Source organism: Strix aluco, chromosome 13 (genome assembly GCF_031877795.1).
Source record: "Strix aluco isolate bStrAlu1 chromosome 13, bStrAlu1.hap1, whole genome shotgun sequence".
NCBI lineage: Eukaryota > Metazoa > Chordata > Aves > Strigiformes > Strigidae > Strix > Strix aluco.
In genome coordinates, this window is record NC_133943.1 from 21,430,086 (window position 1) to 21,551,981 (window position 121,896).

General features: G+C 49.5%; 1 protein-coding gene across 8 annotated transcripts; it reads left to right on the forward strand.

Annotated features, from left to right (window-relative positions):
* Nucleotides 1-33,823: 33,823 nt before the first annotated feature.
* Nucleotides 33,824-121,203, forward strand: PSD2 (pleckstrin and Sec7 domain containing 2). Of its 8 annotated transcripts, XM_074838708.1 has the most exons (18): nucleotides 52,382-52,508; nucleotides 54,892-54,982; nucleotides 56,096-56,201; nucleotides 73,494-73,605; nucleotides 76,019-76,603; nucleotides 83,737-84,225; nucleotides 85,617-85,811; nucleotides 90,575-90,655; nucleotides 91,221-91,333; nucleotides 95,275-95,335; nucleotides 102,456-102,546; nucleotides 103,695-103,738; nucleotides 107,026-107,216; nucleotides 108,407-108,477; nucleotides 115,310-115,467; nucleotides 116,527-116,671; nucleotides 117,732-117,875; nucleotides 119,443-121,203. In XM_074838708.1, the coding sequence occupies exons 5-18, from the start codon at nucleotides 76,083-76,085 to the stop codon at nucleotides 119,647-119,649; spliced, it is 2,511 nt and encodes an 836-aa protein (XP_074694809.1). In that variant the 5' UTR covers nucleotides 52,382-52,508; nucleotides 54,892-54,982; nucleotides 56,096-56,201; nucleotides 73,494-73,605; nucleotides 76,019-76,082; the 3' UTR covers nucleotides 119,650-121,203. The 8 variants fall into 8 exon arrangements, with proteins under 8 accessions (XP_074694813.1, XP_074694810.1, XP_074694812.1 ...); XM_074838714.1 differs by lacking the exon at nucleotides 54,892-54,982 and having other exon boundaries at nucleotides 95,275-95,333; nucleotides 102,457-102,546; XM_074838709.1 differs by lacking the exons at nucleotides 52,382-52,508; nucleotides 54,892-54,982; nucleotides 56,096-56,201 and adding an exon at nucleotides 33,847-33,950.
* The last annotated feature ends 693 nt before the right edge of the window (nucleotides 121,204-121,896 follow it).

The following is a 121,896-nucleotide window of genomic DNA, read 5'->3' on the forward strand; positions in this document are numbered from 1 at the left end:
TGCTTGGCTCTTTAAAGTTCTCCCTTATAAAACTTGCCAGATAAGGAAAGAGCTCTTTTTACTCTTGTTTTGAGAGTGGAATGGATGCCAATTTGGGGGAAACATTATAAATATCCTTGAGTCCTTTCTGTGATCCCTGGTGTTGGTATTTTCTGACGCTGCTTTCAAGAGTATCTGACTGCTAAGCACTCAACACAATAGTGAGTCCTGACACATGTGGGAGATAACTTTGTCTGATCATCTTTGAATGTCAGGTTGAGGGCTGGACATAGTTTATTGATAACCATGACTCCATCAAGGTCCACTATATCAGTGATTATCAACTCAACTAAGTATTCACTTCATTTCCAAAATGCTTTAGAAGATTCTCTTTACAGCTTCATCTATTTATTATTTTTAGGAAAGAATGGAGGATAACACTGGTTTTGGTGTCAAAAGACCCCTTATAAGTCACTTTCTAGATTCTGACAGATAATTAAAGAGAATAAAGCCATTTGGTTTTATACGAAAGGCTACTCGGGTGTTTTGCAAGTGATCTTTTGGGATACCAGATGTGAAATGACTTCTTAGAAATTGTCCCAGTTGACAGTTTACTCCATTACATGGGTCTTTTAGTCACAAAATCACTGTTATGTTTCTGACTAACACTTCCAATTATCATTAGATTTTTGTCTGCTGCAGAGAGTGACCTGCAAATCCACTGATCTCTAGTTCTTCAATAATATTAATGAAGAAATATTTCCAAGGAGTTCTTCCTGTAAAGCCATGATTTGCTCAAGTTTGCTGTGTGTGAGGTGTCAAAAGTGCCCTTGAAACACCATTTTTAAAGCTGTGGTCAGCAGTAGATCCTATGCTCCAGAAAGACACGCCAGAAAGTCAACACCCAGAGCCTATGGGGGGCCATCTGACTACATATCCATCTCTGCTGTAAGCTTGTTACCTTCACCTCCCTCTACAACCAACAGATGTGGATGTCTCCTCTAGGGAGCACTGAAGGTGGAGGAGTAGGGGGCCTTGAAGCTATTCACAAGTTTTCATGCTTTCCCTCACCTAAATGTCCGTTAGGCATGTCCTACAGATATGTAGACCCTTGTTTTTGTCTTCCAACAGACTAGCAAAGCCCCTAGGCCCATCTCCTGATTCCAAGCAGCAGCCATGAGCAGGAGAAGAGATCAAAACATCATCTTCCTGCCTGGCTTGTGTGGCCCCAGCAGGATTTCCAGTTCTGCGGCATGCTATGCATGCAGTCTGGCTGCAGGCACGCTGCTGGTCAGTGGCTCCTCCGGGCAGAGGGCGCTTGTGCTGATGGATGAGGTGCTGGGAGCACGTTCTGTGGGGACTGCAGGCACGCTCCAGGTGGTACAGGGGCCTGGTTTTGAGAGCCTGATTCTGTGACTGCTCATTTCTCCATTACCCCAGCTCTCTGGTGCTGAGTTGTTGGATTTTCTCCTGATGGCGACTGGCTTCAGACAGAGCAGAATCTGCCCTGGGTGTCTGTATTTGAAACCTGATCACAAGTGCTCAGTTACCAACAGTCCCCTCCCCTCCCCGTACTCTTCAGTGCACTCCAGAGCATTGTAATGGCTTAAGATGATGAATACTATGCAGACAACACACCCAGCTGTCCAAGCAGACAGTCAGCGGAGTAATGAAGATATGCCTGCCTAAGTAAAAGTTTGATTAATTGCATTAATTAGGCCCTAAGGTATGGTTCATAAAATAAGAGTACAACTGGTGTATTGGATCGGGGAATTGACTATGTGACAGGGAACAAACAGTGGCGTGAACAGGAACTCTTCTCTGTCTGGAATGGCATGATAAATTATCAATTAAATAATGGAGAGTGACAAAGCTGCAGTCTGTAATAGGCGACCTCCCAGCCGTGGTTGCAGCCAGCCCAGGTGGGTGACTCAGTGAGGTCTGGCAGTCTCTCCAGCATGGCCATGCAAGCTTGTTTCCCATGGACCTGCCAGCACAGCCCTGGGCTTGTGATCCTATCTGCACCCCAGGGCATTGTACCCTCGTGGGGTGAGTGTGGACTGCTGCAGCCCAGGAGCCACAGGGGGACCGTACTAGAGCACTGCACATTCATGTGGCTGCTGCTCTCTTCTTGCCATGGCAGCAGGACCACCTTCCTCTGGGCAAAGTGAAGAGGTATTAATTCATCCCACAGGCACTGGTTTTGCCTTTCCTGTGGGCCACACCCTCTCTTCTTAGTGTGTCTCCATCCTCTGGTATCACCTTATTTGCTCACCGTGCTGCTGCCTCAGTGAGAGAGCCATGGGGTAGCTCAAGCACCAGGTCCAGCAGCATTTCCCCTCACAGATCCTAGGACTTGGTGCCAGGCCTTTGTGTGGTCACAGCTGTAGCTTCCTCATCCTCTCTCTTGTCCTTTCTGCTCTGAATGATGGGCACCTCACTGCTCTTCCCTCCCACCTTGCTGCAACTCCATGGGGACTTGTCTGCTGCCCAGGCAGGGGCTCATCTTCACCGTTATAGGTAGAGGTGAGTGGATGGTCTGTGTTTGTGGTGTGCTCCACAGCATCCACTTCCCATTTACCACCTGAGTGATTAAAGAGTTGCCGATACTCCAGTCTGGACTTGCTCTCACCGATCTGTCAAATGCTGCTTTCTCTCCTGTCTCAGGCGAGTGCTGACGTGTGTGTACCACAGACACAGCTGTGCAGGAGGATGCTCTCCAGATTCCTCGTTACTGGTTGTTATTAATGATTGTGCATTTCTGTAAAGCCAATAGCAGACTGAGACAGATGTATCCCCTGCTCCAGAAAGCTTATGAGAGATACTGCCTCCCCAGTGACACCGGTTCACAGCTTCTTCTAGAAGAAGGTTCTTTCAGGATCGTTTCCACTAGCTCTCACTTTCCACAGCATTTTCGCACATTATGCATTATTTTCTGTTCCAAGATTTGTTCTGTTATTATTTTTAGATTCTCATAAAGGCCTTGGCCAAGATCTAGGCTGCACTCTGACAGCACAATACCTATACATAATGAGCGAGAAGGCTTGTCACCGGTGCAGTGGGCACATATGATATGGGGAACCCCAAGGTAACTTCAGCGCTGACAGCAACAGCACAGGAGGAGATGTGGGCTGAGTGGCTTGGCTCCCTTACCTTGGGGAACGGTCACTGTAAACAGAGGATGGATTAAAGGCAGGGTGAGAGTGGAAACCTAGCAGGCAAATGATGGCACAGTTCCACCCTGATGAATGGTTGAGTCAAGAACATATGTCTGATCATTAGTTGTGTTGTCTCCATAGTGGGTGTCCAGACAATGTAAGAACGTTTGTCTTGTCCCATCCTCTCAGCAGAGTGAGATGTTGTGAAAGAGACAGCTCTCTGGTGCTTTGTGTCTTGTTCACTCTCAAACCATCATCAGGAACATCTCTCACCTCCTGTCTATCAGACTTCTCAGTCATCCATCTTGTATGTTCAGAGAGGACCCATTCAGACAGACCAACACTGACCTCAGTTGTCATCCAGCAACAAGGGTAGTCTGGAGCTTATGGAAATTGTCTGCTTCTCCCTCTCTTCCTTCCATTCCTCCTCCACAGTTCGGCCTTTTCCGCATTGCCTGAGCTCCTGTGCTTCATTGCTCTGGATAGAGCATGGACAGCATCACGGGACAGCACAATCACATGCATTAATGTTTACTTCATGCATGCTTAAGAAGGGCAGATTCTTCCCAAACTAAAGAAAGACAATTCCTGGTCCAGTAGTGTTTATGGTTGTCATGCTGTAATGAGTGAAGATCAGAAACAGGAGGAATTCTAGATGAAGACAAGAACTATGGCAGTGGGATCTCGTTCACTTGGGATCCAGGCACATCTCTGTGGCTGATGTAAACATATCTCTGTCAGTTATCTAATGACTGAGCAGCACTGGAAACATCAGAGTATTTATGATTCCCTGTTCTTTCTTTAACACACTCTCCCTTTCTATATGATTTTTTGGAATTACAAGTTGTGGACTATTCACCCCTTTCCCTTCAGCTTCTTCTGAGTCCTTTGTGTGCCATTCTCCCAAGCTAAGCAGGGCTGTTATTTCTGGATGACTGTCTCCTATCACTGCTGGTGACACCATCAGTGCCTTGTCTCTGCCTGTCTCTGACATGATTTCAGTGGATTGCTCTTTGTCCCCTGACAGACTGGTTACTAGTGGGGTTACCTGAGCAGCAGTGTCCCTATCCTTTTCAGTATCAGTGAGTTTCTGGCACGTGAACTTGGGAAAGGGCGGCTGCTCCATGAATTTCTCTCCTCATCTAGATGGTTTGGTTGTAATAGCTATAGTGCAGGCTGTAGATGGGATACTGCTTTCACAAAGTATGGATCCATTAGAAATTAACACACTAGTAGATTATCTTCCCATTTGGCTTTGAAAAAACCCCACTCATTCTGCAATTGTAAAGCCAGTTTCTGTTAGAGAGGCTATACACACTCTTGGGGACATTGTTGTCCTTGTCTCACCAGACTTCTTGCATAACAAGGCACAAAATCCCACCCCAACTTCCATACGTGATGCTCAGTAAATTTTCAGTTGAGCTAAAGCATGACTTTTTGAAAGAGGCCCAGCCTAGAAGTTTTGGATGAGTCTATTTCCAACCACAGACAATCTGGTAGAGTATCCCTCTATTCAGCAAATGAACTAAGCTTTTAGCTTGATCTTGGAAACATGGAAATCTATTGGCAACAGGCATGCTACAGCAAGCGAATATATAGTTGATTCATCTGTCTCTCTGCTCTTGCTTTGGGTCCCCCTAGTGAGACAACCGGCTGGAAATTTGATTGGTGTCATCACAAAAAGTGGTTGATGTTTAACAAAAAGCTGTAAGAGCCCAGCTGCACTCGGCTGCAGCTAGTACATGTTGCCTTTCTGTGCTCCCCTAGACCAGTGGCCCCACTCTTCTCAGGGTCCCACAAGCAGGTCTGCCCATCTGTGCCTGTTCTCCAAGCATCCAATGCATTAGGACTTCCTACAGGGCCCTGGAACACCTACTGCTGGTATCACTGCACGTGGCAGCTCTCCAGAAACTTTTTGTCAGCTGAAGCCCTTTGGGGTAGTGCTCCTGGTAGTCACAACGAGCCAACGCTTGCTGCTGCAGGACAGCCAGTGGCCGTTGTGTGGCAGCAGTTCAAGCATCCTGAAAACAGCAATAGGCTTCCTCAGGTCTGCACAGGCTGGTGGGAACACTGCGGTGATTGCAACATGCTGGGCGTTGTACTGGTTGACTTGCACATCTATTTCTTCACCTCTCCTGTTCGCTCCTTTCAGACACGACTGGGTAACAGCCTCCTTCACTCTCCTCAAACCTCTCCTGGGACAACAGCATAGGGTTGCCATCTTAACCAAGCAATCACACATGTCTACCCTTGTTCTGGCCTCCCAAAGGACTCCCATGCCTCCACAGAGCTGGTGACAGGCATGGGCTTTGGGGTCTGGCAGATCTCCTAGCCTTATCAATCCCTCACTGCTGTTAACAGCCCCAGAGGGAGTTCCTGTGCCAGGGCACATTTTGGGTGGCAGACCAGATGAAAAGAACCATGATCAAATGCACCAATCACCACTGCCCTTGCCTCATACATGACAGCTGGTGGATTCGTTGTGAAATGCCATCCGCTGTCCTGTTTATTCCAGATGAAAGTCTCCTGCCCAGGGACTCTTTCCCCATGCAGAATACTTCATTTGTGTAAGTAAGTACTTCAGAAGGAAAGGCAAGCAGCACTGAAACTAAACCCTGCTCTCTCATCATTGCTGAGGAGTCCAGCTAAAGCTGCTATAGCACGCCTGCTTTACTTTCCAGGAGAAAAAGACATCCTTCCCATGTCAGGGAGACAGCTCTGCCAATGTTTCCTTCTCATACCTAGCACTGGCAGTAATTTCAGCTGTGGCAAGATTCATCAAAGTTAATCATCTGACCCTCATCTACATGAGATAATTTTTCAGTGAGCAGAATTTGCCAGTAGCCTCAGCTGGCATCACGCAGACCAACATGAGCAAATCACATCTTGTTCCAGGTCTGGCTTTCCAAATCCCAAGCAGGGAAAGAGAGCAGCGGGTGTCAGATCCTGAGGAAGACCTAGATTCAATTCAGCGCTTGGTGTTCGGCCATACGGCTGCCTCAGGTAGCTCTTCAGTGAAAATCTGACAGTCCCCAAAACTTCACGAACACTTCTGGCCCTGAGAGGCTGGCGTCTTGCAAAACCTTCTGATCTGACAAGTTTGCCAACATCCTGAATGGTGAACATCTCATGGGGTAGGCGGTTCTTGGGAGGCTTCCATGCATCTTCTGTCGTCTCTGAAAACCTGTCTGAAAAAAATCGGTCTCCTTCTGGCTTTGCATTCAGCCCAGCACCAAACCTATGGAGGCAGGTTCAATTGGAAAGGTCCCATCTCTGCAGGGGTTTCGAGCCAACCTTCTGATTTGATGTGAACAGTATGTACGAATGCCACTGAATGACATGTTTCCATGATAAAGAGTGTGGTGATGAAATTCTTCTGTGTGCCAAGGATGGAAACAAAAAAGTCGGTGGGCAGCTGCAACACATCACAAGAGCTGGAAAACAAAACCCTTTCCGATTCCCAGAGCAGTTCTCGAGGTACTTGGAAACCTCAGATTCCTGCCCCCAGCGAGGGATCTGCACTCCCCAGGTACACGTAAAAACAGACAGGCACTGTCACTGTATTAAAGCTGAACAAATACTCCACGCAGAAGATGTTCATATAGAGAGATATTGTTTGAGTGACAAAGGCTGTTAAATCATTCTCTGGGGTTTTTCCTCTTTGCTTGGCTCTTCCCATTGATCCATAAGAAATCGATGGGACTTTACATGTGAAAATCCATAACCCAAAAGTCCATGCATTGAAGACTTCGAGCAAGGCATGTGCTCAGGTAACACACCGTTTGCTTTTGTTTTTCATTAGCATTGTTCTTCTGTGGGGAGGAGGGTAAAGAAGGCCCCGGGTGATTTTTGAAGCGAGGACAACAGAGCCAATCTGTATCCTCATGTCAAAGCAGCTGCCAGGCCCATCCTGGAGAAATGCATACCACTCAACCTGTCACCCGCCCTGATGCTACTGGGAGCTGCAATAGCTTAGTAGCTCTGAGGCTCTTAGGAACTGAGAGCAGTTAGATAAACACATGATATTGATGCAAATGATACCTTCATGGACAGATGGAACGTGGTGTGTACCTGCAGTTTCAAGAGTTTAGCAGAGACCTGAGGAGCTCACTCCGTCTGCTCTGCCTCTAATCATCACCCCATAGCTCCCCCTCTCTAAAAGAGAGGTGACAGCACTCACTGCGGTCTCAGCATGTAAGAATGTTTTTTCAGCCTGAAGGCTGTGTATTTTAGGCCCACTGTGGTGGGTTGACCCTGGCCAGCAGCTAAGCACCCAGACAGCTGCTCGCTTACTCCCTCCCTCCAGCAGGATGGGGGAGAGAATAAGAAGAGTAAAAGTGAGAAAACTCGTGGGTCGAGGTAAAGACAGTTTAAAAAGTGAAACGAAGCTGTGCGCTAGCAAGGGGAAGTAGGGAATTCATTCACTCCTTCCCATCAGTGGGCAGATGTCCAGCTGCTTCCTGGAGAGCAGGGCCTTGGTACACATGATGGTTACTTGGAGAGACAAACACCATCAACATGAACTTTCCTGCTTCATCTTCCTTCCTCTAAGCTTTTACTGCTGACATCATGTGGTATGGATTATCCCTTTGGTCAGTTGGGGTCAGCTATCCTGCTCTGTCCCCTCCCAATCTCTTCCCCACCCCATGCCTGGGGTAGAATAGGAAACAGAGAAATCCTCAACACAATGCAAACACTGTTCAGAAATAGCCAGAACATCAGTGTGTTATCAACACTGTTTTAGTCACAAATCCAAAACATGGCACCATACGGGATGCTGTGAGGAAAATTGACTTCATCCCAGCCAGACCCAGTGCACCCACAAAGCTCTAGTTCACAAAGTAGCACTGTGCCATGGACAAAAGCTTTGCAGGGCTCTGAAGATGCCACACACAGAAATAGGTCCATCAAGACCATCTTCCCCTGCAAATCTTCTACTGATCCAAAGCGACAGACAGCCTGAGGCTAGAGGGAAGAGCTAGTGGCTAGAGTGTGTTACCCTTCAATTTAGGAGACCAGGAGACCTCCATTTCACTTTGGTGTCCTGAAGAGCAGTTGAGTCATTTACCTTCCCTGTGCCTCATTTTCTCAGTGCCCAGAGCAGAACCTAGCAGTGCTTGTGTCCCAGGGGTTGGTGATGAGGCAGAGATGTCAGGGAGGGAGACGGACTGTGTAAAATCACTTGGCTCTGTTGCATAGATATTGTGTCATCTCACCTCTGCCCTTGTTTATCTTCGAGCTGCCTCTTCCATAAGACATATCCTCCACCTGGATACGGACCAATTTGGTTTAAGACTCGCGGAAGTTTCCCTGCAGATCTGTGCCACAAGATGTGAAGTGAACCTGCACAACATATGGTTCAGATCTCCTTATTTCATATAAAATGGGACTTATCTCCATAATTCTGAACTAAACAGAAAGAGATACAAGCAGAGCCAGAAGGGAGCATCACTGCCACTCTCCTGCCAGTTTTCTGGGTCGACATTGACTTACACACTTCTCTGCACAAGCGTTCAGCAATCAGCCAGTCTCACCCACCAAAACTCAGTTCCAAGTGCCCAGATGGGGACTGAGTCAGGTTTTAACTGAACCACTTCCAGGTGGTGTACCAGGTAGCCGTAGGCAAACCTTGTCTTGCGCTACAGCTCCCGGGCTGGATTTTACTGGCATGCAGTCTGCACCGAGCAGCGTCCTTCTCAGCTTTGGGGTCCTGAAAGAGCTCTGGGGTGAGTAACCCGCAGCACTATTGACCTTGTGTTGGCACAGGCGGGTGACAGGTCCTCTCCCTGTGTCCAGCCAGCAGCCTGGAATACAGCTTTGGATCATGAATTTGCCCATAAGGGCTTCCCAGTGTGGGCGACATGTATGTGCCCAGGCAGGCAAGAGGGACTTTGCTGTCCTGTATTCTCCGGCTATCTGTAAATATTCTTAAGCCTCAGCCTTTCTGAGTTTGATCCATGCTTTTGTATTCTTCTTTTATCCATTACTCAGTTGTAGTTATTCAGCCTTTTTTCCCTTCTGGAGTTTCAGATCAGTGAAGAGTTCAAGATTCAGCTGCTTTGGTTATTTGCTGTGTTTCCTTGCCTTACTTTGTACCTGTAGCCTTCAGATAATTTCTGTAAGCAACCGTCAGCAGCCCTTTTCTCTTCCCCGCTTGACCCCCTGGGAGCTCACCTCCTGACTCTCCAAGGCCATAGGAGATGTCTCTCAAGCCCATTGTCTTTCTCTTGCCACTCTTCTGCCACTCTCCTGCCACTTCAGAGCTGTGAACTCTTACAGCTGCTCTCACCCAAGCTGCCTCCCACTTTCTGTTTGCAAGGATCCCACATCAAATGCATGCAGCCTAAAGCTAACAGATGTTTTTCCAGCCCATCAGCTCAGTAGGAAACTGAGATTCAGATTTTTTTCCATCGCTTGTACCACCAAGGTTCTCTGGGATAAAAGCTGGCTTCACTGAACTGCTCAGCTCATCACCTTATAGTCCTTCTATAAAGGTCTAGTCATGCCATTTTTGTGCAGATGATGTCTTAGGATGCAGAGTTGAAAATGTGATATCATCAATCCTAGATATCACATATTTTTCTAATTATAGGACTTTCTAGTCTTTCTCCAGGTCTCTTGGAGATGTTTCCAACTGAAACTTAATGCTAGCTGGCCATGCTTCCCCACAGTTTACTAAAGAGCTAGTGTTCCTCTTTATACCTCAGCTCAGATGGCTGGAAAGAACAGTCACACTCATGAAGAACCACCATTATTTTACCAGAGGGAAGCCATGACTTCTGTGGTGAGACCAATCCATGATGATTATCTCTTGTTGGTCATATAAGTAAATGTAAAGCACAGTAGAGAGTCTTTCTGAACTGTATGACTGTAAAAAGGAAGGACCAAGCTTTGTGAGGTTCCAGGGCAGAAAGACCTTCCTCTTCCTCTACAACAGGATTGGACCTGCTGTGGAGGAAATCTTGCCTTCATGGCCTATGGGCATCAGTTGGCCAGACAGGGCCAGTCCTTCCTAGGGTGTCCCAGCACAAATCCTCACTGCCTTGCTTCCCACCCCCTGCCATTTCTCCTCCATATTGAAGAGGGAAGCAAGAGGGAAAGGAATGGTGTAAAAGGGAAAAGTGCCAGTCACTTTTCTGTACTCATAAAAGTTTGGCTGCTCTGTGGCCTTTATCAGGGTCTGCATGTGTGATAAGGGTAGGTTGCTCAGAAAATGCATCCTCCTAGCTCCCTCCCCTGTAGCCAGCCCCGCTCTGCAGAGCTGTGAGTCATGCAAAGAAGCAAGATTTTATTCCTGTCGCTACCACATCAGTTCAGACTGATGCACAAGGGAGCTGGTGGGTTGAGTAAGAAGGTGCCATTTTTACACAGTTGCTTTCTAGGCAGGAGCCGGACTTTTCTCACAGTATTTTTTACAGCATCTCAGCAAATAAAACTCTGAGTGCAGAGGGTCAGGACACACTACATATCAGCAAGGGGGATGTACACTAGAAATAAAACAGTCTCTGCATTCTCTCATATCCTGCTATCCCCTACAGAAACCTAGACATAGAACTGACATGTCTTGCTACAGAAGTCTCCAGAAAGACACACAAGTCAGCAGGGAGCAAAAGGACTCCTCAAACTGTCAGTAGAGGAGATGGGACACCAACAAGGGACTCTTGGATGGAAGGTGAATTTGGAAAGCTGTGCACAACCCCTGGCCTTTGATAAGACACAACCAGAGTTCCCAGGGAAGTATCTACCATTTGCTCATCCAAATCTACCCATTCTCCTGTGGGAAATGTCATGGTCAAAGAAGGATCACACCTTGCTCTTTCCCAACAGCTGGGAAGTCTTTCTCTCCTGCCCTGACCATGTGGATCTCTCTCCTGACTTTAGAAAACTAAAAGCTTTTTGCTTAAGTGACTAGTCTGATCTCCTTGATAACGAAGGGAGACTCTCACCTCAGAGACCAGTTTGTCCCAGGTAGAAGAAAACACTAGCGGCTGTTTCTCTGGCTGTAAAGGGACCTCAGACTTCAAGCTGTGATTTAGATAAGGAGCTATCAGGTGTGAGAAACTAGCTGGGATAAATCAGCTTTGTGGTGCGTGGGGCAGACTGGTCCCCCTTTGCCTCCGAGAGCTGCCCCATGCTGTTTCTGTCCCTGACCTGGCTGTTTGGACATACTTCACTCAAGAAGGCAGAAGCAAAAAGTATCTGTTGGGCAAATCCAGTAGCTTAAGGCTTCTTGAAGAGTTTCTACCCTTGACATCCAGAAATACTCCAATGCCCTTTCCAGGTCAATCTTGGTCTGAGTGGGGGAACCAGCCCATTTTTTGGGCCCAGTGTTGAGAGATTTGTGCACACTTTCCAGTTGACTGAGGACATGCCTAAATCAGGGTAAATCAATTGCTTTGTGATTTCTGTATATAATTTCTACATTTTGCGTTTTGCACAAAGTTTCTACAAGAGCTGAAATCCAAGACTAGACCAAGGCAAGGATACAATAAAGGAAAAGGATGCATCCAAGCTTTGTTACTGAACAAAAAGGAAACCAATGGTTTCTCCACCTGTATCCATCACAGACACAAAGAAATGTTGATGGGAAGTGACCTCTGAAGACTTCTAGTCCAATCTGCTCAGACATGGACTATGGCCAATGCTATGCCAGGTCAGCTGTGGTTTGTTCTAACTGCTTCTTGAAAGTACCACTTCCCTGGTGACTGGTGACCTGTCCTGGGGAAGAAACATGCATATGGAGAAGACATTTTCCAGCCAGAATGCCTCAAGCACAACTTCTGGCCATTGCCCTTTGTTTTAGTTGACACTGATTGGCTAGCTTCTCACCTCCACAGGACTATATACCATAAAGTTATGGAAAGGAAGATGTTGTCAAGGGTATCAGTCTGCATGTGTCCCTGTCAGTGTGTGCACAGGAGAAAGATTTCAGTGGGGACTTACTATGAGCAGTGGGAAACTATCAGGAAAAACTTGCACCGACCACCAACCAGGCAGTCAGGAGTCATGCCCTGACTGCAGAAATAAGATATGCTCAAACATTGAGTGGGAGAGGATCCAACAGGCAGTGTTAAGCAGATTGTTTCTGGCAGGACCTGGCAGTATGGCAGGGACACTTGAGTCCTGTCCAGTTTGCCTGTATCTGGGAAGAAATTGTCAAAACCAAGTGCAGCTGCTAAGCAAGATCTCCAAGTTACCTGCAGCTGGAAGAGTTTTGATGCTGCTGGGACCGAGGACAGGAGGTTCCACAAATGGCATAAACCCAAACATTTCAGAAGTCATTGATGGATACAGCTAATTGGTTTTTAAAGTTGAGAGATTAAGATACCCCAGTTCCTGGGACTGGAAATGACAAAAGTCCTTCATTCAGAACACAGAGGAGGGAATAGTGAGGTGCAGGAGAGGAACTTACTGTCTGGGGCCAGGCATGCATGTACAGACAGAAGACGTGGCTCTGGACATGTCCCCTTTGCTTATAGCACCACACATCAAAATTCCCCCTCCTGCTGGGCCTCCTTGCCCATGGCAAAAGCTGGCAAGAAGCTTCTTTGTGCTGGATAATTGAAGCCATGTGCTAGTAGTCATTATTTGGAGCTAGGGAGACTGAGAAAATGCACATGCTTTCTTACCTATTGGCAGGCACAAGATCATCTCTACCCAGAGGTGCTGGCTTGAACTGGGGGTTCTGTCCCTGATCTTCACAAGGAGCTCAGCAGCTTCTTCAAATCAGCTTCCCTAAGTTTGAGTTACAGTTGCCTGTGAACACACTAAAGTTGAAAATGTCTCCCAGAAAGTTTGCAAAAGACTTGATTTTCATGTTGTCTATTTTTACTGAAATCCTCTTCAAAACTGTTCAAAATATGTGGACCAAACCCATTCTGTTTATATATGGTTTCTGAAAAAAGTGAATACTCGTAATTCTGCAGAAAGTGGCAAATGTCAAATTGAATTCATGCCAACTTCCACTTATTTATTAAAAAGTGTCAATCTTACTATTTAAATAAGTTCCTATCAAATATTTTTACCAGCTCCCCTAACTGTGGCTTTAATTGTGATCTACTTATCCCACTGGTGTCCATCAAATGAACAGAGGTGAGCACACAGAACAGAAATTTCTTGCAAATGAAATCAAGGACAGACGAGGAATTCCCTACCCCCATGATAAAAACCCACCCACTGCCGAGGAAAGCTCATTGCTCAGACTTTAAACACTAGAGCTTGTTCTTAATTTGGATGCCACGGTTCTCACGCTATGGTGAAAAAGTGCCGGTCTTACTCCATGCAAAGAAAAATCTGGGGCTTAGTGAAGCTGCCAGGGCCCGTCTTGCCACAGGATCAATGCCATGGTCTATAGCAGTCATGGTTGCAGCAGCGGGTGTCGGCTCAGACTGAGACCCCAACCAGCTCAGACACATAACAGCGAGTTAGATATGGGCAGGAGGAGGCATTTTTTTACGTGCTGGGGAGTCAGTCTAGCTTTATTTCACCTTAAGTCAGAAAGTTATTTCCCTAGAGCACAGGCCAGTGTGATTAACCCGCAAGGTCTCAATAGTGGTGGGTAAGAGAACAAGAGGCAGTGGCTACGGGTTGAATCTTGAGATCAGACATCAGAAAAAATTTCTTCCCCAAGTGGATGGTGCAGCCCTGGGTCAGGTCACAGACATGAGGATTTTCAAGACTTGGCCAAACAAAGCCACATCTGACTGACAACAGTCCTGCTCCAAGCAGGAGGCTGGACTAGAGACCTCCCGAGAGACCAGCTCTCTTGCAGGTTTTGTTTCATGTCTCAGTCTGGCAGACTATGCCATTACCTGTTTCACTGAGCTCAGGTGTAGCATCCTCTGCTAAGGGCTCCTGTGAGCAGGCAGACCTTGGAAAAACACTAAGCCATTTATGTGCAATGATTTGGGGAGCGGAAGGTGAACACAGGCAAAGGCAGTTAAATGCTGGAAGCATTTCTTGGCCTACAGCCTCTGTCCTCATAAAGCTTTGGAGAAATACCTTTCTTCCCAGGTCAGCTGAGGTTACCACAGCTGGATGGGCTGTCGGACAGCAGCCCAGTTACACCTGGTTGGATGAGCCTTCTGGACCTCAGGCCAGCTCAGGGCCAAGGAGTGGAGGTGGACCCCTCTCAGACCTCAGCCCCCAGCCAGACCGGCTGGTTTGATTGTGCTCTGCCTTCAAACAAGAACAAATGAGGTGGAATTCAGAGAAGAGCAACAGGAATGATTACGGGGGTGGAGGGAATGGCTGAGTAGGAAAGATTTTGAAATTTAAAGATGGATAGCCAGGCTACAAGCCTACCTACAGAGACATTATCATCTGTCATTAAGCAACACAATAATTTAGAGCCAGGGCAGGCTCATGACTCAGGACAGCTCGATCTCCAAACTGCTGTAGCCCACAGGAGCAGAGCAAGGCCAGGTGGAAGGACTGTGTTCATGCATGTGAGTATCAACATTTATTTTTTTTTCCCCTCAATACAACAGCTCATATTAAGAAGTGAAATTCTGCTTGGCACTAGGCAGTACCACAAGGGCACCAGGGAAAAGAAACCTCAGGCTTAGCATCAGGGAGACTGTCTGGAAGCTGGAATTGACTTGGCGTGGCAATGATCAGCCAGAGAGAGTCAGAGCTCCATTGCTCAGGACACTGAAGTTAGACTGGACAAAGCATCAGGCAGTAGACAATGGTGAGTAATCTGCCACCAACCGGCAGACAGACAGTGATCGAGGGAAGGCTTTCCCAGTGCAGATTTGCAGGAGAGGGGCCAGATTTGCCTCCGGTGTAATCCTCAGCTCCCCAGTCTCTCTGCGAGAGGTGGTGTGCCAAGCCCTCCTCACACCTTCACCCAGAAAAGAGTCGGGCTTGGATTGCAATGTGTTCACACAAAGTTTGCAAACTGCAAATGTCATGCGGTGAGACGGGGAGGGAGCAAGTGAGAGGAGAAAGGAGAGCAATTAATATGCAGCTGGTGCACGGGCTTGAGTGAAAGAAGCCGACGATGACCACCCGGAGCTGACGCTTGGAAACATACAATAAAAGCTGAACGGATGGCTGAATGCAAGACCTAGCAAATCAAAACAGATGCAATAAGCTGAGGCCAGTGGAACCAGCAGCCAACAATGACAGCAGAGCCCACGGGCTGGGGGGCACGTGGTTGGCACAGAGAAAGGAGGAGGCCAGAAAGAAGCACAGATGAGCTCTACCAAGGGAATCAAAAGCCTGCTGTTTTGAAAGCCAGAAAAAAACAGCAAGTGTGCTCCTGCCACACATGGCATTGACAGCGGGAGCTGCATGGTCCTCCATGTCCCTCCAGGAGCCACCCTGGAGCAGGCTGCTTCCAGGCTCAGTGCAGGATCCTCCATCATCCCTCTTGCCTTCATCTGGGGAGGACTGCCCTCTGGCTCACACTGCTGGAGGGACTTCAGGGGGTGGCTTTTCTAAAGCAATCCTGCAGCCAATACTCCTCTGTCCCCCAGCATCCAAGTCCTTCCCATCACGAGGGAGAGAGATCATCCACCCTTTGCTCAGTGTGGTTTGTGGGTTTGTTCACCTGGGGCAAGGGCTGCACCAGTTTGTGGCTCCCAGGTTGGCTCTGCTGTGTGGGGGGATTTGTGTGAAGATTTGGGAAGGGAAGAAAAAGTCTACAATGCTGAGGTCTCCTGCCCCTTGATCCGCTGAGGCATCGTGCTGTGGGTTAGCATAGCAACTGATGCCATGAGCCAGGCTCATCTGCTGGGAGGAGAGCTGATTTTGTAGCCAAGGGCACAGACACCCAGCCCAAGAGCTCTTGTGTCAGTGACATCCATGAATCTATGTAGGACACATGTGCACATTAGAACTAGATAGCAAGCGTTCGTGATTCATATCAAATATCCAGGGTAGCAGATTTATGTCCTGGTGAGGAATGTCTGTAGTTTTAAACAGCTGGAACGGATCTGCAGGAGATGTAAACCAGCATGGGGCTTCCACAGAGCTGTGCCTCTTTGCAGAAGAGAACACCTAGCCCCTAACTTCATGTGCAGGGGTGCAAAGGCCTCAAGTCATTGGCTTCCTTGCAGCATGCAAAGGACAGCAAGGCAAAGGCAGGGCATATCTGTACTTACACAGCCTTCAGGAGCAGTAAACCTGCCTTGAACATTTCAGGCCATTTAAAGAAAGAAATAAAACCAAACCAACACCTGAAAATTCCCTTTTGACTCCTGGCATCTCATCCATTTGTTTGTGGCCTCCCTTGTGAAAGACCATAAAAGAAATTTTTGCAAAGGGTAGGGTGGTTTTTTGAGATTCTTCTTGCTGCTCCCAATGCACAGCCCAATTTAGATGAGTGTTGCTTCATCTCCCCAGCTCCTCACAGTTAACCTGTAGAGCAAGACAGACTCTGCAGTGCTGTAACAACCCATTAGACAGCCAGTCAATCACATCAGTGATCACTATAATGGTACATCCACCAGCGGATGCTTCCCCACCAGAGCTGGGCACAGCAGTACACCAGCAGGTCCCTCCAGCACCTACCAAGGGATCAAAGGATATAAAAGGGGTAAAAGTAAAATACTCAACCTGATCTCTCCTCCAGCTGCCTCTTTTTCCTGCTGGTAGAGACACAGACTCTTGAGGATGCCGTGCCCATGTCAGAGAGTGTTCCTTCCCGCTGGTGCTTGGCTCTCTGAGCAGCCACTGTCTGAAGCCTCACCTCGCATCAGCTCACCAGTACCCTTTCCATACAAAGCCAAAATCAGATTGCAGGATGCGCTGAAGGCAGGAGTCTCTGTCTCTGACTGCCATAGGCTTTTCTAAGACCTGTGATGACAGGTGCTGTCACGGAGATCTAATGCAGGGAGTCTGGCTATACAGGGCAAACTGGCCCCTGCTTTGGCACGGCACTGTCTTGCTTCTCTTTCCTCTTCCATTTTATTTTGTTCTGTCCTTAGAGCATGATGGATATAGGGACCAACTCCAGAATTACCTCTTGGTGACAGAGAAGATGCAGCCTGTGGTCAATCCCTCGGAATCTAGATGTAGAGAGTTTTAGAAAACCACATCAAGAGATGCTTTTATTTCTTCTTCAGCCTGAAGCCCTCCGAAGAGTGTAACCCACAGGCTTAAGCTCTTCCCAGCAAGTCTCAAGCTAACTAAAATATAAATATATCAAAGCAAGATTCTCACATACCTGCAAGCCTTCCAAATATCCAAAGCCTTGCATCAAAATCAGCCAAACCAGCAACCTCTTGATGCCTCAAACAGAAGGCTTTTCTGGAAGGGAAAACTTGGTCTCTTCATGTTACTGGACATTGTGCATGGGCAACTGGATAAGTCTCTGGACTCTGACACTCAAAAGGATCTAATTGTTTCTTCTAGGCTTAGAACTCGTTTATCAAAAATATGCCGACTCTGTACTGTGCCAGCAAACCCTTTATTATAGATTTGGCAACAAGATGTCCAAATCTACAGCAGCCATTGACACCACCATGATGGATCTGCTGGAGAAAGCTCGGGTAAAGGAGGGGTATGTATATAACAAGGAATATGGTACATATATAAATATGTGCAGACTTCAGTAAGTGATAAATCAGTTAAGACTCCCATAGTGTTTAGAGACAACCAAGCTATATTCTAGTCAATCAATCTGTTGCTGAAAATATTATTAATGCCTGGCACATAGATTTATGATGAAGGCTAGATGGATGCAAAAGAAATGTTTGTTAGTGTGAATTTTTGATGACTGTGCTGAAACACCATTCATTTGTTAAAAGAAAGATAAATATAATCATCATAGTTATTTATCAGGGAATAGAGTCTTCTTCATCTCTTTGTTGTCCACCTTAACATGCAGGATGCCTGGGCTCTCCTTTTGCCTTGAGTGCATGCAAGTTAAAATAGGTAACTGTACACCCAGCATTGTGGCAGGAGGTATGCCATCATCACATCATTCCCAACACAATTAGACATGTTGGGCCTTCGTCTGCGTTCAGAACCTAATGGCACAAAGTCACCATGTAGAATGTCACCTCAGTGAGATCATCTGCATGTCTCCATGCAGGGACAGACATATGAGGAGACAAGAGGAGCAGTCCCAGCTGTAGCTTTTGTTAAGCACAGTGGTTATGGAGCTCAAAAGAAATATAACGGAGCAGCTACAGAAGGTCAATACGAAGAGCAACTTTTACCAGCATGAGCATTTCTGACACTGCTTGTAAGTTTGTGGACTGATGTTATTGCATGATTCTCTTTAGAGTGGTGCAAGTCCCAACCTCTCCTCATCCCAGCCCTGCTGGTCCTATTTCCACTTTGCCATCACCAGCTCCTGCTTTCCCCAAGATGATGTCTGAGTGGCAGTTAGACCCTGGTGTGGTCGTTCCTCCTCAGCAGCCAATTGGGAGGTGTCCACAGTGTGGAAGAGTCAAGCCATGACGCTGAGGGATCTTTGCCAGAAATGCACAGGAGACTGTCAGATCCAGTGGGACACTGGCTTCAGCCTGCCCAGCACCTCCATGGACATGGCTAAGTACAGGCATGGCTGAAGCAAACACAAGATGAGTTACTCTCCATAGCAGGAGTCGCTCATGACGGTTGCAAAAGGAGGGCATCTAAACCTTTCCTCCACACGCTGAGCAGACCAGCTCTAGGATCACGGCTCCAGCAAGCAGCCTTAAGCTGAGCTCTGGCCCTCCAGTCCCAGGCCCCACACTGCATGGGCCAGCCCTCTGTCCGCCCAGATTCCTCGTTTCCCTTTACTGCTGTTTTTGTTTTCTTTCCACAGCTCGTTTTCTCGGTCATCCGTGTCTCTGTGCATCATATATCATGCCTATGTGTCCAGAGAAAAGAAAGATCCCCTCCAACCCAGCAGCCCTGTAACGGATGGACCTTCCCGATTCGCAGCTAGCTGACAGCTTGTGAGAACAACAGCTTGAATTACTGAAAGAACTTTTCCCACTGAGTTAATCTGCAATGGATGTAGGTGACCTTCTAAAGGCATCTATTAATCAAAAAACCAGTGCCCATTCACCGTGCTAGGCTGAGCCCTTTGGGGGAGGGGGGTTACTAATTTCCCTCTGAGATAAATCATAATTTGACAATAATCATCTGCCCTAATCACTCCGATTCTTCCCTTTAATTATTTGTACACACAGCTCTTCCTGCCTGAGAAACACAAAGGACGACATTAAACGTGGCGTTTGCACTGTCAACGGGGAAACACTGAAGGCTCCAGCCACAGCCTTAAATCACTCTGTGCGGTGCAGAACACCCAATGAATCCGAGCTTTGGCCGGCTCTGGTACACCCTCTGCCCAGGGTGCAGGGAGCAGACTTTCCTGGAGAGGAGCTGCTGCTTCCAGCCATGGGGAGGGCAGCCGTCCCCAAGCCCAGGGAGCAGTACTGGACCAGAGCATCAAGGAGACAGCTGTTGGAGAAGAGACAGCAGAGAGCAGATGGTCTGTAGAGCTGTCCTGGCAGCCTGGGGTGTCACCCTAATGCTGCCCACAGCTGCACCCACTGGAAGAGGTTGACCCCGACACAACACCCATCCCTTGTACTCTTCCCACTTGGAGGTCTGTAATAACAGCGAGGTTGTGGAGAGCAGGGGGTTAATCTCACATCAGTGCCCCTCGGATGCTAGGAGGAAGGGCTGTGATCTGGGAAGCCAGGGGACTGAGGGAGGGAGGAAGGAAGGGAGGGAGGGGTGGTTTGGGTGGCCTTGTGCTGTGCAGATGCATCGCGTTGGCCCGGGGCTGGTGAGGGGTCCCAGACCCCTGCCCTGGGAAGCTCTCAGGTGGTGCCGGAGTGAGCGCGATGCCTGGCTGTACTCTGAGGACCCAGTACAGGCAAGGGCTCCACTTCTCAGCATCTCCTTTCCTGCTGGCCTTTGAGCTTTGGGGGTGCGGAGCCGGAGCTGTGGAGCCGGCGATGCAGAGCCCAATCTCAGCACTGCCTCCAGCAGCTGGTCCTTTCGCTCAGCCACCTCGGAGACATCGCAGTCCCCAAAGCACACAGGCTTCTCCGATGCTCCAGAGGCAATGATGTTGTGTTCTTGGGCACCTGTAAAGGCAGAGGTAGTGTTGACGGGGGTCAGAAGAGCTTTTTGTCAAAATCTGCATCTGTGGGGTAAGAGTGTAAATGGCAGTAGTGTGAGGATTTGCCCGTTGCCGTGGCTGAAGTGAGGTCAGGTAGCTGGGTTTCCCCATGAAGGGTACAGTGTAAAGGTACAGTGGTCGTCTGGGTGTGACTAGCTGAAAACTGCTCAGCAAAACTCTTTTTCAGTGGATTCGTGGGATGAGGCAAACAGTTCATGCTGTCCCTGGGAAAATGGGACTCCTCCTTTTTCTCCTTGGGAAGAAATCCTCTAAAACTGGAAACAGCCAGGAAATGCTGCGCAGCACCTCATGGGAAGTGAGATTTCTCACGGCACCCATCTCCTCTCCCACTGGCCTGTGCCCACAGCATCTCCCACAGTTTGGGCAGCCAGGCACAAGCTGGGTGCACCGGCTGCTCACTGCCAGCCCTACCCCCACGGGATGCACAACCTGGAGAGGCACAGCCCAAGGTAGCCAGGACAGGCTCCCGAGCACAGCAGTATTACCGCAGAAACACACTAGCCACATTTTATCATCTGTTTAGTACGGTTTGGGGGCAGGACATTTTAGGATTTAAACATCTGCCTTCCAAAAAAAACTAAGCAAAATCGGAGACAGCCCCCACAAGCTTCCCCAGTGCTACTGGGCTGACTTCTAGTAATTCCTTAGCCAAGGTCAGTATGATGTCTTGCAAGATATACCATGGACCTACAGCACCATATGCTGGCCTAGTTTAGCATCTACACAGCAGTACAGCCTGCCTCGCTTCGTCCCTGGTCCCTACAAAGCAGTGCAGAGTAGGGCAGGCCATCTGGGCTGGGCCTGGGGGCACCTGCAAACAGTTGGTGATATTTCCCACTCCCTGCAGCGGGACAGTCGGTGCCTGGTGGGGCCTCCTCTGAGAAGGGAGCATGGCATCATGCTGGAACAGCACCACTTGTGTGCACCGTTCCCAGGAAAGCAGCTTCCTGGGATGCCCATTCAGCTGGTACAAGCAGAGGGAGGCTGAAGCTCAGCCTGCACTGTGGGTCTGGGCAGTTTCGTCCTCCCTGACCTGCGCCAGCCCCTCCTCCCCTGATCTGTGCACAGTGCTGTGCCAAAGCCCACCCTGTGGGGAAGTTCCTGTCCAGTTTCAGCATCCCCGGGGGTAGTGGACCCCTCCCTTAGCACTCCGTGACTGCCCTGGGAACCATGTGGGGACCAGCAGCTGCCCCACTGGGAGTCCAGTTAAGGCCAGCTTTGGATCCTGCCCCGCCAGCAGTGTTCAGACCTGCCAGACTCAGTGCAGCTCAGCTTGTGATCCTCCCTCAGATGGGAGGGATGAAGTGACCCTGAGCAGCTCTGAAAGTAACCACATTAACATTGAACTGGGGAGGGGCAGGCCATTTTCCGGAAGTCTAATCCATGGAACTCCCTGCCGTGAGAGACCGGTGGTGGTAGGAGCCAAGGATACGGAAACAAAGACTTAATACAACTGACGAGGGCTAACTGCATCACTGAGAGAAACAGGCATAATGCTACTACGTGCCTGGTACCTTTGTCTCCTGTTTCTCATCATGCAGTGCCCTGTGGGCTGTCTAGCATTGACCTGGGAAACACCACAAGCTTAGATTGCAGTGCTCACCTGCAGGACAGTGAGGCATTGCTGAGCACAGGCTGTGCTCCTGTAAGAGGCGCCTCACACTGCAGTGGTGTTTCCTGAGCCACGGGGGATGGCTTCAAGCTACGTGTTCCTCTGGAATAACTCTGAGAGTTTGGGAGACTATGAGTTACTCTTGGCCTGTTTCTGAGTGCGTTCAGCCATGGGCACAAAGGACGGATGGTTCCTACTGGAAGGTGAGGCAGCTCTAAAGTGTATGTCCCTGTTTGTTAGCATGGCCCAAACCAGGAACTGCTGGGAGAAATCTATCCTTGTGCTAAGCAATACATCAGCTTAGGTCCCTCCTGTCCCCAAAACCTGTAAGGACAGAGCTGGCGTTAGCAATGACCCATCCAGACTTTTCATACATATCATCAGTTCACCACATGCTCCAGCTGCCCTTGCTTTGCAAAGAAACACATCCTCCTGTTCTGGCTGAGCCTCTCCTCCATGTGGGATGTGCCCATGAGTGAGAACATATTTCATGTCCAGCAAGCAGACTTTGCTGTCTCACAACATCTGCTGTGTCGCTGTTACCTGTGGATCAGATTGCCTACAAAGATGTGGGGCCCCAGTGGAGACCCTGGGGAGAAACGGAGAGAGCATTTTCCCCCGAAGTCTAAGGATGGAAGAAACCAAGGAAAATGCAAGAGGTCAGCAAACACGATGCAGCAATTAGCACAGGCGGGTGGGGCGGAGAGACCAAGACAATGCAATTTATGGAGTTCAGCAGAGAAAATTCTCTAGGGGCACTGATCATGCACTATAAATACCTTCAAGGTAATGACATAAATGAAGTGAGTGAATTATTCACCATCTCTGATGATGGAAGGGCAAGAGGCAATGACCTGGATCTGAGGAAGGGAAGTCTGGGTGGGAGGAAGGCCAGGCAGCAGGAACAGCCTGGTGTGGGATGCGGTCCCTGGGGAAGTCCTGCTTTCTTCGCAGAGTCCATCTCCAATACGTCCTTGGCTGGGCCCACATCAATACTGGTGCTGGAGGGGCTGAGGCCAGCCTGTGGCCTGTGTGGGAGCTCCCAGCCTGTGTGTAGGTGAGGTTTCCTGCACTGAGTAGGTGAGTAGGTGAAGTTTCCTGCATGTGATTGGTCTGGCCCATACACAGAGCCTGCTGCTTTCCCAGGGCTGCAGCTGAGCAGGCAAAAAACTTCTCTTGCCTGCAAGACTGAACTGTGTCTGCCTGGCCCCACACAGGCAGGAATGGATGGAGATCAGTTTGGCATTTGTGACGGCCACCAAGTTGGGCAAGTCAGTAGGAGAGATCTAGAAGAAGCTATGGCTTTGACATGGAAACAAGAACCAGAGTCTGGAAATGCAGCCTCCAGCAAGATCACAGCATCCCAGACTGGCTGAGATTGGCAGGGAACTCTGGAGGTCATCTGGTCCAGCCTCCCTGCTCAAGCAGGGCCACCCAGAGCCAGTTGCCCAGGTCCATGTCCAGATGGCTCCAGGTCCATGTCCAGAATATCTCCAAGGACGGTGACTCCACAACCTCCCTGGGCAACCTGTGCCAGTGCTCAGTCACCCTCACAGTGAAAAAGTGTTTCCTGATGTTCAGAGGGAGCCTGCTGTGTTTCTGTTTGTGCCCGTTGCCTCTTGTCCTGTCACTGGACATCACTGAAAAGAGCCTGGCTCCGTCTTCTTTGCACCCTCCCTTCAGGTATTTATATACATTGATAAGATCCCCCTTGAGCCTGAAAGATGAAGACTTCCTGTGGACAGACAAGAAACCAGCATGCTGCTGGGGTTATTTATCTGTCTGTAGACATGCATGTCTCTGCTAAAGAGTAATGACCACATTGACATTACGCATGTGAGGAGGCCTAGGAAAGTACTGTGCCTCTGCTGATGCTCTTGGCACGGGCTGGGCTTCAGCCCTATTCCTGCTCCCCGTTGCTTCACAGCAACCCCAGTGGGGAGCTGTGAACAGATTTCCCAATGTCTGCTTTTTTTCTCTCTGCCACTGGATTGCAGCCTCACGCCACAAGGAAAATGGAGGAGAGGTGGGAGGAGTTCTGCCTTTCCCTTTGTCATGGTGACCCGTGGAGGCAGGGGTGCCTCCTGCACGCTCTGGTGGCCTGGCACCCCCCTGCACCCGTCCTGTGCCTCACTGCTCCTGTCAGGAGAGAAAGGTGGCAGAGAAACACTGTGTCCCCTGGCACAGACCCAACCTTCCACTTCTTGCCTTGCAAGAGTCACGCCTTCCTGTGTGCAGGCAAACACTTACACCCTGGCTTGCATAGACTGACTCTATTCACCCAGGGCAGACAAACAGGAAATAAATACCCCTGTGGCTCCTGGAGATCTGTCTACATCAAGCTTTCCTGTCTGTGAGCAGCATCCAACCCCTAGGAACATATAGGGAACTCAGACTTCTCTTCCTGGCTGGGCGTTAAACCACAGCTTGGTCCTGATAAGGGAAGGTATCAGCCTGATGCCAGGTGGAAAGTGAAATGTCATAGCAGGCACTATCTGGGCACCTTTGATCCAACAGACCAGTTGGGGTGATCAGGTATGGAGGGGACCCATTGCGTTTGCTAGGAGATCCGCTTTGATCTCTGAAGCCTTTTCCATTTCTCTGCAGATGTGCTTGTCCTTATCTGCATCTCCCCTGGGGGGACTCTTCAAAGTGCCTTATCATAGCCAGTAGCCCTAGAAGATAGCTATGGGTCCTCCAGAACTGCTTATGGGGTAAGGGTGGCACTGGGGTAGCCATCTTCAGCCACCCGGCAACCACACTCCTGGCAGAGGCAGATGCTGGAAGGCAAGCAATCTGGGAGACAAGTGGGTCAGCTTGGGTGGTTTGTGCAACCTCTCCAGGAAACATTTAGGAAACAGTGCTCTGATCTCCTGCCCAATGTGCAGAGTCACATCACGAGCCAGGATCCTGGATGTGCTGTCTGATCTATGCGGGTCCAGAGAGACCGACTGACATCCCTTGCATTGCTCATCCATCACAGCCATGTCTAGGAGGTGGCATGGGCTGGAATGACTCTTGGAGTGGACAGTCTAAAGGAGGCTTGCTGGCTCTGCAACCCACAGCAACCACAGGGTCTCCTGTTCCCTCTTAGTATAGACAGGTGGCCATGGGCAGGGCGATCAGCCTGACTCTTGCGGGAGAATAAGGAAAGCAAAATCCACATGGGAAGAACATTATGGCTTTGGCAGCCCTGGGTCAGCTGCCTGGTCCATGTCTCCCATAGAGAAGGACTGTTTAAATTCACAGTTTCAGGACACTGCAATGGAATGGAGCTGTATAACAACAGCAGGAAAACAATGATCCCTTAGGCCCTAGTTGATTCTGTCTTGCACTGGCAGAGATGCAATATCTGTCCCAGGCACTGATGCTGTATGCAGAGAACAAGGACATGGGTCTGGTCCAGTGCGGGGCATGCAGATTTACAAGTCAGAGAAAGAGGAAAGGCAAAGGAAACTGCCTCCTAAATGTGAAATAACTGGAGGCTGGCTCCAGACCCTCAAGAGAAAGCTATAAATCTGCCTAGCCCTGCTGCGAGAGCATGAGGCACCCTGGAACAGCCACATGGCGTCACAGTGTCCTTGATCTCTGTTTTCTCTTCCATCCCTTCCTTTCATCCCTGCCACCCCCGGAGGCACGTTCAGTCTCCTGGTGACTACAGTTTCTCAGCCTGCTCAAACGCTTCTCTCTCCCATCCCGCAGTGTTTTATAGCAGGCTGGGTCAGGTTGCAGTTGCTAATAGCAGTCGTAAGGCTCGGCACAGAGGGAGGGCAGTCCCAGCTGAAGGACAAGGGTTCCAGCAGGACGTGCTGCCCCTCTGTCAGCAGTGTTGGCATCTGGCCCCGCTCCCCTCTGTCCTGTTTCGGGTGGCAGCAGGAGGACTGACCTGGGCAGGGAATGCAAACTGGCGGGTTGTCCGCCGGGGCTCGTGTGGCTGACAGTGCTCTGGCATGGACCATCACATGGGGGGAGTGGGTCTGAGGCCATGCTGACCCATGGCCGTGGTGAGGCACTGCCCCCAGGCTGGCTGTGGGTCACAGGACCCGTTGCGACAGCTGCTGACCCTCCTCTGTTTGCTGGGCTCGAATTTTCCTGGTACGCTGAGATGAAAAGAGGAATTCTCTGGCTGCTCTGGGAAGGGGGAGCCATGTTGACGCCTATTCCTAATGCAGAGCTGACACTGAGACATCCCCTGGGAGACACGGCCTAGCCCAGCTCCCCAGCTGGTTTAAAAGCAACTCTGTTTTGAAGCCACAGACCCTCCTCCTACAACAGCAAGTGAGGAGACAGTCTCAAAGGCCACCCAAACCACATTCAGGCAAGGCCATTGCCTGCTTGTCCCCATTTGACCATGTCCTGGACATCATCTGGAAGTGAGGGAACAAAGCAGAGAGGGCATAAAGCCATTGCCTTGCTCTCCCCTGATTTAGCTCCATGGAGCATAGGCAGAATCAGCACGTAAGCCACAAAAAGTCTGTGCCACATTTGTCTCCTTTGTGTCTCTGGGCTTGCTGCACGAGGAGCAGGGGGAAGAGAAATGTGTTCAGGCTGTAACTAATGCCAGAGCCTAAGAAATGGATCAATTCAGCCCCAAACAATTTGCAATGCAAAGGGAGCAGCTCTCCTTTTGGTTACTCCTCCCCACGCACAGACACATGCACAGCCCCTCTTTCCCACATCCCTGCCTTGGGAGAAAAGCAGCTCATCGCCCCAGCACAGACAGAATGCTCCACCCCGCTGCCCCCACCCGCTCCTGGTAGCTGATTGCCTCCTTGCTAATTTAAATCCCTGGCACGGGCACGCCGGTGCCTGTCCACCCCTTGGCACCAGAGAGACAGGAGTGGTGAAGACTGGATGCCAGGGACAGGGTAACCCCAGCACATTGGCAGTACTGCCCGTACACATCTCAGCTCTCTGTGTCTCGAAAGGTTTCTCTCCCAAGCGTGCTTGACTAATTAGTAAACGGAGCCTAAACCTTTTGGTCTCCATCGATCTTATCTTTAAACCCTGCAGACAACAATTCCTCAATCGATACCTCATTTAATTGCTGCCACCAGGCTGACAGCTGGGGTTCTGGCTGTGCAAGCCTGGCTGTCACATGGCAGGTTGCCAGTGCCACCTTCTAATCCCGAACTGATTTATCCTCATGCAGCTCCTCTCCACACACACATCCCCCTGACCCTATTTGTGCCCCTCCCTCCCTGTGCAGGGGGTAGAAAACGCCCTGGCTACACACATCCCCCCATGAACACGTCACACTGCTGTGCTCATTCACCTCTAGACCATAGCTGAGATCAAACTGTCATGTTGATGAACGCCCGAGCACGCACACGCAGCCTCTGTGCAGGCTGCTGAGACCTGATGCAGTCTGGTCCCAGCCTGGCGAGCAGAGCACTGCCATAGCGGGGACACCTGGGTGCCACGGGTGGTGTTTCACAGCCAGCCCACGCTGGGGGACAGGCAGACAGGCAGCTTCTGCCCTGCACATCCCAATACCAGACCTGGCCTCCGGGCATCCTTGTGGCACTACCTTCTCCAGCTGGGACCCAACACATGCTGGGCGTGATCCACTTGCTGGACTACTGTTCCTGATGAGCCCCGGGAACTGGATTTTTAGGGATGCTCGTGGCCCTCAGAAGAGCAGCAGATACAGAGGCAAGGCATGGCTGCTATTTTGGCAGAAGCTGCCTTGTGGAGTCAGGCACTGACTTCCCAGTTAAGCACTGGGCTTGAGGCTGGGGGAGGTATGGCAAGCAGATCTGGTTTCTGTGATGGGGTTCTAGCCATGGATGCTCTGTGTTTGCTCTGGCACAGTTTTTACTCTTGTTTTGATGTCATGGTTTAGCCCCAGCCACCAGCTAACCACCACACAGCTGCTTGCTCACTCCTCCCCCATCCCAGCGGGGTGAGGAGGAGAATCAGAAAAAAAAGTGAAACTCATGGGTTGAGATAATAACAGTTTATTAACTAAAATAAAATAAAATATAATAATAACAATAGCAATAATAAAATATAATAATAATAGTAATTAAAAGGAATATAATAAAAAGAAGAGAGAGGTAAAACCCCAAAAAAGACAAGTGATGCACAGTGCAGTTGCTCACAACCTGTTGATCGATGCCCCAGCAGCAATCTGCCCCCCCAGCCAGCTCCCCCCAGTTTCTATACTGAGCATGACGTCCTATGGTATGGAATAGCCCTTTGTCAAGTTTGGGTCAGCTGTCCTGGCCATGCTCCCTCCCAGCTTCTTGTGCACCCCAGCCTACTCACTGGTGGAGTGGTGTGAGAAGCAGAAAAGGCCTTGACTTTGCGTAAGCATTGCTCAGCAATAATGAAAACCTCTATTATTAAAGCTGTTCTCGCACTATATCCAAAACACAGCACTGTACCAGCTACTAGGAAGAAAATTAACTCTATCCCAGCCAAAACCAGGACTTTTGCTCTTGTTTTTTTGCTGTAGTTTACTGATAATCATAGGTGCAACATGCATTTCCTTCAGTGGCAGATACGTGAAATAATCGCTGTAACCCTGATCTTTGGTCAGTTATGTGTTTGTCATCTGCAGTTCTTGACGGCCTCTCTCTGTGGTGATGCTGATTGCTTTGTCCTTGTATCTTCAGGAAACATTACTGTGTAATTTTGGAAAGAAATAGAGCTTGTATATGGACACATCAGCAGCAGTACCACCAGAATGAAACCTATGCCTGTGTCTAGATTAAGATCACGCCCCACAATACCAACCATGAGTCTGGGGTCTGCCCAGGGAGGAGGTGGGTGCCTTGCTTTCAGTGGTGCCGGTGTGATCGGTGCATCTGCAGCTCAGCCCAGCCACTGAGATCCAGTTCAGACCTGGTCTTGGTCACACCAGCTTTCAAATAGCATTACCTACAAATCCACGGTGTAAACGATGGAGGTAAGTCCCACTGCAGCCTGTGGCCATCACTTTCTAATCGCGTACTCCTCTGAAGGTCACTTCCTCCATCTCCAGTTTTCTGTGGAGGGAGCATCTTGACCAAACCCTGCTGAACACACCTTGGAAGACTTCTCAGTCCAGATGAGGTGGGTCAGGTGAGCTTGTCTGGTCTGCCAGTGGTGCTACCTTCTGTGACATTCATGGAGTCAGTGTCTGGGGCCAATCACTGACTTCCCTGAACTCCAGGGGAGGAGATGCTGTAGCAGAAAGCAGCTGTCAGATCTGCCCTACAAAGGGTCACTTATCCACTGAGTACCACCAGTGACATTTTGAGTATCACCTGTCCCTGCGGCTTTGAATTGCTCCACTCCATGGTGAACCAGATTCAGTCTCCTCCAAGCAAGAAGAGGTTCAGAGGTGTAAAATAATCACAAGCTCCACTGTTGGCCTTAGATAGTATCCTCACTTTGTGCTAAGTAACAGGGACGAGGCCCTTGCTATGCTAGGGGCTGTACAGAGGAGATGGGTCTGGGGGAACCCACATTGTCTTCCCAGTGTCCAACAAGGATGTGGAAATCTTCTCAGAGGTGACCGTCTTGGTACCATTTAAAGTCTTCACAGATCAGCACTGAGGAACTAGTGCACTGGGAAAGGCAGGGGAATATGCTAACAGCTTACTGGGGACAAACTCAGCTCTGGTGTAAATGGGTGCAATGCCTTTCAGTCCACTGGGCTAACTCAGAAGACCCCTGACTGCTGCGAAGGGCTACTGTCTCCTCCAAATGATGACAGGTGGGATGCATCACATCCCACACATCTACCCTTCCAGTTTGCTATTCTCCTGTAACAGCTACACCAAGGCAGAATGTGACCCTGGGCAAAAAGCCAGATACTGCTCTTGCTGTAAACTGCTGAGGCTGGAGGACGTGGCACAGGTCAGGCTGAAGTTCAAGGTACCTGAATCCCAGATCTCTGGGCCAGAAACCATTTCCAGAGCCTTTGAGTCTGGACAGAACCTAGGCTGTATATCCAAGGTGTCTTAGTACTGAGCTCAAACAGTGTCTGTGTAAGCAAGACTGTGCCCTGTCTGGGTGCAGTCTTAGGAGAAAGTCTGCCCTGTTCTCAGCCTCCCAGGCCACAGTTCCCCAGTGAGCCAGGGAGGGAGGTAAATGCTCAATAGCTCCATGAATGAAGGCCATGAGAGCTTGTTATCATGTTAGTGGGAGTGGGGGGCTCATGTGTTATCAGCAACCAGAAGTTGTTTCCACTGGCCTCTGCTGCCATTCAAGAGTCTGTTTTATTCAGGACTGCTATCTGCTGCAGCTTGCTTGTGCCGGGTCCTCTTTGAGCAGGCTGGAGCAACGGGGATCCAGGTAAGCAGGTCCAGCGGGAGAGGTGACTGGTGGCAGAGGAGACCCCCATGGGCAGGATGGGGGTTGGCGACCCGTGCAGGCAGTGGCATGGGAGCCCCAATCCCGCAGTCGTCCTTTGCCTTGGTGCGAGAGGGTGCCTGACACATGCTACTGGGAGATCAGCAGTTGGCCCCGAGCATGCCCCAGATGGTTTGATGCCAGGGTGTTTGCACACAGCTCTGCCATTTAATGGGGAGAGAACGCATAGCTGATCCCAGCTGAAGCCATACACTAAAATGCTGACAGACTGTTTGTCGAGACACAAACATTGGCAAATGGCCCCGCTTGCCATATACTTAGAGTCACGGCAGAGAGGGAGGGAACCCAAGAACAGGGCTGTCTCTGGCAGTGACTGAGAGTCCTCAAAGTGCAGTTCAGTGCATGATTCTGGGAAGAGGGAAGTCACTTTCTCAGGAGATTTGAAGCACCCTTTTCCAAATGGGTGGAACAGGGATGCTCAGCTTCTTAAAATGAGTCTGGGAGTGATGGGGACAACTGGGTACTTTTCTCACACAGCACAGTTTGTGGGATGGAGCATCCCACTTGTCCAGCCAGAACGGTACCTCTTTGGTCCCTCAGGCTTGGTGTGCTCAGTGGTACTTCTCCAGAGAAAGCCAGACCGTCAGCATCTTGGATGTGCCAGAGACTCCTCTCCTAGCAGGTAATGCAGCGTGCCGGGCTGCGGTGGTGCTAGCTGTGCTCAGGGCCTTTCAGTAGGGCTGGGCCTTACTCACCGACTTGCCGGCAGCTCTTCCCAGCCGGGGTCCCACACACCAGAAAGGAGGGGATGGGAGTTGTGGAGAAGGTGACACTGAGAACACGAGCCAGAGCTGGTCAGCGTGGAGCAGGAGCCAGGGAATAGTGGTGTTCCCAGTGGGTGCAAGTCTGCTCACCTCAGGGTCAGGCTGGGACCTTCCCACACTTGTGCCATGAATTTACGGCAGTGCTGGGAAGGGAAGAGTTGCCTCCAAACACCTTCTGGCCTCTAATGCATCCCCTGGGGTACCTGGGTTTGCATCCTGGGAGAGCCAGGTCACATTACCTGAGTTTTCAGACCAGAAAAGCCAGCTCTCAGGCAGTCTAGGCAGCAAGAGGTTCCTGAAGGCACTGAGCTAGAGAGCTGTTGTTCACAGTTTCCCATCAATCTAAGGAAAACAAGCGTTGCTCCTATGCTGATCTAGCAGCCTTCATTTTGTCAGCAGGAGCCTTTTGTCTCTCAGAAGGTCCCTCTAGTTGGAAGAAACTTTTGAACCTAATTGTTAACCTGACTGGGTTTCAGTTCAAGATGATTGACTTGTGCAAACAAGGAGTCCTGTGTTTCCAGGAGCTCTGTCCTGCAAAATGCTGAATACTTCCCAAGGCAGTAGGGTGGGGGAGGGGGGCACCCAGAGAAAGGAAAACATGGCCCATGTTGGTGGGGAGCACAGAATAAGGGTAATGAGGAGGGGAAGGAGCCATCACCTGGGAAGAATTACAAGCAGAGTATGTTTTTTTCATTTATCTGGACATCACTCTGGGCAGTCTGATGTTAAAGGAGTCCGTAGTTTTAAATTACCACTAATGACCACATAAAAAATACCAGAATTTCGGTTGAGGTTCAGTGAATTACAGAATCACAGAATCATCTAGGTTGGAAAGGACCTTGAAGATCATCTAGTCCAACCGTTAACCCAGCACTGACCGTTCCCAACTCCACCAGATCCCTCAGCGCTGGGTCAACCCGACTCTTCAACCCCTCCAGGGATGGGGACTCCCCCCCTGCCCTGGGCAGCCCATTCCAACACCCAACAACCCCTTCTGGAAAGAAATGCTTCCTAGGGAAGGAAGGATTAGGGAAGGACTCTTGTGGTTTGATCCTCTGCTTTGAGGATCATTCAACATGTACCTGCATCAGAGAGAGGGTAGTTAAGACGCCAGGGAGTGTCCCTTTCACCAAGCTCCTGTGAAGACAATGGGGTCCCTGAAGAGCGTGGGGCTCAGCTTGGCTTGGTGGCAGGTGGGCTGTGCGTTCGTCCGCTGACCACCGCTGCAACACTGCCCGCTCACTCCATGCTGCATCAGACAGCGATATGAGTAGCGCGGTGCTAGCAACCAAGCCAGGCTGTGGCATGCACTGACATCCCAGCCTTCAGCATCATCAGGCACTGCTCAGGGCACCCACTTGGGGCTGCAAAGGCCTGTGAGACCCCAATTAACTGACTGCCCAGAGCAGCCATCCCTTAATATGTTCTGTCATTGCAAGCCCAGGACTTTAAACTCAGTGCCTGCACCCGCCCAGGAGGCTCAGTGAGGTAACGTCAAAGGATGCTGGGCAGGGCTGTCCACCTGTCTTGCCCTGTGCCTCTGTCTCTTCTTTCCTTGGGGCCTCCTTGGTGCTGCCAACATCACAATACATGATTTTTAAAAAAAATTTTAGATCACATGATAGAGATGTTGGTCACCTAAAAAGCAATGAAAGTTTTTAGCTTGTGTGAGTTACCATGAAAAGCATGAAAAGGACTTGCACATAGGTGGAAAAATGCCCATGGTGATACTGAGGGGCGGCTACTGAAGCTGTAAAACATCAGTGCGTGTGTCAGCCAGGGACGGCCCGTTGCCCCAGTCTGGTCTCCGGGGCAGTTGTGCAGCTAACTTGCACTGGGGAAAGTCCTGGAAGCTGGGTCCTGCATCACCTGGCCATCTTTCTCACCATCCCCAGCAGCGGGGTTCAGATCCCATGTGAATTCCTTGCCCACATCAATAGAGGGGAGACAAAAGAGGCCACTGACTATTTCTCAAGCCCGTGTGAATGCCCCAGCCAACCACCCAAGCAGCAGTTTGGCCACCGCAGTGCCCAGCTCCCAGCGCACTCATCCTCGCCCTCGGTGTCCCCTGCCCTCCGCACTGCCAGGCTGCCTGCTCGGCCTCCACCCTGCGGCTTGCACATTGCGGCTGCTCGCCCCTGACGAGCCAAGTGAGACCCCCCCGCAGCCCCAGGAGGAGGAACGGGCTGCTCACCGAAATGTCTTGCTTCAGTGTGATCTCCCTGACCTGCAACCCTCTAGAGACCTCTCTCCAGACTACCCTCATCCTGCTGATGCTGAGCTCTTCCTCCCGGTCTTGACCCCCCTTTCTCCCCACTTTCGGGGCTTCCCTGGGAGGTGTGTGGGTCTCCTTACTGCAGCCTTTTGTGCGATCTCCCCCACCGGCCTTCCCTCATCCAGAGGTTACCCCGGCGGCTGCATCCCCTCCTTGCCGATGGCACGGCAGCCTCCCGGGGGATCCCGTCTCTTAGCAACCCTCCAGCCCACAAAGCAGATGCTGAGCACACGCCTGGTCCAGCGCTCCGCAAGGGCTTTGCGCACAGGGCAGAGGGGAGGGGGCTGCGCGTGTGTGTCGTCGTCCCCCCCCCCACCCCGCACACGCCACCTCCTCTCTCCCCTGTCCCTGTGAAGCGAGCGAGAGCATCCGAGCCCTTTCGGGGTCCCCACCACGGGACAGCGGCGGGGCGGGGGGGGCGAGCCGCATCCTCTCTGCATCCTCCTGCCCCTCGCCCCCCCCGCCCCGCCGCGGAGCCGGGTGCAAGCGCGGGCTCCGGTCGCCAGGGGGCGGCAAAGGGCGCGACCGCGCCCTTTGCCGCCCCCTGGCGACCGGAGCCCGCGCTTGCACCCGGGACCGAGCCCCGGTGCCGGGTGTTCCGGGGGATGCACCGGGAGGAGCGGAGCGGCTTCCCCATGGCCGCAACGCGTGTCCCGGCGGCGGGGACGCGGCAGCGGAGGCGGTCACAGCGCGGAGGTACGGGGTGAGTGCGCGCACCCCCCCTCCACCGCGGCGGGGGGAGCATCTCCGGCACCGGGGATGCACCGGGAACACCGCGTCTCGTCGCGGTGAGCGGGGGGGGCTCGGGGGGGCGGCTCAGCTCCCCCCCACCAGCCCCCGTGGTGGAGGGATGGGTATCCCCGCGGGATGCGGTGCCTCAGGGCTGTGCCGTCCCCTGTATCTCAAAGCGCTGCGGTGCTTCTCAGGCTGTTTAAGGAAGTATGGAGTATGGATTTAGGAGGATTTGAGGCCTGGCAGAGGGTTTGCTGCAAAGATTTTTCTGCTCTCAGGTTCCTGGCCGGCTGCTTCATTGTCCAGTGCCTCTCCAGCTTTCTTCTGTGGAATGGAGCAGGCTCAACTGGGTGGCAGAAACATCCTTTCAACCACCATCCAGTGATGTGTAAGACATGAGCCAGAGAAGCAGCACCCCTGCCTGGCTCTGGACAGGGTCAAGACACACTGGGCATGCTGTAATTCCCCGACGTAGAGGGAAGGCTGAGAAGCAGAATTAAGAAGGTGTGATGAGAACAACCCCATTCAAGCTGACTTGCAGGTCACCTTGGTCTGATGGGCAAGAATTACACTGTGAAGGTTTCAGGCCTTTCTTGGCAAGCAAAGTTAGTAGCCTCTTGGCAAAGTTGTAGGCATAGGATGCTCTCTCTGTGGGATGGGAAGCTCTTGCTAGGAGGAGCAGTCTTCTAGTGCTATTAAATCTCTTCAGCATCAAATTCATTGTCAGCCCCGCTGGGTAGTGCTTGCAGGAGGAAAGCAGACCTTGCTTGTTGATTAAAGTTGAGTGCATCTGCTTCCACCTGTTTGTCGACACACTTTGGGGGAGATAGAGGGCAGGTTTGATGGTATCAGAGTATTTGATAAATTAGGTTGCTTTTCTGAAATATCTTTTTTAAAATAAAATAAATTATTTAGCACATCTTCAGAACTAAGTTCTTGTTTGTGGATTTGAGATGATTCCTTAGTTAGAAATGCCTTTGCGCAGAATGAAAGACACTCTGGAGTAAAAAAATCATTGTCCCAAAGTGAGTACTTCTGGTTCCTTTTGCCTGGCAAAAATTGTCATCAGTATGGCAGGAAGAAGGGAGAAATGGTTTCTGGAATAAATGTGAGAGAGGCAACAGTTCTGGGGTTCAGCCTGGGCTGGCAGAGGTGACGTGTGACGGGGTGGCCTTGAACAGCCAGCTTGTGCACCTACAGTCAGCTTCTGCAGCTCAGAGACGGTTTCAGCCTGCACTCTGCTGTTGGCAAACCAAATTTCACTGTTGTGAGGTCAAGGGCATTGTCCCATCACCACGGATGGGACTCAGGCAGCCCAGGGCTGGAGATGGTGATCTCTTCTATCCCAGTGTTTCCTGCCACCCCTGGGCTTTCCCCGGCTAGCAGTGTTGATCACATCCCGGACTCCTGTCCCTGGGGAGGGACCATGACACCTGCTCCAGGCAGGGCAGGCAGGCCATCTTCCTGATTTACTGCTGCCTGAATCTGCCCTGCCTGACCCATAAAGGTAATGACTCCTTCTGCCCCAAATGCCTTGTCCTTTCTTGAAGACAAGTGCGAGCAAGCAGCCACTGTAACAGCCCTAGCAAAGACTAGAGAAACCTTTCTCCACCTTTTGACTTCATCCTAGGCTGGTGTGCAAACTCCGTAGCCCCGAGCAAGTGGCTGAGCAGCTGAATTCAATGCAATGCAGTTAAAAGACCCTTGTGGGTGAACGATAATTTCGAGATTAAAAGGAAGCTGACATGGGAGTATTTGCAGGTTTTTCTCAGGGTGGACTCAGCTGTCAGGTTAGACCAGAAACCCTCCCCTCAATTTAGGGTCTGCTGAGGGGGCTGCCATGGTTGACTTCTAGGTTCATGCCTTCCACAGACTGCTTTTTGCAAGTCTGAGTTTAAGAAAACAAACCACACCCTGCAGGGAGACCTTTCTCTGGAGGGGCTTAAAGCTTTCTGCAAAGGGACCTGGGACCTGGATGGTTTCCTACTGCCTCCTTTGAGAGCAGCAACAACAAGGAACAGGATTTTGAATGGTGTCCTGAGACCTGGTGCTCCGGGTTTCCGTTCCAGCACAGGGTCCTAAGCCAAGAAAACTGCCTGTCCTGCCAAGGCTGGGTAGGAAACTCTGGCCCTGGAGCAGCCAGTCAGTGGTGTGGCATTAACTCCTCTCTACAAACAGCAGTGAGGCTCCTTTGATGTGCGTGCTATCTGCCGCATTTACTTTCTTGTTTCTTTTTGAAAGACCCATCATGCCTGGCTTAGCTGCAGCCTGCTGGCTGGCTGGTGGGCTGCGGAGCTTTTGAAGATGCTAATACAAGCTCAGTGATGATCCTTAATCACTTCTTTATCATGTTCTCTCTGAACAGTGCTCTGCTAGTGGGCTGAAAACCTCACTGGGGGAAAGGCGCTGAGGTGCAAGGAGTGGAGCAGAGGTAGGTGGGCTCGAGCCAGTGGAGGGGATGACCTCAGCAGCAGGGAGCCTCGAAGCAGTTTACAAGCATTAAACTTGTTCAGGCACATCAGGAATCTTCTTACATTTTCTCTCTTGGTGATCGTTTCTCGCAAAACCCTGGGTTTGGCACATCAGGTAGAAGGGATCAGCTGTTAGCTTTGGGCACACATATCCCACAGGCTCCTGGGGACGGGATATTGCTTCTGGTAGGCAGGTGGACTGCCTGTCAGCAGCAGGTCTAGAAGTCATCTCAGAGGGACGGAGAGTCACTCTGCTTTGATTGGGGACCACTCATCCCAGCCGCTTGCCCGAACATACTACAGGTCTGCGCTTCAGCTGTCTTCTGTCAGGTTAGGGGTGTGCATGGACAGGATGCCTCCTCTCTATTTGCTCCTCCTGCCGTGGTGGCCAGATGTCCTACTCTTTAACAATGTTGTCCTACTTTCAAGTAGGTTAATCTATTTTTGCCTGGCCCAGAGTGTTGGACTGTCCTTTGTTGTGACTTTGCCTTTCCACGCATCCTGTGCCTGGCTTTCCCGTGGCAGAGGTAGCAGATCTGCAGGTTGTGATCCCAAGCAGTACAAGGCATTTTCCTTTGCTCTGTCCTGGGGGAGGCACTTGGGACCTTGCATAGCAATCAGCACTGTAGACAGGGTGTGGGCTTGGGGGCCCAGTGCACGGTTTTGAGCCTGCCTCCTTAAAGATGATTAGATGTTGAAGGTCCTCAGAGGGAAGGTTCAAGCTTCCAGCTTGCTTTAAGGGTCTAGATGTCCTTGTGCTGGCTGGCAGTCATGTGACGGTGGTTGTTCTTGTTTGCATGTCTTGTCTTCAAGTGCCAGCACTCCCAGAATCTGGAAGAGATGTCTGAGCAGAGAAGGAAAGAAGGACTTTCAGGGCTGAGAGGGAGCTGGGGATGGAGAGATGAGACTGGAGCCTTGTCCTATAACTGAAAACCAAAGGCAGGTTGAAACCTAGGTACTGCAGGGAGCCCACTTCCAGCTCACAAGCCTTCCTCTGAAAATACCTTGTCTTTGGCTTAGCAGCCCCTGCTGATATTGATCTCTGACACTGGCTGTTCTAACCACTAGTTTCATTTACCCTTCGACTTTAGTTTGAAAACAGTAGCTTTTTGTTCAAGTTAGCCGTGACACACTGAGTTCTGCATGCCTGAAGGATCTCTGAGCTACCTGAGCTGGACTTCAAGTGTCCGGGCATGGCTGCAAGGCTGTGGTTGTGGAAAAAAGGCAAGGGAGCTGGTCTGCCCTGCCAGGTAGGCTGTGCCAGAGCAGGGCTGGGAGGGAGCACATGGAGTGGAAGCTGAAGGCTGATGAGTTTTGGACCAGTGCTGCAGTTTATTTATGGCCTGCTTAGCAATCTCAGGCAGGCAGTGTGGGTTAAGGCATCTCCTGTCCTGGATTGACAGTACAGATCCAATTAGCCATGAAAGCCTCTAATTATTTGTCCTGAATTGCTCTGGTGGTAACCAAGGCTCTGCTATCTCCTCCTTTTGTCTGTGTCCCAGCTGGAAATGCCCCAGTGTCCCTGCATCTAGAGCAGCAAGTGTGATGTGTGAGCAGAGTCAGCACAAGCTAATCAAAGGAGACAGGCCCCGTGAGTTAATGAGGGGATGGACCTGCTTCGTTAACTTTGGGGAGTTCTCTAGTCCTCATCCTCAGAGACAAAGGACTGAGATTACATGTGGCTAAGATAAGGCTCACGTGATGTATTGCTGTAGTGGGAGAGCTGGGTGGAGGGGCTGCAGACCATGGGGAGGGAGGGGGGTGGCTGTCAAGAAAGGATTTGAAAGCAGAAGGTCCCTCGTATCTGCGCAAGGCAGGCACGTCCCTCGCTGAGTGCAATGTCTATGCCCAGACCAGGTTGCTTATTCCCATGTTTCATTCCTCCCTTTGAAGCCGTACTGCCAGGAGGGTGCTCAGGGGTCAGAGACAGCAAATGCTCCCCTTGCTCTGCCTGTTCTCTGCTGCCCTTGCTGCTGCCAGCTCTGCATAAGGACACCTTACCTGTGTGAAAGGTGTGTTCTCCTCCAGCCCTTCTTGCTGCTCCTCTGTGTCCGGTTCATCAACGATCCAGTGCAGAGGGAGCAGTTGGCTCTGCCTCTGGCAGACTGCAGGGTACCAGAGTGATGGGGGTGACCGTCCCAGGGCAATGAGCCTGCTCCTCTGGGAGAGAAGCTGGCTCTCTACAGCTTGGTCAGCCCAACAGCGTGGTTAGAGGTTGGCAGCTGAGAGGGCAGTCATGGGCACGAGGTGGGCTTACACAAACGGAGGCCTGAGGATTTCTTTTTTTCCAGACACGCATGCTAAGTTACAACTGTAGATTCTCAACTGCAAAACTATTTTAAGGTGAAAAAAGATTTGCAGGGCACTTATCGCATCCTCCCGCTCATTCTGGGTGCTCACTGTACAAAAGATGAGTCTCAGCTGTCTGCAAGAGAAAATATGTCATTTATGTTCTCAGTAACCTTAACTCTGACCTAAAATGTCAGCAAATAGATCTCAGATGAGACAGAGCAGCCAGCCTTGGTTTTAAAGCAAAATTTTACATAAATAATATTCAGCTCCTGTATGAGGGGTCAGCTCAGTGCTTCCACCATTGTTTCCAGGTCAGAGGGTCCCCCAAAAATGGGTTTTACATCATCGTCTTGAGATGCTGCCTGAAGGCAAGCCGTGGCTTTGCTCACCACATGCACGTTTTCTCTTTATGTGGATGTATGAGGCCAGTTCTGCAACAGACCCTGCCAGTGACATGACTTTAGTCCTGAGAGGAAGGGACACGGGGAGAACCAACAAGGGTGCCCACCCTGGGGGAAGCTGGGAGCTGTTCACGGGCATTCGTGGTGGGGCCCAGGTTACTGGAAGACCGAAAACGTCTCTCTGACCCTCAGCTGAGGGACGTTCAAACGGGACCCATTTCTGCCAGGGACAGTGCCAGTCCAGGAGGGCGAGGAAGCAGCTGACACGTGCTTTAAGCCTCTTGGTGTCCTTCCCCTGCGGGCCAGGGGCGCGTTTGCCAAGTTTAGACCAGAGAGCTTCCTCCATACAAATGGGGATGAGGGGGGCGGGCTGTTAACGTACAAAACCTGTTTTTTTCTTGCCCGCTTGGAAAGTGGAGCTATTGAATTTTAAGCAGCAAAGACAAAACTCCGCTGAAGAGGTCTCTTCTGTGCTTGCTTGGTGAAATCACTGATCACAGTGGTGGGGGGGTCCAAGAAGATGCCAGGCTTGGCCTTATTAATGACTCTGTTGTTGTCTGCTCTAGTTTGTTGGTCTTCGCTCTGGGAGACGGTTTGCCGAAGCAGCAACTATTTTCCCTAGAGAAGCTTCCTTGCGAGCTGTCCCCTTGGTGGGGGCTGTTCTTCTGTGTGGCTGGGCTTCACAAACGCCTGCTCTCGGACCAGCCTGGGGAGTGGTGCTGGCCTTATGGACTGACCCAGAGTGCTCTGGGGACCTCCTTTATGGCCACAAAACCTGAACTCACCTGGGGGCACAGGAGAGAGGAGACAGAGGCTCTTTGTTCCACCAGGACATTTTCCCCTCTGGCTTTTTAAGGGTGCCCAGCCTCACAGCTCACTACCCCGAGGAGGGGCACCTGCTTCTGCTGAAGTCTCTTCTCTCTCCAGCAGCACCAGTTTGGCTGGGCTGGGGACACAATAGCAGCCTGACTCATGCATTCCATCCAACACTTTGACAATCCAGCAAAGCAGCTGTGCAGTTGCTCTGCCCTGCACACCTCCTGTTTCCCACCCCAAGCTCAGAGCATCAGGCCCTCTTGACTGCATTTTTCTCCTTGAACCACTTAGTTTTAAAATAGAGCAATTATCTTCCTTCAGAAAGGTGATTATTCGCTCCAATCTAGGGCAGCCTGCACAGCTCTCTTTGTGAGCACAGATGTGTTCCCAGCATGGCTGGGTGGCATGGCTGTGCTCAGCGGCAAGGGGGGGGTCGCGTCTCTGGCTTAGGCTGATGGTTGGGTCAGTGGCTCAGGGTCTGAGAAGGGGCATTACTGGGGCTGAGCAGTGCGAGTCCTCAGTCCCAGTCTTTTCTTCATAACCACACACATCAGAGGGGTGCAGGCTTGGCTCCTTGGCAGCAAGGCCAAGACATTCTGCCAGGGTTCACAGCCCTCCCTTCATGGCCAAGTCCTGAGGGATCTCCAGATGGGCAAGCTTACTTTGTCCCTGGGTCTATGTGTTAAGAAAACACAGACCTTCAGACTTTCATCTACATGTATATCAACAAGTGACAGATCTGTGGGGCTGGCAGGAGCTTTGAGAGGTGGCCTACTCAACACCCATGCCTGAAGATGGGACCAGTTCTTATGTAGGTCACTGCCAAAAGAGGGTTCTCCAACCTGCTCCTAAAATCCCTGTCCGTGACCCTTATCTCTTTTACAAGATGGGGAGTTGACTGTGATTTGGGGTACATAATTGATCCTGGGATTAAATGGTTGAAATCTAAGAGACCCTTTGCAGAAGCCGTGGGAAGGGTTTACATCCTCACATTACGTCGATCGCTTAATCTCCTCTGTCTTGGGATCCTTCTGCTGTCTCACAAGTCTAAACCCAACTGTTTAATTAAAAAATAAACAGGCAGGTATTTGCAAGGAAAATGAAGCTATTTTATTCTTTATGTGTCCTTGATGCTCTGTTGACATCTTGTCTGGGGACAACAGCTCTAAGCCTTGAATTTGAATTTTTATCTTGCAAAGACAATTGTTTTAATTGGGAACAAAGCCATAGAACAGAAAACGTCCCATGCGAAGCAGACTGGCCATGACGTTAGAGAGGAACAATGCCTCTCTCCCCTTTGCACTGCCCAATGGGCTGTGAGGTTCCAGTGCTGTGGCTGTAGTTTCATGTTTAGTTTCATCTTTTGAGTGGCTGTATACAGCTTTGTGTACCTGTGCTAAGCCAGCCTTGACACTAACCATAGCCCATGTTGTGCTGTGAAATATGGTCAGGATGGTCAGGAGAACCAAAGAAAGATCTGTGCAATGCATCCAAGGTCACATGGAAAAGTAACGTTAGCTACTGATGATTTCTAGTGTAGTAGAGAAGAAGAGCAAGCTGACTAGAAGCTAGAGGCTAGAAGGATAAGGCATGCCTTTATAACAGAGGGTATTTGACTGCAGACACAGGACCAGACTCTTTTCTTTGGCTGAGCTTTGTGTTCTTTCAGTGAAGCTGGAGCTACAACTTGCATCCTAGAAGTTTGTGACCTACAGAGGAATCCCAGATGAGCTCTGAGGTACCACTCAGTATGTCCATCTGGGCTTGACAAACTTTGAGATGTCTTCATATTCCTTGAGTCAACAAAGCTTCTCCATCTGGAGGCTTTGGATGAGACATGGAAGAAAAAAAAATTAAAAGGCAAATTTTCAAAGGTTGGAGGAGTTGAATCTCCTCCACTAAAGCACTGTAAAGCACTGAGATCTTCAAGCCCACCCCAAGTGGCTGTCTTCATCCAAGCTCAGGAGCTCTTCTGGGTGGGGACCTAAGGCTATCTGGTACACAAGGCCCAAGCTTCCATGGACACCCTCTCAGTGGATCAGCTGGGGCAGGGTTTAAGACATGGCCCAGCCTAGGAAGAGTTTCTCCTGGGGGACAGACAAACCGTGACAGGACGTGGTTGCTTTGGACTTCCCTTGCAGGAGTGCCAAGCTTTCACCCCCAGATCGTAGACCCCCTCAGACGCTCTCAGTGTTCAACCCACCAGCTTTGTACACTGAATCACTCCATCGCTACGGAGCAAATGTAGTGGTACAGATCCAGCCACAGCTTTGCTAATGCCTGGAGGCAAATTAGTGTCAGTCCTTTACTTGGCATCTGCCATATGTGGCTTCTTTGACCGAGGCAGAGAAGTGTTCATGGGTTAAGCTCCTCCTGCAGTGACACTGTGTGTTTTTCATACTGGAAATTGAGATTTGCGGAGGTGAAGTGAGTTGGTGAAGGAAGTCAGAGCTGTGGGGAGGGAGAGGAGAAGAACCCAGGAAGGCTGTAAAGCTGCCATTTTAGTTTGCTGTATTGTACCCTGAGAACATCATCATTGCTGGAGCTACCACCCCAGCTACTCATCTAATCGGAGCTGCCAGAGTTTTTCAAGTAGAAGAGCTTTAAACAAGGGACAATGCAGATTGAAGCTGACACCCTATCAGATTCTCCTTCTTTTGGTCCCTGATCTATCAATAAGCACCTCTTCTATTTTGCATATAACATAACCTATTGTATAAATATTTAGTCACTCTGTTGGGATCATTAATTATAAATGGAGATGAAGCTTTTGAAAGCTGCCTGTAGGTCTGGGCACCCAATTTCCATTAATTTTAATGAGAACCAGATATCCAGATCCCATACGGTGGCTTTGAGCATCTCAGTCAGGAAACTTCATCTGACACCACCCCCAGTCCCTGCTTCTCCCCACTCTAATTTAAGAGATTTGCAAATACCTTACAAATCCTTCAGATGCCTGAGTTGCCCTTGTGCCATGCCATTGTTCTCTGCTGAGGATGGTTGGCTGGTAGCTTCAGAAGTATTTATAATAAGTTCATTTAATCCATCCCGTTAGTTCTTTTCGTCTGCACAACCTCCACTCCCTGCCCAGCACTTTGAAACGGTGATGCCTGAATGAACCCCCAGCCTGAGTGTTTTTTTCACAGAGAAGCTTTGATCCTTGAAAATGACAGCTGCGCAGAGCAGGTCTAAAATGAATGATTGAATTATCTGACTGATTGAAAATGTTCTGTGGCTTGGAAGATTTGACAGCAAGTATTCACTTAGGCAACTCCCATGAAAGAGAGTGTGCGTGCATGTAGGGTGTGTGTTTGCACGTGTTTGCGTGTGCATTGGCAAAAACAGACGGTGAAATGCAACAAGCACCCAGAGCTGTTTGGAGTGGCAGTTTCTTAAGCTCAGCATCCTTTCAAAAGCTCCAAATCTTCTGCGCGATACTCTGCAAAAGCTAATGCTCAGTGTGGTTGTGGAGACAATGATTTAGACAGACGTCAGCAGTGGTTTAGGAAATGGAAATGAGTTAAAAGGTAGTGCAAGCTGGGGAACTACTTAACTCCATCTTAGTCCCATACCGACCTGTGGCTGAGGAATGATAAACTCTTCCATTGAAAACATGGTTCCCATCCTCTGTGCTACAGACACGTGCTCATGGTGTGGAGTAGCCCCAAGGATGCCAGCTCTATGGGAACATGTCCTGTGATTGAAATTTTTGAAAAACATGAGCCCGGTGAGATTATCTATAAATGGCTGGAAAGATAGAGAAAGGAAGCTTGATCATGGCAGTGCCCTTGATGCCATCAGTGATGGCAACAGCAGATGTGTTAATGCATGAGGGACGGTAACAGCCTTTCCAGATCTATCTCAGCTTCCTTCCCCATCCCCATATAGTGAATTGGCCTTTCCTGATGCCTCACAGAAATTCAGCTCTGCTAGAATGTAAGCAAAATATCTGGAAGTGAAATGAATGAAAAAAAAATAGTTTCTTTGCATATGAAATATATTTTGTCAGCTCAACCAGTTCAGAGCTTCCTGTGGGAGTTTCACAGAGGGAAAAATCACGTCATAAAGGTTACAGTTGTAGTTCCTCATTGCGAATGGTCTTGTTCTGATAATTCACTGAAATTGATTTTTTCCTAAATTGTTTAGCTGCTTTTCATCTCCCTGCTTGCAGAAGATCGCTATCTTCCCCTAACTCCTAGCTCAAAACAGATGGAACATTGGGCTATAACTAATTCCTTTATCAGAAATAGTTTTGGTTTAGTCTCTCAGTCCAGCCACTGAATAATTTGTTCCAGTGCCATTAGCTGTAGTGATGTTAGGTGTCTGTAACGGCTTCAGCCATGCAGTTTCGTGCTCCCTGTCCCAGTGCCAGTGGTCATTTCAACAAAATTAAATGCTACAGCTACCATAGTCCTAAGGGCACGCATAGCTAATGGTAATTCATTGGCATCTGTGTCATCTCTCCATCAGCATCCCAAAATGTCCCTCTCCTTGAATCCACATTAGCAACCCAGGAACACTCAGAGCAGAGGAGATGCTGGGATCCTCCTCTCAGAGGTTCATGTAGATGCAAGCTTCATCATTGCTAATTACTTCACTGCAACCCAACACCTTCCCAGGTATGGGAGCCCCATGTCGTCTGTGCTTCTGTTCCCCGTATCTCCCAGCCAGGCCCTAACTCTTGAGCTTCAATGAAACATCAGATCATTTAAATGTCCCTTTTCATCATCTGAAAACTTACATTCATAGACAATATAATGTAAATGAGGTTTATCATTCCAAAATTTGTCTTTAATCCCCCTCCCCCTATCCCAAGTCTTTGAAAAATCAGAGCCAGAGCACCTGGCTGTGGCCTCTAGGTTGGATCCAGACTGACAGTGTGCCTTAAAGGTAAGGGTAGATGACTGGTCCAACATCTACAGTTAGAGAGGCAATGCTCCCCTGGTACATGGCAGTCTTGGACAGAGTTTTTGACCATCTTTGGTCACTATACCTAATCCTACAGGCTGAGCAGTTTTTGACCTGGAAGATCCAGGCCCAGGGCTCTCTTCCCACCAATGAACCATCCTCTCTTTCCGTGTCTTGGATTGTCCCAGGTAACAGCAAATTCTCCTTCTGTTCTCTGCCTCTTCATGTCAGTGCTCCAGAACCTGCCACAGGCAGCAAAGTTACTCCTCATGCCCTCCATCCAACTTCAGACTGTGTCTGAGTCCCAAACAAGTATAAGCTCTGAGCAAAACCCTCTTCAAATTTCTGTTGCCAGGCTGCATCCAGGGCTGTCAGCCCAGCATGGGAGACATCTCAAAAGGAGCAAGGCCCCAGGCAGGGTGAGATGGAATTGCTGCAGTTTGGCAAGAGAAAACCTCCCAGAGATGTCAGGACCCTACACAACCTGACTGATGTGAGGATACATAAATTACTTCTCTTTGCAGCTGCCTCTCCCCAGCCTCTTCCCTGCATCGTGGTCACGGATGCCCAGCAGTCTGCGCTGAGTCCTGGGCAGCTCACAGCAAGTTCAGATGATCCAGTTGGAGTGTGTCTGTCTCTGGGTAGACTGCCTGCTCAGGGTGACTGTTTCATCCCTGAGGCAGGATGCAGATTCTGCATATAGAAATCGGGAGAAAGCCATGCTCTGCCTGTCACATCCCCCATCCAGCTGGTGGAGACCACACTGGAGATCCTGGTGAGCTGGGGAGGTGCAGCTGTGCAGGGCTCACTGGAGATGCAGCATAGCTTTGCCTCCCTGGGTGAAGCAGCATCTTAGGGATACGCCCAGACAACAACAGTGCAGCTGTGGGCACCTCTGGGAGTTGCTTTCCCTTGGGTAAGGGGAGAGGATTTGCTGTAGCCTGTTTGCCTCCAAATCGTCAGCCTTTCCTGGGACGCTGTCCACATGCTTGTCTTAATATGCAGCCAAGGGCTGCTCTTCCATTCAGGTTCAAATTGATCTGCCCCAGCACAGATGTATCCCTGCAGACTACCAGACTGAACTAGGGGTCTGGACAAATAGTCTCCCTAAACAGCTTCATAATGAAGTCCATGTTCCCAGAACAGCTTTTCAGCCTCAGGGATAGATGCTGAAGGACTCGTGCTGCTGCCAATAACACAAATCTAGAGTTTCTAAAAATGATGGATGGTAATTTTCTGTTACCAAAAGTATTGCAGTGAATTTGGTGTAATTCTGTGTGAGACCTCAATCTGACAGATAAAGGTGAATTGATTACTGAACTCAGAATTAATGGATGCTTAAATGACCTAATTGCATTTGTTACGAGCAGAATGTAATCCTAAATTGATAATACTATGCAAGGCACTTTAAAATGGTCAATTTTCCTAAGCTGAGAACAATTACAAGCAAGAAATGATTGGAGGAAAAACTGAGACAAAGTAATGTGTGTTATAAATGAGGGTTAAGAAAACTTTGATAGGTGCTGTCTCTTCCACAGCATGCACACATTTTTGCAGTTATCAGAGATATTCTTAGCTAAGAATCTATCATTGTTAAGGAAGAGAAAAGCAGAAATAATAACAGTAATAAAAAACCCAAATGGAAAAAGAAGGGATTCAGTAACAAAAGCTGTGAATTAAGTGTTATGTAATGCAGAGACCTGGAAGGCTAATTTGAAAGAGCAGTCAATGAAAATTATGTTTATTAGCATTAAGGACTGTAAGATGTGCATTTATATGCATATATGTCAGGAAGAAAATAAATGCTGCATGTTGTTTTTTTAGATGAAGGTGGTAAAAGAGTCTGCTCTGATACTGCAAAAAAAAGAGGTGTCCAGCCAAAGATTCATAGCCCTGGAGAAAAGCAGTCTGATGGGTTCAGAGATGATGGAAAGCTTCTTGCTCCAGTAGTAACCAGGCAGCATATTAAATAGCAACTGGTAAACTGAAATGTTTGTGCACATCTAGGACTAGAAAAATTACATTGAACAGTTTCATAAGACATGGCTGAGAAATCTTTTTAGGGTGTTGATACTTTATGTATATTGGTGCCCGGGATGTTGGAGAAAGGTGTATTTGCACCTGAAGTTAGTCAGACAAAATAGGATAACGTTTGTTTAGGTGAGATGATGAATGGCAATGAGGCGGAGACTCATTGCACTGGAATATAACAAAACACGGAAGAGATGCTGCAGACCCCTTGTAGCCAGAACAGCAGACTCCTTGCTGCACCTCCCAGAGTTTGCTCAGATCAGTTGCTGAGGATACAGTTTTCTTACGCTAAAAGTTAGTGAAATTAGGATAAGTCAGATGCTGACACGGGTTGGGTCTGCTTGGGGAGCTGATTTTATGTCAGCGATGGGCTCTCAAGAAGACAAATGCAAATTCATACACTCAGGAACCCCCACAAGCAGAGGGAAGATGGTGTTTTGGAGGACAGTGACTCATCTGAAAGTTGCCATGCAGAAAGATAGAGAGTGAACAGAGTGATCATCCAGCAGCATCAATCTTGCCTTCTGCCAAAACCTGAAATGCCAGGAATGATGTCTCCCATATTCCAGGCTGGGATTTCCCAGGCAGAAATGCCTACATTGGGCAGGAGATCAAAAACCTCCAGAGCACATCAAGATTTTTTTTGCATGCGTGAGAGAGGTGACTAATCCTCGCACAGGAGATTCGTGATGTACATAATGTTGTCTTGGGACTTCCAGAGGGTACTGGAGATCGCAGTGGCTCTGCTGGGCACTGGCCAGGCTGGTACTCAAGTCTGAGTCCTGGCCTAGTACCCAGAAAGTTATTGAGGAGTCCAAAGAATGAACTATGGTGTAGAGAACAAGACTGCTATGGAGCCACTAAACAAGTTCCACTTGACTGTGTATCTGGGAGGAAGTTATAAGGGGAATTGGTCATAGACTATGGGAAAAATTTTTTTCCTAGGGGAAAATGCTTGCAGTAGCTGGGCTTTCTCACCTAAAGACAGCCAATGATTGCAGGCTGACAACAGACATGGTGTTTAGACGCAAATCCTGGGATTGGGATTGGAGTAATTTTCCCCATGAATTAATTAACTGCTGGACAGTTTGTCTCCGTGTGAGATGCTTGGTGTAGTTCAGTGCTTGGCTGTCTTCCCCTGTACGCCTGTAACTCAGACAACAGCCCACTTTGATGCAGAAATACTGGCTGAGGACTTTCTGACCGTATCTTATCTCCAAGAACACTTTGTTCCCCTCCTCATCCTCCTGCAGGAGTGGCTGCAGGTGTGGGCCATGGCCTCTGGATCCGGCAGTAGCTGCTGTAGGCAGTATCACCTACAGGCTGGGAGGCTTTCTCCTGGGGTGAAGGTGCTTTTTCCTGTACAGAAGTGGCAGCTTCTTTGCTGGAGGACACATTTCCTGTGGGCTTTCCAAACCTCTCAGGCCAAAGAGTTTTCATCGGGCTGTTAAAGCAGAGGCTCCTGGCAGTTCCCCCTTCATAACATCTCCCTCCCACCATATCCTGACCCATCATGGCACCGTGGGGCCCCACTGGCTCTGTGACCCCACACCAAGCATGAGCCGCCCCAGAACAAGCCATTGTGGAGCAGGAACCACTGTGACTGCCGAAGAGAAGCCAGCTGTGGGTTATATGTTCAGTGTCCAAGGCTTCAGCCTCAACCCAGCAAAGCTTTGCACTCTGTGGGGCCTCTCCAGGTGGCTGCACTCACGTGCACTGATCCACGCGCACACACATTCCCACACACACAAAGGTGTACGCTTGCCTTGGACCCTCTTCTGAGAGACTCTCCTGTCCCCTCTTCCCTTTCCATCTTCCCAGATTTACAAACCTGTTAGCAGCCCTTCTGCCTCAGAGCTCTAAAGGAGCTCTTTGCACACACCCTTTTCCTCATGATTATTTTTAAAGCATCATTCCTGCATGTCATCCAGACACCCAGGGTGAGACTAACAAATCTCCTCTCTCCCAGCCCCTGGAATAGCCATGAGGAGCCATCTCCCCACCAGTTCTGGTGTCCCTGATGTGAGCCAGCGTTTCCAAACCTCCTATGCAAGGTCCTCATAGAGCTTTCTCCTAATTCTGGCTCCGTCAGAGTGACTTGTACTGAAAGTGAGTCCCAGCTGTGGGAGGACATGGAAGCAAAATCATTCCTCGGTGCATGAGAACATTGGTGATGTTTTCATAGAAAAAATTAAGGAGAAGGCTGAGCAGCACCCGGGAGTGTCCTTGTGTGCCACACTAAGTACCATGAGCAGGGCATGGTTGGAAAACTACGTGTAACAGGGATGCCGCATTTCAAACTTAGGCATTAAGCTGCAGTTAAGACACTTCTTAAATTATCACATGAAGTCAATAAACGCTGTGGGGTTGTAGGGTAAGTGGTCCTGGCTTCTCCACTCAGCGCGAAGTGGGAGCAGAGCCAGGGCTGCAGAGCAGCCAGCCTTGGAGCAGCCTTGGAGCTCAGGTTTATCAGTGGATCCCATGGGGGTACATGACCATGAACAATCTCAGGACCACAACCTCCCATCTTTTTCTGGTGTCTGCCTCTCCCATCAGCCTAGCTGGGGTGTTTTCATGGTCTGTGTACTGTACCTGGTTAACTTTTGTGCCTGTTGTGTGGTCTGCAGTGTTTAGTTCTGGTGCTTGCAGTTCCTCGCTGCCTGGAAGGCTCCCAGACGTGTGTTTTCATTTGTTTGGGGCTTGAGGCGTGGCTCCCCTGGTGTTGGTGTGAAAGGAAGGTGGACTCTCCCTAGGGTGCTCCCGCTTGCCCAGGGAAGTCATGGGACAGGGGGCAAACGGCATCTGCAAGTTCATGTGCACATCCAGGCAGTTAAACCATGTCCAAAGTTGCTATAGTTTAGTTTTCTTAATTAAAAAACCAAAAGTTATGACATATGCAAGGAATCTAACACAAATTTACCAGCAATCCAGGAAAAATCTTAGTACTCCGTCACTGTTAGGAGTGTCTCATAAATGATAAGGACAAGCAACCACCCTGCTCAAGGGATGAGGGAAGGTTTCTCCCTGAATCCAGCTGTTGATCCACTCATTCCCAAAAGAAGAATGATTGATAACCCAGATATTTGGAGCCCCACTAGTGGATATATTCTTAGAAACTAGAACCTCATTTTCTCATGCTGGAAAATGTCACTTCCTAGGATTGGATTTTGTTATTTGCCTTTAGACCTGAACAGTACAATTGATGAATATTGATCATGCCCTTTTTTTTTTTTTTTCCTTTTTTTTTTGTTAAAACACCCTAACCTGATAATTGGTTGGTTACAAATACCTCAGAACTGATCAGAGAGAGGAGCAGGACAGACTTTTTTGATGGCGTAAGGTGAATCCTGTCTCTCAGACGAAGGAACCCTGAGGGATTTTAACAGTCCCATACCTGGATTTGTCCGGCTGCCTACTGCCCTTGTCCGTGGTCATGAGATCCATTTCATGTATCTCTCCAGCACAGTAACCTTCATTCACACTTGCGTTTGTTGGATAACTCCTGAGTAGAGCTGCAGGGTGGCTCATTACATGGTTCATTACCGATACTATCCCTGGCAAACAACCCCGTGTGCTGTGCTGTGCTGTGGGGTATCCCTTCTGGAAGAATATACAGCCATGTTCTGCTGAGCTGCTCCAGGACATTATTTCATCTAATGGCTGTGCTTTGGTGTTTGGATGTATGGCTATACTTTGTAAAGATAATTTTAATTTGGAATGTTGGTGATTTGTGCATCCTCTGGAACAAGTGTTCCAAGAGGCACAGAGGTCTAGGGAGAGGTTTTCTCCAGGGAATCAGGAAGCCATCATCTGTCTTGGAACATGCATCTGGGGCAGACACCAAACGCTTCTTCCTCAGCCTAAAGGTCCAGCATGGGGCTACGCTCTCTGCATCCCGCTGAGGGAGCCCTCGGTCCCCCGTGAGCTGTTAGAAGGGAGGGTGGTGCCTGCACATGGTGCGGTGGGCACTGTGAGGCACAGGGCTGATGACGGGCAGGCATCACACATCCCTGTGAAGCAATCAGGCAGGTGGGTGAGTACCCTGGGTCGCCAAGAGGTGGGCGATCCCAGTGCAAAGGTGTATGCCAACTCCAGGGGAAGGATGCTGGTAGCTGACCACTGCCCTGGCTGGCTCAGGCTGAGGGACCACAGGCTTGTGCTTCAGCTGGGCAGCTTGAACCAGAGAGCACCCACCACCTCTCACCTGTACGCCCATAGAAACCCCTGTTGCATTACAGCCAACCAATGGCCAAGAGGCAGTGTTTTCCCCTCAGCACTGTGTCTGCAAGTAAAGTAAGGGGGCCCTTAAAGCAGGAAAAGTGTTGTGTCCCTATGCCTCCCCCCCCACACTGCATCCCCAGCTGTCTCGCTGAGCCAGGTGCCTGTGCTAGCCTGTAGGCAAAACTGTTGCCTTCGCATGCAAGAGCTGTCGGGAGGGAGATGCGTCACCCTTGCCAAAGAAGGTCCCAGTGATAGTGAGCGGGTGTGTGGTCCAGCCCACTGTGCTGGGGGTGGCTCTGGAGCAAGCTTGGCAGGCAGGCACATGGGCAGCGCTGCTGCTGACAGCCAGCAAGGTTCTTCAGCCATGGGGTGGGATGGGATGGGATGGGGTGGGATGGGACGGGGTGGGGTAGAATGGGAGGGGATGGGATGGGATGGGATGGGGTGGGATGGGATGGGATGGGGTGGGATGGGATGGGATGGGATGGGATGGGATGGGATGGGATGGGATGGGATGGGATGGGATGGGATGGGATAGGACGGGGTGGGGTGGGATGGGACGGGGTGGGGTAGAATGGGATGGGATGGGATGGGATGGGATGGGGTGGAATGGGGTGGGACACGGTACAGGGGATGCAATGGGATGTGCTGCAATGGGATGTGCTGCAATGGGATGTGATGAGATGGGGCTGCAGCAGGTGGGAGTGCCCAGAGGCACAGAGCCAACCAACCTGCAGTGCTAGGGTCTGCACTGGGGTGGATCCTCGAAGCTTTTCCAGTGCTGTACGTCTGTGTATGGAAGTGCATCAGTTGTTAAAGACAGTATTTGGCAGGATTTCAACCCAAAACTTCAAGCCAGTCCCAGCTTGCAGGGTGACGATTTGCTGGCGGGAAGCAGAGCTGTGCCCCCATGCTTTGCAGGTGCATGTGGGGCGACGAGCCCCACAACCCCTGGGGATATTGTTGGCAGCTCCTGCGCAGCCTGAGCGGAGCCTCCCAGCCGAGCATCAGGTCTGCTCCTGCCGTGTGCTTCTCCGGGGGCTTCGCCAGCAAGGGCTTTATTCCATCCTTTCACTGGGTCCATTCACCATCACTCCCTGCCTCCTCCCCCTCTCCCTGTCCCCTCCCACCCTGCTTGCTGGATCCCCAGCAGTCTCTTGACACCTTGGGGGAAGGCTGGGAGGTGTAACCATCGCCAGCAAGAGAGAGGGAGAGCAAGAGGGAAGGGAGAAGGAAGCCAATAACGTGGAGGTCTAGGAAGGTGGTGGAGTGGGAGGGACGGGGCCACTCCTCCGTCGGTGGGACTGCAGATTATTTTGCATGGATTGTTGAAGAGAAAAGGGAGCTGCGTTTGTGAAGGGACCAAAAAATAAACGGCTCGTTGCTCAGGTAAGTGCAAATGTGAGCTCCCCTGCTCTCATTGTCATGTGGTACATTGATCCCCTGTCCTATTTTGCTTAGTTATATCGTTTTTGATTCTTATTAGGATTATTTGATGCATCAGCTGTATGCTTCAGTTGCTAAAGACTGAACCTCCTGATACGTGTGTGTGTGCATGCGCGTGCATGTGGAAAGATGCCCATTCTCTGAATATACATTGACACATTTTTCCAGCTCTGCGTGGTGTCTCGTTTGAGATGTTATACTACAGCACGCTGTACACACACACACACACACACACAAATGGTGTTTGCTGTTACTGATTTTAAAATCTGTTCATCCATGCGACTATTGAAATAGCAAGACTGTTCAGCAGCTGAAAATTAAAGAGGGGCTCTTAAATCACAGTCTTCATTGGTAGGGGGCTACTTTTCTTTATCCTGAGCCTGACACGTTCAGTATTATGTTTTATAACAAAGCTACATTTAAAGATCAATTCAGCAGTGGTTATTGCATCCAAATTACATGGTTGTCATGGAGATGGTACAGAGAAGCTGAAGTGATATGACTGCATCTGGACTGGAGTGGGGCTTCACTGCTGAGTGAGATCCTGCCTTGCCTCCTGTGTCTTTTTGTCTGTGCTAGGTTACAATTTCTTTTAATCTTGAATGAAGCAGTACTGTATTAGAGGATTTAGAGGTCGAGCTGCTGTGAAGGGTGTGTGTTGCCCCTGTTCAGTGCTGTGTTATTATCGTAATTGTTGTATTAGCATCTGCGTCTCCCTGAATTTCTTTTACAAGTCTGGGGAGGAGGAAGGCGTGAGAAGGACAGATAGTTTTCAGAGCACAGCTAGGGCTGGGAGTACTTTCTAAAAAGATGCCTGCCATGCCCACACCTCTCTGCTGGCTCCCACATCTTGGGGGACAAAAGGGAAAGGATTCTCTGATTTTAGCCATGTTTATCTTCCATTTTCCTCCCTCAACTTTGAGGATACAAGGAGCCAGTCACCTGCTCATCACTGTATCAGGGGAATGGCATTTTTTTGTTGTTGTTATTATATTTGTTTCCTTTGCAACTGGTGATATGAATGTGTTGGCAGTTGGGAAAGAAAATCCATCATTTATGAGAATGAAATTTTCCTGCCTAAGGCTAGCTAGAATACAAAGAGTGTATCTGTGGGAAGGGCATGTTATATGTTACAGATGTGTATTTCTCTAGCGGCTGGGAGTAAATCACACTATTGTGCTCATCTTCATTATTTTGGGTGTTAGGCTGGCTTTAGTCAATATTTAATCTGAGCTCATTGTGTGCTCACACAATAAATGTGCAATTTGGAGCCTAACTTTACATCTATAAAATGCTTTGGGAATGCATGTGGCATTGTCTCCATAAATGCAATTTCACCCTTTTCTGTAAGACCAAGCCTATTGTGAGGATGTAAATATAGTAAAAGGCACTGGTGGAAACAAGCCCATCAGAATGGCAGTGTTTCTCTAATTGTATCATTAAACATAAGAGAGAATTAATTACTAGGATAAACAGAGCTTTGTAGCTGTTGGATCAGGGTGATATTTACATGGAGTTCCAGGCCTCCGTTTTAGTAGCTAGTATTATGGCTTAAATTCCTCCCATGCCAGTAGATAATGTTTTTAGCCAGGATTGTAGCATATTATCATTAGATATTTTTGTATTAAAAATATTCTAAATCCCCATGTCCTTGTCGAATTGTCCATTGCAACCACTCCAAAGTGTGTGATTCAACTAGGATTTTCTTTAACGTGATTTTTCCTGTACAAGTCCAAGCAAACAATGGATAAAGTCTGAAAGTGGGCGGCTGAGCCCAGAGGGGAAGTCTGAGAGATGGCTGATTCACAAAATGGATGGTTCTCATTTTGTCTCTTCTTTCCCCCTAAAAGTTAGGTACAAGTGGAGTTGAAGTGGGCAGTTTTCCCTGGAGATCCCCTTGGATCTGTGAGGCTGGAAGCCAAGTAGTTCTGAATTAATACTGAGTTTCCTCCTGTCTCAGTGTGTGATCACTCTTCAGGCCACCCTAAGACATGGCTGTATTATTCTCTGGGGAAACTGAGGCTTGGCATGGTCAAGTGACTTTGCCAAGGTGACAGTGGCAGCGTCGGGCAGAGGATTCAGGAGCTCTGCCAGCAAGCCCCTCTTTCTCACCACCAGGCCCATTCAGTATCCAGGTGGTGCGGTCCTGTTTGTAGGTACAGTGGGAGGGTGGCAGTGATGGGAAGCAGTACTGGTTCATGGAGGCTGGGTGGATGGAGTAAGGGTGCTCTTTGCTGAAGCCACTCAGAGAAAGAGGGAGTTGGGCAGTTTTACACCAGCTTCTGTGGTGTGCAAGATGAGGACACTTTTCTGACCTCACCTACAGGATAACTGAAATGAAGCCGCCTTTGGTGCCCTCATTGTGTGACCCATCACATGGCTCTTCATGGAGTTGAATACTTAGCGCCTGGCAGGAGGTATCCACCATATTTCTCTTTATAGTTGCATCCAGCTCTGAGTGTGAAGCCTTTACAGGTGTCTTGGCTTTCCACTCTCCCCACTGGTGCTGCTCAGAGCTCATCTCCCATCCTGTCATACCCTGTATTGCTCTTCTTGACTTCAACCTGTAGCTCCATTCCTTCTCTTCCCTCCATCCCATCATCTGATGCCTTTTGTCCCCTTCCTCCATGGGTCTTCTCACCAGTGAAGATCCCTCCACCCGCTGTCGCCGCAAGCTTCAGGCCATGCCATGATCTGTATGTGCTGTGCCTGCCACGAGGCACACAGTGCTGAGTATGTCAGGCCACCACATTAAAGGGACTGAAGTGAAGTCTCCTTTGAAGTCTGGAGTGCCTTCTCCATCTGTGGAGTTGCCCTATGTGGTGTCAGTGGTTCTGCCCAAAGTTGGCGTTGGTGTTTGTTCCTAGAAGAAAATGGAAAGTCCTGCTCAGCTCAAACATCTGTGTGTGGCCCTGCTGACTTGGTGACTTGCACAGGTTGATGGCGTTGCCAGAAGGATGCTCTCTGGGCTGGGAGGGAGCTGTTGCTACTGCCACCAAAGTGCTGGCTACGGGCAGAGTGATTTCAGCGGAGGGAAAAGCCCGCTTGGAGGTTGTATACAAGCAGTCACTGGAGTGGGTGATCTGCTGCTGTAAATGGCCACATCTCTTGAAGTTGCTGCTTGCTCTGCTACTTGACAAAGTCTCTGCCATGGGGACATCTCCTTGCCAGATTTGCTGAGGGTGAAGATGTCCTCCTCACCCTTTCAGCAGGGAAATGCCTTTCCCAGAAATGTGCTGGGACAGAGTCCATGGCTGTGTGCTCAGTGCATCCAGGCTCTCAGTGGTCAGATGGGTCCAAAGGAATGGTACCTTCTGCACATGAGGCTCTTGATGCTTCTCTGCGGTGGTTATGGTACAGGAATCATAGGTGAGAGGGATGGGGTCAGCCCTGGCCCCCTCCCTCATTTCCTCTGTGGCCCTGGGGAGGTGGCTGGCAGGCTGGGCTCACTGGTGGAGAGGCACTTGTCCAACCTGGACAGTAACCACCTCACCCTTCATCCTCACTGCTGTCCCTTTGTCTTCCTGCAGGAGCTCCAGGAGATGAGTGGCTGAGATGCTCAGGGAGGTCCTTCCCTGCAGTCCATAACATGGCTCTCCTGACCCTGGGCAGCACCTAGTTCTGGTCAAGTCCCAGGTAGGGACACTAGTGATTCCTTCTTTAGAGCAAATGCTGCTCCTGTCACTGGAGCAGCTCCAGTGCTCCCTCACTTGCACCAGGCAGGGCCAGAGAACATAAGGAGCTGCAGGCAGCCTGAGCAGAGACAGTGCAGCTGAGCTCGAGCCCCTTCTTGTGCTTTCCATGCTTTTTCTGGGCCCTGGGTTTCAGCCTGGCACTGGGTGCATGGTTTGTTACCTGTCTTCACCACCACTGCTTACATGTCCTCCACTTCTTTCTCTTTCTCCTTCTTATCACCCCACACCCTTCCCTCATGGTTTTTCATCTCTGTGGTACATGAGCCAGTCTTAAAGGGCCTGGCTGGTGGCTGTGGAGGAGGCAGAACTGGCAGGTGGTTCAGGCTGTCTGCTGTAGGCTGTCTGAAGGAACAGTGCATCCCCATGTCCTAGGCAGGAGTCATGTTTGCACTGGGACCCAGAAAAGGCCACACCTGAAGGCAGCCTCCCAGTGCCACTCTGAGGTGTCCCATGCAATCTGGTCAGGGTGTCCCCTTCGTGGTACCACCAGCTCAGGAAGGCCTTGCTCCATCTCATCCTAGGTCCTCTCCTTCTCTGAGGCATCCTGAATGGCTCCCAGCAAAGGTAATGTTGGTGGGATGCCCCGTCGTTGCCAGCTGCCTTGAGATACCTCATCAGGGCTCAGGGAAGGGGCAATGTTTCCTTTCAAGCAGGATGGGCACGGGATTCATCCCAGGATTTTCTGCCTTCCTCTACAGCATGGGACATGGTTTGGTTCCTAGGATCATCTCCCAAAGCCCCCACTATGGCAAAGTCCTATTCCACTGGTTTTGTATCTTCTGCTCTCCAGCTGAGACACCTTAGCATCGCGGAGCTCCTCGGTCTCTCCTGGAGTTTAACTGTGTAGTGAGTGTGGCAGTAAGTGTGCTGGGGACAGGACCACTCTGTGATCTTCTGGATTAAGTGTTTTATGGACTGTGGGGCTCACGGCTGGATTTGATGGCTTGTACGGTCACTTCCCATTCTGTATCTCCCTTCCAGGCAATGCATCTGAGCTCCTCATCTCTCTGTGGCCTTTCTGTGGCTCTGTGATGGAGAACCAACACCCCCCCTCAAAAGACAAAACCTGCAGGTCTGCATTAGGACAGTAAATCCCTGTGCTGCCCCCTTTTTGGGAGGTGGAGCATGTGCCTCTGAGCTCTCCAGATCAGCATCGAGCAGAAAAACTTACATCAGACCCAGGTGACTGATACGCTCACGGTTCACCAACTGTACTGAAAAACCCAGAGAAAATGATGTGAGCTCAGCTGCCTCTCTAGCTTCTCCTCCCCTGTGTGACAGTTGTCTCTCTATTATTTTCTTGATACGTAAAAACAAATTTGACCCAAATATTTTTTTATTTTAAATCCTGAAAAAAATGTAAGATTGTAGGGAAATGCTGTAAAACCAAACCAAATTGAAGGGTTTCAATTTTTGTTTTCAATTTTTGTTTTCTGTCTTTGCTTACATGCTCCAAAGTCAAAGCATAAAGCTCAGTTCTTGTGACATTTTTTTTCTCACTTTGGGTTTTTTTTTAAATCCAGCTCTTCAGTAGTTTCAGAACAAACACATCACAAATCTAGGTAAGATTTAGGTGACCTATAATTGCAAGTTTTGGCCCATGAACAATTTTTCCAAAAAAATTCACATGGTTCTGAGAAAGAGCCTCACGAGGTGGAGAGTTCCCTGTGGTACCTTCTTACCTCCTTCCAACACCCGATCTGGAGCTGGATGGTCTGAGACCAGCTTGGAGAAACATCTACGTGCTGCTCTACACAAAGCAGGACCTGGTGACTGTAGCGTCCTCCACAGCAAGCTCCAGTCCCGCTTGCAGAGGTCTCTGTCCACTCTGTTCATGGCCACTTGATGTTGGCTGGTGTTGGACACATACAGAAGGAGAGGATGACACGTTCTTCAGTTCACCCACAGCCTCTCCCTGTTGCATGTCCTGAAGCAGTGTTGTTTCCCCACTGCACATCCTGGCAGATGGATCTTGCAGACTTGGATGCGATCTGCACCGCTCCCAACGCAGAGCTTACCTTAGGTGACGCTCTGCCTCTGCCAGGCTTTGCATGTTTGCTTCTCCAAAGGGCACTGGGTACCCAGATCGTGGAAGTGGATCGAGGCGGACTAGGACCCTGGTATTTCGGGCACTTTCTAGGAATAAAAGCAGCCAGGCTATGGACACAGCCTGCCCAAGCAGGACACAGGCGTGGGGGGAACAGAGGTGGTTTCTGGCCAGAAGGAGTTACATGATGCAGGGGGATTCTGCTAAATTAAAAATATGTATTTGTCTTTGCTGGTACAACAGAAGCTAGGGGAGCAGGCAAGAGGAAAGTGAGAAAGCTTTATTTAATTAGATTATGAGGCCCCAAAGGCTTCAGACTCATAGAAAAAAAAGAAATATTTTTGTAATTGAGGATGAGGTTTCTTCCAAATGCTGCTTTAATGAGTATTTAGGTTTTATCTCATAAGTTAGCAACACCAGACAAAGGCAGCTATTCGAGCCACCCCTCACCGGAGTCTTGAGCTTGCTGAAGCAGGAGCTGGTTGCCTGCAGCTAGGAGTGTTAACCTGCCTTTTGAGAAAAGGGCATCCTGTGTCCTTTCAAGGCTGTTTATCCAGGTCTCTTGGTATTCTCTCACCATTAAAGCTCTCTTTCTTCCTCAGGTCCCAGGAGGCAGCTTTCTCCATTGCATAAGTGTGGAAACTGAGGCAGCAAATAATCACGGGGTTGGTTTTCCTCCCAGAAGTAGAGAGAAGTAATTTGCTGCAGCAGCTGAAGCAATTTCCTTTGATGGGTCCTTCCTAGGGGCTGGTGGGATGGGTGCATGGCACTGCTGGCCCATGGCCTCACTGTGGCCTGACAGTGGCCTTTGCTGGGTGGCCACACAGAGGGACTGGCTGGTCTGCGCTGCCTTGACCTCTGCCCAGTGCTGCTTGCTGGCTGTCTTTGCCCCAGGCAGCGAGCCAGTAACAGACATGGCAGCAGAAACAGGGTGTCCCTGACCCACGTCTGGCCTGTTTCCCTGAACTGGGATGGGGTGTGGGAGCTGCTGGGCTGAGACACCCTCAGCCACCCCCTGTCTGGACTTTGGAGCACTGGACTGGGCTGGGCTGAGCTGTTCTGAGCTGGGCTGGGGTGGGTTGAGGGTCCCAAGCTTGACTCTGCTGGTCCACTCTCAGGCACAGCCGTGAGCCCCTGCCGAAGGGTGTGCTGGTAGAGCTGGGGGCAGTGGGGCTCAGGTCACCTGCAGAAGAGCCACTGCTACCGAGAAACTCTTTCTGCAGCTGCCCATGTCATGACCTGCCACTGCTCCTTCCCACCCTGAGAAATGAAGCCTCCTCTCTCCCAGACCTGCTGCCCCTACTTGTCATTAAACCCGCAGCCTTGCCAGCCTCCCTGTGCCCCCCAGCCAGGCAGGAGCTGGGGCACACGACCGCTCTCATCTGGGATGTCTTGAGCCCAGCCAGTGCAGGAGAGGAAAGCACGCAACCTGTCTTTCAAAACAGAAAACCGTCCCAGCTGCCTGTCAGTCCAGCCCTCAGTTTTAGGCTCCATTTAATTTGAAGTTGTTTTGAATGGATTAAGGCAGGTAATGAGCAGTTTTAAGACACAGCTCATCCTGTGTTAAAGGCAGTATTTCTGACGTGCTCAGAAGTGCCTATCTGCAAGGTGTTGAAAGCCTCTGCTAATAATTTATTAACCCTTTATTAACTATTTACAAATGTGCTTTATTATAAAGTGTGACCTTTTCATTTGCACCCCTCCTCCTCCCCTCCATTGGGGGGTCCTTGCTCTTGGCTGCTCCTCATGGGCAGCTGCCAGCCCCCGAGCAGCATCCTTGCCCACCGCAGCCATGGAGCCCATCTTGTACCACTTTTGCCCGGGACAGTGTCTGCTCCTGCAGGTGCTTTCCAGTGTCCATGACGTGCACAGCACCCGAGTGCAGTGCAGGGGTGTTTGATGCAGGTACAGCTAGGACTGCCTCTGGCATGGCACCTCGCAGTGTGAGGCATGGGACACTAGGGTGGGCGTTATCCCCCACCCCCAAATCATAAGACTGTTTTAAAAGAGCAACAGATTTTTATTCCAAACTTTTGGAGCTGCCTCCTTTTGCCTGGTGTTCTCCAGGCTTCCTCTGCAGTCTTTTCAATTTTGTGTGCTAGTTGGGTGTTCAGATGTGGGTTCAGGAAGTTTGGATTTCCCATGTGCACACAGTGTGGGAACTGTGATAATGTCAAGGAGGTGACTCTGCATTGCCTGGTGGGAGTGTTGGACCAGAGCTGCCTGGGGACCAGGAGCAGAGTAGCAACCCCAGGTGAAACGCAGGAGACTTGCATGTGCAGCATCACAGCAACATCACAGCATGATAGCAACACCTAAAATGCAGATGTGTTACTATTACTGTCATCAGACCAAGAGAGAAGGAAAGAGGCCATAAAATTATAGCAGCTCCTGGTAGATCTAGGGAACAACCCTCGAGCAGAAACCTGTGCTTTAATGACCTAGGTGTTTTTTATAAGCACAAGAAAAATGGTAGGGAATCCACTGCTCTCCAGATAACAGCAAACCATAAGGAGTGCACGTTGGTGACACTGTCCCTTTAATTTTGCATGGTATAAAAATCAGAGATTCCCAGTCTCAGACATAAGATGTGCAGCTTGCACAGTTGTCTCAGGCTGCATGTTCCCACAGCAAGCTTAACTGCCACTCCTCTTGTGCCGCTATGTCACTGGGTCATCTGATGAACCAGGCTGAACAGCATTCATCTCCTGAACCTTTATTTCATCTTTACAACACACTTATTTTTGGCAGGCCGCTCTGGCCTCTCTGTGCATCAGTGAAGACTCAGTCCAGGATGTAATTCATCAGTTCCCAAAGTCATTGTCTGATGCCTAAATGTAATGATGTCTAAGGAGCAGGAGAAAAGCCCTGAGAACTCTGTACTTTAAAAAAGCCCGCTAAGAGGCAAAATGACCTAATGCAGTCTGGTGTAGCAACTCTTCTGTAGCCTTGTCACAAGACCTAGTGCAGGGCATCTTGCATGTTGGGAGACTGGGAGAGCCTCTGGCTCCTAGAGCAGGTATAGTTAAAACAGTGTGCTGTCCTGATGCAATTACGTCAACCTGATGGTGCTTTTTGCTCTTCTTATAATTCCTTTGAGGAGAAGAAACAGCCCTGCCTTTATAAAGCACCTTTACATTAGTGTAGGAGCATGCCTATTAGAGCTGTACTCCTTCATCAGGAAAATCACATTCCTATTGGGGTGGTTATCCAGCACATCCATTAAGGGCAGATCAAGCCTCTGCACAGAAGCTGCAAAATGGCTCCATCAGGTACTCAGTAGTACTTTCTGGGTAACTTGCTCAGTTTTCAAAACGAGTCAGCTTCAACATTTCCTGACGCTCAGACCTCCATGCTTAGGGAAACCAGTTTTGGTCGTGTCAGAAAGAGATGTTCCTGGGGGCTGTTGCTCTCAGGGTGCTCATGAAATCAACTGTTCCAAAATGGAGAAACTTACTCAAAAAATCTCACCGATTTGTTCTGAAGCACCTGCTTTCTCAAAATGAATACGCAGCAATGCAAGCTGGATCTGCTTTGAACTGTCTGTGAGAAGGAAAAAGAAGACTTGCAGGTTTCAGGAAGGTGTGTTCCTTAGTCGTTAGCTGCACTGTAAAAGCAGAAGCCTGTCTGTGGAGCGCTGCGTGCAGGGGAAGTGTTTGCAGCTTAAACATGGTCGGCAGTGCTGGGCGGGAGACTCATCTTCTAAAAGTAGGTGTCTGCAACATAAACATCAGCAGCTGAGATTGCTGTCCCAGGCTGTGAACACCAGAGTGTATTTTTCTGGTTGTAACACAGACTTCTAATCCAGATCAGATGCAGTCTTTCTGCTGACTCTGAAGAGGGCCTGGGGTCTGAGCTCAGCTGGAGACATCTGCATTTGGGTAGATGAGTCCCATTCAAAGTGCTTTCCCATGTGTTCAAGCAAGTTCTGGTACAGTCAAGTTCTGACTAGCATCTCCTGTTGCCATGTTAAAGATAATGATAACTTAACCACATCCTAATGGAGCAGTGAAATCCTGCTTTTCTTTTAGTGGCTCCATCCCAGTCTGTAAGTTCTGGAAATAAATATGCAATTATCTTTTCAGTCATTTCATTGACTCTCTGCACCCTGCAGACTGCAGTCTGGGAGACTGAGCTAGACAGGCAACACATTATTACATAGGTGTGATACACCAATCAGAAATGTAGGTGGGCCCCGGATCTTTCTTCTTGAGTTTTCACTCAAGATCCTGGGGGAAAGGAGGGAGGGTGGTTGTACTACCTGCAGGACATACACTTTTGCCAGCGATCAGTACGAGCATGACTCCTCCAACGTGGAAGAGTGATAAACTGTCAGTGCCTCCTTGGTGCTCTATGGCCAATAGACAGTTTTCAGAAGTTCAGTGATCATCTGTTTGCATTTGGAAGAGGAGAATTTATTTAACCCACACTTCCTTTGTAGGAATGTTTCCCGCAGTTTTGAAAGGGAAGGTGGAATTTTTGGGCTAAACCAAAAATAAAATGGCCTGCTGCAGAACTAGTGAGCTTATAGGTTGAGTATTCACTAGGAAAAGGGCTGATGTTCACATCCTAGTCTGAGAGGAGATGATTTTTTTAGAGCACTGTCCTGTCTCTTCCCCCGTAGTGGCTTGCTGTCTCCAGTTTGCTTCCCAAACGTCTTGATTTGGTCCTGGTCACGTATTAAAGTCCCTTCATATCAGATCTTGTTTTCTCAGGCTGCTCCTTGCAGGTCCTCTGGGCAAACATGCCCAAGTGGAGCAGCTGGCTTCAGTGGAAATGCCACGTTTCGTTCCCTGACACCCTGTAATGTTAGGCAGTGAAGATTCAGCCCCGTTGGCTGTCAGAAAACCTTGGCTGAGTCTGTGTTCTCAAGCCAAATAAGTGCATCTCAGTCTGATTTGGGTGAAGGAAGCTGTTCTTTCTTTCCTTCACAGGGATGAAAATAGAAAATCCCCACTGCTGTGAGAGTTAACCAACTGTTTCCCTCACAGATGGGCTCGGTTGTCTCACCTTAGGTCCAAAGTGGACACTAGTTGATCCCATTTTAGGCTTTGCTTGCTGAAGTCAGTTGGAGGGCTTAGTCCTATCTGGACAATTTCCTGGCCTTCTCCAGCCATCTTTTCGGGACTTGATGCCTTCTGGGCCTGAACAGCAGTCAAGATATGTGCTACCTAGTCATGGATGCCTTGGTACCAATGCTCTTGGTTTGGTGGCCAGCTGGAAATTCAAGTTGGCCAGGTTGACTTGGTGGCACTTAGTAGTATCCAACAATCTTGAACCAGTTGTTTGTCTACATAGGAGTCTCAAGGACATGGGGACCCAAGTGCTGTGTTGCTGTGGCCTGGAGACTGCAGAGCAGTGTTAACAAGAGGAAAACATGCCTGATTGATAGAGCAGGGGTAGCCCTTTAGAGGTCAGGGCTGAGTCTCTGTTGGTGAAACAAGGACTGTTCCTCTCTGCCAAGAGACCCTAGTTCCCCTCCTCATAAAGGAGAGGCTGAGGGTTATTCCTTTTTCTCTAGAGATGGTCCAGGATGGAAAGGCATACCTTGTGAGGTGTCTGTGGATGTGTATAATGACATCCCCAATGCTTGTTGTCCTCTTCCTCCAAGGAGGATCCTCTCCCTGGTCATCTAGCTTCCATAGTGACAGTCCCATTCACACTAATGCCATCAGGTTGTTCCTGGTGGTTCCCTGTGGATGAAGGACTTGCCAGTCTGCCTGCATGAACATAGACCTTACACTTCACAGATGAGCGCTATGTGGAAAGAGGGAGATTTCACAATCTCACCGACAATTGATGACTTATCTGGTGTTACACAGTGCTGTACAACGGCTTTGGCCATCAACAACTGGGTTCAATACGGCTGTCTGATGTTAACATCCACAAAAGTCTGATCTCTCTCTTTCCGCTTTCCTGACAAGTTTGGGAGATGCTCAGGAAGACCTTGTTCCCTGCAAGGCTGTCCGGATCACACTGAGATTCCAAGGAGCCCAAAGCCAGTGCCCCACCATCACTGCGCATTTCTGGGCATCTGGACTCCTGGTGCTGCTGGACTCCATGTCCCTTGGGCTAGAGTCCGTTTGTCTTCAAACAGCTTGTCTACCAATTTATTTGGACAGAGCATCTCTGTAAAGATCTGGTGTCTTACTAGTCCTCTATCAGGAAAGGATTTCTCCTGTATCCCCAAATGAGAGGTTTATTGATGTGTTGGAGTGTGAAAGGAAATCTACCTCCCTTCCAAAACTCCCATTTCATTCTGCAGTAGTGGTCTCCATCACACTGGACATTTCTCCTAGTGGGCAAGCAGGATGGGCTTGCCTGCTGCCTCCTGAAATCTTGCTAAGGTCTTGCAGTGAGACGCTGCACAGGTTTAGTGTAGATGGCATGGCAGGAATTCCCTTTTCTGGGATCTGTGTCAGCTGTCAGCCCTGTTCTATTGTTCTGAGTACTGGGAGAATGTGGGGAGGGAGGATCAAAGCAAGGGGAGGAAAAAAGGGGGAAGAAGGCTGTTTCCATGCATGGGTTATGAGAAGCAGTTACAGCTCTTGTGGACTTTTATGGAAGGTAACCCTGGCTGTAGGGGAAGCCGGATTTTAATGAATTCAATTACAATGCTGCATGGAACTGCATGGAAAGGCCCCATAAACAGCCTGTTTTTATAATAAAACCTACAGGCAACCAGGACAGGAACCCAGTTTACAGCCACCTGAACTATAAAGCTCCCCCTCAAGAGAAGGTGAGAAGCAGAGCAAATAGGCAGAGGTGAGAATGGAGGCAGCTCTGAGCTGAGCTACAAAACCCTGCTGTTCACAGCCAAAGAGGGATAAGGTTTGTCTGGAAGTTTCCTTTGAAAATGCCTATCTTGAACAACATGGACTGATTACGAGCTGTTTGTTCTGCACTAATGCAGGGTTTGAGCCACTGGGACCCACCTGCTGCCCAGACAGACACCCTGCTCACAAGCTCTTTTCTGAGCTGCAGGAGCTGCCTGAAGATACGGTGCCAGGACACAGAAAGCCTTTTCCCCTGCCTTTGCTCCCATGCCAGAAAAGGGGTGGTAGGGATCCTTGCACATGCAGGAGTCTTTTGGTGTCCTTGTGACCTGCCTTTACATCTGTAGGCTTTACATCTGTGCTGCAGGCTTATGGGCTTGAGCTCCTGTAGCAAACAACAACCTTAGCAAGATCCACTTAGTGAGGAGCATCATCGTGGAGAGGCAGAAATGACAGCCCTACGGGAGCTGCCCTTCTCCTCCTTCCCCCAGGATGCAGTAAAAATTTGCCCTCCTTTGGTGTTCCCTCTCTGGAGGCTCCTGCTTCTCTCTGAGCCACAGGATGATTCCTGTGAATCACAGTGATTTTCTGCAGGTGGAGCCTGTGGGGAGGCCCGCAAGGTCTCCAAGGGGCTCAAGGCTTGCTTCTGCAGTAGCAGAAGTAGTAGAGACCCTGCTGGCTGCTCTATCATTGATAGGATCTTTGTCCTCCCATAGTCAAACCTGGAAGCCCTGGATGGGTTTTTAAAGGAGCCTGTTCCAGGAAGATTACAGACCCTAGAATAGAGGGATGTTCAGGTCCATGTTCATCAGCCTCCTGGACCTTCCGTCTCAAGCTCATGCTTCTCCTGGGGAACACATAAACTCACGGTCCCTATGCTTTGGTCCATTTTTTTGTGGAAGCTTAAACTCCTCCTACCACCTCACCAAGAAGTAAAGTGATGTTGCAGTCTAGGCTTTCACCCCCTTAGGCTTGAGACCATGACTCTGTTTCCCCTGTGAAAAGAACAGTCAGGTTTGCCTGATGCATGCACAGGGCTAGAGGAAGGCTCAGTGTACAAAGTGCTGGGTAGCCAAGTTGTCAGTACAAAGAAAGAAACATGAAAAATACTAAGTATATTCTTTTATTTTCCCCCTTTGAGCAACTGCAAAAGAGTGCAAACAGGAAAGCTGTTAAGGATTTTATTGTTTTCTATAAGCAAAAAACTGCCATTGTTTCCCCAAGATGAAGTTTTGCAGGTGTCATTTGGATCTGAATGGGTACTAATTGCTCTGGGGACTCTAATAAAAATTCAAAATAAGGAGCTGTAGGATTTGGCTTCAAGAAAAAGTATGTTCCATGCACAGTGATTTCTGATTACCCAAAGGCTCTTTTTTTAGCATGTAGCTGGTTTATTTTAGTCTGTGGGATATGTTTTATCCACAGCCTCTTCTACATTGGAAGTGAAGGATATAGGACCTGCAGTTTAAACTGTCAGTGATGGATGGAAACCACTGGGACAGTATATTGCCCATGAGCAATGGCTGTCAGTACCCCAGGGGCTCTGTAAAGCATAACACTAGCTAGTGCTCATGTTTCCTTGTTGAGCCGTGTTTTCTTTCAGCCCAGCTGGCATGCAGTGGCACCCAGTCAGGAGAACTGGTACACTGGCTCTGGCACAGGCAGGCTGGTCCTGGTGACTACCACAGCACTGCACTGGCCCTTGTCCACCCCAAGTCTCTCCCTGACAGCAAGGCTTGGGGATGTGGGTTGAAGCAGAGAGTACACAGACCTGAAACCCCATGGTGGGTGTCCAGTCTCTCCCCATCTCACTCCTTCCAGCCCTCCCATCCCAGGGCACAGAGCAGTGCTTTTCTACCAGCTTTCCAGGAGAGGAAGAACTACAGGGTTGAATGATTTGCTTTGTCTCAGAAAGGCTGTTGCAAAGCAGGGAACTGAAGGATGGGATGGGTTTCTCAAGTCAGAAGCCGAGACTGTAACCAAAACTGCCAGGATCCCTCTTAGACAACCTCAGACAGATGGATCTCATCTGGACCTTCAGAGGGAAGGGCATCTCCATGGACCCATGGACACTGGAAGGGGGCACAGCCCCACCTGAACGAAGACACAGTGTGGCCTATGAGTAGTCGCATACATCAACTCTTAGTTGTTACACAGGATGGGTATTTTAGTCACAGGTGCCCTCCACTAGCTGTTGGAGGACCTCTTCTGGTGGAGCCAGCAGGTGCTGGAAGCACAGGGAAGGGCTTCATAGAGTAGTGTCAAAGATAGCATGGTCAGAGGAACAGTAAAGAGAAACCAGAGAGTACTGCATCCCTCAAGCTCTGCCCACTTTCCTCTTTATCCTGCCTTGGAGTAGCACCTTTGAAATAATCAGTGTCTGGCTGAGACCTCAGCCCAGCCCTGCTCCTGAGGCCCTAGTCTTCAGCAGAGATGTTGCAGGTGAGTTAGAGCTTGGTGTCATCAGGAAGGGACTCATGTACAGAACAGAGGGTGCTGTACAGAACAGTTTGGTGCTGTATAAAACTTTGGTGTGCCCACATCTTGAGTTCACTATGCAGTGCTGCTTTTCCTGTCTCCAGACTGTAGTGGAGTAATAGAAGTAATAGAGAAAATCCAAAGAAAGGTAGACAGAATGCTCAAGAGGGTGGAGGAGCTATCTTATGAGAACAGGCTAAGAATGTAGGAACACAGTCTGTAGTTCCTGAGAGGAGAGGTTGAGAGGTGGTATGATTGAGGTCTTCAAAATCATATAAAAACAAGCCTCTAGCCTGTGGGAGAAATAAATGAGGGTTTTCACAATGAGAATGGTAACAGGTTGTTATTTTTAGCCATGCTGAAAGGGCAGAGGTCAAAGCAGAGATATAAGAGGGAGAGATGTACTTCAAAGGGAAGAACCATGGCTATGATTTCTCCATCTCTCCAGTAGGTTTACCTCCTCAAAGAAACCTTGTTGTGCCCATGCACACACCCTCCATCGAGGGTAATGTGTTGCACCCACATTTTGTAAATTCACTGGTGAGCTGGGTCATAAAAGCACATCTGTTCCTGTTCACCAGCCACATTATGGATGGGATCACCAGCGTGTAGATCAAATACGTGGTTTATCACAACAGAGGATGTTACTGTAGGCGTTTTAGTCTAAGGAGTTCAAGGGCTTTCTCCAACAAGAGTGACCAAGGGAATTTTTAAGCTCTTATAAAACCCAAGCCAGATGCCCATGCTCATTAGTGTTTCCCTCTCTAAGGAAAAGAGAAGGCAATCGTAGCAGGCTGGCTGTAAGGCAGATGGGGATGAGGCCCGGCTGTAGCTGCATGTGTCAGTGGCTGCGTGTCTGCATGGCATGGTTTGCATCAAGGAAAGGGGTCAAGCTGGAAACATCTGCCTGTTGAGTCTTTCTGAATTCTGCTGAAGAACTCTCCTGCCACGAAAGCCGCCACCTAAAATTGCTTTTCACTCTTGCAAAAAGAGGATGGAAGGTGTCTTTTAGAAACCAACACCTTGAGAAATCTGTAGCTACTTTGCAATGGCCTGGAATGGGGTCCTGGGACGTAGACAGTGCCACAGAGGTCTGCATATCATGGTGGTCAGCAAATGAGATGTCAGGGGAGTGCCTCCTGTCCCAAGAATGAAAATAACTTAGAAAGAGCAGGATTAAGGGTTTCTGACCTGGCTGGCTGAGTGTGTGGGACTGGGGATTGCTCAGAGGATGGAGATCCTGAGATGCTCCTGGTTGGATATGTCTATGCTGTATTCACATCACACTGAGCAAAGCCCATCCTGTGGGGTTTTCTCAGACTGAAGAAGCTGTTCCCCAGCCTCTGCCTGCAGCACAATGAGGCAGAACTGACCCTGGGCTGGAGTAACTCCGGGCATTGCTATGGGCTGAGGACTGACTGCTGTGGTGCTGCTCTGCTGAGATTCACCACGTCAGCAGCATGCAATGAAGGTCAAGTGTGTACAGGGCTGTGCTAGCAAGGGCACAGCCAGCAGCTCGCAGTGAGAGAGTGTTCCCCTCTGTCTAGGGCTTGTGAGACCACATCTGGACTCCATGTCTGGTACTGGGCTTCCAAGTACAAGGAAGAAATACAGAAACTGAAGCTGGTCATGGGATTACATGTGCAGCACAGACATCTTCTGTCTTTCCCTTTGTGACCGCCTTCACCTCCATGCACCAGGAGAAAATGGGAAGCTGCTGCTGTGCGCTCAGCCTGCTCTGAGCCCACTCACAAGAACTGTCTCATCCCTGTTAGCACCGGGGCCTGGGCAAGGGCTACAACACCCCTTCTTGGCACTGCCAGCACCTTAGATCTGGCCGAGCATGATGATGTTCTGGGTGAGGCCGCCTTCTACAATTTTGCTGAAAGACCCAGAAGGGTCAGACCTGCTCTGCCCTGCATCTTTCAATCTTGCACAGTTCCAGTGCCCTCCTTCCCCTGGGGTCTGCACCCCAGCATATCCCGAGCAGGACAGTCTGCCTCGCCACCCCTTCCCCTTCCTGACATCCCTTCCCGTTCTCCTGCTTTCTGATCTTGACTCCGAGGTTGTCAGATGAGCGCAGGATCTGCTTGCTTTCTCCTTCACCTCCAGCGCCATGGGAACCACATCAGAATGCGCCTTTCTCCTCCGGGTCATCCCTGTGCTTCCTGCTCATCCCCTGCACATCCTCACAGTGAGGAGAGAGCCCTCACCAAGGATCTGCTGCCCCGTCTCCGCCAAGCCTGAGGGAATGGGGTGCGGAGCACGAAGGCAAAGCAAGGCTGCAGCACGAAACAGCCCAGCTCAGTGTGAACTTGAGGAAAAGCTCATGCTTGACTAAGCAGCAGGATTCTTCTCCAAGCCTTCCTGTGTTGCAGCCGCCAAGCGGTTACACAAAACTGAAGTGGGAGCCTTTCCAGTTCCTAACGCAGGGAAGAAAATTAAAAATAAATCATTTCCCACCAGCCATTCAGCCTCAACAAAAGCTGGGAGACTTCCAGAGCCAGTTCCTGAAAGAGCTGCTGTGTGGTTTCCAACCCCTCACACAATCGGGGAAAACTGCTGCATCTTTGCCCAGCCTCTTTGGGACTGGTGCTTTCCTGCAGTGGATGCCAGCCTGGCTTCTCTGGCCCCACTGCAAATCCAGCCATCATCCCAAAGTAAGTGGAGGGGCATTTCTCATCTCCTTCCCCCCATAACCAGCCCTGCCCTGTCTCCTCGTGGTCCAGGGACCATGCAGGACCCTGGGGGCAGAGCGGGACTGGAGCAGGGAGTCGGTGGCTGTCCTGCGCTGGGCACATGACAGTGGTGGGCTGGTGTTGCCGGGTTTATGATAAATGAAGCTGATAGCTGCTGGCTTACTTGGATCTGGCCTGCAAGAAATGGCAGCATCAGAGGGCTGCAGGGAATTCGCCGTCGCTTCTGCCTCTCTCCCATCTTGCGTTGGAAGCACCAAGTCCCAGCACTGGGGGAAGGGCTATGGTTAGCACTGGATCATGGATGCCTTGGCTACCCTTAGCCTTTCCTACAGCAGTAACAGCATCTTTCCAGCGTGAATACATGTACTTCTGCTTATGTGGGCCTTACAGAGCTGGTCTCGTCCAAATCATGAAACTGCAGCTTGACAACTGTCTATAACTCAGCAGGGCCACAGTAGCCATCAGTGTGAACAGTCCTGGCTGGGACATAGGCCAGGTCATTCCCTTTACTTGCCAGATCCTTTTTTTGTATGCTAACCCATGTTACATTTGTGGGAGGCTGGGAGCAGTTGACACGGGAGGGATGCCCACCCTACCCACAGGACCTAAGGAAGCAGCAGTCACTTGAGAGGATGCCTGAGCCTGCATAAAGGGCAAGACTTATGGTTGTGTGAAAATCCACTGGTGGGAACACAGTTATAGCCTTCCAGCCCTTATCTGTGCTGGAGTGCTTTGCAAAGCAGAAACAAAAAGAAACAAGCAGGGACAGGGGGAATATCAGCCTGCAGTCCAATTCAGCCTCCTGTCTGCCAGGCTGTACTGCTTTGGGGCAATGGAAAGGAGCCCCAGAGGGGGATCTCTGAATACCAGCTGCCCCCTGCCCCTTCCCCCAGTGCTGTAGTGTGTCCTCTCCCAGTGGCCTGGTTGAAGCTGTGGCTGCTTTGGGCCAGAGGCTGAGCTGCACTTTGGTGCTTTCTCAGAGCTAATAGGAGGGCACTGAGAATCCATCTTTGGACTCTGTCCAGCATTGGTAACCTTCCAGCTATTTGCTGGAAGCAGATGTGGACAGTTGCAACCAGCTGTTCCACCCTCGGTTGTCTTCCTTTGAGTCCAGGTTGTGGCATCACAGCCTGTCTGCTCTTCCCTTTGCCCGTGTACCTCCCCCACACAGCTGGGCAAGGTAGCAGTTCACAGATCAGCCCTACCACATATGGGGTTGTGGGGTTGTCTTGTGGGGTTGTAGAGTGGAAGAGACCCTCTGCAGCTAATGTGGAACAAGCTGGCTGGACTGCATGATGGAGTGTGGCAGGAGGCAGTTGCATGACTTCAGTACAAGGCATCACCAGGAGCAGATGGGAACAGAGCCACGGCCCATTACAACCCAACCTCGCAGTTCCTCTGGAGCTTCTGGGAAGCCTCAGCCACCCATAACCTGGGTGTGCTTCAAGTGACTGTCACCGCAAGCATAAATCAAGTAGCTAATGTCTTGTTGGGCAATTTGTCATGGGCTGATAGACACTCAGCTTGCCTGCAGACTTCAGGTGCCCATGACAGCCGCTGTCCGTGTGTGTGCAATGGAGTATGGATCCAACAGGAGATATACAAATCTCAAGGGGATCAGGAAGCTGCGAGAGGCAGTTGGTTAAAGTTAGGAGGGATGGATGGGACATCACACTAAGGTTTGCCAACATTTCTTACTCAGGCTTAACCACATTTAGCTTCCTGTGTTCTGGTTGCATACAGCTGTGCCAAGCTTTAGCTATTGGACTGGAATTTAGCTTGGGTGGTGTCTGGTTCCTACTGGGGTTTTTGGATGGATGTCAGGGAGGTGGGGAATTTTAGCCCAAACCCTTTAGCTGGTTTTAAAAAATGTGACTCGAAAAAGCCACATTATTCATCTCACATTAAGGCGTCGGCCAGCAAAGCTTTGCTGGAAAGCTTTCTCCAAAGATTTGAGCATTGGTTCTGTGTTACATGTCTGTATTAGGCCTTCACTATGAGAAAGTGAAAATCTGGCCCATGTTAGGTTTTCAGTATTACTCGAGGTTACAGTGTGGTCATGCTTAGGAGAGTCTTGGTAGTTTTGAAGGTAAATTCCTTGAAGATGCTGCATTGGCTTGGCCCTGCTGTTGGTGCATGGGAAGACCAAGTGCCTGGGACTGATTTTCTGTCCTGGATTTGGTAGGACAGAGATTTGCAGGTCTGTCTTCTTCATTTGGGAAGAACAAGATAGAGGAGACTTGGCCCACATGTGTGAAGCTGAGGACTGTCCCAGGGGCTTGTTTTGACCTCCCTTGGGAGAGCTCAGTTCCTGCAAGTGGGATTCTGGGCCACAGGAGGCTGATGTACTGGTATCCCAGGAAGTCTAGGCTGGCCTTTCTCTTGTCAGGGAGCAGCAGGTTGGCTGAGAGAGAGGCTGAAGACCCTCAAAGGTGTAAACAAATCTCTCCACAGAGACTTGACACAGATGTCTGCTGCCAAACTCCTCCATGGGTTCCTTCCAGCCACTGGAAAGCAGGTGGCACATCTAGCACCTGGTCCACCTGAGGTAGACCTCAAACAGTGCACAGGCAATGGGGCCCTGGCTGTCTGTCTGTCTCCATCAACTCTATAGCAAGCCTGGCCTGCTACAACTGTCTGTAGATGACACACCATCTGTGGTGACCAGACATGCTCCTCCAGCCTGGGGTCACCTCATGGAGAGGCATCACTGTCCCTGCCAGTCTGCATTGTACAATACACTCTGCAAGGGAAATGTTGCTACATCAATGATTTGTTTACAGTAGCTCAAAGACCTCTAACTTGGCTCTTGGTTTGTTGGTGGAGCTGGGGAGGACTGTTGGGGGGGATCCATCTGTACCACAGGGGTCTCCCTCTATGGATCTGGTGTGTGAAATTGGACATTGAGTGGGCTCATCATCAAGTTTCTCCTGAAACCTGCAACCACATAGTCCCTTTTCTCTGCTTTAATTGGTCAGGGGGGACTTCATAAAGAAAGAAGTGAGAAGCCCTTTCTAAGGCTTACGCCTGCACTCGGCTGTTGCACTGCCATGGCTGAAAGCCAGGGAGGACCAGCGTGTGCAGAGGGAATATGACTTGCAGTGCTCTGCAAAGAACAGGCCACGGGGCATGTCTGGGGAACAGCCTGATATGGAGCAGCGACAGGGTGGCAGGACATCAGTAGGGTTCTCCTCTCTGGCCTGGGTCTCACTTTCTCTGATCCCTTGTTACAGGCAGGGATCGTGCAGGGATCGGAAGCGCCTGGCTGCGCCTAGTGCGATAGGTGTGGTGATGCTGCGCGCTCTGTGACAGCGGGGGATGCACACGGATGCATGTGGAGAAGAGGTAAAACTGCCGGCATTGCCTCAAGGAGTGACCTGCCCCATCTCATGACTGTGGCACGTGCATCCCTTGAGGAGCACTTCTCCACAGCCCCATCCCATGCAGGGCTCTGAACTCCCCAGCCCACCGTCTCTGCCAGCTGTGGGGAGCAGGACACGTAGAGCAGGCCAGATCCTGGGTCCAGAATTGCCTGGGCTGTGGGACTGGAGCAACGTCAGCTGAGGATGGGGGTTCCCCTCAGGATCTGTCCTGCTCAGCCAGCAACTCAGCATGTACACATGTGGATCTGCCTGTACCCAGAGGGTTGAACCCCACCTCTCCCTTGCTCCTTGCCCAGGTGCAGAGGAATCAACAGCAGGGAGAAGGCTGCTGACATCTCCACAGGGTGAGGGGCTGTAAGAACAGAGGCAGCTGTAGCCCAGCACCTCTTATTACCAAGAACTAATAGAGCCTTGCACTGGCCAAGCAGTTAGTGGTTTTACTGCTAATGAGATGCAGCTCAGCAAGTCAGAGCACCCAGAGCCCATTGCTGACATCTGGGCACCCTCATGTTTTCTCAGAAGTGAGGTATAATCCCTGGTTTACAGAGAGGGAAGCTGAGGAAGGGAGTTTAAATGATCTGCTTGAGATGTGAGTTAGGAACAGAATTAGGGGGAGAACCCAGCGGTCCCATCTGCCCGCTGTAATTGATTAACCATGCTGCCTGCACAGGTGAAGACAGATAATGTTTTAAAACAAAATCAGCTGTTACCATGGCACAACCTGAGCGCCATACAGAAACTCATGCTTCCAGAATCGATAATTTCTGGTGGCATTTGATTGCAGGTGCAGGGTTTACAATGGAGAAAAGCTTGCAGGGCACTGTGGGGCTACAGCCCATGGCTAAGGATGGTGCTTGTAAGACTTGCAAACTGCATCAATGGGCATGTTCACCAATAAGGTGCCTTTTTATCAAAAGATACTTGTTTCATTTGGTGCAATACCGCATCCTTCCCTTGTCCTACAGAGAGAGCATCCCAGGGTATATGGGCAGAGAATGGACTGAGAGCAGCCCTGAGGAGAGGACTTGGGGGTGTTGCTTGAAAAGAAGCTCAACATGACCTGGCAATGTGCGCTTGCAGCCCGGAAAGCCAACTGTATCCTGGGCTGCATCAAGAAAAGTATGGCCAGCAGGTCAAGGAAGGGGATTCTCCCCGTCTGCTCTGCTCAAGTGAGACCCCCCCTGCAGTGCTGTGTCCAGCTCTGGGGGCACCAGCATCAGAAGGACATGGACCTGCTCGAGCAGGTCCAGAGGAGGCCATGAAGATGATCAGAGGGCTGGAGCACCTCCCCTGTGAGGACAGGCTGAGAGAGTTGGGGGTGTTCAGGCAGGAGAACATTGTTCATCTTAGAGAAGAGAAGGCTCTGAGTAGCAGCTTTCCAGTAGCTAAAGGGAGTCAATGAGAAAGCTGGAGAGGGACTTTTTACAAGGGCATGTATGATAGGACGAGGGGTAAAGGCTTTAAACTGGAAGAAGGCAGATTTAGATTAGATATAAGGAAGAAATTCTTCCCTGTGAGGGTGGGGAGGCCCTGGCACAGGTTGCCCAGAGAAGCTGTGGCTGCCCCCTCCCTGGAAGGGTTCAAGGCCAGGTTGGACGGGGCTTTGGGCAACCTGGGCTAGTGGAAGGTGTCCCTGCCCGGGGGAGGACTGGATGATCTTTAAGGTCCCTTCCAACCCAAACCATCCTGTGATTCTATGATTCTATATTCAATAAGGACACTTTTGCCAGAGTCTTAGCTGGCAACTTATGACACCCTTCAGCAGTACTTGTGTGTCAAGAAAAGAGAAGTGTTACTCTGGCAGGCAGGAAGCTCTGCAGAAATGCAAAGTCAGCAGGGATAATTACACAGGTTGGCAGATCACAGCCACTTAGAAGTGTTAAAAAACAATAAATCACACCTATCTGCTATTTCCTCCATCTCTCCTATTTCGGGTGGGCAGGAAATACTTGGGAACAGCACCCCAGTAGCCAGCCTGGGAAAAGCAGCTGTGCCACGTTCCTGTCCCCAGCCCTGGTCAGCTGCCTGCCACAGCTGGGGCACCAACAGCCCGGGTGGTACGGGTCTCCTGTGCTTGAGGCTGGGGCTGTCTGGGAAGCAGCAGGAGCAGCAGAAGGTGGGTGCCTGGGCCCCTGATGGCTCAGGACCACAGTGGCAGATTTTCCTCTCTGGATCTCACTGTGCTGAGTAACAAGCACTAGTCTTTGCAAAAGCACCAAGCCCCGGTGTAGTCCTTCCTTGCTTTTACACTGTGGGGTCGAGAGGGATGGGGGACATTTTCCTGTACTCTGCTTCAAACTGCCGCCCTCTGAGCTGCTATTGCCTTTCTGACAGCCCTCGCAGGCGCTCGTGACGTGATTTCTTTTCCGTTGTAGGTAGTACCGAGCCTGAGCTGAGTGCGGGGAGGGAGCCCGTAAGCTCTGGGACAACAAACAGAATATGAGTGAGAACAGCCACTTCCCACAGTCTGCTGCAGATCGCTGCGAGCTGCCTTCCACGGGCTCGCAGCTGGCCGTGCTGGCCTGCGTTGATGGGGACGAGCAGCTCAGCCAGCCTCCAGAGCCTGCCAGTGGGAGAGCCAGCCCCTACGACGGTGCTCGGCCCTCCCGAGGAACGGAGCGGGAGCGCGGGGGCCGGGGGGACGAACATCTGGAAGCAGCGACGGAGCCAGGCGAGAGGGAGGGTGAGCGGGAACCAGGGACGGGCACCAGCCACGAGAGCGGCGGTGAGGACGGGCTGGCGTTGGCCAACGGCATGGGCATGGGGCCGGCTGCGGGGCAGGAGCGGACACCGCCGCAGCAGCGGGACGGCGGCGTGCCCAGCCGAAGCAGCACGGATTCGGGGGAGAGTGGCTCCCCCAGCCAGGAGATACCGAGCAAGGCCCTCAGCAAGGAGCGGTGGCGTGGCATCCTGGGATCCTCAGAAGCTCTCAGTGCTGATGAGCCAGAGGAGCAGCTCGGGTGAGTGTGAAGCCATTGTAACGTCAGCTCAGTGCTGGTTTACGTGTATGTTGTTTCTCAAGCCTCCTTGGTTCCCGTTACTCTGCTCCATGTGTAACTCATCAGTCTAAAAAGCTGCAGCTGCTCTCCTGGCTGACTGTGGCTTTTCACTCTTTTCCTCTCTGGGATTCTCACAATGCTTTTCCCTGTTACAAATGCAGGAAAGCTGTGATTAGAGGCAGTGTCTGCCCTCTGAAGCAAAGGAGAATCTTTAGGGATGTCAAGAGTTCTGGGTGCTGGTTGTGCTCAGTCTGGGGGTGGCCCACTTGCATGTTGGAGGTTCAGCTGCAGCGCTCAGGGCAGTTACCAGACATAACTTAAGACAAGTACCACAGCCTGGGGATAGTGAAGAGCCGGGCTTGTCTGGGAGGCTTGTACACCCTGGAAGTCCCTGGCAGCATGGCTTGCTCTGGCAGTCCCTGGGCTAGCAGGTTACAGCTTTGTATCAAAAGGGCCATGCTGTTAGTAAGAGAGAGCAAGGCACTGAGCTTTGCTCCCTGCTGCACCTGTGGTGGGAGCTACCAGTGTGAGACAAGGGATATGAGTGTCATCCTATTCTCAAGTGCCTGAGATAAACCATCATGTGTGCAATGCCCCTCGGTCTCTGTGTCCTCTGTACTGGCAGCCTGACTTCATGGGAGAATTCTCCAGGCTGGGGAACACTCACATTGTTTTGGTGTCCACAGCTGATTTTGTGTCTCTTGTAAGTGCTTAGACCTCCCCTGGGCTCTGCAGGTTAGGGGCTGAGGGGAAATGACTGGTCACTGGAATGAGGTGGGGTGTTCCCCATGCCGTTCCTGGGGGAGGAATGCAGATGTTTCCCTTTGCCACCAGAAATCATCCAGGGGTCTGCATTGTAGCCACCCAGGGCTGATGGCTGCTGTGAATCTTATGGCCCTGCCCACACACCTACCCTGACATGGGACAGATGCTGCAAGCAGGATGGGGCTGGAGAAGAGCAGCTGGGGTTGTCACAGAGGAGCATGGCCTTAAGAGAAGAAGGTCTGAAAGGGACAGGGTGGCTGAGAGGGGCTTGTGAATCACCTCCTAGTTTTAGTCCAGTGCAGGCTTCAGGCTGAGCCGTTTGTTCAGAGTGCTGTCTGGAGCGTAGGCAGGAGTGTCAGCAGAGCTGGGAAGCCACACAGTGTGTGGGCTGACAACAGTCCTCCCTAATTCATTGCATCTCTAGTGCTGAACAGGCTCCCCTATAAAAAGCTGGTGGTTTGTTTTACCCAAAGCCCCCAGCAAGAAGGAGCAGCACTGTTTCAACAAGCACAGTTGAAGGTATTGAAGAGTGTTCAATGGAGGCTGCTGATGTCCAGAGAGCTAGGGGAGCCTACCCCCAGGCAGGTCCCACAAGCCCCATAAGCTTTTCAGTCAGATGTCTGCAAGTCTGTCAGGTTGCAAGGCAATCATATTTGCTTGGTATGTGGCTCCCTGTAGCTGCTGCTACGATCACTGGAAGTATAATTATTTTAAGGTACTAGGACATGAATTAGGAGAAGTGGCAGGCTGAGGGTTTGGAGACAATGCAACCTGACTGGGCTCTGCATGCACAGCCCGTGATCTTATGCTCTCAACATATTCACTTGGATAGCAAATAAGTCTTTTGGGAAGCTGAATGCACAAGGGACAAGTCACACGGTATATTCAAAGGCAGAAGGGCAGCTGGAAAAATTCAGGGACACAGCTGAAATCTGGGAAGCCACTTACTGCCTAGGGATCAGGTTAGCTCGCTGTGTTTTGAGCTCCTTAGTGTTTTCACTACCTATCTTTAGGCTAAATGACAGAAACATGTGGCTGGGCCAAACACAGCATGGAGCTGGTCTTTTCTGACTGCAGCTAACTGTCTGGCTCTCCTAGATCAATGTGGGTCAGGAGTAACAAAGCTGACAGATGGACCAAGGCACCGGGAAGTCACTGTCATCCTGCATCATCTCTGAGTTTCCACAGTTCTTTTGTTACTCCACTTTGATATGTTGCTGTTTCTGTTATGACCTGTTCTGGATATAGGAGAACCTGAGGTTTCTCTGTCTCTGACCTAATGTTTTACCGATGAGCAGCCAACTAACTATTTGTTTCCAGGGAACAAATGTCATCATCTGCATGTTGATGCTCATATGATGCATTTTGTCCCTGGATCTTAAAGAACTTTACAAGAAGGGGTTGAGTCTTGCTCTTCCCACTGAACTAATGGAGAATGAAAGGGGAAAAAGTCATCCAAGGTTGAGTTCATGGTGAAGCTAGAGAAGGAAACTGTGATTGCCCTGCTGAAGGTAGGTTAGTGCATCTATGCAAGAAATAGTTGTTAAAAATATCAAGGAAGTAAAGCCAAAGCTTTAGTCTTTGTGATACAATTTCCATTAACTGAATCCCTTTTACTCCCTTTCTAGTTTATCCCATGGCATCCATTGGCGTACCAATATACCATTTGTCAAAGCCCATTTTTCTATCATTGTGGCTATGTTGCCTAGAGGTCTTTCAACTTCCCAGAAGCCCACAACATTGGCCTCCCTGATCTCAGGGAGGTCACAGCTCTGCAGTCAAACTGAGAGCTTCACTAGTGAATGATATTCTCTGCTTTCAGCCTCATGGACTCATGGAAAAAGGTCAAACTTTTTAATAGCGGAATCCCCAACTTTGACTTATAGACGCACTTAGTACCTGCGGGTCTGGGACTGTTGCCTTTGCCCACACATTGCCTCCCATGGCAACATATAGCTGTTGAGCAATCCAAATTTCATTAAAGTTTCAGAAAAACTTTGCAGAAAGCCTGCAGTGCATAGGCAAGAAAGCCCTGATTTCCATCATGTCCTTCTCTGACAGGACTCCCCATTCCACCAACACAGCAAACTAGGTTGTACTTTATTACAACTAATTAACCAGTGAGCAGTTAAATGTAAACAACTCAGTGCATAAAAATCCAGTATGGTTCAGCTGCAATAATAACTAAGTGCATTGCTCTGCATGCCTTGCCGTAAGCAATAAAACAGCATTTCAGAGATGACTGGGAAAATCAGCACAGGCAATTAGATACAGTGTTACTTCAATGCACTTACAAAACCTTGTGATTACAATGCAAATAAATATACGGCTCCTTATTTAAGTAAAGCAATTGCCTTCCCTGCTGTGTAATAAGTACGCGAGACTTCTCTGTGGGGAGGCTATGTCAGGTTCATTCACACAAGTGAGGTCTTTCGCTGTCTCCCACCTTATCCTGGCTTTGCTTGAATTAGATGCAGACAGTGCTCCTGATCTGGTGTAATCTGTAGAAAGTCTCTTTGTCCTCCGTCCTCTCTGGGCCCGTGCAAGAAGAGATGTGATGTGCCTGACTTGTTGGTGCCCACTGACCCATCCAAGACCACAGCTCCTGCCCTGGTCTCTGCTGTCTGTCCTATGCAGCCTTTGCTGAGGCATTTCTGGGACACAGACTTCCTCACTTTTTTGCCTGCTGTATGAGTTTGGGCTCAAGGGGTGAATAAAGCGCTGGAAAATACAAGCTCTGTGGTGTGAACAGTTAATGGAAATAATTCTGTTCAGTGCGGTGAGAGAGCAGGAGCTGTCTGGTTTGGGATTATGGCAATGCGGGACCTGCTAAGTAATATCCAGGATGTGCAGGGCTTGATGGCTCTTGATGGGTTTGATACACAGGAGCACCCAGGAGAATACCTACAGGCAGAGCTGCAGTGCACAACACCCCTGGAAACATGTGCTGTGCACCAGAGCTCACGGGGATGGGCCAGGACATGCCCTCCTGCGTGGGTGCTCCTGCACAAAGACATGTTGGTGATGGGAGTGAAGTGATGCAGGCCAAGGGGCGGTGTGATGGCTCTCTTGGAGGACCTGGGTAGACCACAGAGGCCCAGGGTTTTTCTTTGGTGTGGGGAGGACACAGACCCTCTGTAGGGGAGGGGACATGGATGTTCACTGGGGATTTGGGCTGTTGCAAGATGTTTGACAAGAGGATAAGCTGCTAAGGCAGGTCTGTAATTCCCACCACTGGGTGTAATTAAGGCTATAAAGTCCTTCCTGTTGCAATGGGTGAAGTTTTTAAAGTTCCTCCTGCTTTGTGGAAGGAGGAGATCTTTTCTGTACTAAAGTCATGGCCAGGCACTGCAGTTCACCTTACAGGGATGGATGGATTTGTAGACGAGCAGTCCTGAGGATGAGGGCTCTTTGAGCTGAAGCTGCTGATGTCTGTCTCATTTCTGCTTATGTTTGGTTTGCTGCATGTCCATCTCTGATGAACTGGGTGACAGTTTTCTTAAGCCCTGAGCTCCTGGGATCAAGTGATTGTGTGAGTGCAGATTCAGGTAAGCTTTTACCGATGTGGTTGCAGAACTAGGTTTGTTAAACAGCATCTCCAATGGCTCAGACACCAGAGGAGATATTCAAAGGTTGTAAAAACTTGTTTGTCAGGGCCTGTCAGGTCTCATGAATGTAGCATAAGCCTTGCAAGGTTGTCTCCCTCCTCGCACAGCCCTTCAGGTGCATCTGCCCTGCTCCCTGCTGCGCCAGCATCCCCTGTTCCTGCCATGGCTCACCAGCCTGTTGGCCTGGCATCCAGCATCACAAGGATAGCATGGCATAGCCACTTTATGGGACCCTGCCGTGCTTCGGTTCCTCACACTCATGGCCACTGAGAAATAAGAAACCTGAGAGCACTGATTTGTCCTCTCCTCTTCAACGGCTCTCACCCTGGCATGTTAGAAGTGGGAAAATCTACCTTTGTTCAAATCCTTCCCCAAGTGCACGTTTCTTGCAGAGGGACAAGAGGTCTGGTAGCTGACTTATGCCCATTCCTCACTGCTACAATGGGGCTATGTGCACCCCTGTCATTGCAGTCTTCCCTCCTTACACTGGTTCTCTGTTAGTTGTGCACTGTATCCCCTCTCACACTATGACTATCTTTGGTTGTTGTGGCTTCTTGGGGTGAGGCAGAGTACCTCCTATCCTGCAGGCTTGGGTCTTTACGCACACTGGCTGTAGCAAACAAGGGCGATAACTTTGGGGACTTCCCCATGTGAAGGCACACCAGGTCCCGTTTTACTGCCTGAAATTAGTGCTTATGTAAATGCTGACTTCTTGCTGCCCATGCTGATGAGAGTGTGGAGGATGACTGGTCCATGTGAGCATCACTGCTCAGGCATGGTGTATCCTGTGCTGCCCATGAGAACTGGCTGCTCCACAAAATGATGATGATGGTTCCCAGATGGGTGTGTTATCACTGGTGCAAGGTGTGCATTCCCTAGCCCTTAGGGCCACTGTGTCCTGAAATGGCCAGCCATATTCCACCCTGCCTGAGGCATTTTGAAGGGCTAGGGTTTCCAGGAATGGAGGACACTACAGCAGTGTATGTGGGCCAATAAATTCAGGGCCTTATTAACCTGCTCCCTGCTCAAGAGGCAGCTTTCCTTCCTTGCTACTTGGTTAGCTGTGCAGTGGAAATACAGGCAAATCCCTCCTGCCTTGAGAGGAAGAACCAGACCTTGTAATGGTATGAGTAGACCTGGCTTCAGGGCTCCACTGCCCAAGCACGGCAGTGATCTTCAGAGGTCCATCTCCACTGTGAAACCAGGGAGCCACTTGCTCACCACCATCCCTTGTGGGATAGGGGAGATAATCAGAAGAGCAAAAGTGAGCAGACTTGTGGGTCAAGATATAAGCAGTTTATTAAGTGAAGGAAAAAGAAAAAAAAAAGTGATGCAAAAGCAATCACTCAACATCTCCCACCACCAGACCGATGCCCAGCCAGTCTCTGAGCAATGGCTACTTTGAAAGACCAGCCCCCTCCCCCCCTCTTCTTTTTTTTTGTTTTCTTTTTCTGAGAATGACATTATATGGCATGGAATATCCCTTTGGTCAATTCAGGTCAGCTGTCCCAGCTGTGTCCCATCTCAACCTCTTGCCTACCCCCAGCCTACTTGCTGAGGAGTGTGAAATAGAGAAAGCCTTGACGCTGTGCAGGCATGTTCAGCAAGAGATAAAACATCGGTACATTATCAACACTGTTTTAGTCACAAATCCAAACCACAGCACCATATGTGCTGCTATGAAGAAAGTTAACTCCGGCACAGGCAGAGGAAAAGCAGCTTACTGTTCCCCTAGCTTTCACCTGTATCACAGCATGAAATGTCTGGTTCTGACAGAGCAAATGACAGCAGCGTCTGCTGGAAGTGGGGAGGCAGGTTTCACTTGAGAAACCCAGGGTATTTCAGGCAGGTCCTTGCAGCCTGGTGTATTCCAGGAGAGAGCAAGCTCTCTCAGCTCTCCAGGGCTCCCAGCACATCAGGTGTTGCTGGATTTGACAGATTAATTCTCCCAGGGTGGGTTCATGTTGAGATGTACACTGGAATGAATGCCCCTGCATTCAAAGCCAGAGTCAGGATTGCTGAGAGTCATCCATGCTTACCTGGAAGCTAGGCTTGCAGCTTCATGCATTTCATGGCCTGTGCCTGAATCCCACAGGCTAGCTGTAAAGCAGCATAGAGCCTCCCCTGCCTGGGGGTGTGTCCATCACCTTTTACATCCCTCTCAGTGGAGAGAAAGCTATTTGTAGGGTGCTTTGCACTTCTAGGGTGCACCTAAGAAAAGAAGGCTTAAGTTACAGCATATGAATTGCTCCCTAAAAGCTTCTGCTTTTTCTCTGTTATTAAAGGAATCAAGGACATTTGCTGCTGACATCCAAAGTTAGATGAAATGGCCTCGATCTTAAGGATTTTCATGCCTTTGAAGTAGCCATAATTGGAGCACTTGAAGGGAGAGATAACCTGCAGATTAAATCCATTCTGGCAGTGGATCCAGTAGCAGGTGTCATGTGCAAATGTCTCCAGTTCAGAGGTCTGGCTTTTAACTGGGACATGCCCAGATTAAGGGCTGGCTGGGCCCCTGGGATTGCTCATCATAAAACTGCCTTTTTTGGCTCTAGAAGCTTGTAATAAATTTGGGAGCCAAGCAGGTTATACTACTGAAAGGTCCCAAGGGCCTATAATCACAGCATCCATTTCTGCCTCTCCCCTTGCCTCCTAGCTCCAAGTGGAACCATGCAAGCAATTACCTTGACAGTATTTTCTACATTTCCCCTTTTGGTCCAGGTTTGCTTCTGGAGATGCCAAGCTGAGCTGCAGTGAGGATGACAAGGAACATTTTCAATTCAAAGACATCAGGGATGGCTTCAGCTCGACCTTTGAGAAGATTGTTGAGTCTGACCTTATGAAGGGTACATACTACAGCAGCTTGGACTCTTTGGATGTCCTCTCTCTCACAGATGAGACAGACAGCTGTGTCAGTTTTGAGGCCCCACTCACCCCATTGATCCAGCAAAGGGCCAAGGAAAGCCCAGAGCTCTTGGAGCAGAAACTGGTAGTCCAGCAGAGAGAAGCCCTTCACCACATGGCTGCTGATAAGCAAGAACAGGCAGCAGCAAAGCCAGTGGAGGGGGATTTTGGGAGTCCTCTCAGGCACTCAATTACCAGCAGCAGGTCAGAGAACGTGCTGAGCCGGTTGTCCTTGAAGAGTATCCCAAATGGGTTCCACGTGGAAGGGTCGGAGGAAGATGTCACCAAGATCATTAACTCCATCAGGTAAGACAGGCTGGGAATTCCTTGGGCAAGGGCTCCTTGTCATATGAGGTCCCAGTCCGGGAGCAAGGCTCAGAGGACATGATAGAGATGGAGATGCTATTTTTTAACTTGTGCTTCCTTTCATGTGCCATCATGGCAGAGAAGCCAAACCAACAGGGAAAACATACCGAATCGTAGGTTAGGGCTGCAGCTGGGGACCAAGGTCTCATGGCATTAAACCAACCAGTCCCTAGCAGGCCTGTGGATCTTCCCGGGTCTCAAACCTAGGGCCCCGAACTGCAGGTGAGCTGCAGGGTCCTGTAGGAGCCCTGCGAGCCCAAGAAAAGCCAAGGCTCACCATTTTGTGTTCATGTTTGCTCTGGAGGGTATTGCCACTCATCTAGCGGCTCACAAATCCTGTCCTTGCAGCAGGCGAAGCTGGGTCTCCTCCCGTTAGGCCACTGCCTTGTCTGCCTGACATCTGCAAAAGCCCTTGGCAGGTTGGAGGCAGTCAGGCACACTCCCAAATGTGCTCTGAAGTGCAGGGAAACCTCAAGGTTTCACTTAGGGCTGGGTGCCCCTGTAGAGGTCTCACCAAACGTTCTTCTGCCAGCAGTGAGGAGATCAGCAGAGACCTGGACCAGCTCAGACCCAAACCATTGTCCCTGGAAGGCAGCAGCCCATCTGCAGGGTATTGCCTTGCAGGAGGAACCAGGTGATGACAAGCCAGGGTACGGGAGAGCTGGAGCCAGGCCGTGTGTCCAGCTAGCTATCAGGCCTTCAGTGAGTCACACTGCCCAAAAATGTGTGAATAGGTGCCATAACTGACCTTGGGCAAGAAAATAAAGGGATGCAGCCCCACCTACATGGTGTCAGGGGGCTGCTCAATGTGTTGTCTGTGGGAACAGCTGTCCATGATGCCAGCCCGCAGCTGGGATAGGAGCTGCCCACCAGTGACAGCGGGTCTGGTGCCAGTCCCATTGACATAATTTGTACAAGTGCAGTTTCTCATCCTTGACAAATAATGTGAACTGAAAAGCATACCATCTATCCCTAAGATTTCCTGAATGTCCGCAGCTCTGAAAGAGCTTGGTATCCCTTTCAATACCAATATCAATACCAATGGAGAGAGAGGAAGCTTAAAAAGGTGTTGGGGCTGCTTGCTTTGAACGGATACATCCTCATTTCTTAGGGAGAAGTCACCTTCTCTTCAGTCTTCTACAAATTTGAAATTAACTTGTACTATTTCATTTGACCTGAAATGAAAGAGGGTTTGTCCAATGTCCAGTTCACAAATGTATTGTTTTTTCATATTTTTTGGTTAGGACAAGAAGAAATCAAAATGTGTCTTTTTCTGTGGGTTTCATCAAGTCACATTGCTACTCCTTGAATTGTTTCTTGTTTCCGTATAGTGATGCCAGCTTGAAAGACACACTGTCAGACTCGGACTCGGACATGGGCAGCACGGAGCAGCTTGACCAGGGCAGCACGGACACCTTGGCGAACGGCTGCAGGGCGGATAGCGAGGCTGCCAAGAGGCTGGCCAAGAGGCTCTACAATCTTGAAGGGTTCAAGCGTTGTGATGTGGCACGCCAGCTCGGGAAAAAGTAAGTGGGGCTTTGGGTTGCAGCCAACCCTGCAAGGGGGTTGACTGAGATGGCAGAATTGAACATGGCCAGCAAAACACAGCTGTGATGGGGGGAGCACTGGTCGTGCTGGGAGGACAGGGCAAAGGCAGGAAGGGACAAGCCTGCTGTTACAAGGGCTTGCTGGATGGAAGCGGGGGTGTTGGAGATCCTTCCAGTTGAAACTGGTCCAAGCCCAATGCCCTTGCGATCTGAATCCTACAAGTTGCCTGCATGTATTGGGTGTTAACTGCCACAAGCTGCTGCCCAGCAGAACCAAGAGCTTCCTGCATTTCTTAAAGGCCCAGGAAGACCTCCCCTAAAGCAATCCCCAGCCTGAAGGGTTTGGAATCCAGACCTGGATCTGCACTGGGCTCCCTGCTAGTCCCCAGATTTTTCAATTCTGCACCCCAAAATCTTCTTGCTGCAGTGCCTCCTGACCCAGTCTGTATAGATGGCATGAAGGGCTTGATGAAGAGCCAGGTACACACCAGAGGGTGAAGCACCTCAGCTGGTAGATTTGCCTGGGTAAGGCAGAAGGAGAATAAAAAGTGTTTATTCAAAAGTGGGAGAGTTACAGAGATTTCTAAAATACAGAGTAACAGTAATGAGTGTAGCAGTAACAGATTATTTTAGGATGCCAGTGGGTGTGAGGACACCAATCCCCATCATCCTTCTCCTGGATCAGATATAACCTGTGTTGCTGGGGTTTTTTTATGTCCTTGAAACATCTCACTCCTGTCCAGATTAGCAGAACACAACTGTCCCTCATCCAATACCCAAGCTTTCAGTACCAAGGATCATCTGTGACTCCCAGCTTAGTCCTGGGACAGAAGGAGCCCACAAATGATCTCCTAGAGAGGATCTTCCTATCACCTGGCAGCATCCCTGTTCTTCTCTTTTGCTGTGCTTCTTGTAGCAGGTGCATTGCTGGTTGCTGCTGCCTCAGGTTTAACATCCTTCTCCTTTCTTGCAAATTTGCCATGACAGCTCACTGAGTGGGGGAAGTTTCAAGCAATGGAACTCTGGGGGTGCATCTGAGTGTGTCCTTTTGCTAGTTCCTGCAATCCTCACTCACACCTGCATTCCTCACACCTTGGAAAGCTGTTTGGTGACCCACACTTGGGAATTGACACAGCCTTTAAATGAAGAGTTTTGTTTTGATCAGCTGGGTTTTTGACATTTCCCAGCACAAGACCTGAATAGAGCTGCAGGCTCTTGGACCAAGCAGGTGGATTTGCAGAGCAGAAAAGGAAGAAGAATGGGGATAGGTGTGGTTTAAGTTGGTCTTCCTGACTTAAGACAATGTAAGGCCAACCTACATTGGTGGAAGCAGGGTAGTTTAAGTGATGCTTTCAGGCCAGCTCCATGTAGGACGTGGGCTGGCTAGAAGGGTTGTACAAAAACTAAAATCTCATTTTAAAGCTTTCTAGCTCATTTTAAACCCTTTTTTTTTCTTTGTGAACATTGGAGATTTTCTAAAATAAACCAACCAAAAACCAAACCAAAACCAAAACCACTCATCATTGTCAAACAAGTAGATAAGGCTTGATGAACAAGGAAATGCAGATTGGATATCTCCAAATAGTTTCTTTCCAGCTGACACAATTCTGTGAACTTAAGCTCAAATCCAGAAATTATCTTCGTCTGTCTGAAGAGCATGTGTTTTGGCAACTGAATTCTCCATAGATTCTTGTTCCTGGATTGGTCTGTGGCATTGTCTCAGCTCTGTCACTACCCACGGTCACAGGTCTCTTGCTGGATGGAGGTTGAACTGTCTCAACTGCCGGACTATGGAGATGGTACTGCCAGGTGCTTTCTTGCAGGGTTTCCCAAGAGAGCACTGTGCTCACAAAACCATGCAGGCAGCAACAGAGGAGGCAGCAGAGCACAGTTTCAGCATCTCAGTGCACTGAGAACTGCGGGTCTGTCACAGTCCCATGGGCACACAGGTACTTTCCTCCCAGGGAGATTAGGTGAATTTTACTTAGTCAAACTTCTTATGGATGATCTTTTCTTGACCCAGGTGACTGTGGCACAAAAGGGATCCTGGACAACACAGGCTTAGCTCTGTAGGACAGTGTGATTCAGGCATAAAACAACACATATCTGTCCATGTCCAGCCACTCAGGAATGAAACTGTGAGAAAAGGCCAGGGCTCTTGTGTTACCCCTGGGGTGGCTTGTTAACCAACAGGTGAGTAAGCACTCCTGGTGCCTGGACTTTCCCAAACCAGGCAGAGGGAGGAAGTGTCAAGTTGGGGTGTGAGGCGAGAGAAGGTCTGTAGAGGCTGTCTGTGTGGCAGGGCCACCAGCCAGAGGATGCCAGATATGTCCCCATGGGAAACACCTCACTGTTCTTGTGGGGATGTCTCTGTTATGTCTGAGGTGCATGGTGGAAGTGTCGCCCATTCCTGCAGGAGGGGCTGTGACTGGCACAGAGGCCAATTCTTGAATGAGGAAACCAGAGCAAACACCTAAGACCACCTTAGTCTGGGACATGGTCTTGCCCTAGCCAGTGTTGGAGTTTTGTGTCCCAGGCATCCCTGGAGCATGTTAACTGGCTCTGGAGCTCAGGGAGAAGGGTCCTATCAATGTCACCGAGCCCCTGGCTAGACATAGGAGTTTATTGCTTCCTGGGGTCTGGTTGCCTTTTGGTGTCCTGCAACACTGTCTGCTTCCCTCAGCAGAGCTGGCAGTCTCTGTCTGAAGCTTTTCCAAGCAGAGAGGGACTAAGTGAGGCACACAGGAGTGTGTGATGGGCACCCAGGCTGGGGACTGTGGCACCACAGCAGCTGGCACAGACCACTTGTCCTGGGGCTCACAAATTCCCTATGGACTCCTGGCCTTCAGCAAGACCCAGTGATCTGAGGGACAGGCAGCAAGGCCTGTCTGCCTTTCTGGGTTTCCCTGATGGGAGAGTGGGCTGAAGGGGAGCTCCCACCCACCTTCATCCTGCCTGACTGTAGATCTAGTTAGGAATGTAAATTAGGGTGTAACTCCCAGTGTAGGCCATGCAGACGTCTCAAGAGCAATTCAGCCCACCCAAGATCTGTGCTGGGCTAAAGCCAAAAGTCTTTTGGCTTTAGGGAGCCTTGGGCAAGACCAGTCCTTCAAGTCCAACTTGAGATTAAGTGTGGGGAGTCAGACACTGCTCTCCCCTGTTGAGTGCTGCAGTGCTGCAGTACATGGCAGTTGTTGCTCTGTGCCCTGTGCCCAGAGTGCCCAAGCAAGTTCCCAGGAGACCTGATAAATAGGTGTCCAAACAGAAGGAATCAGACCTTTTCTTCTGAGAGACTACAACTGCACATGTGAGGTGGGACCTGACCTGTGGAAGGGAGAGTGCTAGCTAGTTCCCAGCAGTGGCACAGCCAATGCACGAGATCTTCTGCAGACTTAGAGCTGAGAGGATCCCAGAGGAGTCCTGGGGCTTGCTTCGTTCTGCTTGTTCTTTGGCACAGGGGTGAAGATGTGGCAACATCTCCTGTCACAAACACGGGGTCATCTTCTGCATCTCACATCACCTTGCTGTGAAGTTCCAGGACAAGTGGAGAAGTGTCCCTGGGCAGCTGGCAGGAATCTGCATGCCAATCATTGTGACACTGCTTCAGACTGACTAACCCAGGGGGTCATGGGCCCATAAGGACGTGTTCTTTCCCAGAGCTAGCAATCCCAAATGATAAGATTGTTTTATGAGTGTGAGGCTTTGTGGCTTCATAAAACTTTGAAACAATCTCCTGCACAAACTCCAGCACCAATACTTGAGTCCTGCCTCTCAAAACTCAACCTGGACCTCTCCCCTGGAGCTGTCACACTGGTCTGCCTGATCCTGCTGTGTGTCATGATTCCAAATAGCATCCATGCCAGAGGCTTTACAGCATCCACCTCACAGAAGATGAAACGATGCTGTAGGAAAAGCAATGAGTTCTGCCTGTAACATGTCCCGGCATCAAACTGCATGTGTATTGCTTAGCAACGTGCTTTTCGTTTTGTGGGGAGAAGGAAAATGAATAGTATATGGCAAAGGCTGAGCATATTGAGATCATATCCCATTTTTTTTGCCAGCATTCATTGATTATTCTTGCATTTCCACTACCTGAGTTCTGTAGATAAAGGAATTACCAGCACCCATTCTGGCTTTAAAGGCAACACGTCTCCAGGCATCCTTTAAAAACACAGCAGGGGAATGGTTTCTGGAGAAGCATTCAGGGATGAGCAGGGCTAGAAGCTTGGCTGAGCTCTCCTTCTCCAGCTCCCAGTGGCATCCTTCTGACATGAGAACAAGGTGCTGTGGTGAGAGGGTGGGATGGGAACCAATGTAGAGTGGAGAGCAGGAATATTGCAGTAGGAGGAGGAGACATGTCCAGCAATTGGAGAAGACTAGGTAAGAGAGAAGGTGCCTGATGAGCACAGGACATCCTTACGGCCTCCTCCTCCTCCTGGATGATTTGGGAGGATGCTGTGCCTGGCCAGCAGCACAGCAGAGGGGTGCAGTGGGGGCAGACATCGCTCATTCTCAGGTGTCTAGGGCCAGCAGCCACAGTGCTAGGCTGTGGGCACGTTAGGGCCCTTTGGAGGTCTTCCAGCAGCATTTCAAGCTAGGAGAAAGTCCCCCTGGGTCTGGGATCACGTCTGCAGTGTCTTGCTGGGAGTTGGGCTGGCCAGGAGGCAGCAGTCTGCTATGCCTCTTGTAGACAGTGTCTTCTTCCCTGATGAAAGGGCTGATTACTCCCTCTTTAATTACAGTAACGAATTTAGCAAGTTGGTAGCAGAGGAGTATCTCAGCTTCTTTGACTTCACTGGCCTGACCCTTGACAAAGCACTCAGGTGAGCTGGTCTCTGGCACTCCCGCGTAAGGCCTGGGCTGGACAGAGTGGAGCAGCGCGGTGGGTTTCTCCCCCAGGCTTCCCAACATCATGGAGGCTGTCCGTGTGATAGGAGCAGGAACTGGGGGGAGCTCCAGGTTGTCATTTAATCTTTGCTTTGGTGTCACGTTTGGCACAAGGTACTGCCACCAAAAGTGGGCTTCAACAGGAGGGCCCACAACCTGCTTCCCCATGGTGGAGAGCAGCTTTCCCAGAAATCCCATCCCGTACAAAATCAAAGCAAATGGGAGCAATTTCTTCCCTTGGGATGGACAACCCATCCTGGTGCCATGATGCAAGAGGTGGGTCAGATCTCAGCTGACAGCATGTTTCCCTACACAGCTCAGAGCTGGCTCCATAGACACCCTTTGCATTGCACCTGCAGGGGCCCAGGGGTGCACAGGCTGGGGGGAGGACAAAGGCCTTCCTAGCTGCTCTGAGGTGCCCCTTTTCGCCTCCCTCCTCAGCATGGATGCTGCCCAGCAGATTGATCCATGACATCTTTAAGTATCACTTTCTCTTTGCAGGACATTCTTGAAAGCATTCCCACTGATGGGAGAGACGCAGGAGCGGGAGCGGGTGCTGATTCATTTCTCCCGGCGATATTGCCAGTGCAACCCAGAAGAGAGCACGTCTGAAGGTACTGCTTTCTTTCCCTGGCTCTGTTGCACACTCACAGTGCACATGTGTCACAGAGCCTGAGTAAAAAACCAGCCATCCACAGCTGGGCCTTCATAGCACCCACTGGGCGGGCAAGGCTGCAGCTTCTCCGTTTCTCTGGGATCTTGTCCTGCTGATTATCCTCGACCTGGAAGGGATTGGGGACATCAGGTGCTGTACAGACCACCCCCCAAGAGAGTCAGACCAGGATCTGAGGGTCTGAGTGTAGGCTCCCAGGGAGCCTTGTCCTCTTAAGTGCATATGAGCTGTCCTTGAAGACAAGCCTGGATCAGTGGCCGTGCTCTGCTCAGCACCAGGGGAGGTGGTGAGTGGTTCTCAGAGGCTGCAAATTAGCACCATCGTGGCTTGCAAAGTGGTTGCTGGCAGTGGGCAAATGAGTGGCTGGTGCAAGCTCAGCCCAAGATCTTGTCTGTTGAATGGAAGAAGACATTTCCATGCAGAGTGGGGAATGTTGTTGGCTTGTCACACACAGGAGTTGTGTTCCTTGCATCTACACCTGCAGCAGATAAAAGCACTGCTGAGTAAAATTCTGGGCTCACTAGAGTTGCAGATTTTGTTAGCTACTTTCAGCCCCTTCCCGTTATGTTTTTTTAAAGTAAATAGAGTTTCTTCTGACATTTTTAAATGGGAAGGGTCATTCCTGGTACACCTGTGCACATGCACACATCCAGACATGAGCATGCCTATGTTTGCACTTAAATGAATACCACTACACATCTGCTTACAGACCTCTGGAAATGCCCCCTTGAAAGGAAATCAGGCTGCTGACCTGCTGTCAGCTGGCACCATGGCAGTGCCAGTTATTCCTCCTCCACTGCCTTCTGCGTGCAGTATGACGGTTGTGCTTGAGAGCTCCTGCTTGTCTCCATCTTGCAGGCTTCCCAAAGAGCAGCAGTGCCTAGTGTCACATGAACCCTCTGCCAAGCTAACACACACAATTCTTAAAACAGATTGACCTCTTTGCTTTTATCAGTAGTATCCCAATAAAATACATATTTAGATTTCATTTCCCTGTGTTTGTGTGATGTTATCCCTCACTGATCCAAAGATGACCTTCCCTGGGAAGTGTCCTCCACCTGTAGACATTAAGCCACAGGCTGAATTTTCAGCAGCAGTCCCCAGCTGAAATACCCCAAATGCCAAGTCCTGATTCCTCTTCAACACTCCCCCCTGGAAATGATCCCCAATTCTATTGCATCCACCTTCCACCCCTATAGACAACGGTCTTGGGACCCTTTTTCCCCTTCTGGTCCTCAGGTGTCTAACACCCACTGTGGGGGTGGATGCATGCACACACCAGCTTGAGCAGAAGCTGAGCTGGAGCACAGAGGGGTCAGACCTCTGACTCCATCCCACACTTTTCAGCATGAGGGTGTTTGGAGGGCCATGACTAGTCAAACAAAGCACAAGCTTTGCCGTGTGGTGACTTGCAAAGCTGCAGATGGAGCTATGCTACGGCAGCTGTTCAGAACAGAAATTAGATCCCAGTTCTGACCACTCTGCGAGAAGGAGCCTGCTAATGCAAACACAAATGAAGCCAGAAGGTTAAACTCTTCCATAACTGCATGGTCCTCAGTGGAGATGTCACTGCTACTGGTAGGACCTGTTTTGAAAATGTTACACTCCCAAACAGTACAAAACTGTTAAGAATGAGGAAAACTGGATCTGAAACACATTACTGCTGCTGTTATGACCTATTCATTACATTTAGGGCCTCAGCATTGCCTGTGATGGTGACAGCACATTTCACAAGGCTGGGCAGGACCGCTTTCTGCAGACCAAATGTAAACTGAATGAGTCCCAAGCAGGACAGAGCTGTGCTCAGTACTGGAATTGAATGGGGCTTGAAAAATGCAACTGTAATCCAAGTACTACTTGAAGCAGATTCAATGGAGGGAAGCAAAGTGGCTCCTTCAGGTCACATCTTTTGTAGATACTGCAAAAGCCTGCGCTAGATGCATGGTAATTTGAGAAAGCTGCAAGCTCTTTCTTCAGGAAGCAGTTCCTCCTTGTTGCATCCAGCCTAAGCTTGCAAAGGATGTTCCACCACGGTGAAATTTGAGCCACTGTGTATTATCTAGATTTCTAAACAAACACCTCTGGCTGTGATGGTCTATTGGCATAGAGGCATGATAGAGTCAAGGCAGTTCTGTCTGGAGATGATCAGGTGGCTGAGAAGGTCTTACAGCCCTCTAAGACATTTCAGGGCATTGCTACATGCTGATTCAATAACTCCTCCGCTGATGCAACACCGAGGGTCACTTCAGCCTTGCATGATGGGCTGCTGCAAACAAGGGTGGCAGAAGCTCAGACTTGCTGACCACTGAGTTGCTTGGCTGGTTTTTCTCTCAGGGAGTGGTACCTTGGACACATTATTAGTGCTTTACTGTACTAATGAATCCCAGATATGGAAGAACTAGATGGTTGTGTTGTGACTCTATGTGAGCTGAGAGAAAAAGTGAATGCAACTGAGTCAAGCAACAATGAGAGAGTAGTAGGTTTTGGGACACCAGCTCCACCTTGGGGCCATGTGGGACATGATTTACCTGACCAAAGTGATACAGTAAAGCCTCCCACAGAGACTCAAAAATACACACTGGGAAGGCACATTGTCCTAAGCCCAGAGCTGATTCTTGTGAAAGTGAAGGAAGCATCTTAGGAAGTGATTCTCTCTTGGAAGAGGATGTCCATCACACTGTGTCCTCAGGACTGTCAACTCTCATAAAGAAATGCATGATGTTCCCATGAGAAACACTTTCTTCAGACCATGGTTCTTCCAGGAAAGGGAGAAGGTCATGTGCATCCTGGGCGCATGTGTTTGGTTGCCTTTAGCTGGTAGTGTTTAGAGCTTGGCTTTGAGCATGGGGTGCTCAGGGCTTGTCACTATTCCACACAAATGATGCCTTTGTTTAGTGGCTAACCAGGACAGGGACAGGCCACAGCTGTCTCTGTGTGACTGCACAAGAAGAGATCAGTGCCACTTCCCCAGCCAGGCCTGGGGGTAAGTCACAGCCTGACCCTAGGGCACCAATTCACAAAGCAGCATGCATGAGGGAAGTAAGCCAGGAGCATCATGTCATGTCTGGCTTGGTCTGTGGAGCAGCCCATCTGTGTGAGCACACCAAGTCATGCCAAGAGCAGGGCCAAAGACCAAGGCTGTAGTGTTTCTGCCCCTGTCTCCTCCCTGGTGCTCTCTAGCCCTTTTGTGAAGTCCTTGCAAGGACCAGTTGCTGTACCAGAGTGCATTTGCATCTCGCTGTCGTGAGGTGATGTGTGGAGACTAGTCTCCTGACCTTGAACAGCTTCAGGACACGGCATTGTTTTGAAATAACAGCAAGCCACCAGGCTACCTGGTACCGAAGACGGTGCTGTGCTGTCTCAGGTATAAGGAAAACTTCATGTGAGTTTTATTAAGTCAGAGAGCCAAAAATTCTGTACTCATTTGTAGTAATAGTGTTTGTTGAAGAGCTCAAGAGCTTACAGACTGGCTGGGAGTGATGGCTAAAGACCTCAGGACAAACTCCTGAGGTGACTGAGATCAACCGGGAGCAAACTAGCTCTGTTTGCCAGGGTCTCTGCCCCATTCTACGATGGCATCAGCATAAAGTGGATATAGAGGAAGACTCAGGGGAAATTCTGGTCTTTAGAAAGCCATTGACAAAACTACTTTAAAGCCAATTCCCTGGTGATCGTTTCAGGAAAAGGTAAAGTTTGAGGAAAGAGAGGGTATCTTGTTTTTTTTAAAGTATCTTATGCAGTTGAAGGAAACAGGTATTCTTTAAGGTCCTCAGACTTAGCAACTAGCCTTGGTTTTGCAATGGGTGGGCTGCCAAGACAGCAAACACTGAAACTGCGTGAGAAGGGGAGTAATCGTATCTGTCTGACTGTTGTGTGTTTCAGATGGGATTCATACACTCACCTGTGCCCTGATGCTGCTAAACACAGACCTTCACGGCCATGTAAGTAGTACTTGGAGATGCATCCTTTCTTTTTTCCTTCCCGTTATAAAGATCTGTCACCTTATACAGGATGTGTTGCTAGAGAATTGAGATAGGTTGGCAGAGAGTGCTCTGACCAGCTCCAGGGGGAATTTTGGGTGCCAGGCCCAGACCTGGGGACAGTCTTCTTAGTGTCACACTCAACCCAAAGGCATATTCCCTGTTGGCATCAGTCATCTTATACAGGCACAGGCAATGCAGCTTTCTTCCCAATATGTGTCAGCCCTGTCCCAGGAGCTCTCACGGAGAGGTCTTCATCACCAGTCTCTGTGTGACTGGCAAGCAGCAGCACCAGTTGTGCTGTGATTTCTTGTGGTGCAGACACCTGAGGCTCCCCTCATCCCCAAAACTGCTCCAAGGGAGTCAGTGGTTTCATACAGGTGCAGATTTGATCTTTCCTTCCCCAAATATGAAGTAAGTCCCAGCTGTTCCTTTTCCCCATGATGTAACAGACACCCAGCGGAGAGTTGCATATCAGAGAGGCCTCTGGACAAAGAGCAGGGTGAGCAGAGCCCAGTGCCCAAAGGTGTGACTGGAAAACAGCAGAGGCTGTAAGAAGATCTCTCACCACCTTTTAGAGACTCTTTCAGGCAGCATAGGTTGGATTTGTTCTTAAAAGGTCAGCCAGACTGTAGAGAGCAGAACAGAGTGGAAGGAAAAAGAACTTCAGAGGGGAGATGGGACTGGGCAAAGGGGCCAGCACTGGGACATTGTGTACCCTTGAAGACCCCTGCCGTAGCATACATCTGGGAGCATGCATGGACTCTGTGCCCTGTTCAGTGCTGTGGAAGGCTGTAGGCACTGTTGACCCAGATCTCCCCTCTGCTCACCAGCCTTATGTGCAGGTGTAGAGCATGGCTGTGAGCCTCAGGGGGCTGTGCTCCCTTTCCAGGGTAGAGGGTCTCCTCAAGTCTCAGGTCACTGAAGTACCTTCTTTCGTAGTTCCTCTGAGAGCTCAGACCAGGAATCACAGACACCCCAGAACTTGTGTGAAGATGGAGGGGGTATGAGGAGATGCCTTGTAGTAGCAGCCTGTGCATGTGAAACCCACACATCCTTTTTCTGCCCCACAAGCCCATGATTTCCAAGCTGTATTGTCCAAGTCCTCTTCTCCTTCCAGCTGGTAACAGCTTGTTGTGCATCTGCAGAAGCTTGCCCTGATTTTCTCTTCATTAGCCTGTTAATGAGGGTACAGTAGGCCATAGCCTAGCTCTTTTTTTTGCATACTGGTTTATAATAACCTTCGAGAGGAGCCTTTTTTTGTGAGGGTGGGAAGACAATGCTACGTGAGTGCTCTTCACCTATGATGGCAAAGATGCAAAGGCCACCAGCTTCACCAGTGCCATCCTGACAGTGCACCTGGGAGATCCTTCCCATCATTACAGCACAGATGTCTTCATGCCAGTGGAAAGGTTTGAACACAGCAGTCAGTGAAGGGAATTACTGGTCTCTGCAAGATCATTTTCTCCAGATGTGCACTGTGGCCTGCACCAAGCTGGCTACAGCTGCCGTGGCCTCATCCTTTGGGGAACAGGCAGCCACTGCATCCATTCCCACCCACGTGGCTGCCGGTAATTTGTTCAGGCAAAGTGTCTCTGCACATGCTGGGATAGCGGTGGGTCCAGCTTCTGGGAGGGTCTCACAAAGCATTCATCCTTTGGCCAAAATTATCAGAGCCAAAGACATTTTCATCAAAGCATTTCCTGTAACAGCAAAAGCAGCATTGTGGCAGAAGGCAAACTATGCAACTTCACTCCAAAATAATCTTATTTTCTCTAGCTTTTAAAATTAAAATATAAATCTCAAACATGTCTCTGGGAAGATAGAAATTATTGAAAAGGCAAAAAAAACCCTAAACCTCCAAAACCTTACCATTTGTGTTTTTCATTGGCAAGCTGACTAAGAAGAAATGATCTCATGCTATCTAGGCAAAGGAAAAATAGTTTTCTTTTGACCAGGTGTAGAAATGCCTGAGCTTTTTTTTGAAAAATCTTCTCTTTATTTTTCTGCATGTGTAACATTAATTTCTTCTTCTCCTTCTCCTCCTTTTTTTTTTCTTCCTTCTGCTCCTGGAACCTCTCTTTCTGCTCTTTAACCCTTTACCAGGTGGTAAGTGCAGTCATTATAGTGTTTTGCTTTAAAGTGCTGGCATTTGACTTGTTTTTTCTGTGTTAAAAAAATAAGGATTTTTGTTTGTCTGGATTCCTAAATGGTTGTGCAGTGTCCTTCACTACTTAGCAACCCATTAGCAGCTGACATGCATCACATAAAATTCTCCTTGTGTAAAGAAACCTCCATAAACTGTACCTGAGACTGTGACTTGGTCTCTCACAACTTTTTGTTAAAGATGCTGTCATGATATTGCATATCACTTTTTATTTTATTTCCTTTTTTAAAATTGTGTGTGTGTGTTTCAGTGGTTTACTGTGCATTGCCATGGAGTGGGAAATTCCTTTGGTTAGGAAAGGGTGATTGATATCTCTCTGTAAAGGGGCAGTTCCCGACAGCAGTGTCTCTAGAATGGGCCAGTTCACCATTCCAGCACTGACCATCACATATACTGAGTCCAGATTTAAAAAGTAATGAGACTGGCTTTAAAACACAAGATTTGCACCTGGCCACACTGGAGTTTTGCCTTAGTACTGTTGATTTTCTACCAGGTCACTCAGAACCTGTTTCCAAACTGTCCAGAAAACTTACTGTCTTTAAAATGAGACACTCCATTTTCATAGAATCACCTGGAGTTGGTATTTAAAAGCCATCAGTCACCAACAAACATGACAAGCCTTGTAGTGTAATCCAGGTTGTTGGAACTCTCTACCTTGCTCTGCTGGTGCTGTTTGAGCTTCAGGAGATCTTATGACAAAATAAGTACTCCTCTGCTCTGTCACTGACCCTTGGAGACAAAGCTTTGGGATGTCTCCTTTTCAACCATCAATGTTATCCCTACTTGTGCAGAACTGCTGGCCATGGAAGGACAGAGACAAAGCAACACCTAGGCATGACCAGCATTCATGGTTGCATTTTGTACTTTAGCAAAGCCCAGCTTCTAGAGTCACACTGTAATGTGACAGGCTTTAGTGTTTGTTCAGAAAGCAGGCCAGCAGCTCTCATGGCCACTGAACAAATGGGATCCCTGGCAGCTCCTAACTCCACATGTCCATTGCTATTAACCTTACAAACCCTGTGACATTCTCCTTACGCCAAGCTTATGGTTTGTTGTTAGCAATACTGCTGTGTTAGTAGCGCTGGGAGAGCTGCAGAGCTCTGAGATATGAGCAGCTGCTGGCGTCACTTGCAGAGTGACCCCAGTCTGCTCACAGCAGCTTTGCATGACCCAGGGGTCATTGGTACCCAAAGTTTGCAGGTTTGTTCCCTGCAGCGGGGTGATTTTGTTGCTGCAGCCTAGAACACATCCACTACCAGATCCCTTGGTCCAATCAGACCAATGACTCTCACTCCATGCTGAAGTATAAATGTAGTTGTTTGGGGTTTTTTCCCCTGAAGATGCGTATTTGGGAGAGGTCAAATACTCAGCTCCAAATACTCAGCTCCATACTCACCTGCTCAGCCTCCTAATACTGGGACTTGGCAACAGCCAAGGAATGCCAGGCTACAGCCCAGAGTCTTCTGGAGGTGGGTAGAGCCATCCTGGACACTTCAGGAGATGTTATGTGATCATCTTGGGTGAGTCAGCTCAGCAGCAGATGGCTGAAGCCCAGAGGAAGCAAGAACCCAACTGTAAACAGGGGAGTTACTGGGTTGAAACAACAGGATGACAGGATCAACCCTGTCTACCCACCATCAGATCAATCTCATCCTTCCTAATTTATTCTTACGCACTCTAACCACCGTTGTGCACCTTGTCTCTGCATGTCTGCTGTCTGCACCCATCCACCTCTGTCCCTCCATTCCCATACTGTCCGTACCCCTTCATCTAACTACCCATCCCTTCTCATCTGTTATCCCTTATATCACTGTTCGCTCACTTGCTCTCCATCCAAGCACTCCATGGTGCTAGCTGATTGTCTGACAGTGATTTCTCATGCTTTGCTGCATGGCCTGGAGCAAGCAAAGATGGGATGAAGTTCTTTTCTGCCAGGGGGACATATCAGGAATACTAGCTACGTGTGGCTGTGAAGCCGCCTTGCTGGCTTGTTCTATTGCTGGTAAGTGGCTAATGCACCACAAAAAAAGCAAAATGCCCCCATGTGTGTGACTGGCCAGAAATGAAGACGCATCTCCCTACCCAGAGGTCCCAGTTCAGCAAGGGACATAGAACATCTGAACGCTGAGCTTTGAGGTGTGCAGATACATTCCCCTGAAGATTATGTCCACATGTGATGATCTTGCTGAATCAGCAAGATGGCCTACTGCGTAAGAAGGCACCCCACTCTGCCTTCATAGTGGCCGTTTCCAGAGTTGTTCCTGGGATTCCCTGTGCTTGATAAATACTGTTGCAGTGTGCAAAAGTCCCTGGTGCTGGTGCTGTTGATAATGAGGCACTTGTGATCACAGAACTGTTTCTTTGCAAGTGTTGATCAAGTGAAGCTGCAAAGTCTGTGTCTTGAAGTGGTTTTTGTTTTCTCTATTCAGCTCATGTTGATTTGGAGGCACTTGCAGGGCTTTGTATTTGAGTGGCTGGCTCCATCCTATTTCTCAAAGCAGCAAACTGAAGTGTTAAGCTATTGTTGAGTTGAAGTTGTATCGCATCTGAGCCACCCCAGCATCCTGTGCTCGGTCCTGCTGACAGCCAGCCTGAATCCTGCTCCTGACTCTGCAGTGCTTCTACAACCTTGTCCAACAAGCTGATTCACAGTATTTGCATCCTTGCTGGAGCTTTCTCATCACCTCTTCTGGTTGTCAGAGAAAGCGTATGTTTTCATCCTTCTCGATTTCTCTGCAATTAGCTGCTTTTCCACAGTGTGGCTGCTGTCTCTGTTTGAGCTCAGAGATCTTGCGCAAGAGAAAGAGACAGATCACAGAATAAAAAAGAAGCCATCCCCTGGGATTAATATATGTTCTGGATGCAATATGTGAGAAACCCAGAGAAGGGCCTTCAAGGCTGGTAGCCTGTGCCACTTCATCTCACTGTATGCACTCACTCCCTAGAACGTGTTGGTCTCTGCATTCATTGCTGGGTCACTGCATCAAGATCTCTGCAGGCAGAAAGACCTGTGCTGTGCACTCTGCTTTCCTGACTCAAGGCAGGGGTAGAAAGTCACCTCTCTGCAGAGTAATTTGGTGCCTCAAGGTCTCAGGTAACATAGCTACCTCACCTCCAAACTCCCTCCCTTGTGGAGGTTTGTTACATGCCATTGTACTGCTGGATTTTTTTTTTTTTTAATGTAATTTATCATCCAGCAAGTACACAAATCTATCTTCCCTCTGCCAAAAAAACCTAGCATGTCTGCAGGTTTCCCTGCAGCTCTTCTGCAGCAGGTGTACTCACTGGGCACAAGCTGGCAGTAGCCTCTAGCCATGGAGTGCAGTTATGGGCATCAGCCCTGGGGCTCCCCGTGAGAAGGCAAACATGGTGGAGCCTGGTGTTGTGCCGCGCTGTGTCCCCAGGCACTGCAGATTTGTAACAGTGCTTTATTCCTCTTTTTCTTGATCTCTCAAGGGTGCCAGCTCATCTGGAGCTGGCACTGACAGGAGGCATAATTAAGAGTATCAGACAGAGCTGCTCAAAGGCAGCACCGGCTCCCTGTGTAGCCGAAGAGTATGTCTGCACACACGGATGACAGGTGTGGGAGGGCCACTGTGGGCTAATCCCAAGGCCTCACTCTTTGCTGATGCTTTCACGTGGGGAGAAGCCTCCAGGTTATCTATTGTGCATGTTTGTGGGCTGGGGTTTCTGCTGTCAGTCTCTTTCAAGAGGTTATTTTCCTGCACAGAGAACACCTCTTGCCTTGCAGGGCACCTCCTATATCATCTGCTGCAGCTTCATCCCCTCCCAGTGACCAAGTGAGGCCCTTCTTCTGCCTCACTGAGTCCCTAAGCAGGGTCCTGGCTCTGCTGTTCTTGGCCATCCTCCCAGGTCCTCCCTGTCAATACCTTGATGCAAAGCCCACCCAGTGTCAGGATGCTGTTGGGATCCTTAGGGCCGCTGTTGGCAGATCATGCTCTCCTCTCACTGACTCCATTGTCCACTCCATGCGATGTCACCATGGGGTCTGTCCTTGGGGACTTCACTCCAGGGTGTGACGGCTGCAATATGACATGGCACTGGGGACACCCGTCTTTCCTTTGTGGTATCAGACTTCCTTTTGTGAACGCTACAATTCCCACTAACTCCTCCACACCTTTGCCCCAGTCCTTTGGAGATGTAGGATTGCAGGGGGAGGCTTGGAAAAAGGCTGCCTGTCTCCAGCCCCCCGACCCTTGCAGGCTGAGAAAGTGACTCAGCTGGCTATGGTGAGGGGTAAAAGGTTTGGGAAGACAGATGCCACAGGCTGATATCAGGGATGCCAGATGACCTGGAAGCATCAACACCAAATATTCTTGGCAGTTGGTGATGACTGTGCTCCAGGGTGCGAGGTTCTCCCGGTGTGTGTGTATTGCCGTCACGTGCCACAGCACTCAAGTTCACGCAGTACTAGTAGCTGGATCATCTCTTTTCATAATGGCAATCAAAAATAACAGTTTCTGTGAAGGATGAGTCATTGCCCAATGCTGGCTGTCTTCAGATGCTGACACTGCATGCTCACACAATTTCACACACAGCAGGCTTGGTTGGAGACCCATCCAGGCGTTGAAATTTCAAGGCAGCCTGAGTGCTTGTCTTGAGTTTTGAGACACAGACCCAGTACCAGGATCAACCTGGAGACCAGAGGGGAGATCACTTAGAAAGTTTGGAGAAAGGGCTGGAGAAGTTATTTTCAGGTGTTTTATCTCCACCATTAAAAAAGACGTCATTTGAAACATTTGGGTGCTGGCATGAACAAATAAAGAAAAGAGACCAATAGAAAATCTTGGGGCAAACCCAGGCTTCACCACTACATATGAAATTGTTCTTTAAAAGACACTCTGATTAAAGTCAAAACTCTCCGGAAGTTTAATGAGCTGCTTCTTTGCCTTACAGAATATTGGCAAAAAGATGTCCTGTCAACAGTTCATAGCAAACCTGGATGGGCTGAACGATGGAAAGGACTTTGCAAAGGATTTGCTGAAGGTAACGGGATATAGACCGTGGGATACTGTCACTCTTACTGTAGTGCCACCCAGTCCTGCTGGGACACTCTAAGTCCTTGGCTCAGCATTTTCCAATGCACAATTGTTTCATTAGCAGAATTGTAACCCACATGGATAGATTCTGCTAACTCGCAGTGAGCCACCAGAGGTCTGTTCCCTGCTGGTGTTTTATGCAGATTTGTGGCATATCTGCCCTCAGAGCATAGCAGGGGTTCCTCTCCCCCACAGTAGCTCTGTGATGCACCAGACAATGCACAGAACAAGGTACCCTCCCCCACCCCCAAATGACTATATGGCACTGATTCTTTTCTCTGCCTTTGCTTCCATGTAATTAGACGTAGTGCTCCAGCACAACTAGTTCAGTACCATGGGATACGAGTTAAACACCTCAGAGTGAGTATTTCCTCCTTCCATGTGGTTTAACACCACCACTGTTTCCTGCACCTGCTGCAGGTCCAGCAACCTGACCTGGATTTTGCTATATGGAGGGAGGTTGAAATGCCCAGTGCCACATCAGGGGTGTCACACTGTGCTTTAGACAGCACCCCTGCCTCAGCAGACATCACCCTGCCTCACCCCTCAGTATGGTCGGGGCCACCTCCACATTCTGCTTTCCTAGTCCATTCCGGCTTTCCCATTGCCCCAGGGAAGCCACTGGAATTTTGCACAGGAGGAACTGAAAAAGCTGATCCCCAAGGTCATTCTTCCCCCTCTGCTTCTCAGGGCAGAGTTCAAGCCTCCACTGTCCCTTTCCCCTAGTCGAGACACTGGAGGTGTCTCTTGGCATACCCCAGAGTCTTCTACCACCTTTGTGTAGGCCAGGATTTACTCAGGACTAGGCACAGCACCCAGAACTAGTCAAAAATGCCATATACAGGCTCCTGAGCAAGGCTGGCTGCCAGAATCCTCTGCTGCTGACATGTCCAGTCCAATACCTAGCATGGTGCATGGACAAAAACGGGTCTAGCGGGACATCAGTTGTCCTACTCACTGGTGAATACTTCTCTGGGACAGTTCAGCAAGGAAGGTATCTCTCCAGGAACACAGACAGGGTGTGGAAGAGATGGTCTCCACAACCCAGACATGTCTTCCATGAGAGACACAGCTAATACCATGTTCTTGTTTCAGACACTATATAACTCCATCAAGAATGAGAAGCTGGAGTGGGCCATGTAAGTATATGTTAAGCATTTCAGAGATAATGTGTCTTTCAAAGTAGCTGACAAGTCTTGAGTCATGTTTTTAGCCCCAGAAGCTCCCAGAACATTTCCTGCAAAGTCCTTAAGCACTGAAGTCCCTACTGTAGGCAAGCTGGGTTTATTTATGGCTTAGAGACAAAATCAGACAGGGAGGTTGGTGGCGGTCTGTGGACACAGGGTCCACAGGCATGATCTAAAGGAAGAGAATTGCCTCTTTGCTTACTATTGCATCTATAAAATGCTGGTCCCTATCCAGGTGCTTCAGATGTCTTTGCACAAGGAGCTCAAGATCTGGGGTTATTCTGGTCACTGAGACTTTTCATTTCTTCCCTGTAGTTTCTTCTGGAAATAGTATAAGAATCACTCAGGCAGGAAGGGACCTTGTCCAGCTTCCTCTTCAAAGTATGGTCAACACTGAATTCAGACCAGGATGCTCAGGGCTTTGTTCAATTTGATCCTGAAAACCTCCAAGGATAGAGAACCCACAGCCCCTCTGGATCCATGAACCAATGCTTAATTATTCTGAGAGTGAAACTTTTTTCTTATCCATTTGAAACCGCTGTTGTTTTGACTTAGGTCTCTTGTCCTCCTACCATGCACCATAGTGAAGAGCCTGGCTTTGTCCCCTTGATAACCTCTTTGCACATATTGGAAGGCTGCCATGAGGTCCCCCAAAGCCATCTCTTCTCTATGTTGAAAAGTCCAGTTCCCTTAGTCACTTCTCACATTGCAAGTGCTTCAGCCCTCAGGCATCTTGGTGGCCTCTGCTGAACTCTCTCCACCTTGTTAATGCTCTTTCCTGTACTGGGGGCCCAATATAGTTTGATATCAAGACATGATGTAATGACTGAGGAGTAGAGGAGGGTGATCATTTCTGTTAGTCTCCTCACTGTGCCACTGTTACACCGCCCAGAATGCTCTTGGCCTCTGTTTCTGCCAGGACACACTGGCTGGGTCCTGTTCATCCTGATGGTCACCAGGAGCCCCAGGGCCCCCTGCCCAGAGCACAGGCCAGGACCCTCAGTGAGGGGTGTGCTGTGCTCTCCCACCCCAACACCTCCCCACTGCTGTCCTAGGTAAGCCCATGACAGACCTGGGGCCTGAAGATAACATGGTGGATATCCCTCTCCTCTCCTCCCCTCCCCTCCCCTCCCCTCCCCTCCCCTCCCCTCCCCTCCCCTCCCCTCCCCTCCCCTCCCCTTCCCTCCCCTCCCCTCCCCTCCCCTCCCCTCCCCTCCCCTCCCCTCCCCTCTCCTCTCCTCTCCTCTCCTCTCCTCTCCTCTCCTCTCCTCTCCTCTCCTCTCCTCTCCTCTCCTCTCCTCTCCTCTCCTCTCCTCTCCTCTCCTCTCCTCTCCTCTCCTCTCCTCGAGCCTCCATCGCCAGCTCATGCCCCCATGGCAGCAGTGCTCGCTGTGGGTGGTGTCTCCTTCGGAGGGACACAGCCAGCTGGTGGCCCTGGCAGGGCAGTGGTCTCTTAGCGGGTCACGTAGCATCGATTTCACTTTAAAAATAATTTTGCGTGGCATCTGTGTGAGAGGAAAGCCGCAATGCCAGCTCTGCAACAGAGGCCGGGTTGGTGGGTGGACTCAGTCGCGAGAGGGAGCTCTGTAGCTCCGCAGAAGGTGCCGGTGGGACAGTTTATGTAAGAGGAGATGCTCTCCAGCAGAAGTGCTCACTGGATGTGGGCAGTGGTTACACAACACCCGCCAGCAAACACTCCCTGGCTCAGGAACATCCGAGCGGGGTCAGCCCCCCGGGATCCTCCTGCAGCGGTGCAGGTCCTGTCGGCAGCATCTAGTTCCCCTCCTGCCCTTCTCCACCCACCCTTGCACCCCCTCGTTTGCCCCACACCGGCCTGGGACCTGCCTCGCTGCAGGGTGTCCTGCTTGGCTGCAGATGGACAGTCTGCGTCAGGAGAGGCTCCTCAACTCTGCTGGGGGACAGATGCTCCCTGACGTGGGGTACCTGGTTTTCTTTCAGAGACGTGGCGCTGAGTCATAACTGTGCACAGGCAAGACCCTCTTCTCCCTGCTTGCCTCTGCCTTCTGTCCTTGTCCATCCCAGGGAATGAAGTGCCCTTGCTCACAAAGCTCAGTCGTACAGGCAGGTATACCGCCATCATCCCAGCAGCAAGCCGGAGTTCAGAGGGCGTCCATCTGATGCAGCTCAGAGAACTGTGACCCACTAACTCCCCACGCAACCGTAGTGTCTGGGCTCTGCCTAAGCCCCAGGACTCCTGTGGGTGCTGAGGGCTGAGAAATCATCCTCTTTCAAGAGGTGTCTGATGCTTTGGCAACCTACTTGCTGCAGGTGGGGAAGTGTGGTATTTCACTGCTCACATCACAGCTAGTGGATTCATCCCTGGGACACTCCTCAGCTCAGGTTTGGTCCCAATCTACTCTGCAATCTAAGGTGACCACTCATGCTATTTAGACGCTGACATGTATCACACAGGGCAGAAATTCCCTGTTTGCTCTCCTTCCTTAATGTCCCAGGGACGCTGGGAAATATTACTTCCCATACAAGTTCTAGTCAAGAGTAGGTTTTACCCCAAACAGGAAGAGGTAGGCTTGGAGTCAGTGGAGTGGAGTCAGTGGACACTTCCCTAAGCTGCTCAGCTCCTGCTGTCCAGGGTCCAGGACCAGGAGATCTGTGAGAAGTAGGTTTTATGGAAATGACCAACATTTCTTGCTCTCTGCTGGCCCGCCCTGAGGACACCAATGGGGAGCTGATTCCAGGGTTTGTGTTTTTTTGATCAAGTGGCCTATCTCCCTAATGTCTGAAGAGCTTTTGTTTCTCAGAGATGCAGAGGACATTCCTGAAGCTCCTTCAATATCTAGGAGACCCCAGGGGTTGCCTCTCAGAGGTTGAGAAATCCCAGTGATTCCTGGTCTTCAGCAAAAGACCTTATGCTCTGATTTTAGGGCACAGAATTGGAGAGTCTCCATGCTTGTATGCCTCAGCAAGGGTGTGTCTGCAGTTTTCTGGTGTTCAGACAAGCACTCATTCCCTTACCTGGTTTGAGTAACTTCACAGTGGGACCACTGGGACAGTTACCTGCCACCCACACTTCTCCCAGCTATGTCCAGATCATCACCATTGGCACACTCTGTGTGTTACAGTCCCTCCATCTCCTTTCATTTTCTTTCTCTGACCAGTCTTGTAATAACTAACTCTCTTTAAAACCAAAGCAGATAGGACACACTGTGACCCAACCCATGTGTCCTTCACTCAATCTCTTCTCTGACTTTGTTTCCAAGTGATGAGGACGAGTTGAGGAAATCACTCTCGGAGCTGGTAGATGACAAATTCGGAGCCAGTGCGAAGAAAGTGACAAGGATTGTTGACAGCAGCAACCCCTTCCTGGACATCCCCCAAGCGCTGAACGCAGTCACCTACAAGCACGGTGTCCTCACGCGTAAAACCCATGCAGACATGGATGGGAAGAGAAGTACGTGTTAACGGGACAGGAGATGTGCCCCAGGCAGTACCAGAGCCTTGCCCTAGCCTTCTCCCTGGCTCTCCTGCTGAAGGCATTTCCTCATGGCATCCCAGGGAACACAAGAGAGATCCCTGGATCCATGAGTGCCAGGGGACAGGGAAAGGAGGGCGTTTTGAGGCATTTGTAGACATGAATGTTTTCAGAGGCCCTCAGTCTTCCCTTCTCACTGCCAAAGGAACCTAACAGTGCCTGTCCCACACAGACAGATCTGATCTTCCATCCTGTTCATGGGCATGACCATGAATCACACAGTCTGAGCAGTGGGGTGAGGCTGGTTCCACAGCAGTTGTTGACCCCAGTCCTGACCTTGAGGACAGTCTGGTCTTGAAAGTTTTGTTCCTGTCCATATTCTGCCACGTGCTGGCAATAGCTGTCATGTGCTGGCTGGGCAACAGGATGCCATAGCTCTGCTGTCAGCATATGGGATTACAGGAAAGGTAATGGAGAATATATTTGGGAACTGTTAATGAGCAGAGATTAAAGAAACTTTGGATAACCCCTTTTGCTAATTGATATGATTGGCCCAGTCACTGCAGCCAATTAAAAGTCTTGAGTAGAGATTACCACCAAAGGCCTCCCTTGCTTCCAGCACTTTCCTAATAGCCTATGCCTGGAGGATCAGCTGTTTTGTGGTGATGTAGATGGCTCCCCTCACCGCCCACCCTCTTCAGCTTCCAGCAAGCTCTCTGTCCCCAAGTCCATCAAGATGGCTGGTGGTAATGCTCCCTCCTCAGTGGAACAGAGCTGCTTTATCCAGGGTATATCTGCCTAACTCATCTGAAGCAGAGGAGCTCAAGGAATGCCTCTGCTCCTCAAGCATTTAGTCCAAGGAACATGAACCTGGGTTTGGAAGAGCAGAGAATTCCTGCATGTGTCCACTGGTACCCCTATACCAGCTCATCTCTGGTTTTGACCTGCTTGTGTTCCTGCTGGGAGGCTACATATCCCATCCCATGTCTCTCAAACACATGTCTCTACAGACAAGCCATTCATAAGCAATAGCTTGGAGGTGTATGAGGTCTGGGCATTAGTGCATGCCTGTGGTGGGTCAGGAGAAGGGTTGGTTTTGCCAGAAATGTGAAGGTCAAGCAGCACTGGCAGAAGCAGGCATGTATAATTAAATGTTCTTCCTTTTTTAGCTCCCAGAGGAAGAAGAGGTTGGAAGAAATTTTATGCTGTGCTTAAAGGGACCGTGCTATATTTACAAAAGGTAACCATGGTGGACTATCCCATTTGCTGTTTCATGCTGTCTCCAAAACAGTCATGCTGTCCTAAGCAGGAGAACAACAGATGCAGGTAGAGGTGAATCCATGTCCTAGTGCATGCATGGACATTTATAGAGCTCCTCTAGAGAGCAGTGTACAGAACTGGAGGATGCCGTCATCTTTGGTGGTGGTGTTCATGCTAAGGGCACTATTCACAGCCTCAAAAGAGGGGCACACAGGAAGAAGTATGAAAGAGGGAACATTGAGACAAGGTTTCTGCAGAAGTGTCCCAGCAAGTAAGAGCTGTTGAGGAGGATGAATGAAGAGATGATATGGAATAGGTGAAATAGGGTGTTGGTGAGACATGCAATACGAAGCTGAAAAGGCGAAGCATAAGACCACTCTTATCCTGCCTATTGTTTTATTTGCTGGCAGAGATCTGATTATGAGCAGCTTCACTGAGTCTGGTATGGACCGTGCTTAAAGTTTATCTTCTTCAGGAGCTATCTGAGCTGGGTCCTTCCATGGGCTGCCAAGTGACACTTTCTGCCTCTTTCATCTCTGTTTGTTCTGTGACCACCTCTACTCATCACAGGTATAAGTCCCAGGTCCTCATGGGAGGCAAAGTCACCATGGAAGAGCTTCCCTGCATTCAGCACTCTGCCTTTCAAGACACTTGGATGCTGGGAGGATTTCCATGGATAATCTTTTCTGTGGGAAGATCCAAAGGAGCCTGGATAGGGGTTCACTTGAATGTCAGCGTGAGCCAGCCAGGGATGCCAAATGTTTGTTCATCACGCAACAGCATAACCCACTGAACTAGGTCTGAACTACCTTAGTAGCGCATGTTGTGCAGTAACCCATTGAACTCACCTTGCTGGAACAGCACTCCCTGTGGGTAGATGTTCCTATGTATTGCAGTATTATCTCCAAAGCAATGAGAATAAACAAACATTGGATTATATAAGAAAGGTAGAAAGATCCTCAGGGCAGCACAGAATTGTGACTCAGAGCTCGTATCACACCCTAATGATTCTCATGTTTTGCCAGATTCTATGGCACGTATCACAAAGCCAACAGAATCTGGCAGCAGCCGATCGTAATTTACACTATGGGTTGCTCTTAGCCAAGTGGTATTTTTACAGCCTTGCCACTCTCTCCTGCAGCTGAGGGAAGCTACAGCGTACAGGAGAGCCAGATCTTCCACAGCCCTCTAAGTCAGTGGCACTCTTTTTACATCTCAGTCTCTTGACTCGTTACAAGTCTCCTCATGGAGTCCACCGAAGCGGTCCTCATGCTGACCATGGATGATGCATGAGGATTTAACTTGTACAGAGCTACCATCAACATTTAATTTTATGACAGTTTTTCTATGGAAAAAAAAGCACAATTTCATCAAAATCACAGGAACCATTTGGATCTAAATTCATTTTTCACCAAGGGCTTCTAGGGCATGTATCTTGGGATGAGTCTGTTGAGGGGGTACATATTTGGAATGAAATACACTTTCAGGACAGAATTTTCTTCCCATGCTGGACCAAAATCGAGTTTACTAAAGATTTTCTTGACTGCTTGAACATCACTAGAAGGAGCTGTGAAGCCAACAATGAGTGTCATTGCTGTTGATGGGGCAGAGGCGTTGGGTTTTCTTTGCTATACAAGGCTAGCAGCAGTAACCTTCAGACTGTTTTATTAACGTAGTTCTTTATGTTAGTACTAGATGTTTGGAATTTAAAAAGAGGGCGAGGATGAAATTGAGGTGGCAGTTGGAAGACCAATGTTCTTATCTAGATGACCTTCAGGAACAAATGGTTAAGAGACTGAGGACTTCCTTTATGGACAAGGACTGAGGAAGCAAAACATCTAAGATTTGGCTAGGTTATGAAAGTGTCTGGTGAATAACAGCCATGACTGATGTGTAATTAGCAGGAGGGACTGGAATTGCCAAGGGTGCCCCAAGAAAGTGACATTTGGAACAACATCAAAAATTAACCTGAGGAACATTTGGGCAAAGGATTTGGGCAAAGTGGTGTTTTTTATTCATGAGCTGCTGCCAGACTGTATATGGTCCTCTTCAGAGGATTCCTTGGGCTGGGCTTGGCTGTAGACAGTGTCTATCAGGCTTGCAGGGACAGGACATGAGGATGACACTGTGAAGACAAAGTCCCTGCCCTGCCAATTCCAAACATTCCCAGCACCAAAACAGAGAGTGGATAAACATCCATCTGCTCTGTCAATTCTTAGTGCAATTTCTTGCCTGTGGGGTGGTTTGAAGAACAAGACCATTGCACAATACAGGAAGAAAATGATGTGCCAGCCTCAGCAGAAGATGCTTGCAGATAAACATAAGGTAGAACCTCATTTGAGCACAAATCACTAGGAAAAGATTTTCTGATGTGAAGACAGAGGAGAAAGTACCTGCTTCCAGACCCACCTGAGCCCACGGAGCAGAGGTTTAGCCTGTTCCAGTTTTTTGCTCAGACCAAACCAAAGATCTAGGCTTTAATAGGAAATTCACAGAAGTTTAATAGGAAACTCTACTCAATTTGGTTTTAGGGAGCAAGCTGAGTAGAAATAAGAGTGAGAGAGAGGGAAGGAGGCAGGGAAGGAGGGCCTGGGGAGATAGATGTATAGAAGGGAGGAATGGCAAGATACAGAGAAAGGGGGACATTAGATAGGCAGAAGAGTGTGTGAGTGGATGGACGGGTAGAAGTCAGTCTGAAGCAATTTAGGCAGCAGCCATAAACCTGTTGATGTAAAGATGTCACATGTCATTGACTTGCCAGTGTTAATTGCTGGATTAGCATGTTCTAGCATAGTCTGTTGAAGCAATTGCCTGATCCCCTAAAGGAATGCAGCAGTCTTGAGGATGAAATGCAGGCTTGGGAGCAGGGTGCACCTCTCCTGTGCTCTAATCTGCACTGGGCAGTGACGCACTCCATGGCCTTTGGCAACTTACTTCACCTCTGTGAAATGGGGATAATAACCCTTAATCACCACACATAGAGGGGTGTTGAGAGGAATGATGGAGAGCTATAAAGCATGAGGTGCTTTTATACAGAAGTACTGGAAGGGGTGGAGGTCTTCCTTCAGGGTCTGCCCTTGCAGCCCCCAACCATGAAGGAGTTCCCAGAGCAGCCCTGAGCCGTGGGTGCTGACCTATGCAGGCAGGCCATTGCCATGGCAGTGCTGCTTGGAGCACCAAGTTCATGACCAGACTAAAAAGGGTGCGGTGGTTAGTATTCCTCATTAAATGGTTTGTTTAGATTGCTAGATGTGAGCTGAAGAAAAGGAAAAAGGAAAACCCACTCACAAGCCAGAGCACAAGAAATCTCTGTGGCTCCATGTCCGTATTCACATCACTGCTGATGGATGGTGCTGAGTCCAGAGGAGAGGGCAGCAAGACCAATGCACTGGGCTCTCTGGCCCCATACAGGTGCCCTACAAAGGCAGGCACAAGAGACAGATGCCTTTTCTTGACAAAACAAGCTTTGAGCTGGGGAGTTCATATTAATTGTGAATCTCCCACCACTTGCTTGCAGGGGTGGGCAGCAGGGAAGAGCTGGCATCAGAAGAGTGAACCAAAGACACCATAGAGCTATGCCATGGCAGAAGCTAAGCCCAGGCAAGGGGGTGATTGTGCATGTTTAAGCAGAGCCTTTGTGCAGACAGGTGAGGCACATGAACGGGGAGTCTGTCTATTCCATCAACATTAAAAGCTGAAAGTGAATTAAATTAATTTAGAACAATTCTGAAACAAAGTGTCCACACCCAGGCTCAATTCCTGCAGAAGGTATTCCCAAAACAGACCCTGAAAACCCCTGACTTCCCCTGGGGAAGCAAGGGAAAAATAAACGTGTCACCATTCAAGGACTGGGGCCTAAGTTTAACTGGAACAGTGTGGCACAGCATACCTTTCCCATTTCCCAGTGACAAGTACCTGTGTGAACAGTGCAAGACACATAAGACAAAAATTCAACAGCCCTGAAATACCAAATTATCCCCTTTGCCAGGAAATTTATGGCGGGGCAGGATAACACCATGAAAAATTTGAGAGCAAGGTTAGTGGTACTATAGTGTGGACAAAACATTACCTGAAGTTCCTTCAAATATGATACTGCTTGTGGTTTAGGATAAATCAGTTTCTTTGAGATTTAAACCAGAATTCCTTCACTGAAACCGTCTGTTACTAGTATGTTTTTGGACACATCTCTTCCTCAGCAGCAGTTTATGCACACACTTAAATTTACATCAACGCTCAGAAAGAAATAAGGCAAAATGTAGATGAGCTGCTGGAGGCTTCGGAGCAGAGCTGACATGCTTTGCTGAAGGGCAATGGGATTATTCTCTGGGGGAAGGCTACACTACGGTGTAAGTGCTGGGACTGTGACGGCTCCAGCCATGTGTGCATCATACAGCCTTGGAGCTGTTTGCGGAGGGTGCCTGTTCAAGAGGACACAGAGGTCTCCCAGCACTGGCAGCCATGCAGGTCATCATGACTACCACAGCACAGGCATTGAGATGATCATCCTGGCAGAGCCAGCCCGTGCAGATGTGGGCCTCCAACACCATCCACTCCTGCAAACGCAGATAGTTTTCCACCAGCAGGGAGGCAACGAGCAGGTAGAGACAACCTGCTTGATTCAACCTTACACTGATTTACTGGGCCCGGTGTTAGAAAAAGAAGATTTGGCTTTTCTTACACCTACGTTGATGCCTGTAAGTCTGAAATCAGTAGAGGCAATACATGATGATACCATTTGAGGTGAAGATCTGCATTAGTCAAACCAGTTTGTAGCTGTGGCAGTTTGTCCTGGTCACATGCCATTAAGCCTAGCTATTTGCACTGTACTTTCAGAAAGCTTATCTTGAAATAAGAGATCATGGGCATCACAGTCAGATTTATTCAGATCCAAAGAGCTTCAGCGTTGGAAAAACATCCAGAATGGGAAGTCCCTCTACAGTATATGAGGCCTGAGCAGCAATGTCTTCCTCAAGCAACTATTTCTCTCCAAGTGGGGTAACATATTAGGTCCTCATAAGACAAAGCATTTGTTTGTTTCTTAAAAGGCTAATAGCCCATTCCTCTGGCTACTGAAATCCCCACTGTGGAAAGGTCGTCTATACTGCTCCACAGCACAGTGCATTGAATGTCACCCTGAACAGTGAGCCTGCAGCACCCACCCCTTCCTCTGCTGGAAAGCTAGGCCTTTGCTTTGGGGTTCACCCTTAAGAAGGCGGTTGTGTGAGCCTGGAGCCCATGCCAGACATTTCTGGGCTCTGGGCCCCATGGCATTTATTTGCACAAGGTAAAGTATCACATGCCAGGGAACACAGTATGGCAACTACTCTCCTGGATGGGGTGATTGCTTCAAAAGAGGGGGGAAGGAAAGGTTTCAGAAGCTTATGTCCAGTCAGGAGCATGGGTCTGGTTGAGCCACATCCGTGGCTGGGGAGTGCTGGTCCCTGATGTTCTGAAAAGCAACCGAGTGGAGACCTTTCTGACCCTACACCAGAGAACAGCCTTACTGACCAGGGTGAGCAACCAGGAGACTGCAGCACGACTTTTCCATGAATGGCTGGATTTGTACCACCAGGACACAAGGAAAAAAACATCTTTTTGCAAATCTGCAGAACAGACCAAGCTCTAGCTTGAAAGCTAAGGAAGGGCTGGGACACCACCATTGGGCAGAGCCGCCCCTGTGCTGACAGCCAAGGACAGTCAAGGAAAGCAAAACATAAGAGTGAATTAGTCCTGTAGATTTGCACTGTCATCAGCAGGGCAAGGCAGGCCCTTCCAGGGTCACTCTGTCCGGACATGGCCTCTAACATGATCAGGGGGTGATGGGGTGGTGGTTTGTTTTAGCCAGGGCCAGGTTTTCTTACATCCACCTATCCATACGTGCATGCATCCATCCATCTGTCCATCCTTCCATCCCACCAGCCGCCCAGACCAGCTGTTGAGCTGGCAAGGGTGCAGAGTGGGAGGGAGGGTATTGATTTAAGTGGGTGAGAGCTCAGTCACTGGGAAAGCAAAGGGTAAACACAGGTTTGATCGAACTCCTTTTTTCCCTGAAAATTGCTGTGCCAAGATCATCTTTTCAGAACCCCATGTTTGGTATTTTCTATCTGTTTATAAAATATATACATATATAGTCATTGCTACATTCCCTACTTGTGTGAAATTGTCCTTCAGTCGAGAAAGTAAAACACAAATACAGGGAATGCTGCTGCAATTTGCAAGTGCCAGTCTAATGAATTAGATGGGAGACCATGCCAAAGGGACACGCGTCCTAAAGAGACCAAGCATGGTTCAGGTGGGCCATGCTCAGTCTGGCCACTGCCCAGCAAGCCCAACATGTGCACAGAGGTGTGCTGGCTGCAGGAATTCTGCTGTTCCAGGGCTGCCCGAGATGGTGCAGAACCTGAGCCCAGATCCTCCGCCACACAAAGCTGCAGCACCAGGGCAGACGCTGCCAATGACTGGGAGTTGCATTCCAGCTTAAGCTCTGCACTCTGGGTGAAGATCTGCAGAAACCTGGCCCTGTTTTATGCCTTCCCCCAAAGCCTCAGGCATGTGCCGTGTTAGAGATAACTATTGATAATTACGTTTAAAACTTTCATCTCCTTCTTCACATCTACCCAGTGAACTTAATGATGGAAGAAGTTGCCAGATGTTAATTATTATCATTATCAGCTCCTAGCATTTACTGCACAAAGCAGAGCTTTTCTTGGTCTCGGTACTTTGTGATTATAGCACAGAGGGAAAGGTATGTTCATTAAAGTAGCCTGCAAATGTTAGTGTTGTCGTTATCCAATTAACGTTCCTCTTCACAGGATGAATATAAACCTGACAAAGACCTCTCTGAAGTGGATCTGAAAAATGCCATCCGTGTGCACCATGCCTTAGCCACAAAAGCCTCTGACTACAGCAAGAAGTCCAACGTGCTCAAGCTGAAGACAGCTGACTGGAGAGTATTCCTCTTCCAGGCCCCGTAAGTACCCACTCTTCCTGCAGAGCCTGGACCACCAGCCGGACCACCAGCCACTGCCAGACTTCCTCCAACCTGGCCAGATCAACACATGCATTAGGGGACATACTGTGGGGGAGGAAGGTGCTGAGCAGGAGGTCTGTAGGTCTGTGCAAAGGACTTGGTCATGGAGTAACAGTTTCTACCTGTCACTCTTGGTACCTGGGTGTCAGTCCTGGAGGTCCTTTCTCATCTGTCACCAAGGTGGGCTGAGCAGGATGGGCTGGGAGGTAAAGGGCTGAGTAAAGGGCTGTCCTTACTAACTTCTTTTGTCAGTCTGTGGAAGAGAGAAAATCTACATGGTGCATTGAACTAAGGAGCTGATGGTTCCCCTTGTTAGCTTTTGATGGGGAAACTGTCTAAAGCTCATTAAAGAAGTCTCCCCAGACAGGCTATATCTTCTTTGTTCCTTAGTCCATTGCAGATGAAAGTTGCCCTGCTAATAAGTGTGATTGTCATTTGTCTGATGTTTTTCTTGTCTCCTGCTGAGATAGGTGACATTGTCTGTAAATTGGGCTGGGGTGCTAATGTGAAGCTAAAGCTTGACATCTGAATTTGTGCAGTGAAAACACAGCTGAAGGCTGGGGGAAGCAGTGTGTGAACAGATCTGATGAGCGACCCTGGGCAGTGTCCCATGAATGACAGAAATGAGGGGTCCACCCTGCTCTGTGGGACCTCTGTTATGTGGCTCCCACTCTCCGAAGAGCAGGCTACCATTGGCCCTTGCCACCATGCTACGTCTCCCCAGCTCCTTGGGGAATGCAGTCAGAGCTGATGAGGAAGGCAGGATTGCCAGGAATTCAAGAGGCAGACAACAGCCCTGAAATCATTAGGGCACTGTAGAGGAGACACTTAGCCAGTGTTTTCCTGTGTTCACAATCCAGGCTGGCACAGAAATGGCATCAAAGCAAGGCCACTGATGGCCCTCCTGAGAGTGGGTGGCTCCAGGACTGTTCTGAGCTGGCTCGTCCTGGGTCAGGAGCATTTACAGACACCCCCTCTCTTCTCCCTCTTCTATAACAGAAGTAAGGAAGAAATGCTCTCCTGGATCCTGCGAATCAACCTCGTTGCTGCGATTTTCTCTGCCCCAGCATTCCCAGCTGCAATCTGCTCCATGAAGAAGTTCTGCCGCCCACTTCTGCCTTCGTCCATGACCAAGCTGTGCCAGGTAATGTGTGAGAGAAGGAGCGATGCAGGGTGCCCAGCACTCAGCCAGCCCTTCAGCACGCAGCTCAGGCTGAGCCCGTCCATAGCTCCCCCAGCTCCTGCCTGATAGACACATTCAGGTGCTCAGGGTGGGAGCAGGGGAGTGGAGTGAGCAACTTGGACAGACCATGGCAAATCCCACTGTCTGGGCAACGCTTCCTTTGTAATGGCTATAAAGCAACCCTATGCACACACACCTGCCTGTGCAGCTGTTGATTCTGCCTTGTTTATTGCTTTTTTGCCATCACATCCCAGCACTTTTCTGGTGCTACTGAGCCCAACAGCTGGCTACAGCCCTGGTTTATTTTATAACATGGCACTCAGAGGTGGCGCCCTGTTGTTTCTCAAGCTGAAAAGCCACAGATGAAGGGAGACTTTGAGTCCCACTCAGTGGGGAAGGTTTTCTGGAAGCAAGGGAGCGTGGTGCACCAGACCATGGCTGCCTAAGGCTCAGTTAACCAAGAGCAATGGGCAGCTGCCATCCAAAGAGTAGCTTTTGTTTGCACTGTCCAGGGAAAGCCCAACATGCCTTAGCACCTCCAAAAGGTAGGGACACACTGCCACTGTCCCCCAGCAAAAGGGAGGACAGCCTGAAGTGTCAGGGCAGACATACAGCTCCTATCTGCTGAACCAGATGTGGCCAGATGTTGTCTTTCTCAGAGCCCAGATGGGGAGGGTACTTTTATCTCAAAAAAGAGTAGGATGAGCAGCTCTTGGGACACTGCTGGTTCTGCCTGGCTGTTAAAGGATGCAGAGCATTTCGTGTTTATGATGCTAAAGAAGCCTAGGTGCCAGAGAAATCCACTCTTGGCACTTGTGATAGATGAGTTTTGATCTTACTCAAATACCTGTGTTTCAGCTGCTCCTTATCAGATGAATTTGCAAATGCACTGAACACCTTTGGCTCCAGGACAGTAGCTAAGCTTACATCCTTGCAGAGGTAGATTCCACATCAACAGGCAGGCGCTGCACTTGGGTGTTGATCTCCTATGTTTTAATACCTGACACGTTTCTCTCGGCAGGAAGAACAGCTGAGGTCTCATGAAAATAAAATGAAGCAGATTGCAGACGAATTAGCAGAGCATAAATTACATCCTGTAGAGAAGAGCCTCAAGTCAAAAGAGGCTGAGGAATACAGACTCAAAGAACATTACCTAATATTTGAGGTAAAGGAACTTTCATCTTTTCTGTGATAAATGATGCCTTGGCTGATTGAGGGGAACTAAGAACTCCGGAGTGGATGCTGTGAGCCTGGGAGAGCATGAAAGGAGAGAGAAGGACGAGGGCTCTCAAGCTGGATGGGTGTCTTGGGGCAGCAGCAAGCCTCACTGTCTTGCACTGAAGCTAAAAAAAGAAATAACAGATATTTCCTCCCCTCTGTAATTTCTAACCAGAGGAGGGGAAAACTGATGAGAGAAATAAAATCTTCCTTTACTGTGCCAAAACTTGATGTTTCCTCAGGTCCCAAGTAAGAAAGTGGTTCAGTTCTCAGTGTGCATCACTCTTTTTCAGCAACATTAATAAAAAGCTAAGGGAATCCCTGGGAGAATTAACCTTGTTGTGCTGCAACCCTTTCTGTAAATAAAGCCAAAACCAGATGATTACAGTCTTTTTGACGATGCATGTAGCTAAGTTTAACTTCTCTGCAAAGTCTAAGAAGCATTTAATTGTGGGAGAAATTAGATATTTTGTTCCAGTAAGAGCTGAGCAGAAGATGTGAGTCCTGCCACATAGGTGTCAGTGGGAAGAGACTGCTGGAGGCCTCTAGTCCTGCTTCCAGCAGGAGCTTGAACTATTCCCTGTATTAGCCCAGGCTGAATGTGTCATTTTGTGGCCGAGTCTCAGAAATCTCCAAGGATGAAAATGTCCCACCTCCCGCATACCAGGGCTGCACCACCCTTTTGTGTAATGCCCAGCCTGACTCTCCAAAGCCACAGTTTCTGGCTGCTGGTTCCCTTGTCTTCATACCAACCCTTCAAATAGTTGCTTGCTGCTGCCTCCTGGTTTCCAGACATCATGTTTTGGATGCCTGCAGAGAAGTCTTCATCTGAGTATTTTCCCCAGGCTGCCTTTTCTGTCTGCAAGGAGAAGTTGGCACTTCCAGAGCATAATTCGTCTCATCTGTCTTATGAGATATGCTCTAGAAATGCTTGTTTCTCTGTGCTGACAAAGAAACGAGTATAGGCTGCCTCTGAGATATTAGGGGAAAGGACGAGTATTACACAAGTCTGTAAAAAGAGGTCCCATCTAGCCTTGGACTAAACGTGCCAGGCAGGGAGGAGATACCTCCCTTTATGCTGTGCTCTGTGAGGAACAATGTGGGCACAACTGAGCAGTAACACTGGATGGAAACAATGGCAAGCAGAAGTATTTGAATCAATTGAGGGGAACCCCTAAATGAGGAAGGAGCAGAGCTGTTGGTCTTATTTTGCCTCCAGTATCCACCTTATACAATCAGAGTAGCAGTCAAGACCCATAAGAGCAACTGGAGAGTCTTACACAACCCTCCTCTTTCTCCTCAACCCTTTCAACGATGGGTTGATCAGTCTTTGCAGGCTTTGCACAGACCAGGCATTGTGCTGAGGTCAAACAATACTGGTTGGGTATGATTAGAGGGGATCCCGACCATATAGGATGTGTTTTCCTGCAGTAGCAGATGGCATTGTCTCTGCTTTGCCCGCATGCCGTGGCCTGTCCCTGTTCCCAGGCTCTCTGTTCCCTCTTTCCCTGCAGAAGAGCCGCTATGAGACATACATCAACCTGCTGTGCATGAAGATAAAAGTCGGGACAGATGACCTGGAGAGAATTGAAACCAATTTCTTCAAGGTGGAAGCTGACGATATTGCTTTGCGGAAGACACATTCAAGCCCTTCCTTGAGCCAAGGACACATGTCCATCAGCTGTAAGGCAGAAAAGGACATTTTAGAGCAGAACACTTAACAAGGAACGCCTGCACAGGGAGGATGAACTGGTGATGCTTTGCGGGCCTGGACTAGATTGATGAGCACAATTTACCTAGGAAATTACATGAGCAAAACCGTAGACATGTATGACACGGTGATCGCTCTAGTGAAAGAAATTGAAGAAGCTTTAGTTGACACTCTCTGGCAATGCTCTGGCATTTCAGCATCATAGACATGCCATCTCTTCTTCACCCCCAACGGCACCAGTGGCTTTTCTTTCCCTCCTACTGCAGCCTGCACAACAAAGGGATATGCTGGTTCTCCAAGGGCCAAGTTGCTCTTTTCTCCACCAGCCCTCTCTCTCCTCCTCCTTCTCTCCCTGGAGTCCCCACTGGTTCACGTCCACAGTTCCTGGCAGTGCAGGAAACTCAGCTGAGACAACAGTCTGTGGCACCACCAGCACTCCCAGACAAGGGCACAGAGTGGCAGGGAGCATGTCCCTCCCCCGAGAGGAGCACCGATCAACACATCAGGATAGGATGGGTGTCATGAGCTAGTCACCAACCTAGTGAGAGGTGTCTTCAGCACGGCATGTGGGAATGTCATCTGTCCACAGCAGGAGAGGCCTGAAGTGCCCTCTGTCACCTTATCCTTTTTATATATATATATACATATACATATGAATATATATAAATAAATATATATATATAAGGAAACTTTAACGTGGGTTTTTAACCTCAGTGTGCAAGTGAAGGCAAGATGCCTGGGGAAGACACTAGGGACCGTGGAGGGTCTGACCAGCCCACCAGGATGTTTTAAAAAAACGCAGTAGCCTATGTATCTTTTTTTTTTTTCCCTCCTTTTTTTTTTTTTTTTTATGCGAATGGAAATCCCACCTGGCTTTGCTGTGAAACATCGCTCTCCTGTTCCTGCTTGTTCAGACAAACTGGCCAAGTGGCTGCGTATTTAGCATCCATGGCATCCATCACTTTGGGTTCGAGGCACAATTGGAGCTGTGCTTCGGATTCTGCTGAACCTTTGTGTGCAGGAGCAATTCGACCTGCCCATCAACGTAGTACTTCCTCCATTTTGCAATGCACATACTATACTCTTTTAAGCGGGGAATTGTGTTTCTGTTCCTTTCTGCTGTCTGTGGTCCAATGATTTACTGTTGTGCTAGAAGTGATTCCTCTGCATTTCAATGCCGCTACTGTGCTCCCGCACTTTATTTATTTATTTCACTGTTTGGTTTCGTCCTTTAGCTCAGATTGCTTTTCTTTCCCCTAGGTGCATTCACAGTAATCAAGTTCCAGTTTTGCGGGATCTTGTAGCTGCTAATTAGAGTCATTTATTGTTTATATTTTGCAGCATTTTTTTAAACAAAGTAAGATTTATTTGGACCTTTAACGTTTGAGAGCCTACGGACTACTGTTTTCCATGATGGTTCATGACACTAAAAACCTCTGCCCAACTTTGTCACCTCTTCTTTTATCTCTGTTTCTTTGTACAGTTTGATAGTTTATTTGAACTGATGCACTAAGAATCATGTAAAAAAGAATAACAATAAAGCTGAATCTGTTGGTAAAGAGAATTGGTCTAAAGTACAGTTCTACTGTGTGCTGGATTGGTCCCAGACTTCACAGCACTCCATGGCCAGGCTGACACAGATCTCCACCAGCGCCTGCCACATGAAAGCCAGTTTCCTAAGGACAGACAGCACCAGAAAATCACAGTGCCTTTCCACATGCCCACCCGTCCTCCTGGGAGCTGAAAGCACTGGCCTGCCCATGCTTTGGACAGATGGCTCACCTGTAGAGCAGGTGTGGCCAGATGGGCTGCTTTGGGAACACATTCAGGTAACTCTTCCCTCTGTCAGGTGCATCCCAGGTCTGTCTGTCCACATGCAGCCTAGAGGTTTATGGGAGGAGAAAGATACCAACATCTGCATTGGTGGTTGCAGGTGTTCTGGAAACTGTTCCCAGTGGCTACGTTGAGTGTCATGGTTGTTTCTCCAAGGCATCATGTGCTTTGCTGTGTCAGGTAGTGTGCAGGCACCCCTTGCACTGAAGACCTCCAAAGTGCTGCTACTCACATGAATCATTTGGTGCCCAGACTTACAGAGTGGAAGCCCATAGGAAAGCCAGGCCTGACTCTTGCTCTCCAAAATCCCAGGTAATTTTTTGTACCTCAGCCTGTCCTTTCTGACCATCCTCTCCAGCAGGCAGTGACATCTCCAGTGTGTTTGAGGAAGCCACCAAGAGCAGCTCAGTCCCCCAGATTAAAG

What these genes read in the sequence shown, in the direction of transcription:
- PSD2 (XM_074838712.1), top strand. Translation starts at nt 76,083, where the DNA reads ATGAGTGAGAACAGCCACTTCCCACAGTCTGCTGCAGATCGCTGCGAG. An exon ending in AGACATGGATGGGAAGAGAA is followed by an intron (nt 107,217 to 108,406) that starts GTACGTGTTAAC and finishes TTCCTTTTTTAG; the next exon opens with CTCCCAGAGGAAGAAGAGGT. An exon ending in CCGTGCTATATTTACAAAAG is followed by an intron (nt 108,478 to 115,309) that starts GTAACCATGGTG and finishes TCCTCTTCACAG; the next exon opens with GATGAATATAAACCTGACAA.